Source organism: Pseudorca crassidens, chromosome 7, assembly GCF_039906515.1.
Source record: "Pseudorca crassidens isolate mPseCra1 chromosome 7, mPseCra1.hap1, whole genome shotgun sequence".
NCBI lineage: Eukaryota > Metazoa > Chordata > Mammalia > Artiodactyla > Delphinidae > Pseudorca > Pseudorca crassidens.
In genome coordinates, this window is record NC_090302.1 from 99,717,098 (window position 1) to 99,860,588 (window position 143,491).

Consider the following 143,491-nt stretch of genomic DNA (forward strand, 5'->3'; position numbering starts at 1 on the left):
GCTGAGGATGTGGATTCCTGAGTCCACATGGAGATGCCCAGGACGGGGCCAGGCTGAGCTGTCCCCCTGATGCGTGGGGAAGAAAGTCCCACCCTGCTCTCTGAGTGGGGTCCCTTTCCCCCGGCAGACTCGGGGCGGGTGATGGGGTGGAGTGGAGGAAGTCCCGCCAGCCGACGCCCAAAGAGGAATGCGGCCCCCAGCGCTAGCTCAGCCCCACCTCCACTCGCGGCAGGGAGGGACCCAGCAATCGTAGCTGTTCCCCAGATGGCCCAGGCTTTTCCTAGGCCTGTCCTTCCACAGCTGCCCTGGGCTGGACAGAGAGATGCCTGGGTTTGTGTGAGTTTGAGGGGCTAGTGAGGGGTCATCGCCATCCCCTGGGATGACAGCATCTCTGGACCATTTCCAATCATCAATAAAGTCAAGTCTCCTCTATTTGGGAGAGAAGGTGATTTCAGCAGCCCGCCAGGTAGAAATGCTATAACTGTACTTCTGGGAGGCAGGCCTTTTCATCCTTCCTGTCACTGTGGCCTCACACTCACCCAGCTTTCTAACATAGTGAGAATTAAGAGTGATTTCAGGTTACTGGGGCCCCTGAAAGAAAAGGCATTTCATCTTCCACTGAGGATAAAAGTGAAGGATGGACTGGGCCAGTGGTGTTATCCCACAAGGATTTGTTTGGCCAACCAGGCCGGACTCTCGTTTTGAAATGGAGACGAGTGAGAGCCGCGGCCTGTATTTTAAATTGTTGAGTTCCCGCGTGTGGGTGGGCGGGGCAGGAGAGGAGAGAGGTCAGTCCACCAGGCTCAGGAAAAATTAAGGGGGAGGTTTTCCTGGAAGCCTCTCTTCTGGCTGCAAGAGCTTCAGCACCCTGAATCATGCTCACGGTGGTAACTATGCAAACTCCTCCTACAGGGACGTTAGATGAGAATTAGTCACTTCTGCCTGGCTGGTCCCAGTGGAGGAGGCTCTGTGACCTCTGACTGCCCAGCAGGATCCAGGTCAAAGTGGTGACTAGAGAGCACCCTACCCAGGGAGGGAGGCCAGGGCCGGCTCGGTGGGTGCTCCATGTGGCCGATGGGTATGAACTTTCCAGGAAACACTGTTGTCTGAAAAGAGGAAATGGGGCAAAGCATGAGGGGCACTACTGTCCGCCATAACCAGAATGAGACCCAAGGCAGCAGTCTGCAGTTCTGCATAAGACGATTGGTGAAAAATTGGAGCAGCCAAGCAGGGTGGTGGTGTTTATTGAAAGAGAGATGAATTCCGCCTCCTTCCAAGCTATTCTGTGCCAGGCTGGTGGGTTCAGAAACAGCCGGCAGCCATAGAATCACAGAATCCTACTGTGGACGGGAACCTTGGAGAGCAGCGTCTCTGACCCTTCCCTTTGTAGACGAGGAAAGTGGGGGCCGGCCAGGTTAAGTGACTTGCCGACAGCCACGCGGGGGCTCTCAGAGCCCCACTGCCCTGCTGGACCTTCTCTGCATTCACGTGTGAACTTCTCCCCTCACGCCCCTGGAGCAGCAGCTTCCCTTGCCCTGGACCACAGGTCCTTCTGATGCCTTCCTGCAGACCAGGGAATGGCACCCCCTCCTTAGGGCTCAGGTGGATACACGGATGCATGAGTTGAGAGCAGCTGAATTGCAACCTCACATGCCCTCCCGGCCCGATGCCCCTGTACAGAGGACAACTTCAAAATCACCCATGCAGCCCTCGTGCTCCAGACCACACCTATGTTTGTATGGCCCACAGGCTACCTGGATTCTCCCTCACAGCCCCTGCCCAATGTGGGGCTTCTCCTCCCAGCGTCCTCTTCCACCAGCTCATCTGCCTTTACCTCCCTGTCGCGATGGCAACCTGACTTCTCTCTTCCTCCGACCTGTGGATGATTTCAGCCCCACCACCCGTCATTACTTCCTGCCACCAAAGCCCTATGGTCAGAGAGCCTGGGATTGAGAGCTTGGTCTCAGAGATCATCTAGAAGAGGGGGGTCAACTCCAGCCTGGGTCTGTTTTTGTAAATCCGGTTTTATTGGAACACAGCCAGGTCCCATCACTTACGTATTGCCTCTGTTTTCGAGCTACAGTGGCCGAGTTGGTAGTGGCAACCGAGACGCCATGGCCCACGAAGCCTATCGTATTTATTACCTGGCCCTTGAAAACAAATGTTTGCCAATCCCCAATCTAGAGCAACATTTCTGAGGCTCAGGGAAGTTCAGTGACTTAGCTAGGGTCACTAGCTGATGGGTGGCCAAGCCAGAGTTTGAGCCCAGGTCCCCTGACAGCCTCTCCAGGTATACCCCAGACTTCAGGAGGAGAGAATATGGACTTGAATATGTCCTCAGACTCCCGCCTCATTGCCAGCCCTTTTTCCTATAGGGAAGTCACAGGGGAGGCGGTTCTGCTCACAAAGCGTCAAGATGACTCAGAATTCATTCCCAAAAGTTTGGGTTGCGGACCTGGGGCTCCCTCCCTGCAGGGAGTTCCTCAAAACCCCTGGGGGTGAAGCTGCTCTGGTCTTGCCTTGGGCCCCACCAGGGATGCCACGCCAGCCTGCCTGCCCCAGCTCCCACGGCCAGTCGATGCGTCCTGGTCTCAGTTTTGAGCTGGCGCACCCACGGCAAAGGCACACCTTCTGCCTCCCCGAGGGGAGAGGGTGTGGCCACTCAGACAGCGGACTCCAGGGAGCGTGACATTTGGATGTTCTGTAGCCACTGTCCTCAGTGACTTGCAGATCAAATCAACTCTGCTTTACATACGGGAGGAAGTTTCCTTTTTTCCCTCACCTCCCCCCCGCCGCCCTCTTAACTCCACTTGGCCATGCTTCCAAGAGCAGAGTCCAGGGGCCTGATCATGTCTTGTTTCTGCCGCAGGGAATCCGTGAAAACATCTCAGGACACAGAGAGGAGGAGAAAGGAGGGAGAAGCTCCAAGGGCAGACCCCAGCACCGCTCCTCCCGCTGCCAGGAGGAGGAACCCTGGCCGGCCAGGCAGGAGCTAAGAATCTACAGAGGCCCAGCGTCATGTGGCCACGGGGCGAAGGGAGGGGCGTAGCTGAGTGCCAGGCACTTGGCAGGATATCCCGTTTAATCCCAACACCGTTCTCATGAGGCAGGGCTGCCGGCCCCTTTTCACAGATGAGAAGCTGAGGCTCACATTGGACATGGTCACCCAGCTGGTGATCAGCAGATTTGGAATTCAACCCCAGGTCTGCCTCACCCCCAAATGTACCCTCTTTCCCGCCCTGGAGCTTCCACAGCCGGGCCCAGCTGGGGCCTGGGGATGAAATCCTTGGAAGGACTCATGAGAGCAGCGTTGGGCAGTCCTGGGAAACCTGTGTTGCCAAACAGGGCCTGGGGTGCAGGGAACTGAGATAACAACTCTGTGTCTGATCTCAGAACAAGGCAGGGAACCAGTCTTGCGGCCCACACACCAGGGCCACCAGGGCCAGGGAGTGGCCCGCTGGATGCCAAGTCCTCTGAGCCCCTGAACCAGCCTCTTTGGATCCCCCACTGCCGCTGTGGGTCTCTTCTAGGCCTTTAGCCCAGTCGAGTGGTCCCAGCTTCATTGAGAGGAGGGTGGCAGGGCAAGAGCCAGGCAGGAAGCTGATGTCTGGGTTCTGGGCAGAACCACAATTGCCCCAGGCTGGAAGCTTCCCCAGGGAGGGCAGAAGTATCCCCTTGGGTTTCAGTCTTGACAATATACTAGAGCTTAGAAAACAGGATAAGACAGCCTTGCAGACAGATGCATATCCCAGGTCAGCAGTCCCCATGGGGCTGGTGGCAAAAAGAAAAAGCTCATTTTACAGACTGCTGACTCTGCAGTAAAGGCACAGTGGGCCTATACTCCATGTGGACGACTCTCCCCGAAAGAACGCGAAAGTAATTTCAGATCTCCGGTGGCCCCTACCAATCTTGTCTCAATTCCTTTCCTGCTTCTCTTCACTTATCTGTCCCCCCAGCCTAACTTCAAAGTATAGGCTCAAATGCCTTAATGTTACTAAGATTCATTCAAGCCATTAAACTACTTAGCATTAAGATAGTGAAACTTTATTCTTCCCAGTTTTATTTACATATTTTGAGAGGATCATGGAGAACAGGAATCATCTCAACCAAAGGAATGAATATTTAATGGTAAAATTTCAGCTATGTGATACCTGGGTGGGGAGAAGTTTTAAGGCAGAGTAAAGCTGCCCAGCCTCTATTCCTCCTTCATAATGGCACCTCCATTTCATTTGGGGAAATTTTCTCTCCCCCATGATGCAAGCCAAGGGCTTACCTCCCATTAGGGATGCCAGACGTGACATACAGCCTCCTCTCCCACCCAAGTGGGGCAGGAGGTAGGCACAAGGCCCCAGCTGAGCCAGCTGAATGACAATGGTTGGTTGTCGCTCATCACAGAGACAGTGGCACGTTGACCCTGTAGATTGTTCCTTCTGTCCCTTCAAATGTCCTTTGGTTCCTGCCCGAGCCTCCCTTGGTCCTCCCATCTCCCACTGACTCTATGAGCCAACTTCTCCCAAAGCCTTCTAAGTGAATCAGTCGTTGCTGTTTGCAAAGAACATGGATTGCCAGCTGAATGCCACAGCTGCTCTACCTTGCTCTACCCACGTAAGGCCAGCGGTGGCTGGGGAAGAGGGCAGGCTGGCTCACTGTCCCTCCATCAGAGGCTGGAACATAGCACACCAACCTGATCACCACCAGGGACCAATGTTCCTAGTGCGTGTGCAGCCAGGAACAAGAGCCCCTGGGGGGACCCAGGATTGGGAGAGAGAAGCATCTCGTCTCCCAGGGGTGACAGGATGGGATCACGTGCAGCCCTGAAGGTCATGCTGACACAAGGAACATCCCTTCTCCTGGCAGTCTTCCCTCCTCCCTGCTGCTGTGCGCATACTCACACATGCCCTGAACACACACGAGCCCACACCCACCAGCACGCATGCGCGCGCGCACGCGCGCACACACACACACACACACACACTCGGCCAGCAGGCATTCCCCTAGTATTCTCTGAAGGAGAGTCTCTCCAAGAGAATATGGCAGGCCCAATGTCCGGGCAGAGCCTGGGTGGCAAACGGAGAAAAAGAGAAAAAGGATGGACTACAACTGTCTTCCTTCTCTGCTGGGACCCAAGAGGCCAGGTCTCTGCCTTCACAATCACATACCTTAAAAAAAAAACAGGAGTCCCAGCAGGAAGATACCACCCACCCTACATAAGACAAACTGTGCCGCCTCACAGGGCCACCCAGGCAGCCTTCTAACAAAAACATCTGCAAGATGTGATGTCAGGTTGTCTCCACCCCGCCATCCCCACGGCTACTTTCATTCTCTTCCAGTTTGGGACCAACGGGCATCGGTGCTGATTGGGAAGGGAGGGAGGCGATGACAGGTGAACAGCCCGCAGGCTCAGCACAGCTGGGACCTCAGCCCCACCGTCTCCTAACAGAGTTCTATCAGCCACACCGAGGACACACGACAGACACACGTGTGCACACGCGGACACACACCCTCTCCCAAGGCCCACCAGGAGCCCCCGGGGAAGCAGCCACGAGGTTGGCACTGGGCCAAGAACAAAATAGGGACAAAGGCACACCCAGAGTGAGGCAGAAGGGCAGACTGCTTCCTAGTACGTTTATTGGAGCCTCTGCTAAGCGTGATATAGATCAGAAACCCTCTTCCGCTGCCCAGTCAACCCGACTGGGGCGGGGACACAGGGAGCCAACCACCTTCGTTTCCCATCATAGACAACATTATTAAAAAAAATAAACTTTACAGTAATACATTTTCGATCATCTGTTAGGGTATTATTTCATTAGTTTTGTTCCTTAAAAAAAAGGAAAGGAGGGGGAACCACACGATATATGTATACGGATGTGTATATACATATATGTCGAGAAAGGAGCCGTGTAATGTACATACAGTGTGCATACGTCTCGGAAATGAGGAAAGAGAAGAGCGAGGCAGAGAGAAAAGAGTTGGAGAGAGCCGCAGAGACCAGAGTGTGGTGCAGGTAGATGGGCCCCGGTGGTCTTCTCTGCCCCTCTCAGCGCCAGCCCCTCCCTCCCAAGGGAGAACCACCAAATGGACCCAAGAGAAACCAAGGGAGTGGACAAAAAATCATTTCTCTTTGATTTCAAAACTCCTGCCACCAAGCAGGAAGAATCAGCCTTGAGGTGGTATCCAAGTTTTGCTCCCAACCCCCAACGGGATATCCCAGGCAGGCTGGGCTCCCAAGCCCCCTGGAACTGCCCCGCCTCCCACCCTGTGCTTCAGTGGAGGTCAAGGGGGCTCAGCACCGCAACCCTCCACAGGTCAGATCCAGCCCTCAGAGAAGGGAGGCGAGATAACCTCCATCCTTGAAGCCAGCTGGAGGTGCTGAAGGTACCCAGCTGGACCCCAAGGCGGGCAGCCTCGCTGCTCTGCTGCCTGACGTCCCCCGCCAGCCCCCGGCAGGTCCCCAGAATGGGGAGCTTGAGGAGAGCGGCAGCCATCCTGCCCCAGTCCATGTCCCTTAGGCGGTGGGGATGTCATCCTGGTCTCTCATGTCAGCAGGGTCCAGAGAGGAAAACACCAGAAGAAAGTGAAGGGCATCTCTAGACCCTTGTGCCCTCCTCAGCACTGGGCTTCCCCTGCCAGGGGACCTCTGGGCCAGCTCTTAGGCTGCCCGCCTGCTTGTCTGTTTGGTTTAGAAAAACTTCTCCAGAGAAGAAACCTGGGAGGAGACAGGTTCAGAGACAAGGTGGGAAAAGACTTTTTTTTTTTTTTTTTTTTGCAAGGTGTGTGTGTGTCTGTGTGTGTTTCCATTTTGTCAGGCGGGTGTGCTCGTCCGTGTAGCTTTCGGAAACCTCCCAGAGTCTACAAGGCCAGCTTCAGCATCAGGAAGGAGACAGCGGTCAAGGCAGCCGATGGTCTGGCTCTGCGGGGGCCTGAGTTAGGTTTGACCACCCTTTTACTCCCTGGGATGATACTGGTCGTGAGCTGTGGCCAGGCAGAAGCGGGAACAGAAGCAGAGAGAAGGACAAACGAGTCAGTAGGGCTGGGATCAGGCAAAAAAAAAAAAAAAGAATAAAAGACTCTGGAAGTGGAGCACTAAGGCCCCTGCCCTCCTGGTCACCCAGGGGACCCTCTTCGCAGAGCCAGGCTTCCATGGAGCTGGGCTATGCCTCAGCTGACTACTCGGGGAACAAGGCAGCAGCCCCCAGGGCAACGGGCTGCTCTCCCTGCCTGGCTAATGCAGACCAGCGAGGATGGGGATGGTATAAAGATCTAAAGGAAGAAAGTCCCGGGGTCCACAGGACCTGCTTCTGGAGAGGGGAAGGGAGGGGAGGGGAGGGGTGAAGAGAGAAGCTACGTTCTCCGGGTTCCTAAGTTTGCTGGAATCCCTCCTCCACAGAGCCTCCACTGCACACCCCTGTCTGAACTCTCCCTCCTTCTGCAGACTCTTTCACTAATTTTACTTCTCCTCTAAGTTATATATACGCTATACATATACATAGTCACAGATCTACTCCTGTGCTGGGGCTCCTTCACGGAAGGACCCACGTCCTGTGCCATCATTCCACCTCCTCAATGTCACAGAACCAGCACAGAGCAGGCTGCTGGGAACACCTGTCTTAAAGAGTCAGGAAGGCTTGCCAGGACCTCTGCTCAGAGCGGCCTCCTGCGTCTCACCCAAGAGACAAGTAAGGGCCCTGGCTGCAACATCTATACCCACCCACCCTCACCCCCAACAGAGTGAGCACCTACCAAGGTCCAGGTGGGCCAGAAGCTCAGCCAGCCCAGTCCATGCAATGGAATCTGGGAGCTTCAAGTCCAAGGCACTCCTGGAAAACAACCCACTCTGGCCCAGCCCCCGGCACCCACCCCCACTCAGGCCCTCACTCACCTCTGTGAAGCACATGCTTAACTCTTTGGAGTTATTGGCCTTCAGTCCCTGCTCCTGTGGGAGAGAAGGCGCTAGTAAGGATGGATCACTGGGGCTGGGTCTCTGGCCGGGCTTTGTCCCATGACTCAGATGAGACGACACATTCCATGGCCCTGCTGCCCACCCCTGACATCACAGTGTACACGTAAAGAGCACTGGCAGCACAGAGACCTTTGCCCTTCTCTGACACTCTCAGTGATCAGGGCTCTTGAAGAAGGGAGTTCTAACTCTGCTCTCCCACTTACAGCCTAATAAAATAATAAGCCACTCCCGGGTCTGTCTACCATACTCAGAGTTCCTCTGGATGAAGCAGGGACCATGTTTTCTTTCCTTGTATAACAGCAGCTCAATAAATGTTACACTCAGTTCCTGTTTATTAACCACCATTCATTAACATATCTGTGAATGAATGAATGAATGAATGAATGCCACAGATCAGAACTAGCATCCCAGTGCCAGCTCCAGAAAAATCATGAGTCCTCATTGGGCTCATGGGGAAGAGAGCTGTGATTGATTAGTGATGTCTGCCACTGGGGCAGGTTAGGCGGACATCTGGCCATGGTGCCAGGTGTTGGCTGTTCCACCCTAAACAGTTGTGTGGCACCTGGGAGCTCTGTGGTCCAGGTGAGGAATGAGGAAGGAAAGCTGGCTTGGTGATGACTCCAGGGTTTTCCACCCCTGGCACACCACCTGGATGAGGACCAGAGGGTAGGTGTGATAAGCAGCGCTTTGCTGTCTCCATCATAATAGTGACCCATGGGAACCAGCTGGGAGATGTGATGCTTCTAAACTGGCCTCAAATGGCTCTGGCCACCAGAAGCAACTGGGAAGCCCAAGAAATTATGCCTAAACCACTGCTCTTGGCCAGAGATATGAAGGATGCTTTGAACATCACAGGCAATCTACCACCCAGGGCATCTGGTCAGCTAAACAAGGCCCCAGCCGTCACACAAAGGCCCCAGCCAAGAGCAGAGTCACTACCGAAGGTAGAAATGTGATCATGGGGACAACGAGTGCAGTCGAGACAGAATCAGGGACTCAACCAAGGAGCATCCTGTATAATACCTCAGCACCAGTGACTCTGGGTGCCAAGATCTAGCCCGGCCAAGCCACCAACCTGCATCCCTGCAGAAGGGTGCGTGCTCGGAGGCCCTTGCGGACCCAAGGACTGGATTCCACTGCCCAGGACCAAGTGCAGCTCCAGATAGGGCTGTGGGAGGTCACTGCCTGATGGAGCCTGCCCACCCCACCTCAGAGGCTGTGCTGTCACCATTAGCTTACACCTGACTGCCCCCCACCATCCTCACTCGGTCACCTCCCTGAGCAACTCCCAGCCCCAGCTAGGTCCCCACCTATGACATCCTGTAGCCTGTCAGGGTCTGTGCCACGCAGCCCAGCACCTATATTTCCTGGCAGCCTTTCCAGCTCTAACTGTTGCAGGTACAGCAGCCGTGTCTCCGCCCCCTCCAGGGTCCCTGTCTTCTCCCTGGCGCCCCCTCCCACAGTGCTCACTAAACAGGAGGCTGTGTGGAATCACAGGCAGACAGCTGGGGATCCCGGTCCTCCCCGCTACCTCAACCAAGAAGCTCTATTTTGACTTGTTTTATATGTTGAAGTTATATACAGAATTATTTTTAAATATAGTCTGTGGTGGGCTTCCCTGGTGGCACAGCGGTTGAGAGTCCACCTGCCAATGCACGGGACACGGGTTCGTGCCCCAGTCCGGGAGGATCCCACGTGCCGCGGAGCGGCTGGGCCCGTGAGCCACAACTATTGAGCCTGTGCATCCGGAGCCTGTGCTCCGCAACGGGAGACGCCACAGCAGTGAGAGGCCCGTGTACCGCAAAAAAAAAAAAAAAAAAAATAGCCTGTGGCTTAAAAATAAATAAGGTTTGAGAAAATAGCTAAACTAGATGACCTCTTGGCCTGACCTTCTGTGACAGGATGCCAGCTCTCAGGGAACCCCGGGTCCTGGACACAGACCTGGACACAACTTAGCCTGGTCAACCACACAGAGAGGAGCCGTGGGGGGAGGAGGTGGGATCTGAACGCTCAGCTCTGGAGCCGCCTGGGACTTGATAGCCTCCTCTGAAGAGGGAAGACACAGGAGGGGGTGTTGGCAAATATTAGATAGGAAGCAAGAGGAAGAGGAGAAGGAGGAAAGGGATAGGAGTAAGAGGAAATGAGAGGAGGGATGAAGTAGAGAAAAAGGGAAAGACAGCACCCAAGGAGACAGGAGCACCAGGTAGGGAAGAGGGGGAGGGAGGGAGCATCGGGGGAGGAGAAGAAACAGGAGAGGACCCCTTCATCCCGTCCTCTGACCCATATTACCGCGAGAGAGGGATGCCACCTCCCAGGACCAGGGCCAAAGGAATCTGACCCACTGTGTGGTCTCTGACAGGCCACAGGGACCTGGTTTGGGTAAGAGGACTGGGCTCTATGAATATCAGGACAGGACCCCTCCCCATGCCCCTTCAGTGACCCATCTTGGATCCGTCATCCACAGCACTTGCCCAAGCCCTTCTGAACCAATGGCATTTCCATCTGGCAGGCTCCAGGGCTGACCTGCCACACACTGAACACGTGCTGAGTGGCCAGGTGACACACTGGGCTTCCTCTCACTGTCCTCAAGTACTTCCTTCAAGTGCTACAACACCCAGCTTACAGATTTTTGTCCTCAGAGACCCATCCCAGCCTTTCCTTTTTAGACTGCGGGGTCCTAAGTGTTGGTGCCCATCCCCGTGGAACAGCCCCTTGATCCAAGGAAGGACCCCAGAGGCCAGAGGCCAGGGCTCCAGTCTTGGTTCAGCCACGGACCCCAGGCAAATCCCTTCATCTACCGGCACCTCGGTTTCCTCATCTATAAAATAGCGATAGTCAAGCGAACCTCACTGATGCACCGTGAGATACATGAGACCGTGCGTATGGTGCAGTAAAGCTCTGGACAAGTATAAACGCCCCTTAATCCCCAAGCGTGATGCAGAGCGAAGCAGCGTTTGCATCCAGTAAACTCCCAGGACTGGGGCTGCAGGGTGAGACCCAGGTCAGCTGGTAGCCTGGGGCTATCCTAGCTCTACCCTGACAGCTCAGCAAGCAAAGCCAGGGAGAAGTCTGGGCCCCCGTGGACCCCTCCACCTGGCTTCCAGAAAACACAGAACAGACAGCGAAGGGGTGAAGGCTGCAGTAATCTCCCCCGACAGCAAGCCCAAGACCTCTCCCCCAGTCCTGGGCACACAGAACAGTGTGGGTGTTTGCCAGTCAGCCAACCTTTTCTGAAAGTGGCAGATGGGGGAAGTGCAGAGAGAAAGAGGTTCCACTACCTAATGCCCAAGCCTCAGGCTTAAATTCACCGTCTCCTTCACCATTAACTCCCCCCCACACCATTCCCCTGCAGGGGGTTCCAAAGATGAAAGAGTCACAGCCCTGCTCACACCCAGATGAGAGAAATAAACACCCACAAGGTCACCTCTGCCCCAGTACAGCAAATGGGAGGGGGAAGAGGCTCTATCTTCCCCAAGCCCCCCACGGTGCAGCTGTCCTCTGAGGTCACACCCCTCCCCAAGACCACCCTTGATGCCTATCTCACCTGATTATCTTGGTGGCAGGAAGGGAGGATGGCAGCAAAGACAAGGTTCATCCTTCTAGAAATTTCTCTCAGAGGGGCCCTTTGCTCAGGAAGTTAGGAGGAAATTATCGTCTTCCTCCTCTTCCTTGCCACCTCTGTCCACACTCCCGAAACTGGGTCTGGCATGTCCAGGTGCCAGGGACCAAGTCCAGTGTTGTCTCTATGGGAAAACCCCTGGCCGGGGCTGGCAGGCCCTCTCCTGTGTCCCCTGCTTCTGTCCCCGGCCCCATCCCCAAATCTCAGTGCCCTTGGGGACCTCCGTCCTGCACATGCCCACCCCCAGTAACACACCTCGCCCTCCTCCACTCCCCACCATCCACTAGTACAACCCCTCTTTTCTTTTTTTTTTTTTTTTTGCGGTACATGGGCCTCTCACTGTTGTGGCTTCTGCCGTTGCAGAGCACAGGCTTCGGACGCGCAGGCTCAGCAGCCATTGCTCACGGGTCCAGCCGCTCCACGGCATATGGGATCTTCCCGGCCCGGGGCACGAACCTGTGTCCCCTGTATCGGCAGGTGGACTCTCAACCACTGCGCCACCAGGGAAGCCCAACCCCTCTTTTCTTACCTCTGATGACCATTGACTATCACTGACTATTGCAAAAATCTCCTAACAGGTCCCCCAGTCACTCTCCCTCGACAACAAGTCTCCACCTGCTGTCAGATTAATTTCCCAAATCACACTTGTCATCAGACATCCCTGTTCAGAAGCCTTCAGCGGCCTCTCCACACTCACCAGTTCAACCTGAAAATTAGGTTTGACTCCCCACCCGCTCCTTCCCATATCAGAAACCTGCGTTCTCCCAAACGCATGGCCTGTGTTCCTCTAGGTCAGGGGGAGGCAAACATTTTCTGCAAAGGGCCAGAGAGTAACAATTTTAGCCTCTGCCGGCCATAGCGTCAGTCCCAACTTAACTCTGCCTGCAGCACGTGGACAATACATAACAATAGGGTATGGCCCGTGTTCCAATAAAACTTAATTTATTCAAACAGTCAGCAGGCCAGATTCAGCCGGCAGGACCCGCCCCCCTCCTCAGCTGCCCTATGCTGTCCTGACTCCCGTCTCTGCTCCCTCCTCGCCCACCCCTCCCAGTTCCACATCTCTGCATCTCCGTGTCCTCAATTCTCCCTGTTCCTCCAGGCCCAGCAGCAGGGTACACCTGGTCCATGAGTCCTGTGCGTCCACTGCCAACCCAAAGCCGCCTCCCCGCTCTGCGTCCATAACGCCTTATCCAGCCCCCTGGCGCACCCATCACCTCCTGCCCCGTAATTCTCTGAGCGTGCACCCTGGCCCTCCTGCTGGTATGAGGACCAAGGTACCAGCCTCATATGCTGGTCAGCCTCAGTGCCTGGAACAGGGTGACGCGCGGTAAGAATTTACGTTGAATAAATGAGGGAATGCATTGACGGATGAATAAATGAATGAGTACAAGGGAGAGCCAGAGGGAGGGAAGAAAAGAAGGAACGCATCAGCCTCTCAAAGCTTTGAAACGAGCCGAATCTGTAAGTCAGAAACGTATGCCTAATAGGCATACGGATACACTGAACAGCCTCTGGGTCCCGGGCTCTGACAGCCACCGGCCTGCGTGCTGAGTAAGAGACCCGTCCAGGGAACAGGCAGGGGGCTGAGGAGACGGACGTGGCTGCCGGCTGCTGAGCCTGTGGCCGGCATGTGGTGAGGAGGGCTCATGGCAAGCCCTCCAAACTCATTTTTAATTCCCCCAGATGTGATGGGCACTAGCAAGGGTGAGAGCAGAAATTGGCTGGTGGAGACAAGGAAAGCAAAGGAGATTGCGTTAATAGGGCCCCGCAGCCCTGCAGAAGGTGATATGACAGGGTCCCACAAACTGGCCCAGAGCCACCCGCCGGGAACACCAAGGACACTGGAAACAAACCAAGTCCAGGGAAAGTGGGAACCCACTGCCAGTCTGCCCTGCCCTCGCTGCACTGCCCCGGTCCAGGCCCCATCTTATGACAAAGAGCCTTCTATCCAATCCTCCTGCATCTTCACCTTCTTTACCTACTTCTTTACCTTCATACTTCACGACACACAGAGGGCATCAGTGAGAGGGAGGAAAGCTGAATAGAGTTGCCTGCGAGCAACACAACAGACCATTTTCTAGAACAGAGAGCAGGAAGTTCCCATCAATCCAATGATCGGGAACTCTGGGCTCTTCCTCTTGACCTGTGTGGAGCGCCCACTTGATGCCAGGCACTAAGCACTCAGTTATAAGGGCTACCAAGGGGGTGATGCGGCCCCTGCCTTCCAGGGATGCTTGTCTGGTGCGGGGAGCAGAACACGTCGTGATGGGGGCTAAAGGGAGGCAAAGCGGGAGCCCTAAGCAAAGAGAAGGCAGTTCTGCCAGAGTCGAGTCAGGAGACCACCCAAGAGGTGACATCCAAGTAGGACTCAGAGGCAGAGGGCTGGAAGAGAAGGGAAGGAGACGCCCTTCGCTCAGAGGAACCGACGAGCACAAGGGCCAGCATGTTGCTCAGCCTGGCCGTTGGGCCTACACCAGGGGTGCCTGATGGGCTTCAGAAACAAAGGACCCTGGATGAAGGTGCAAGATTGATGGCCTCCTGTAGATTCCTCGCTTTAGGGACCACTGGGCAGGAGGGAGGGAATTCACACAAGGGGTGTGTGTGTTTGTGTGTGTGTGTGTGTGTGTGTAGCAGGGACAGAGGGAGACACTGTTCTGCAGATTCTGCCACAGTTTCTCCAAGTTCCAGAGAGCCCCAGGCTGGCAGGGCCACCCGGAGAGGGAACCACAGCCAGGAACGGAAGCATATGAGAGCCAGACTCTAGAGAGCGTCAAGGACCACAGACACAGGGCCCACTCGGGGCCTGCCCAGCTGCCGGCTCCTCTCTGGTACCTAAGACACCCACAGTTCTGCTCAGCAGCCCCTCGGTGGAGACAACAGTCCCTCCAATTCCAGACCCCGCCCCACTGTGGGAAAGTCCTTTGGGGGAGGGGATTTGGAGGAAGAGTCAGCACAGCGCAGCCAAAAGAAGACTGTCCAGGAGCCGGGGGCCGGGGGTGCTGTGAACAAGCCACTGTCCACACTGGCCTCCCATCCTTTGGGATTTGAGAAGCAGCTCTCAGAGAGCCCACTGACGCTAACATCCAATCACTCATGTGAGGTCCCCACCTGGCTACCATCTCTGGGTCAGTGAAGGAGGTTCCTAAGGCTTCCCCCAGGGTCCACCTGTGGATAAGAAGGAGGACAGAGGTAAGTGATCTTGCCGCTCTCTCCAGGGGTGTCTGGGGTGTGCGGGCTTCCTCTCCCTCCCTCCCTCCCTCCCTCGCTCAGCTCCCTGTCTCTGCCCTCACTCGGAGACTCCCTTCTGTGGCCATGGGTTGCTGTCATTCCCAAGGGCCCCACAAGGGCCACCACAGAGCCCTTCCAAGCTAGCAGAGCTGAGGAAGGGGGCACGGGCTGGGGAGGGACAGACCACCCACACCAGCCTCCAGCCAAGCTGAGGGCAGGGTCGTGGGCTTATTCCCTCTGCACGCCCAGCACCTGGCACAGAGGAGTAGGTGCTCATTTAAAAGACCGCAATTAGGGCTTCCCTGGTGGCGCAGTGGTTGAGAGTCCGCCTGCCGATGCAGGGGACACGGGTTCGTGCCCCAGTCCGGGAAGATCCCACATGCCGCAGAGCGGCTGGGCCCGTGAGCCATGGCCGCTGAGCCTGCGCGTCCGGAGCCTGTGCTCCACAACAGGAGAGGCCACAACAGTGAGAGGCCTGCATATCACATAAAAAAAAAAAAAACCACAAAATAAAAGACCGCAATTAGGACTTCTCTGGTGGCGCAGTGGTTAAGAATCCGCCTACCAATACGGGGGACACAGGTTCGAGCCCTGGTCCGGGAAGATCCCACATGCCACAGAGCAACTAAGCCTGTGCGCCACAACTACGGAAGCCCACGCGTGCCCTGCAACAAGAGAAGCCACCGCAATGAGAAGCCCGCGCACCGCAAGGAAGAGTAGCCCCTGTTCGCCGCAACTAGAGAAAACCCGCGCACAGCAACAAAGACCCAACGCTGCCAAAAATAAAATTAAAATAAAGAAATTTTTAAAAATGAAAGAATAAAAAAAAAAAAGACCGCAATTAAAACAGAATCAGAGGCCCTTTCCTTTCAGTTTCTGTGAGAAAGAACGGGGGTATGAGGGTGATTGTGGGTGGGTCCCTCTGAGGGTCTGCTTCTCTTCCATTCCTCCTGGGAGGTCCGCCCCTGCTGTCCCACCCAGAGTGACTTAGTCAACACATCCAAGTGGACGGACCCTGGGGCCAGGCCTGGGGGAGCCCCCTGCCAGACAGCCCTCCAGGATTCAAAACACCTATCATGTGTGTAAGGTTCCTCACATACGTCATCTCTCATACAGATCGTGTGTTAACCCCACTGGAATCAAACCAAGTGTAAGACAAGCCCCCAGATGGTGAGTCTGCAGAAAACCAGGCTGGGGCTGAAAGAAACCAGGCGATGGTTTAGCAAACCACTGGAGGGAAACAGCGGGGGGGAAAAAGGGAGTCAGAGGCATCAGGCACTGAGGGGGCTGCGGTGGGCATGAGACCAGGGCTTTGAACTTCTCCACACCCACAGTGACTCTGTGGGAGTATTAGGAAGGGTCCACAGCCCTTGATGAGTGGGCATCTCCCCGGTGAGCCAGCCCCAAGGGGCTGGGGAGGAAGGTTGGCAGTGCCCAGAGAGACCACGCCAGAGCCTGGTCACCTGACAGGTGGCACAGCCCTGACCTGCCGAGCTGCCCGCCACTCTAGCATGAAATTGAACTGGCAACCGTCTGTGGAGTGGCCACCGAGCCCCGCCAGCAGCCGCTGAAGCGTGTTGAGTGTAATTAGAAGCCACCCAGGGGTGACACGGGCACCTCAGCCCAAATCAGGAGGGGCGGCCTAATGGAGGGGAGCGGGGCATGGAGGAGCCCACACTGGGCCTGACCTGAAGGCACTTGGAGGTCAGCTGTTACAGCCCACCAGGAAGGGAAGGGGGAGTGGGCTTCCCAACCAGGACGGGCACCAGTAAGGGGTGCCCGGGGCAACCTGGATACCTCTGCCAGGCCCCATCCCTGCTCGGGTCTCATGCCAGCACTCTGAAAGCCCACTGCTCTTCATCTCTGGCTGTATTGAGGTTATATTGACCATCAAAAATTGTATCTATTTGCGAATTCTCTGGTGGTCCCGTGGTTAGGACTCTGCGCTTCCACTGCAGTTGCCCGGTTCGATCCCTGGTTGGGGAATTAAGATCCCTCAAGCCGAGCGGCATGGCCAGAAAAAAGTATATTTTTAAGGTGCACAATCTAATATATATAAATATTGTAAAAAACTCACCACGAGTCAATCAACACATCCATCATTTCACACTTCTACCATCTTCTTTTTTTGCTTTTTTTTTTTTTTTTTTTGCACTGAGAACACTTAAGGTCTATACAAATTTCAAGTACACAGTACAACACTGTCAACTACAGTCACATCACTGTAACCAGTTCTCCAGGACTTACTCATCTTGCAAGACTGAAACTTCGTAGTGAGTGCTCACTGGTGATCCCACGAGCCCGCCCCACTCAGACTGGCATCTTCATTGCCACACGCAGCCGGGCCTGTTCCCCCAGTCCCCAAACCTATGCTCACGTTGTGCTCTCACTGGCTGGACTCCAGACCCCACCTCTCCTTAGCAATTCCAGCCCCAATTCCTGCCTGAAACATCCCCTTATCCCCACCACCACACCCTCACTGTTTCCCCCCTCCTCTGTTTTCCCTGATATTCTGCACAAGGTCTTCTTCTAAACTCTTTGTTCTATAGTATGAGTGTGTATATGAGTATATATGAGTGTGTGTGAGAGAGAGTGTGTATGAGTGTGTGGGGGGGGCACGTTCTGATTAGAACCAACATCCTAAGCAAAGAATCTACTGTAGCAAATGGTGTGACAGCATGAAGATAGCTCAGCAGAGAGAAAGGCTGAGTGGGGAGCCCTGTGGTGTGTCTCCACAATGCCACCCACGTGGTCTCCTCTTGTGGCACTGACCGCAGCCCACGTCTGGTGCTTGTTGAACTGTCTGACCCTCGACAAGACCACAAGGACCACAAAACACAGGACTGCATCAGCCTCATTCACCAGTGTCTCCCTAGCATCTCACATGAGACGTCGAACACAATGCATGCATGACACACATCGGATGGATGCATGGATAGATGCATGGATGGACGGATGGACAAACAAATGAAAATCACAGGTTTTGGAATCAGATGTAGGTTTGAAATCTTATTCCACCACTAACCAGCTGTGTGACCTTGGGTGTGTCGCCTAACACCCCTGGGCTAGTTTCCTGCGTGTACCACAAGAATTCCAACAGGTCATGGTGTGAGAATCAATGAAATAGGTAGAGTCTACTAGCACAGTACCCAGTAATTAGTAGATGGTTAATAAATGGTAACCATTCCATTTCTCCGGCACCCCCGTGGTATCTAGTACAATCCTGTGACAGAACAGGTGTCTGATACTTGCAAGGTGACAGTTAGTGAATTAATCATGGAAAACTAGCCCCCATCAGCTCTTCCTGCCTCTTGGGTCCTGATCCAAAGGGAGGAACTTGCGCGCCTCGTCCCTGGTCCCCAGGCTGTAATTTCCCACCTCGTCTCTGGCATCAGGTGCTTCTCTAAGCCCTCAGACTGTCCCGGCTCCATTTCCCCAGCGGCAGAGCTGCATCCCCTCACCTGGACAGATGTGCAGGTAGTGATGACGCTGGTCCCCAGGCTGGTGCTATCACTGAGGTCATCTGGCAAAGAAGGCGTTTTCTCTACCCGAGGGGCCTGCGTGGCCTGGAATGAGGGGTTTTTAGGGGACAGGTTCACATCTGTGCCATTGCCAAAGGCCTGGATGGCGTTCCCTGTGGGGAAAGAGAGCAGGAGACATAGAGAAATCAGGGGCCCCTCCATCACTCTGCCCCTTGCTATCCCAAACTTGACCTTCCCTGTGATAGCCCAGAGCTATGGGGGCATGGTGGAACTCGTCCAAACGAACTTGGCTGAAGCTCCCTTTCAGATAGCTACCAAGGTCTCATATTGAGAGAAGAAAAGAGCAGGAAGGAAGTTGAAAAAGAGAAACCGGAATAAAGGAAATGTACCAGATGCGGAATGAAGAGGAAAACAGGAGGAGAAGTGGGGTGTGGGGAGCCGGGAGGCGAGGGGCAGGCTGTGTCCAGGGCGCAAGCCCACCTTCTCTGCGGCATTCAGTATTGCGGACCACCACGCTCACGTGGCCCCCGACGTAGTCCCCCTCCCCAGGTGGCCTCATCCGCCCCCCACTCAGTCAGTTACACTAACCCACTCAGGATCAACTAATGGGACCTCTTGGACAAAACTGCGTCCCCAGGCCAAGAGCCTGCATGGAGCTCCACCTCCAAGTCCCAGGTGCACTTCAAGTTCATCACGTCACCCCCTGAACTAAGCACCACTCCCTCCACCGCAACATTGCCTCCCGCTGTGTTTCCAGTCCTGACGGTGACATCTTTCTCCACCCAAGTCTCCCAAGTCAGAAACCTGGGGTACTCAGGACACTTCCCTAACCACCCGCTTGCCATCAACCAAGGCCACCTCCCCACTCCACCCCCCGCCGCTGCTCTGGATCAGTGGGTGCTGTCCTCCCCCGAGAGCACCTACAACAACCTCTAGCGGACTCTGTGTTGGGTCACCTGTGCGAACCACATCCCTACCCCCACCCCCTCCACACCAGAACCAGAGAGTGAGCCTTCCAAAATCAGATCTGACCATGGTACCACCTGCCGACACCCCTTCAGCAAGCTTCACGCCACCTCTGCCACCTGCAGGACCCTAAGATCCAAACGCCTTCAGATCTGCAAGGGCCCTCATCAGGAGGACTCTTTCCACCTGTCCAGGTGACCCTGGGCATCCTTATGCAGTGCGGCAAGGCTAAGTGGTCTGCAGTTCCTGAAACCCACCTCTGCCCAGAGCGGACGAGCAGGCCCTCCCTGCCCCTTCAGCTGACCAGTGGCCAGTGACCCCCAAGTGGGTCTGAGATGCCTTCAGGGTACCCCTCCTCCAGGCTGACTTGGGCAGCCCCACCCTGGGCTTCTGCAGACCCCTCTGCAGACCTCCACCCTAGCACGGTTCCTCCCCCACCGTACTGTGATGGCTGTGACCCCCTGACAGTGCACCTCCTTCAGAGGGTGAGCTGCTCAATGACAAACACTGTGACTTCCATCTCTAAGCCCCCCGTGCTGTCAGAAAGGCAGGATGGACAGATGGACGGAAGGAAGAAAAGAGGCAGGAAAGGGGGAGGAGATCTCCAGGTGGGTGTGGATAGCGAGGGTGTCAGACTAGAAAGACCAGGCAGGCAGAGCTTGTGGCTGACCTTTCCTTCTCTCTAGCCTTCGGATTAGGAGTTTGATGACACTCCAATTCCAAGGGGAAATCGATCCTTAAAGGGAAAAGTGACAGATGCTAAGACCTCACGCCAGGGCTGTGCCTGAAGGAACCTGGCTGAGACTGTCAGGATCACAGACCAGAAACCTTCGGCCTTGACTCGACATAGGTGGAAGGCCTCCAGTGGCCTCCGGACAGCTCCGGGGCGAATCTCCGAGAGCACAAAACCCATGGTCTCCGCAGGCAACCCCCCAGCTGGAGAAGCCCTTCAGGCGTCACTGGCCACCGCAAGGGGAAGGAGGGAATGACCAGGCAGAGCTCCAGGGCCCCCTGGGATAGGAGGGGTGGGGGGTGGCTGCTGGCTGCGGAGGACATGGCAGGACTCACGGAGGCACGGGTTCTCGGTGAAGTCCCTCAGGAACTTCTCACACTCCTCCTCCATGTTTCCGCTCCCACGACAACTGCACCAGGGGGACACCACGATGCCAGTGGGGCTGGAGTCCACGTAGTTGGGTGTTATATCAAACCCTAGGCAGGGAGAAAGGGAGGCAAAGGAGAGAGGAACAGTAAGCCTTCCCCTAGGGCCCCCAGACCCCAGGCCCATCAGAGAAGAGGCTTCAGACGCCACCCTCCCTCCCATCCACCTGCCCCTCAACACACATATATCCCAGCTCACATTCCAAACCACGGGGGTCAGCAGGGGGGCATGGCATAAAGGACAGACCAGGGCGGCAGAGGGGATACCCAGGAGCCCCCCGACCCCGCACCCGAGAGCACGGGCCCTCGCTTTCTCTTTCACCAACAAGCAGAGCATGTGTCCTCCAGTCAGGGAGGCTAAGGCTCTCTCTTGGGTTTGGATCCCAGTGCCAATGTTGACCAGCAGGGTGAACCTGCACAAGTTACTTAGCTTCCCCAAGCCTCAGTTTTCCCATCTGTAAAATGGAGCCCCACCCCCTGCCTAGTAAGGGCTGCCGTGAGACTTAAATAAGACAGTCCATGTAAACTGCTTAGCACAGCGTCTGGAACGTTGCACAATGAATGTTACCCTTTCTTCTTATTTGGGAAGCTCCTAAGGCCCCAGGGGCCTCCTCCCCCATGATAAACCTCTGGCTCCCATCACAGCAGAGAGGGGCCAGCTCAGGCTGTCCACCCGCTGGCCCTGAGCTGGGCCTCGGTCTCTAACTGAGCCTGGGGCAGCCAGGAGCCACCAAGAGCCCGGGTGGGGGCAGCTTACCGATCATGCCCGCGTAGGAGCCCAGACACGCCTGGTAATTGTCAGTGGGGCAGCCGGTGAGCGTCCGGTAGGAGGCACGACAGTTGGCGTGGAAGTCCGCCAGCCGGGACCTGGGGTCAAGAGAAGACCCATCGGACAGCAAGTTAGTCTGGCGGCCCTCCCTCTTCCCTGGCAGCAGAGCGGCTCCTCCACAGCCTCCCAGGGTGGGAAGAAGCCAGGAAGACAGAGAGGAGGAAGACGGAGGGAAAGAGCTTGGAGGGCTTTAGGCTAGGAGCTCCTTGAGGACAGGACTTCCTGGAGACCCAGGCACCCAGGTTAGGCAAGGCCTGCTCTGAATGGGTCTCTCCGTCGGAGGAACACAGAGGGAACCCGGGTGGGTTTGCTGAGAATGCCTGGGACCCAGGCAGGAAGGCCAGGCCCTGCTTCCTGCTCAACCCACTCCTGGTGACCTTTCCCAAGTCCTCCAACACAGCACCACTGCCACTCACAGAATGGGTACAATCATCCCTGCCCAGCCACTTCATAGAATCCGTCTGGGGGTCAAAGGGCACAGCCCCCAGGGAGGTTAAAGAAAGAGTCCCCCTAGGACGAGACATCCCCTGGGCATTCCTGACCCATCTCTTCTGCATCAATCAGAGCAAAGCCTCCCCTGCCGTCCCTCCACCAGCTTCCCCATCCTGCAAGGCAGAATCAGCCTTTTCTTCCCCGGGTGATGTAACCTGTCATCACCCGTTCCTCTCTGTCAGTGCAGATAAAGCTGCTTTGGAACCACCTGCACACAGCTCTGTGCTCCCCACTCGACCATGAGCTGCCTGAAGGCCGCTGCTGTCTGACCCAGTCTGTCTCCAGCCCCCAGTACCTGGATGCAGAGGTCACAGGGAGCCCAGGGCACCCAAGTCCAACCTGCATAGCAATTCCCGTTCCTTCTTCTTCCTGCCCTAGCACCCTGGCCCCAGGCTGTTACCATCCATCAGCCCAGGCCACCGCCCACCTCCCCACCCACCGGGGCTTCCTATAGGCGAGTGCCCTTTGCCACAAGGTCCTCGCCATCATATCCCGAGTGTCTTACAGCAGCTGCATGCAGCAAGTACCAAGGTCTTGTTCACTGGTGTTTTCCCAGTGATGGGCACATAGTAGGACCTCGAAAATACGGGCTCGGTGAGAACTACTACAGTAGCCACAGGAAGGACCAGAACCCAGGCCATCTGCCTCCCTGCCCAAGCTCTGTCCATACCGTGAGGTACCTCACAAAGCCATCCCAAAGGTCACCCCGAATTCAGCTCCCCTGCTTCTCCACTGGAACTCTGTCCATATCAGGAAGGAGCAGATAGAGAAAAAGACAAGAAGTTGAGAGAGACCAGGACAGCCTAAGAGGAACGCTCTCAACACAGAGGCGGCTCCTTGGGTCCCACCTGGTTTCCCTGGAGGCCCCACAGTCCCAGGAGAGGGGGTTTAGGAGAATGAGGAAGCTCTCCAGAGTGATTTGACCCCAAAGAGACCTTGAGTGTCCCTGGATCCCTGCAGCCCGCAGAGGCAGCGAGGTGCTGGAGATGGAAGGTGAGCTCCCAGCTGAGAGCTGGGGGCGAGGTCTCACTTCAGCTCCGCCCCATCTTGCTGCGAGACCTCAGATGAGTCCTTGCTTCTTGGGGACTCAGTTGCCTTATTTATGCAATGAATAAAAGTATTTTCACAGTCGGGGAAGATGAAAAAGTTCTGGAGACGGATGGTGGTAATGGCTGTGCAACAATGGGAGTGCACTTAACGCCACTGAGCTGTACGTTTAAATATGGTGGAAACGGTCAATTTTATGTTGTGTGTAATTGACCACGATAAAAACGTGACTTAAGAAGAGGTCCTTTCACATCCACCTTTTATCACGTAATCCTCACAGAAACTTTGCCAAGATCTGCCAAGCAGTTATCACCATCCTTCTTCACAGAGGAGGAAGTTGAGCCTAAGAGAAGCTGAATAACTTGCCCAAGACCCCAGAGCTTCCGAGCAGCGGAGCCAAGACTCCAGCCCAGAACCCCAACAATAAGGGCCACCCCTTCTGGCAGGTCCTCCACCCACATCCTGCTCCTCTATAAAAGTATCTCGTTCTCCATAGGAAAAGAGAAGGAAAGCTGCAGTGTCTCCGCCCTCCTTCCTGCCCGTAAATCATACCCTCTATTGCCTCACCACCCAGTCCCCAAAACAGGGAAAAGCAGCATTTCCAACCAAGCCCCCAGCCCCTGCAGAATGACACTTGGGGGCTTCCCTGGTGGCGCAGTGGTTGAGAGTCCGCCTGCCAATGCAGGAGACGTGGGTTCGTGCCCCGGTCTGGGAAGATCCCACATGCCGCGGAGCGGCTGGGCCCGTGAGCCATGGCCGCTGAGCCTGCGCGTCCGGAGCCTGTGCTCCACAACGGGAGAGGCCACAACAGTGAGAGGCCCGCGTACCACAAAAAAAAAAAAAAAAGGCAAGAATGACATTTGGTCTTGAATGGCCAGACCGGAGTCTGTCCTGCTCCATGAACTAGCAGATGAATGAAGGTCAATGAGAGATGGTCTCTGCCCACACCCCGGACCTCCAGAGACCTGTCAGGGGGCCAGGAGGGGACACAGACTTAATAGGTAAAGGAGATTGGGAGGCCAACAGACCAAAATCTCTCAGCAGCTATCGTGGGTTGAATTGTGTCACCCAAAGAGCTAGGTCCTCATCCTTGGTACCCGTGAACGTGACCTGACTCAGATATAAGCTCTTTGCAGATGTAACCAAGATGAGGTCACGGTGGATGTGGGTGGGCCCCCAACCCAGTGTCTGGTGTCCTTATAAGAAGAAGAGAAGAGACACAGACCCAGAGTGAGAATGCATGTGAAGATCAAGGAAGCCTTTGGAGTGAGGCGCCTACAGGTCCAGAAATGCCAGAGATTGCCGGCAACACCAGAAGCTAAGAGGAAGGCATGGAACAGGTTCTCCCTTCAAGCCTTCACAGGGAGCACAGACCTGCCAACACCTTGATTTTGGACTTCTGGCCTCCAGAACTGTGAAAAAATCAGTGCCACCCAGTTGTGGCGCTCTGCTACAGCAGCTAGGGAAATGAATACAGCACCTTCAAAGATTTCACTGTTTTGGCCAAATGTCTGCCTCCAGAAGGAGCCAAGGGGCTGTGGTCAGGCCCTGCAGTGAGGAGGACCACAGGGGTCAGCGTGAAGCCACATCCAAGCTCCTGCAGGGTGTGGGGCTGCAAGATTACAAGCAGAGCTGCTAGGTACCATCTCCTCCCTACCAAAGAGATGTTCTAATAGGATCTCTCAGCCAAAATACAGGAGTCCATTCTAATGTCATTTGATCACACAGAGAGCCCAAGTCCCTCCTACCAGCTCCCCAATGCTCACTGTCAGTCCAGCCCGTGAAGCCCTTTCTGCCCCTCCAGCCACATGGACTTCGTCCACCTCTGTATTCCAGCTACACATATAGTCTGGACCAGTCAATTTCATACTTAATTGCATACAGACTTACTGATATTGCCCTGTTCGCTCTCTCCAACTGGAACACACATTCCCAAAGTGGCAGACTCTACTGATTTCTTCCCCCATATCCTCCAAACCCCTTTGGGCAAGTGGTAGATATCCATTCATCTTTTCTCCAAATACGTATTGAGGCCCTGCCATGTGGCTGACAGACTAAGGATAGGAATGGCACGCCTGTCAGTGCAATGTCAGGAAGGTAATTCCAGCTGATGGGGTCAGGGCTCCACAGAGGTCAATGCCGGCTCACCATCCCGGAGGAGCATGCCACCTGCTGCAGCAGACCTGAGAGCCCAGCTCCATCCTCCCGGAAGCTCACCTCCCTTCTGCAAGGCTGGTTCTCCAATCACTGACATTAAGAACCTCAAGGATCTTGCTGTCCTCACCATCCATGAGGCTTCTTAAAATATCACTGGGTCCCAGGCTGGAGATGGAGGGAACGTGTGAAAATGGGAGTATGATACCCTCAGAGAGAGACAAGGTCATCCAGAGAGAACGGGTGGGTAAAGGATGTAAGCCAGGACATGGAAAGTGAAAGAGTTCCAACACCAGGTGCAGTGGGCCAGTGAGACCCCTCAGTGAGGAGGGGAGGGCAGATCCAGCTGCTGGGAGAGAAGGGAGCAGCTGTCACACAACCACATTCAGTCTACCGCTCGCCTGCTGTGTGACCTTGGGCAGGCCTGGTGTGTCTCTGTGCTCAGTGTCCCCAGTTATCAAATGGGGTGGGCTGTGCCTGCCTATCTCCCTCACGGGATACGTGGGAGAGCTGGGGCACAGAGAGGAGACACTGTCCTTATCCTTCTTCTCTACCCAGCTGTCTCATCCGCAGCACCGTGCCTGCCACAGACGAACGGGGAGTAGCTTTTCCTGTGTCTGATGCAGAAGAAAAACACCTGCTCACCCCTCCGAGGCGGGTCTGGACCCCACACGAGACAATGTGAGCCTATTGGGGAGAGACAGCTCCCCCTCTCTCCCCGCCAGGCTCCAGAGTCACCCTGCTGGACCGAGGTGAACGCTGGCCTCCCTGCCCCACGTCACTCTCCATGCCACGCTGAGGACACAGGAGGAGCAGCACAGGCCCCTTTGCCAGAGCTTGGGTGACCCATGGGGAAAGGCCACCCCGCTCCTGGGAGGCTACAGCCTACTTCCTTTACAGCAGCCCTGTGGCTCTCTTCAGAGCACAGGGAGGGGAGGGAGAGGAGCTAAGGGGAAGGGTGGAGGGAAGGGAAGCGGCCAGGCCTTCTGTTGCTCCATTTCTCTGTCCTCAGCATCCAGGCAGCCTTGGCAAGCCAGAGTGACAAATGGGGCCGTTTAGGAGGACGCCGTGTCCAAGCCTCCAGGAGGCCTTTGATTTCTCAAGTTCCCTCTGTCTGTCCCTTAAGTCACACCAAAGCCCACAGCAGCCGGCTCCCTCCACCGGCATGCGAGACCAGCGGGGCCAACTTCCGTCAAGCCCATGACACTCTCAACTCCAACCATGAGTGAATCAGTCCAGTCCTGGTCGGTACAGTCTCCAAGGCAAATGTTATCCTTTTCATAATGTGCGGTGAGGCAGCTGGGGATCTCGGGCCAGATACCACTCGTCCCTGCTGACGCCATGAGGTCCCCAGTCTCTTGGACTCTGTTCTCACTTCCAGGAACAGCCTTTTCCTAGACCAGCCTCATCACTTCTCAGATTTCTGCCTTGAAGAGCCCCCATAGGAGTGATGGCATAAAAGAAAGCATGAGAGACAGACAGACAGACAAAGAGAAAAAACAGAGAGCCAGCAAGAGAGCCAACAATGAACACGAGTCAAGTCCATCTCAGCAAGATGGAGTAAAGACTGCCAAATGAGCTCAGGACAGCAGGTGGGTCTGTCCAAAACACACAAACCCTCTGTGGGCTTGTTTCCTCAGCAGCTGTAGCCTATGCAATCACAGGAAAGTGGCAAGAGAGGCAGAGAGAGACATCTGACCCCCAGTTTTATTAAACAGTCACCAGATTAAATACAGGATGTCCATTTAATTTGAATTTCAGATAAACAATGAATATTTTTTTTTAGTATAAGTACATCCCATGCAGTATCTGGGATATACTTACACCAAACAGTTTTTCAATGTTTGTCTGGAATTCAAGTTTAACTGGGTAGCCTGTATTTTTATTAGATCTGGCAACCCTATTTGATGGACAGGTGTGTTCCTGAAAGGAAAAAAGAGGCAAAGCTGGAAGTGCCAAGGTCAATCCACATAAGCAGAATCATCCAGAACTGGGGGGCGGGGGTGGTGGTGATGGGAGAGGGTGGACTTCCTACAGCTCAGTGGTTCTTAAAGTGTGGTCCGCAGACCCACAGCATCAGTGTAAAACTGGGAACTTCTTAGAAATGCAAATTTTCCAGATCCCACCCCAGATAGAACAGATCTTAAATCTAGGGGCAGAGCCCAGCAATCTTCATTTTAACCAGCCCTCCAGGTGATTCTGATGCAGGCAAAAGTTGGGGGATGAAGCAAATCTGCACAGGCTTCAGAGCTGGGATTGTGGGAACCCTCCAGACTCCACTCCCTGGTCTCAGCTTTAAATATACCTACGATATAGCCCAGCCCATGGAAGAAAGTAGTGCTTCAGGCTGTAGCCCAAGAAGGTTCACAGTTACAAGACTATGCATGTTTGTACACACACGCGCACACACACGCACACGCACACGCACACACACATTCCTATCCCCATACAAACACAGTTACACTTGGGTACACACCTCTCGCTTCTTTCCTTTGGCCTTAGCCAAGAAAGTACAGGTACCTGTTATCAACAAATCCCTCCCTTGGTGCAGATTGTAAACACCTTCCCAAGCACAAAGACTCTTCTCAAATCTGTCTGGCCTAGAATAATACTACAGTAAATTGCTCCCCCGAAGCCCAAAACATTCCAATGCTGGCCAATACGTGGCTTTAGGGTCTGAAGCTCTTGGCCAAGTTCCCATTTATCAGGTTATACCTGTTACGCTGCTGCCACAGAAACCCATGGGTTTCTACTGGTTTAGAATCGGAGGAGGAGTAAAGGAAGCTAATATTTACTGAGGATACACATGTGCCAGTCGTGGTTATCGCATTTAACTTTCTGAAAAATCCCACAAAGTAGACATATTTCACAGCGAGGACACGGCAGCTCCAAGAGGTAGGTCACACGGTCACACACCCTACAGCCAGCAAAGCAGGGCCAGGCACCTGCCAGTGAGGACAGGGTCTTTCTCTGGCTCTGCTGCCATGACCCGCCCCCACTAACAATGCTTCCAGACGGCTGCCACCAGCACTGCTGCATGCTGATGAACAAGGCACTTGAATATCTTATGGAGGAGAAAAAGGGTTCCCAAGAAATGCAAATTACTCATGGTGGTCTTCAGAGACAATTTAGGGGAACACAGAGGAAATGGCTTTCATAGACCCAAGAGCCTCTGGAATGGCTTTGCGAGGTCTCCTCCGGTGGTGCAGGGCACGGTTAAGTAGGCTCAATGTTACGTGACACTGAGAAAGGGGAAAACGGATTTCCCCCACGTGCCTGTTTTCTGACGCCTCCAGGGCTCACCGTGGACAGCCTGAGCCCCCGTCATTTCCTGCCTGTTCCCGAGGACTACCGCCACTTGTCTCATGAAATCAAGAATCCACTTGGCTTCCTTCCCTCCTGTTTATTCTTTAAGTGTACACGGATACTTATTCTTTCTGCCTAGAACAGCAGCTCCCCTTAGGGGGTGGGTTGCGGACTTCCTCCTCCGGCCAGGTAGTTCTTACAGGCTGTCAACCGTGGCACTCCACTGTCCGGGGCCACAGGTGGACACGTGACCCAGGCTTGGCCCACCACACAGCTCTCTTCCTGGCCACACTGACTAGTCTAGGTATAAGGAAGTAACACAAGCCAGGCCAAGCAGAGCCCTGCCCAGAGACTTTCCTAATGGAGCAAAGAAGAACATTCTTTTCTTTCTGGTTATAAGACACTATGGATGTGAGCCCAGATAAATTGGGACCATAGATCTAGCCTCTTGGTCACAGTAAGGATAAGCATGCAGCTAACCTGCAGAGAGAAACAGAAACTAGAGACAAGGAGAGACAGAGGGAGACCTATTTGTGTGAGTCCTGGAATACACTCCTGCCCTTTCTAGATTTTACTGGAAGCCAACAGATTCCTTCTTAATTTTTCTTAAGGTAGTTGGGTCTCTGTCACTTAAAACAGAAAAATTCTTGGGAATTCCCTGGCGGTCCAGTGGTTAGAACTCCGCACTTCCAATGCAGGGGGCCCAGGTTCTATCCCTGATCAGGGAACTGAAATCCTGCAAGCCACGCAGCACGGCCAAAAAGGAAAGAGAAAAAAAGAAAAATTCTTCACTACTGCTTAGCTTTGCTCTCTGATTTTATCTGATCTTCTTTGTCCAAGTTCAAAGCAAATAAAAAAGGCACACACTGAAAGGGACACACACCAAAAACCAAACCCACAAAGGGTCTATCTAATCCACGTGAAAGAAGCAGGATCACAGGAACACTTCAGTGGGAGTAACTTGGAAAACAGACGATGGTACAATTCATGAAGGAAGACAGACCTGACCTTGGATTCTTCCTAGAGAGGAATGGTTCAGATGGGTAAGCCACAGAAAGCCACATCGCTATTGAAAATGACAAGGACGTAGAGGATACCAACATGTGAAAATTTAAACATGAAATCATGTTAAGGGATAAAATGCAGGAGACAATACACTTTATGCACCCTGGTTACGAACAGGGGAACATGGTGAGTGTGTGAACTGACACGATCCAGAATTAAATTTCAGAAGATGCTAATAGAATACACTGTTTATTATGTGCTCTTTTAATAAAGCTGCTTTAAGATGGTAATTATTTCCTTACATTTAATGGAATGAGGCCCCAGGAATCCTGCGTTTTTATAAACAACGATTTCTCGAAGGCTTTGGCTAGAGAAAATGTTATTGGTTCCAGAAGCATCAGCAAATGGGACTGACCCTAGATCCCAAAAGAAAGAGGCTGAGAGAGTAAAGCTACCCATCTCAGAGCACTGGCCCCTCACTCCAGGGCAGCTCCGAGTCCTAGGAGCTTGCAGGTGAGAGAATTTGATGCCACACTGGCAAATGCAGGTCAGAACCCTTCTGGACCTGACCAAGAGCTCAGGGCAGGCTACTGTAAGGAGAAATGTTTGCTCCCTTTCCCCCAGGAGGTCCTGAACTCTGAGAGAACCCCACCCCTCTACAGAAGGAGGCCCACCCGTGAGGTCCAATTTCTGACATCTTGTCATCCTGGTTGGGTCTGAAATTTGGCTCAGTTCTGTGTCCTGGACAAGGTCATTAAACCTGTCCAGGTTTCCTCATCTGCAAAACAGAGGTGATAATAGTACTCACCTCCTCGTACAGTGGGGACGAGGATTGTATGAGCAAATGGGTGATGCTGCCCCCTCAACACCTGCTACACTGTTATCGAGATTAGGGGACTGCTGAGCATGGGACACCGTGTAGAAGGCATGAGCTCTCCCTTCAGGCCACAGGAGTATAATATCTGTGATCTATTAACAAGCGTCTCCTGCGTTTACCCTGAGTCACACAAAGTACTTCCACTAACACCACCACGCTTTACCCTGACAATTCTCTGAAGTTAGCATGATTACCCCTGTTTTACAGGTAAGGAAATAGAGGCATAGAGAGGTTAATTAACTCACTTAATATCACAGCAGCAAGGCACAAGACTTAGCTTCAAATCTTAGCTCCAAAGCCAGTGGGTCTTCCCCGCCACCACACTGCCCCCACCCTTACCCAGCCCTCTCTTTTCTCAACCCACTGCTCCCTCCCCTTCTCCCAGCATGTGACAGCCGCAAAAGGAGAAAGGCTTATTCCTCTTCTAGTGTCATCTGTGGGAATCAGTGAGGTGCTACTTTCCTCCTTGGCCCCCCCTTTTCCATCCAGTCTGGAGCTAACCCAGCATCCCCTCTCTCCTCCCGGTGAGCCATGAGGGCATCCAGAAGTAATGACCTGGAGATGACTGTGGTTGGAGCCATGGGACCCCAGGTGACCAGAAGCAATCAATTAGACCCAGGCCACCATCAAAAGACTGGCATGCCAACCAGAGTGGCCAACAGAAGCCTGCTTTAGGAGAGGATTGGGAGGGTCTGGATGGGACAGAAGCCAACCCGAGCCCACATGGACCTCCCACCCAGGTCCCAGAGATGGGAGCCAAGGCCACATCCTTCTTCTAGACATCACCATTGGATATAGCCCTTCGTGTTCTCTGAAAACACAGGCAGATGGGCAGATGCCCTTTTCCCCAATTTCCTCCCAATCCCTTCACCTAAGTTCCAAACCTATTATTACCTGGTAAGAGGAGAAAAGAATTAAACGTATGCATCATTTGATTTTAACTGAAGGACTGTTCTATTTCATTGAACTGCTAAGTAAGCTGAACAAGAGATTGTGTTTACATAAGCAAACCCAGAGTCACTATAGACTTGCTGTCACGTTATGTCAATACTTATGAAGGCTCTCTATTTAATTATTCAGTGAGGATTGACTTATTATTGTGTTAAGAGTGTAGTTAGCCTTGAGCTAGGTAGCCATCCAGCTGAAAGATTTCTTTCAACTTTCTCCAAATGCTGATATGGTTCCTGCTGGTGGTATGAGGTTAGTTTCTTCTCTCTCTCCCTCCCCACTGCCACCCTCCCTCCTGCTCCAGAGCAAAAGGCTCCAGGTCCACCTCCTTTAAGTCCTTTAAGTCAGGGGTAGCAGGTGATCCTGTGGTGGCCAGGGAGCAGGCAAGATCCCCATGGCCAGTGGTCGGCCTCTCACGTGATCTTCCTAACCCCAGGGATTAGTCCTAAGATTCTGACACTTGAAGTCTCATGAGCTAAGTTCAAGCACTTTCAACCTTTATTCTTCCCATTCCAGAAGCTGAAGACCTCCCACTCAAAGACCCAGATCACTCCCCACCTTTGCAATTCCCCTCTCTCCCACCTCCACAGAGTGTTTCTCAACCTTCACAATCCATCCAAACCCTATGATTCCACGGCATGTTGTTACAGAGATTCAGATAGGCTCTGACATCAAATCATATTTCGTAAAACATAACATACAGAGGAACATCCGGCCTAAACTACAGGCCAGCACGAGGGGCACAGTGACTAAAAGCAAAACCCCAGGCCTCAAACAACCTGGGTTCGAGCCCCAGTTCTGCAGATCACAAAGGGGACAAGCTTGGGCAAGTTACCCCACTGTGAGAATCCTCAACCAGAAAAAAGGTCTAGTCATTTCTGGGAAGTGTCACCGAGATTCCCGTACAGCACCTAGAACTGTGCCCAGCACGCTGGCCTCAGCTTTTTGAGGGACTTATTCTGACTCTGGTGACTATGGCCCCACTCATGCCCCCAAAGGAGGACTTCCTGGGTTTCAGGAGCCCGTCACTTGCCACCTTGACCCTCACCCATAATCGGGACCGTGATGACCTCTCCATCTCATTTCTCCCCGTCCTCCTCTCTCTTGCCCAAACCCTCGTAGCAACAGCAAATGGCACAAGTTCCCCAACCGTGATGCTCCACAGAGCCTTACCCCACAGGCTCCTCCCACCAGGATTGCCTTCCCCCAACCACACGCTCCTTATCTCCTCTTCCAGTTCACCCTTCCAAACCCAGTTCAGGAGGTGTCGGCGCTTCCAGAAAACTTTCTGAGAATGATGCCTTGCCCCAACTCTGAACGTGTTTCACAAACACCAGTTATTATGTTTTTCCCACCAATCATAGCATAATTTATATTTTTTGTATCTGTTTCTCCCAGTAAAGTATCAATTCTTTCAGAACAGAAATGACTTTATTCATGTTTGAATCCTCAGTGCCCAGAGTAGTGCCTGACACTGAATACAGAGCCTTTTGGATGGAAGGGGGAAGGGAGGGAGGGAAGAAAGAATGGATGGATGGATGGATGGATGGATGGATGGATGGATGGATGGATGGATGGATGAGTGGATGGATGGATGGATGAATGGATGGATGGATGGATGGATGAATGGATGGATGGATGAGTGGATGGATGGATGGATGTGTGGATGGATGGATGAGTGGATGGATGAGTGGATGGATGGGTGGGGACTATATCTGGAGGCACAGAAGATTTTCCGCTAAGCAGGAAAAGAGTCAAGAACTCTCCAAGCACCTCCCCTTGAAAAATAAAATTACAAGCAGATTTCCAGGTGGCAGCAGGGCAAAATGCATCAGGGTCACATTAACTTTGGCACTAAGATAGGTCAGCCCCCCAAAATGCCCTTGGGTGGGTCTGTCTCCCTCCCCTCCTCAGACACTGCCTGGTGGTTGTTAGGAACTTGGAAAAGTATCTTTGCTATCTCTGATACCAGCCATTTGCTAAAGGAGGCCCCAGTGGCCTGCAAGAATTAACACACATGCTTAAGCACCACTCTTAACATGAACAAGTGCCTTGGGGACCCATAGAGGAAAATCCAATGGGTCCCTGTGGAGAAAGGCTGGGTAAACTGTCCATTCTCAAACAAGCAGAAGGGCAAAAGGAATCAGTGTCAGGGTGGAGTATTTGGATCAAAACACCCGCTGCTTATAAGCCGTAAACCCTGGAAACATCACGGTAACTCTTAGTGCCTAAATGGCTCTGACACCTACACAGAAGAGTGTGGAAATGAAACCACATATGCAAAAGTAAACAGTGAAATCACATATGCAAAAGTACCTCCGAAAGATAGAATTCACTCTGTACATGTTTTTTCTTTTTCTCCCTAGGAATGATGAAAAGAGAATAAATGCAGGGGGCCAGAGCAAGGACAGGAGGCTGGTGTGGCAGGGAGGGAGAGAAGCCTGCATACCGCAGCCTGGCCCAGCAGGACGCAGGAAGGACCGGAAGTCCGGGTCTGCTCTCACAGAGGACTGGGAGAACACACACTCCCTCGGGGCCACAGAGGCTGCAGGGGACCTTGGGCCCTCAGCCTGGCCCCCCGGCGTCCTTCATCCAGGCCTTCTAGAGCCTGCTGCATAGATAAATATTTTTCCATTCAGGCAAATATCTGGGCAGCTATGCCACCACTAGGAGTATTTCTCATTATATAGACTAATGAGAACGCTGTGCTTCCTGGGAGCTATTTATCAAGGCAATATCCATTATAAATGACATTTTTCCTCAACTAACAAAGGATATGAGGCTGGGGAAGCTGGTTAAAAGGAAATGTTTAGCTGATTCCAGAAACCATTCAGAAATTAATGACCCACCCCCTTGCTGGCTGGTGCTCCCCTCTGTGCTCTGCCTTCCACTTGGACCCCTGCCCCTGGCCCCCACCGGAGCCAGCAGGTTGGGGAAGGGGGTGACGCTGGCTCCAAGGAATATCCTGCCTTAGGAGGAGAGCCGAGTCTTAAGCAGCAGCATCACTGAAGCATATAAGACCAGATTATTTGCGGTCCCAACTTGCTGATGCAAGATGAAAAATACAGCAAACTACAGCTGCTGAACTCAGCTTTTTTCCTTTTTCTTCTTTCTCCTTCGCTGAGGTTAGTGTTTTACGAAAAAGGCTTTAAAAATAAAATCTATAAACTGAGGGTCCCCAACCTGTTAGCTTAAGGTCAAGCACACAGAACACAGCATCCAGAGAGGAAAGAACTGAATCCGGGCCGTCCGTCTCACCTGCAAGCAGGATGCTCACTCACACGTGTCCCCACAGGCACGCCCAGGTGAAGGCCCTGCCACCCTGACGGATGCAGCACACGCAAGGCCACACACACCTCCAGGCAGGAAGTCCGCATCCCTCCCAATCACAGGCCCGTCCCCTAAGCCCTGATTCTAGGGCAGGTCCTTCCTGCTTCTACCCTCCAATTCCACAACAGGTGACAACTCCAGGATGACATCAGAGGGCTGGGAGCCATGCCCCTCCCGTGTGGGTGGTACTTGCACCAACGCTGATTACAGGGAGCTGCGGTCCTGCAATGGGTCCAGTGCCTCCCGTGAGGAGTGGGCTGGATGGAAATCAGAGGAGACACGGCAAACCACTCAGGGAGAGTAAGTGGTCTCAAGGTCCCAATGGATTTGTCACCAGCTCTCTGAAAACTTCTACTGTAAATCAATGAAACATCAGAAACTTGGAGCTTATGAGATTTGAACCGGAGTTTGGCTTCATCCAAGAAGACAAAGTGTGAAGGAAGACTGTTCCATGTGGCAGAAAAAACATGGTGACTTCTACGTGAAGACGTAACACCAGGCAAGGAGTGAGAAGAATCTTAAGTGCTCATCAAGTGTTTGAATGCATTTATCTCAGAATAAGCAGTTCCTCACTGCTTCTACTGAATCTCTCACGCATACCCTAAAGGGCTCTGCTAAGGCCGAGATTCAAGAGACAGGAGACAGGGCTTCCCTGGTGGTGCAGTTGTTGGGAGTCCGCCTGCCGATGCAGGGGACACGGGTTCGTGCCCCGGTCCGGGAAGATCCCACATGCCGCGGAGCGGCTGGGCCCGTGAGCCATGGCCGCTGAGCCTGCGCATCCGGAGCCTGGGCTCCGCAACGGGAGAGGCCACAACAGTGAGAGGCCCGCGTACCGAAAAAAGAAAAAACAAAAAGATAGGAGACAGAACACAGGAGTACAAGGTACAAAGGGAAGAAAAGCCTGTAAGTGGAAATCGAGACACAGGGAGGAGCAGACCCAGGAAGAGAGGAAAAGCCATCATGGCAACAGTGCAACAGAGAGGGAAGTGGACCCCGCAATGGGAAAGGATGAATGAGTAGGTTCTTGAGGCAGAAACAAGAGTAGCATTTGTTCTGGATGCAATGAACAGAAGCCTTTCCAGGACACCTGGGCAGCCCTGGGCAAAAAGATTCCCCTGAGGGGCCTGCTATAGACTGAATGTTTGGTCTCCACAAAATGTATATATTGAAACACAATCCCCAATATGATGGTTTTAGGAGGTGGGGCCTTTGGGAGTTGATTAGGTCATGATGGAAGAGCCCTCGTGAATAGGATTAGTGCCCTTATAAAAGAGATCCAGAGAGCTTGCCCCTTCCACTTTTGTTGTTATACCCCCTAGTATATGGTATTTCTGATAGCAGCTCAAATGGGCTAAGAGGGTTCACCACCAAGCCCTCATTCTCTCCAATGAGTACAAGGGGCAGGGCTCCCCAGGAGAATTCTGAAGTGAAGGTAGGTTCCCCCCAACTGCTCACTCTGTCCTCTTCCCAGTCAGCTGGAAAGTGGGTTGGCCATAACACCATTGGACATCCAGCACTTCCTGTAAAACACACTCCAGTTCCTGCATCCTGCTCCTGTGGTAGGCATCTGGGGTCAAGGTAGGAGGCAACATCTCCGTGTGTCAGCCAAGGTGGATCCCCACGGCAGCTGGCAGACGGCAGGGGTGACTCGACAGGTATGGCCCCAGTGCAGGGAGTCAAACAGGGCAGGAGAAATGAATGCTGATGGGCACAGTGGGTAGAAAGCTGCAAACCACAGACCTACCAGGACACAACAGGGGCCATGTGCCATCAGGGTCTGCTCAAAGAAAGCCACCAGAGGACACCCCAAGAGGCACAGAGCCTGAAGACAGCAGTCAACCAGGCTGATGATGTCTGAGCCCAGGCCCCAGGGAGCGGTCCTCCAGCTTCCGGCACAGGAAGGTAATGTGTCCCAGCAAGACAGCCTGACAGTGTCCCCCCATAGACGGTCTTCCATGGGGGCCTGGCATTTTGCGGTGGTCCTTCTCGTTGCCCCTTGGCCTACTAGACGTGTACTGGATGTCCTTACAGGCAACGTGAATTTCATCTGGGTATTGCTGGTGGTGATGGTGTTCAAAGGAAAGAGTAGAACCTACCATTGCACTGAAATGGGGTACAGTGGGTTTTAACATATGGAAATGAATGTGGCAAGAGGAAAGTAGACCAGTTGTATAGCTGATAGGAAGGCCATCCCTTGAATACCCAGCTGCACTCCTCTGCAGTAGTAGGTCTGCAAATAGTAGGTAGATAGACAGGCTGTTGGAAGGCCTTAAGCAGAACCTTCCAAGCCAGGAGGCAAACTGGGAATGGCAATTAGAGATCAGGTGGCTGGTGATCTGCAGGGAAAGGACCTGTAACGGGTGATGACTGACATTTTAAATGAGGTATCCAGGACCCCAAGACAACGGTAAGTCCATGTGCATAGAACTGAACAGAAATGAAAAAAAAATAACTATGTTCCAGTGGACATTCAGAAGTTGTCAGAGGACGTCCCTGACCCACCCTCTAGGCTCAGATCCAAGTAGCACACATAATGGCATCACACGGAGTGTCATTCCTGGCGGAAGTCTCTGCGGGACACACTCAGTGTGTTGACCAGGCTACAATGGCCCACTGCAAAGGAGCCACAGCCCAGGTACAATCTTTGGACACCAGCCTTCCAGGCTAGGACTTTCTCCCACTCACCCTCATACAGCTGACCTTCTCAAAACCCATCACTTTTGACCCCTCCTGCTCTAAAAGGAAGCAGAGGGAGGCAGCAACAGCCATGAGAGCACACAGGATGCCACCCAAGCTTCCACATTCAGAGCAGAGCCAGCCAGCTTGGAGAAGTTGGGGAGTCAACGATTAATATCAGTTAGTTCATCCCAAAGGAGGTTTCTGAGTTTCTCCCAAAACTGAGACCTCAGAGCTGAGTCACTCCAATCCAGCTCCTGACAAAGAACAAGACCTGCAGCCTCGCTCCCACCACCAGGAAACAGGCTGCTGCCACCAGCAACGACACACTCAAGAGGCCGAGAGGCTCCAAGGCAGGCGGCCAGGTAGAAACCTTCACGGAATTCCGATGCCCAGCCCGGGGACAGCCACAAGGATGCTGAGCCAGCCCAGACACTCGAGATCTGAAATCTGCACCATGGAAACCTGGTTTTCTTTATGCAGTTTATGTTTCCTGTATTTTTATGCAGTTTATGTTTGCTATAATTATTTCTATTTCAGTCCTGTCTTTGCAATTACTGAAACCTACCAAACTAATAATAATAATAGCTAACAATTTTGAGCATTTGCTGTGTGTCCGCTAAGCACCTCTAAAAGCATTAACGTGTTTAATCCTCACAAAATCCCCCACCAGACAGAGAAGGAAACCGAGGCTTGGAGAAATGACTGTGGCATGCCTGGGAAGTGCTGCGGCTGGGACTTGAACACTGGCCTGTCTGGGGTGCAAGCCCAAGGCTGCCAGTCCTCTCAGAGCAGCAGAGGGGCCTGGGCCACTGCTCCCATGTGGGAGGGACATCGCCCTCTGGGGTTGGGTACAATGGTGGCAGCAGAATGTAAGAAAGAGGCCCCAAGGAGCGGCCACAGCCACCAGGGCAGAGCCAGTGCTGCCTGACCTTAAACACGCTCTGCCATTTTTTCCTTCCCCCTCAAGAGTCACTGGGCTTTGTTGCCACGAGGAAGGCTCGCCCCTTACAGGCCTACAGCACACCTGCTTTTCTTTTTTTTTTTTTTTTAATTTTTATTTCTGGGTGCATTGGATCCTTGTTGCTGCGTGCGGGCTTTCTCTAGTTGCGGCGAGTGGGGGCTACTCTTTGTTGCGGTGCGTGGGCTTCTCATTGCGGTGGCTTCTCTTGTTGTGGAGCACGGGTTCTAGGCACGTGGGCTCAGTAGTTGTGGTGCCTGGGCTCAGTAGTTGTGGCTTGCAGGCTCTAGAGCACAGGCTCAGTAGCCGTGGCGCACGGGCTTAGTTGCTCCGCAGCATGTGGGATCTTCCCGGACCAGGGCTCGAACCCGTGTCCCCTGCATTGGCAGGCGGATTCTTAACCACTGCACCACCAGGGAAGTCCCACGCCTGCTTTTCTTGATCTCTGCCCTCAAAATTGTGTCTTTCCCCAGCTCCTCTCTCTGCCTAGGAAACCATAGAACCCCTCACTCACGCCAGAACAGACCCCAGCCCATCCTCTCCCAACCAAGTGCCCTGGATCCCACCATCTTACGCCCTCTCCCCTTCCTCAGAAAGCCCCCTCCCCTTAGCATTCTCCCACCTTTCCAAGCAGCATCTGCCCATTTGAGGTCCCTCCTACCCGCCTCTCATGGGAAATCAACTGTCATGAACTTTGCCAGGGCCCACCAGCCTTGGGGGTCACAGTCTTTCTCTAGCTAGGGACGCCCCTGGAGAAGTGTGGGAGACCCTGCCTCGGTGTGTTCCTGTCCCATGGCCCCCACGGCAAGTCACCACAAATCGAGGGGCTTAAAATAAGAGAAATTAATCCTCTCTCAGTTCTGGAAGCATCAAGGTGTCAGCAGGGGCGTGCTCGCTCTGAAGGCAGCAGGAACGAAGCCTTCCTCGCCTCTTCCCACTGCTGGTGGCTCCAGGCAACCCTCAGCGTTTTTTGGCCCGAAGCTGCGTCGCTCCAGTCTCTCTGCCTCCGTCTTCCTCCCTAGATGTCTAGGCCTGCTCTCTCCTTCTTATGAGGACACCAGTCATCGCATTTAGGGCCCACTCTAGTCCAGCATGGCCTCATCTTAACTAATTACATCTGCCAAGACCCTATTCAAATAAGGCCACATGCTGGGGCTCCAGGTGGACCTTCTGGAATTTGGGAAGGGAGGCTATTTAACCCACTTGCACTCGTCAATTCCCTTCCCCTTATAGCGGGCACTTGACCTTGCCGCCCCCGACCCCAGCTTGGTTCAGATGCAGGCTGAGACCCTCTGTGTCTGGCCTGAGCAGCCACTCCTCCAGGACCAGGCTTTTGTTCTCCAGGGTCTCAATCTCTGCACGGGAGAGAGACAGGGCCTCCCCTGCCCCTGCTGGGGGCCTTCTCTGGGTAGGTCCTGGGAGAGAGGATTGGGGCCGCTCCAGCACAGTCCCTAGGACCTGCACCGGCAGCCATGACGCCCTGGGGGAGCGATTCCCACTGTGCTCTCCCCCTGGCAAGGACAGTTGTGGGGCCTGGGCCTCACTTCCTCTGGTTCCCAGACTCCAAGCCTGCGTCCCCCAGGGCCAGGCATGCCCCAGCGTGGGAGAGGGAGAGGCCGTGTGGGGTGCTGCATTCAGCAGCCAGACCCGTGCAGAGGCGCTCCCCACCCTTGTGTGGCCACAAGCACCGGCCTCCACGCTGGGCCGAACCCCGTCTTCAAGGCTCAGGCCCACCCCTGCATTCCATTCCCACCACAGTGGTCTCTCTGCACTGGCCTCCCACTTCCAGCGACTCTGTGGGTTCACGGCAAATACTTTGATTGTTTTCCAAAGGATAAACAGACAGGGGTCATTTTAATAGTAAAAACACGCCAGCTGGATATTAAAGCAAAAGTGTTTAGATGCTCCACGCAAGCCAATGGCAGATGAATCTGGGCCACTCTCCGGCCCAGGCACACTCCTTCCACCATCAGGAGAATTCTAGAGAACACGGAGAAGCAGAAGACACCAGCAAATAAGCTCCTCCTCACAGGTGAACCTAAAACGTGGATTTGTTTGTCAGGCCGCACATCCAGGACCTTCTCTGCAGGCCCCCGTACCAAGCCGGCTCCAGGCATGGGCCCCAGCAGCGGACCTGGCGCCCGGGTGCCTGCAGGTGTCAGTTCTCAACTTTCACAGTGAAGAAAATCACCCAGGGAGCTTTGGAAATTGGATTCCTAGGGCCCCAAACCCAGGAAGCTGCCTCAATAGGTTTTAGGGAGGACCTGGGAATCAGCATTTTAATAAGGGCCGCCATTGATGGAGATGGGGGCCCACGGGCCACATCTGGAGACACTGCAGAATAACTGTGAAAACACAGCCTCTGGAGCCAGCCCTGCTTCAGGTTCCATCCTACAAGCTGTACAGTCTTGGGCAAGTCACTTAAAATCTGTGGCCCTCAGTGCTCTTATCTGAGCACAGAGAAATAATAGGAGGCTTGTATAAAGCACTTGAGGCTGCGTGTGACAATTCCTCATAGTGACAGGTACCTAACACACAGGCACGCCATCAATGCCACCTGCCTTGGAAGGCCACAGCCTTCTGGGCAAGCCTGGTCTCCCTAGGGAATGGCATTCCCAGCATCAGCTACAAGGGGAAGGGAAAGGTCCCCTCCAGCAGCCTTGCCCTCGGGGATCTGGACAACAAGGAGTCAGGCCTGTGCCCAGGGAAGCAGATGCCAAATGGTGCCTACCACGCGGGCAGCCCAAGACCAGAGTACGATGGGGATGGGGGTGGGTAGCCACAGTGGGAAAAACAGATAACCTGGGCTCCGGGTACCCTCCGTGCCTACCTCCCTTTGGCTCCCTTTATTTAAGTGTCATTAACAGCTGATCCCGGCTGTGTGTGAGGTTTTAGAAAGTGGAGAGGCATCTCCACTGGAGCCTGAGTGTTAAAGGGGAGCAGGGCTGTCCCCACCCCTTCACACTCGGGAAGTGGCAGTGGTCATCCCTGAGAGAGCCCCAAGGGAACGGGCCCCAGGAGAGGACAGTGGAGCCCAGGAGATTTCCCCCTTTTCCTGTGGAGAGCCTGGGTTTCGTTATTATTAAAGCAGATGGCAATTTCTTTACAGCAGTAGCGCCTACAGTGCAGAGATACTTTGAGGGAACGTGCTGATAAAGTCCATGGACCACCTCTAGAACATCCCTCTCCCTTAGGGACACACACTTTCATTCACTCAAGCACCCTCCTCTGAGTACACACTCATCCCCCAAAGAACACACACGCTTGCATCAGCCTTCCTCCCACTGCCGTCACCAAAGGGCATCCTCTGGGTGGAATCACCAGAGAATGACTCTCTCCTCTTTGCTCTTCCAGCCACCAGAATTAGGAGGACCCTGATCTACCTGGCCCCCGTGTTTCTGAGCCTGGGAAGCCCAAATGCCACACGGCACAGCCCGCGGGCCTATGGACCGGCTCTCAGACCTGGAAAGCCTAGAATTAGAGATGCAGCACCCAGGATGCCCTGGAGAACTGATCCGACATCTGCACCCCAACCAGAGAATCCAAGGAGGGGGTGGGCCATTGGGCAGAACTCCCCACATCCTCCCTTGCCAGGAAGAGGGGAGACTGTAAAGCGTTTCTCTGGTTCTCGGTGTTTGGGGTGAAGAGGGACCTTCGAGACCAGTGAGCCCAACCACCTCACTCCAGAAGTGAGGAAGCTGCTGTCCAGAGGCCCCTGTTTCAGCTCCTACCTGCACGGCAGAGAGGCAAGAGTCTGGCCTTGCACAGGCATCGAAGTGGAACGCCCTTCCTCCAACAGCTCCACTGGTCAAGCTGCGCTTCCCTCGGTATTTCTGTCCCCGCACCTCCTAAGGCCACACACACACTGCCTGCATCTTCTCATGCAAACTTATGAATCATAAGACAAAGACACTTTTGACCTCACTGGGTGGCAGGAAGTTTATTGATGCCCTGAGCCCACGGTTCTCCTCTGTCACATACTCCCTCCTCTCCTGCCCAAATCCCAGAAATAAGGCAAGCCACCGTTGATGAAGCATAGAAGTTGGGATATCATTTCCTTCACTCCCTTTGCTTTCAGATAAAGGAGCCAAGGCTGAGAGGGTACAGAGCACCTCTGAGGTTTCCCAGACAGATGGGGCCGGTTTGGGGGCAGGACCCAGGAATTCTGGCACAGGTGCATCCCTTCCATCAAGCTGCTGACACCACCCCAGCTCCCACGTCCCTCGTATCTGAAAAGAGGCCCTCACGAATATAAATGGGTTCAGCGACTATGGAAAACAGTATGGAGGTTTCCTAAAAAGCTAAAAATAGAGTTGCCGTATGATCCAGCAATCCCACTCCTGGGCATAAACCTGGAGAAAACTCTAATTTGAAAAGATACATGCACCCCAGGGTTCATTGCTGCACTGTTTACAACAGCCAGGACATAGAGGCAAACTAAGTGTCCATCGACAGATGAATGGATAAAGAAGATATGGTGTATACACACAATGGAATATTACTCAGCCATAAAAAAGAATGAAATAATGCCATTTGCAGCAACATGGATGGACCTAGAGACTATCATACTAAGTGAAGTAAGTCAGAAAGAGAAAGACAAATATCATACGATATCGCCTATATGTAGAATCTAAAATATGACACAGATGAACCCATTTACAAAATAGAAACAGACTCACAGACATAGAAAACAAACTTACGATTACCAAAGGGGAAAAGAGGGGAGGGATAAATGAGGAGTTTGGGAGTAACATATACACACTACTATATCTAAAATAGATAACCAAGAAGGACCTACTGTACGCAGAGGGAACTATAGTCAATATCCTGTGATAAACCATAATGGAAAAGAATATGAAATAGAATATGTGTATACATATTCTGTGTACACCAGAAACTAACACAGCCTTGTAAATCAACTATATTTCAATTAAATTTTTTTTTAATTTCTGGAAAGAGGCCCTCACCGTGCACTCTCTCGACCTGGTCCACACAGCACCCTAACTGGAGACTTACTGTCTCCACCGCTGACTCAGGTGCTTGCAGTGAGACACAGAGCAGAGGCAACAGCTCCAGGATGAGAGGATATCCCCTGCTGGTGTGACAACCCTCGCCCCTCCAAGATCCAAACCTCCCTCAACCGAATCCCCAGGCCCGCCGTCAGTGATAAAAAAGGTAGAATTGTGCCGTTACCCAAGGTCATCAGGGAAAACTACAGATGATGAAGATTCCGTGATATTCTTTGCAGAAAAAACAGAGTTCGCCTCTCCTTATCCATCTACGTAGCCAACTCTGATTCCAAAAGGCCTTAATATGCTCTCATGTCCCTTTTCCAAAGTCATCTTAAAATATATATTTTTAATCTGAAAAGTCCACCATAATAGCACTTTTGTAGGTCACTCCTCAGGCAGCCCGCCAAGAACAAGGAAGCCGCCTGCATGGGGAGTATGGAGTTTGTACACTAAAATAGATATTTTACTCCTAAGAAAATCCTTCATCTCTTTGCTTAAAGTCTAATGGTGCCTAGTGCATACATAATCTGAACACTCAGGTAATCTGCTTTTCTGTTCCAGAGAAAACCAGTGAAAGAAAACGGATGACAGAGGGAAACTCCCAGGGGCAGACAGAACCTTCAGCGAGAAGTGACAGCAGACACAGTGAAGGAAACAGAAATACTAGAAAAGCAAAACACAATTACTCAAGATTCACGGTGTCTGAGGCTAATTAGTGTAGGGTCCAACAGTTCTCTGTAAGTCAGTAACACCTGAAGGCATCGCGGACGCCATCTGTGCGAATTAACCGGTAGTTAAGGAGAGCACTGCGTCAATAAGAAAAGGTTAAGTTACCTCCTACAATCTCTGTTTAAGGCAAGAAAGAGCATTCAAGTACCCAACAAGTGGGAAGATCCCACATGCCGTGGAGCGGCTGGGCCCGTGAGCCATGGCCGCTGAGCCTGCACGTCCAGAGCCTGTGGTCCACAAAGGGAGAGGCCGCAACAGTGAGAGGCCCGCGTACCGCAAAAAATAAAAAAAAAAAAAAGAATTCAACAAGTATTTCTTGCACCCTCCACTGTGCCAGCCCTAGGCTAGGTGCAGGGGCACGTGGACAGGCCACGTGGCAGCTGCATGCAGGATAACTTGGTGGAGAAGACACCGAAGAAGGAGAATTGAAATGATAAAAGGTGCTTTCCCTTCCTCCCCCGACACCCATGTGTCCCTTCTAGAAGGAGAACAGGATTTTGAGGCCGGGAGGCCTGAGCGTGCCTGCCGCTAAGAAGAGGCCTTATCTTCAGAAGCCCAGTGAAAGCAAGCCAGGAGCGGGAGGTGCCAGGGCTTGGTGATGGAGAGGGCAGAGAAGCCCAGTGGGGCAGGAGAGAAAACCATTCCCCAAGCTAGAGGAAACCTGGGCCCCCTGCTCTAGGTCCCACATGAGGGACCCCGGGAGCTGCTGAACAGGGAGTCCCCATGGCCTTGAGGGAAGTGCCCGGTCAGCAGGCTCCCTCTGGGCACATCTGGGGTCAGTGGAGATTACAACTGTGGGGTCTCGGGGCTGCCCAGCAGATGCTGAAGGCCCCAGCCCCACTGTAAAGCTGGCAGGGGGAGCAATGCCACAGGCGGGCAAGCAGCCTCCTCACCGCTGCAGGTTCCCATGCCCTGAGCCTGGATCCCGCATGCCACAGACAAGGGAAGCTCCATTAATGGTATTGCATTTCCTGCCGGCCAGGCTGGGGCAGGGAGAACCTGGAGCCAATTTAGAAAAATCAGGAAATGTGACCTGACCCCAGAGTGTGTTGTAGAGTGAAATCCACACATGTTACAACTGCAATGCATCCTAAGAAGACCTCTGACGGGGGTCGGGACAAGCGGTGTAGGAGCACAGGGAACAGAAAACATAACCTCCAGGAAGACAGAGAAGCTTCAAAGAGATGGTGACCTCAAAGGGTCTCCTAAGACGAACGGGAACTTTCCATTTCATTAGGAGGACGGCCCAGGCAGGGGAGCTGGTCCCTGCAGGACCCCAGAGGCAGGAAGAGCAGAGGGAAGTTACCCGTCCAGGGAGGCTGGGGCACAGGCGCCTGGAAGGAGGGCCAGGAGAGGAGGCTGCAGGCGGGGGTCCGAGGCAGGCGGTCTCAGATCCCAGATTCTTCTGGAACCAGAGGCGGGAGGGCCCTGGGGTTTGAGTGCTTTGAAAAGTTCATTCTGAGGACTTATCTGATGGCTGCTCACTGCCGAGCTATTTGCTTGCAAAATCCATTTCCAAATGGCCTGCTCATCTGTGAGAAGCTACAGGGACTATATATCAGGAGCAGCCATCCTCCCGATGGTCCGCCGCTGTCTCGCAGCTTCCTTAGGCTGCAGCCCCTCCTATTCCACCAGACCCAGCCTGCGGGCCCGCACACCCACACCTCGAATCACCAGACACCTACCCTGAGCCTAGCCCCAGGCCTGCCCGCAGCCCGAGATCAGGCAGGGGAGGGTCACTTCTCGTTAGAATGAGCAGACCACAACCCCTGCATTTATGCACGGCCCCTGGTCAGAACCAAGGGAAGACGCCCACAGGCCCACCACCGCAGCGCCCCCGCCCCAGCATCCCACACCTGAGGATGTGCCCTTTCAATCCTAGGAGAGAGGAGACAAAGGGAGAGAAAGCCCTGGCCCCTCCCTCATTTCAACCACCACCTGGCAGGTTCTCCCGGGCCCAGCAGGACTCACAGCTGCTGAGTTGGGGACCCACTGAAAACCCTGCTCTGGTTAAAATATATCTATCTGCAGCATTCAGAAAATAGCTATCTACAGTATTGCTTTCAGCTATAATGGAAAACTGATGGCTTTTATCTCCCCAACTTTATGACTATTGATGGGATAGAGGCTGAGGTTTGATGACCATTTAATAGCCGACCCTGTGCAGTTAGGAGAGCATCAGACAGCAGTGAAAGCACTGAGATGATTGTCTGGCAGAGAATTCTCTGCTGAGGTCCAGGAAGCAAAACAACCACCCTCCCCAGGCTCCGACAGGAGAAGAAAATCAGTCATCATCATTTCTGTTTCTCCCCCCTCCTTTTTGCCATTGACCTCTGAGAGGTTGATCCAGGGGGGGAAGGGAGGGCAGTGGGGGACAGGAGCAATGCAGGTGTGAGCCCTTATGGAGAAAGGGAGGGTGGGAGAGGGGCTCTGGACTGCGGATTCCCAAGATGGGCACCCCACGCCCCGCCCCTTCCAGCCCAGCCTTCACTGCGCCATGGACAAACCAAATGGGATTCTCGCGCAACAACAGGGGCTCAGGACTGTCTAACGAGCTTCCTGCAAAGAGCTGGAAGGAAAAGGAAGGAAGCGGAGGTCCGGTCTAGCCCGTGATCCAAGTGGTCTTAGACCTCCTGTCCACGGCCAGAAGCCAAAAGCCACCTCCAGGTCTCTGCATGGACTCAAGCATCAAGCCTTCCCTGACAGTCCGTCCCTTCCCCCTGTGTGGGGACCTACCCGTCGCTGCCCGCCTCCCTTTCCACAGTACAGGCCAGGACCCTGTGCTGCGGAACATCACAGTTTTAAACATGGTGGGGAGGGGTGTAGGGGAGGGGGATTCTTTGCAGCATTCCAAGTACCGTCACGGCGCTTCTCTCATTTTCTGTTCTACGACAGCCCCATGAGGTGGACAGGACAGATTTGATTCTGTTTTTTTTTTTTTTTTTTTTTGCAGTACGCGGGCCTCTCACTGTTGTGGCCTCTCCCGTTGCGGAGCACAGGCTCCGGACGCGCAGGCTCAGCGGCCATGGCTCACGGGCCCAGCTGCTCCGCGGCATGTTCCCACATGCCGGACCGGGGCACGAACCCGTGTCCCCTGCATCGGCAGGCGGACTCTCAACCACTGCGCCACCAGGGAAGCCCCTGTCTGTTCTTTAAATAAGGAAACTCAGAGATGTTTCAAGTCCTGAGTCTGGGACCCCAGTGTCTGACCCCCTGTCCAGTTAGCCCTCCACTATGCCAAGCCTCCTCTCAGGACAGGACACTGCCCAGGGAGGCCAGACCTGACCTCTTGCCTGAGTCCTGCCACTCCCTAGCTGTGTGACTGTGGGCAAATAACTCCACCTCTCTGGGCCTCAGCTTCTTCATCTCTAAAATGAAGTTTTGTGGGGATGAGCTTCAAGCCTGCCTCTAGCTGTTTTGAGGTAGAATCATGGATCCCCCAGGCTCCACCCAGAAACATTTTCAGACACAACGCTGTCCTGTTCTGCCCACAGCTGCCACCTCCTCAGACAGCACACTTTCCTCCCATCATGAATCAGCCTGAGGCACACTACAGACAGAGCAACCAAGGCCCCCCCTCACCGCTGCCAGCGCCCCCTGTTACACATCCTCGAACTAGGGGCCCTCCAAGCCACGCCTCCTTCAAGCAGTGCAGGAGGCAGGGTGCTCAGGCCAGTGGGCAGGGATCTCCAGGGCCCTCTCCTCCCCATCTAGGACCAGTGCAGGTGTTCTGGTTGGTTCTGTCTGAGGCCCCCTTACCAACTCAACCTCCTTAAAGACACAGGCCCTAATGAAAGCAACTAGAATACAATTGAGCCTGCAAAAGGAGAAACAGGCAGAAGAGGTAGCCAAGAGGTGGCCAAAGTGCCTCCTCCCGCCTGGGCGTCTGTGGATGAGTTCCCAGCAGGGGAAAGGAGGAGGCGGGGGTTCCCCAGACCTGTGCACCTGCCCAGCTTTCTTCCCGCCCTGTGCATCTTCCGGGAGGTAAGAGCCCACCTCTGCTCCAAGCACAGCTCTCCACCTCCTTCCGAGAGCAGCAGGGAGAGCTGGCAGCCTAATGACCTCTGCTGCTGCAGCCTCCATCTTCGGAGCTCACTGGTTACCACCTGGTAGCTACTAATTTTTGATTTCTTAGGGATTTCCAATCATCTTTGCTGTAACTAGGGGAGGATTAACAAGTTGCAGGCAATGATCCTTGCTTGGTTTACTTAAAACTCCCCCAGAGACACAAACACTTAGGAAAACCGAAGGGAGAAAATACGTCACCACCCCAGGCCCACCTTCCTTCCAGGCTTGGCCCACCAACCCTCTCCAACGTGGCCCGCAGCCCTGCTCTTGACATTACCAACCAGCTTATTCTTTTATGATGCCGACACACGTACAGATTCCTAAAACGTTCCACTTTGGGCATCATCCTTCCTTGTCTTTGGATGGCTGCTAAAGAGGCCTCTGCTTTTTCTGTTCTCAAATTCACTGCTTGGTACAGTCCTCACCCCGCACACCGCCCTGAGAAGTTAGAGGAAACAGACTATCCTCTCCTGAGTGGTCCCTCAGTGGAGAACAACCCAAACCCACAAATGGCAACTACCCAGAAACACGCCCACCCACTGTGGAGATCCCACTTCAATCCAGTCCCCTGTCCTCCCCTTCACCTCGAGGAAGGCCCAAGTCAGGGATCCCAGAGCTCTCTTGTTGCCTAAGTACTCCCTTCCCTCTGAGGGCCCAGAATATCTGTCCCCTACCACGTGGCAGGCTCAGATCCAAACATGAGTTTCTTACATGACAGAGTGGATGTACACGTGTAACCATAGCAAGCTCTGCGTGTCACCCACAGGGGAAACGAGACCACCACCAAGACCAGTAAACCTGCGTGTGCGGAGACGTTAAGATTGAAACATTCATATATTTAGAGGAAAAAGAGCTAACAAAACAGCATGTACCGCATGACATCAGTGTTGTTAAAAATACGTGTATGCATATGTTAAAAGCCTGGAAGTCTACATTCTCCTAAACGTTCCCTTAGTTCAGGGTTATTTCAGGGTGTTAGGGCCGCGGATGATCTCCGCTTTCTCGAGGTGACCTTCCTGTCTCGGCAGAATTACGTTTTATAGCGAGCACATACAGCTTTTGTCATCAGCAAACGCAGGAAAGTGAACTTCATTTTGAAAATCAGGAGAAAAAGAAAGAAAGGGGAAGGAGAGGAGGGGAGGGGGGCAGAGGGAGCCTCCTGGTACCCATAATCCACTCCCTTCACGTGACCCCAAGAGACAGGAGGGTCACGTTACAGCAGCTCAGAAGGGACCTGCAAAGTCCCAAACCTGACACTCATCTGAGGTCTGGCAAGAGGCCTCCAGCCTCTGCTCCATACCTCTTAGGATGGGGAACTCCCTACCTAACAAGGTGACTCGTTCCAGTTGGCAACAAGATCACAGAGTTAGTTACAGGCCGAGGTAGTACTAGGACTGCGGCAGTATTAGGATGTAGTATGACTCCTAATCCGGGACTCTTTTCACATGGCTCTATTTCTTCCACGTATTGAGCAACAAGTTTGGAGGACCCAGAGTCTGCTGGAATTGGGGACCAACAGGTGGGAGGCTGGGACAGGTCGTCCCTATCTGCCCAGTGTCTTCCCAGGGCATCTCAAAGCTCCAATCTCTCTCCCTCTCTCTCTCACACACACACACATATACACACACAAACACACACATATACACACACATACACACACATAAACACACACATACACATAAATACACACAAACACACATACACACACATAAACACACACACACACACTCCTCCCACCACTGGCACCTGTGCTGCGAGCAGAACATCCCTCTCTCCTGGGAGTAGCCGTGCCCAGCCCTGCTTCCCCCTCCTGCCCCCTTCTGGAAGCCTCCTTCCCTCCCCAGCTGCGGGACCCCAACTCCACACCGCCTTCCGTGGCTCTTCTGGCCACACCGCTCCCCTTTTCTGAATGGCTGCAGCACACAGTATAATCCTTACAACACTTAATTAAGCAGGGCCTCCTCTTCATGTTAAATGTTTCCACAGGTGTGAGCCTCGTCTCCCCAACACGCTTACAAGCTCTCTGAAGGAACTCATGTTTACCGTGCACCTGTGTGCCCAGCCCTAGGCTCACTGCTTTTCCTGCTTTATTTCACTTAACCCCATAATCTCAATCTCAAGCTCCGGCCTCTCTCCCAAACTCCCACATACACAATTCCACTTGCCTGTTCCAAAGGCTTCCCAACAAACAAGTTCGAAACCCAAACATCTCCCCTCTATGCCCAGACCCCCTCCTCCCTTCCCTCAGGTAACGGCTTCGCCAGGCGGCCGGCCACCAAGCCAGAGACTGCAGTGTCCGCCTGGACTCCTCCCCCCTCCCTCACTGTCCGTGTTCAGCAAGTCCCTGGGAACCGACCTCTGAAGGTCTCAGACCCAGCCCCTCCCCACCCACCCTCTGCCTCAGCCTCCTGATCTCAGGCCCCATCACAGTGTGTCCCCAGCAGGCCCCCCGGTCTCCAGCCGCTCCCTCCTCTGATCCATTGTACACACAGTGGCCAAAGGGACCTTTCTAAAGCACTAACTGTACTGTGTCACTCTCTTGCCTAAGACACTTCATGGCTCCCATTGTCTTCTGGAGAAAATCAGACTCCTTGGCAAAATGCACAAAGGTTTTAGGAGCTGATTCACCCTTGCCTGGCCCCCCTTTCAAGACACACATTCCCCCTGCGAGGACCAGAAGGGCTGCCTGCTAGAACAGGCCTGCCTACTCCTCCTTCAAGCTCGGCTCAGATACCTCCTCCAAGCCGCCTTGCCCGACAGCCCCTGCCAGCCTCGGGGGCCAGCCCTCCCCCTCCCAGCTGGCACAGCCTGGGGGCTGCTTGGGCAGGCCGGCAGTTTATCTCAGCATCTGGGCTGATGAGCACCTGGAAATGGAGCTCCATGGAAGTCCTGGGGAATGGGTGACCAAGCTTCCATGTGGGCGTAACCATCCTGATTTTGACAAGGAGCACAGAGGCTGCGTGACGTTAAAGAACCAGCCTGAGGTCTCACAACTGCCTACGCAAGGATCTGAAGCCGGGGCTGCGACTCAAGCCCCTCTGAAGAACATTTCTGGGGAAGCTTTTCTTGAGCACGTCGCAGTGCTCAGAGACCACCCCCAGCCCACCAAAGGCTGAGTGATGGAGAACTCGCGCACTCAGGAGGACTCCTGTTGGACCAGCGCAATGCACCTTGGGCCAGGCAGGGTATGAGCAGCTCTCCCCAAATTTCCCTCTCGCTCCGTTTGAGGATCTTACTGTTCCTTGGTGCTTAATTCAACGTCCTGGTTCTACTCTAGGTGGGAGGGTGCCCATGGTGCTCCGCTATGCTTACCCACCTCAGAGACCCTGGGATAACAGAGGCATGTGCAGGTCTCCGAGCATTCCAAGAGAGCCCCCAAAAGGGCCCTGAGGAGGACAGCTGGCCCCAGAATACCAGGCTAATGCTACTTAAGAAGAAGCAGGGCAGGATTCCTCACCTCTGTGGGTACCGCCCCAGGAGGTCAAAGACCACGTCCTGGCTGGCTACAGGAGAGGTCACATCCCACATCCAGCACGGAGAGGAGGTCCAGTGCAGGGAGCCTGGGGGCACCTCTCAGGCACTGCTCAGCCTGTTCTAGGAATCTCCTCAATGAAGAAGGCTGAAAAAGCAAGGCTCCTCCTGGCAGCCCCAGAGCCTTCTTCTCTGAGAGGGCGGGCCAGCTAGGTTGCTCAGAAGAGCCCAGAGCTTAGAGAAAGGTCTCTTCCCACATTGTAAAGAGTCTCTCGGCCATGGCTGGAGAAACTGAGTCTGCAGTATCCATATCGTGGTCCCTGAGAGCCCAGGGAGGACATGGGAGGAGGGGATGCTGAGGTCCTCATCCCACTGCAGTGTATGCACTAGCATCCAAGACCATCAGGCACGTGTGGCCCATGCTACGGGCTGTCCCAAGGCTGCACGGCCTCAGGATCCAGACTGACCCTGGCCGAGGGTGTGCTCCCAGGACCTGCAGAGTGCCATGACGGAGCCCCTGGGTTGCCCATGCTGGCAGGACCCCCAGCCCACACTTCCCAAGGCCAAGCCAGTGTTGAGTTTTCCTCAGCTCTCTCTCCACTGAAGGGACAGATGAGCAACTTCCCCACACTGGATGGGTTCCTTTTCCATGAGGATATTTCCCAGGAAGCTCTGACCAACCAACTTACAAACATTTCTTTAGCTCTGATCAGGTTTCTTTCTTTTTCTTTTTTTTTTCGGCCATGCCACTTGTGGGATCTTAGTTCCCCGACCAGGGGTTGAACCCAGGCCCTCGGCAGTGAAAGCACAGAGTCCTAACCACTGGCCCGCCAGGGAATTCCCTCTGGTCAGGTTTCTGTAATCACCACTTCATCCAAACTGCTTTTGAAGAGGTCACCAACGCCTTCCACTTTCCCAAATCCAACAGTTACCTGGTGTCTTTACCTTTCCAGACCTCTCAACAGCGTCGGGCACAGCTGTCCACATCTTCTTTTTCAAAACTCTTCTTTGACTCCTGGGGCGCCACAACAACACCCCCAAACCCTTACCGGGCATTTACAGGGGAGCCAGGCACATTCTCAGGGCCTCCTCTCATGCTGGCCTCTCCCTAGGAGAACCTACATATTCCCTTGGCCTCAACCACCATAAGTATGTTAATGACCCTCAGAATGTATAACTCCAGTCAAGCTCCAGATGGGAATGTCTCAAAGGCATCTCAGAATTAACGTGCCTAGAATGGAACTCCTGATTTATCTCCCCCTCCAAGCCTTCATCATCTCAGAAAGTGGCACCATTGCCCACCAAGTGGCTCAAGCCAGAAGTCTGTGAGCTCTCCTCGAGTTCCTCTGTCTCCCTCGCTGCCACATCAAGGTACATCATGTCCATCTCCAAACTATCTCAAATTTACCCACTTATCTCACTCCACACGGCCAACCCCCTGGCCTGGGCTGCCGTCATCTCTGATCTAGTATACTGAAATAACCTCCTCCCTGGTCTCTCCGAGGTCATTCTTGCCTTCTCCCTTAATTCTCCACCCAGTAGCCAGAGTCATCTTTTTATGTCACAACTTCGATAATGTCACTAGCTGGCTTCTAAGTGTACTCAGAAGAAATCCAAACTCCTTGCCCCGGGCTACACGGTCCCGTGTGACCTGGCTCTGCCTGCATGTCTCTCCCGAGTCCCCTCTGCTCCAGACACGCCAGCCCCGTCACTGCCAACGCCAATGCCAAGCTCCTCTCCTCCCCCCAACTCTTGCGCATGATACTGCCTCTGAGTGAGATGGTCTTTCTTCTACCTGGCTTACTTCTGGCTCCTCGTCCTTCAGGTCTCAGTTGAAATGTCATCTCCTCAGATACACTTTTCCTGACTGCTCTGCTCAAAGAGGTCCTCCCTCCTTCCCCCGTTATATTCTCTTTCTACATCCTGCTCATGTCAAAGATGTTAACCATAGGGCTTCCCTGGTGACACAGTGGTTGAGAGTCCGCCTGCCGATGCAGGGGACATGGGTTCGTGCCCCGGTCTGGGAAGATCCCACATGCCGCGGAGCGGCTGGGCACGTGAGCCATGGCCGCTGAGCCTGCGCGTCCGGAGCCTGTGCTCCGCAACGGGAGAGGCCACAACAGTGAGAGGCCCGCGTACCGCAAAAAAACAAAAAAAAAGATGTTAACCATATACTTGTCTGTTTGCTTGACTATTGTCTATCTCCCCCATCAGACATAAGATCCAAGGGGACAAGGACCGTTTCTACTGTTTCTCCAGTAAGTATCTATATCCAGTGTTTAGCACAGTGTCTGGTACACTATAAGTATCCGTTAAATAAATTAATCAACATTATACATATATGTGGCAGTGCATATACATATTATATACATATAAGAATATTAAAAACAGAGACCTAGTTGGGAAGATAAAGTATCAAAGGAAAGCCACTTGATTAGTGCCACAGGAAGGATGCAGATGAGTTCTAGAAAGCATCATTGGAAGGAGAGGCTAAGAAAGGGCTCAGGGAGATGAGAACCAAACAGGCTTTGAATGAAGTGCAAGTCTAGGTGCTACAAACTGCATGTGTCCCCCCACTCCAAATTGATAGGTTGAAACCCCATCCCCCAATGCAATGGTATTTGGAGGTGGAGTCTTTGAGAAGTAATTAGGTCATGAGGGTAGAGCCCCCGTGATGGGATTCGTGCCCTCATGAAAAGAGGAAGGAACACCCAATCCCTCTTGGCACGCATACAACAAGGAAGCCACGTGAGGAAATTACCCCAAAGAGGGCCCTCGCTGAGAACCCAACCATGCTGGCACCCTGATCTTGGACTACCAGCCTCCAGAATTGTGAGAATAACATGTTTGTTGGTTAAGCCCTCTGGTCTATGGTATTTTGTCAAAGCAGCTCCAGGGGACACCGACAGTAGCAAAGAGAAAGCCCAGGTCACTGAATGGAAGCAGAAATAATCAAGGAGCCTGGTGAACGAAGTAACATCTGGGTAGCTGAGAGCACGCCCCACCCTGTGCGAGCAAAAACACACCCAACCCTGACCAACTTGTACTCTGATTCTCTCTGCATAAGCAGCATCCCCACGATCGGTCATTCCTCCTTCCAATCAGCCAGGGATGGAGTGGGTTCTCACACAGAACTCCACCAATGGGAGCCTTGGCTAGGCAAGGGTGCACCTCATCTCTCTGGGGTGTGAGCTTTATGGAGCCCAGGTGCCCAGAGAGCAGCCTGGCTGGGAAAAGGTAAAGGCACTCTACCCAGCCGTGCTGACCTCCCTGTAGCAGCCAGAGCAGAAAGCCGTATAAACCCTATCTTGCAAACTAACTATCTAGGTTGCAGCTTCTCTCTGTGTTTATTCTCCCAGAGCTTTTAGTAATGTTCAACATTCCAGCCTTGTGTCAATTTGCCACAGGAAATTCCAAGAGGAAAAATCTAGGCACCCTTGGCACAGAGTTCAAGGGTAAACAGGGCCTCTACTGAGGCTAGTAGCAGAAGCCAACATGGGATCATCAAGGGGAAGATGGGTCTCAGGGTCTCTGGCAGGACCGAGGATCCCATGTCCCTCCCCACAGAGTCTCCCCCCACTGCAACCTGGTTAAGTCTTCTTCAGGAGGATGTGACTTCTTTACCCCATGGCACTCCTGGGCACAGCTCTGCTCTGAAGACAGATAGGGCTGCTGGGTTCTGAGCTCTGTTTGAGGCCAGACGGGCCCCTGAACAAAGTTCATCTGTCTGTGCCTCATCTCCCCCAAGAAACAGCTGCTCTCTGAGCCACCAGAGTGACCCAGGGAAGGCCTGGTAGGGAGCAGAGCAGAATTGGGATTTCAAGAGAACTTGAATGGAAATGCTATCATCTGGTTCATTGTGTGGTTCCATTCCCCTTGCAGAGGCAATCACCACAGTGTCCAGTCACTGGACTGGGAGTCCCCTGAGGGCAAGGGCCTCTGCCTACTTCATTAACTCTCTAATCTCAACATGAGGCCTGGTCCAGAGTGGACAATCAACAAACAGTGGTCAAATGAATAAAGGAATGGCCCCAAGACCCCCATTCCTCCTGCTACTGGTGAACCACAGGTCCCAGGAATGACTAGCTGGGTTCTAGCAGGGCACCCATTCTGCCCATTCCATGCCAGTGGCAGACATCACTAATCAATCACAGCTCTCTTTGCTATTGAGCCAGGAGGCAGATTCACAATCCTTCAGACAGCCAGTCCAAGTTGGCCATCTAGAGATGGCAGAGATTCTTAAGTTTGGGGAGGTCAAAGAATCCTTCAAGAATCTAATGAAAGCAACAAGTTCCTCTTTAGAATATACACGCAAAACTTTACATCTGATTTCGAGATATTCAAGATCCTCTCCTTTAAAAGAAGTAAAGGCATGGAAGCCCCAAGCCTGTACTCAAATAATCATTTGCTGCCCTTTAGAGAAAATCTGCTGAAAACATCAGCCAGCAGATTCTAGAGCCCAAAAGAAGCTGAGGGACAGCCCCCAGGAGCCAAGAATCAAACCCAGACCTGTCCACCCACACTGCCTACAGACACCAGACACGCCCCAAGCTAGGCAAGGGTGGGGAGGGGGCTTGCTGAAGGGATGCCTCCCCGCTCCCTGCAGACAGTTGAGAGGGGAGACACCAACCCCTCTGCCTTCCCAGCAATCCTCTCCGACAAGGACAGTGTCCATGGCACAAAGGAGCCCAGGCAGCCAGGGTAGTCCCAGGCTGGAATCTATTTATGCACATCCTCGGCACCCAAAGGTTAACATACAGCCCGAGATATGGCATAGGGCCAGCACCGAGTTATTTATATCCTCTTGGCCGACCAAGAGGAACAGGGCATTTTAGCGGGCCTCTCCAAATGAGGCCTGGAGGGACACAGTTTACAATACAACACAATCATCACACACACACACACACACACACACACACACACACAATCTGGACCATCCTTGCAATGAGTGTAAGCTTAGAAAGTATAAACCAAAAGATTACATTTAAAAAAGAAGTAGGTCATGGCTCACTGGGGGGCTGGGGTGCGAGAAATTAGCCAAATTCCATGGAACCATTCCAAGAGATTCTCCAGGCTTTCCAGACTCCATATCAGACGGCTTTTAAAGGAAAAGCTTCTCCTGGTCCTAAATCCACCGCCCTAAAGGCCCGTGGGATGTGAACCAGACAAAGGCAGAAGGCAGGGCATGGGCTCCCGGAGTGCAACTTCAAGAAGAATCGGACCCACGGCTTGAGCAGGAAGCTTCCACTCTCAGAGGTTCCCTGCCTTGGTCACTGACCCCAAACTGATCCTGGTCCAAAGAGCAGGAAGAGGGTTCGGAAATGCTCCCAATACCCACAAGGCCCCCCCAAAAATACCCTTCAAATCCCTCTGCAAACCCCTCTGCTTTGTGCTTAGTAACATTCGTAAGACAGCACAGCAGAGTCTGTTAAGTATCACACGGGGCTGTACAAGGCCTGCCGCTAGGTGCGCTGCACAGCACGTCAATGGGCTTGCTTTAATGGAGTGCCGTGGGGCGGGGGTCTGGCCGAGCTGTCCCCCAAGGAGTCCTGGGCCAAGATTCATTCGGGGAGAAGCCTGGGCATAGCCGGGCCAACTCCCCAAGCTGAAGGGCAAGGGGGGCCAGGCAGGCCCAGTGAGGTGCAAACTGGGCACTATAGCCCTGGAGGGTGGAGCGTGTTCTAGGAGATGCCTGCAGACAAGGGCCTCGTTCCCAAAGAGTCAGCCCAGAGAGGCTCTCCCGTGACCCCCATCAAGGCCAGCTCCATCCACTAAAGTATCCAGGACAGGAAGACTTGGGGAGGTCCCCCGTTCCTGCTCCAAACACCATGGCACTGGGTCGTCCCATTTTCACAGACAAGATTTCCACCTATGGTGGCCACCCTGGTAGGCAGAAACCTGGAGGAAACCAAGGCCAGGAGGGAAGGGAGAGTGCCCCTTCCTGGGCGTAGTGGAGAACTGCCTGTTCTCCAGAGGCCCCCTCCCCAGCCACCCATCACCTCCCGGGCTCCTCCATGGACCAGAGAGACAGGGTCCAGGCGTCAGTAAGTCAAGCCCGCAAGAGCATGGAAGGAAGTCGGCTCCTCTCCATCAAAGCTGCCCTTCCACATCATCTACCCTGACGAGGGATCTCTGGTCATTTCCTCTTGTAGCAAGGGCTCACCTCTCTAGGAATATGACCTCAAGTGGAGGCGCAGGGGAAGAAGGCAGATGGGAAAGCTGCTTGTGATAGACTCAGATCCAAAGACCGGGAAGGGGTCCTTGGAAAATGGGGAGCATCCTTGTTTGATCAGTGAAGAAGCAGCCCGGGCACACAGAATGAAATGGTCCATCCAGGATCACGCGGAAGACCAGGGGCAGGGTGAACACAGAAGGCAGCTCTTGCAGCTGCGGGGTTACCATGGCAAACACCTCCACCCACCTCCCACTCTGCATCACAGACAGAGCTTCCCAAGGACACTTGGCCACACTGTAACAAGCCCCCAGGTCCTGCCAGACTCACCCTACACTCGGGTTCTGCCCTCACCCCTCGTCTTCCCACTTGCAGGACCATACTTTAAATCTGCATGGGGATGGGAGCTGGGTGGGATGGGAGTTGGGGGAGATGCATTAGAGGAACGCCCTGGTTCTAGACCAGGAGCTCAGCCGGCCACATCCAGGATCACCTGGAACTTCCTACGCAAGACCCAACTCAATAATCCAGACACAGCACTGTCCTTGAGTCCCATGGTTGCTGTTATTTTTTTTTTTTAAGATTTTTTTTTTGGTGTGGACCAATTTTAAAGACTTTATTGAATTTGTTACAATATTGCTTCTGTTTTATATTTTGGTTTTTTTGGCCGCGAGGCATGTGGGATCTTAGCTCCCCAACCAGGGATCGAACCCGCACCCCCTGCATTAGAAGGTGAAGTCTTAACCACTGGACTGCCAGGGAAGTCCCACTGTTGTTTAAATTTATATCAGGGTGCATGGCACTCACAGGCTTGGCTCGGTGCCTCTCAGAAAACTGTCAGCCCTTAGGTCCTGGGACGCCTCATTCTTGACGCTCCCAATACTTAGTTTTGTTTAAACACCTCTGGTTCTACCATGTGAAGCTTCTGCCCCAGCTCTCCTGTTCCTAACTCCCCCCATCTCCGAACAAACGAAAACCCCTCTGGCTCTTTGAACAGACACAGATGTTCTACAGGCCACCAAAACCACCCTGCTCCACGCTCTCCAATCTCCTTAGGAGCTGCACATGTTGTCCTCCCTTAAAACACCACTAATAAAGGGTGTTCACAAGGCTGCTCTGCTCAGGACCCCTGCAGAGACGTCCACCTGAGGTTTTGATGCTGGGCAGTGGTGCACCTGGCCTTGGTCCTGACACCCTGGCTTGTGGTCACTGAGCCTGGACTCAGGCTGGCCCTCCAGCCCCTACAGTCCCTCATCCATCCTGTCACCCCACATACACCGTTTGTTGTGCAGCCTGACCAGGTCAGTTTAGCATTTAGGACAAGGAGAAATGCATTTCCATCCAAGAATTAATAGGCTCCTTCCGTCACGTTTGGGGAGTGACATGGCCCATCCCGTCTTGGCTTTCTCTCAGCTCTCGGGAAGCTGAGCCCCAGCCCGACAGACTCCAGACTTCCTTTTGTGGGCCCTCAGTTTCTAATATTTTTTTGCCTTTTTCTTTTGGCTGCGTTGGGACTTCGCTGCTGCATTCGGGCTTTCTCTAGTTGCGGTGAGTGGGGGCCACTCTTCGTTGCGGTGCACGGGCTTCTCATTGCAGTGGCTTATCTTTGTCACGGAGCACGGGCTCTAGGCAAGCAGGCTTCAATAGTTACAGCTTGCGGGCTCAGTAGTTGCGGCACGTGGGCTCAGTAGTTGTGGCACACGGGCTCTAGAGCTCAGGCTCAGTAGTTGTGGCACACGGGATTAGCTGCTCCACGGCATGTGGGATCTTCCCGGACTAGGGCTCGAACCCGTGTCCCTGGCAGATGGATTCTTAACCACGGCGCCACCAGGGAAGTCCCTCGGTTTCTACTTTTAACCATCCTCTTGTAGTGTGCATATTGTATTTGAAATCACTCCCATTGTTTTTGTAAGCAATAAGGTATGTTTCTTCAAGTAAGCAAAAGAGAAGAGCCCACTTTCTTCAGGCTTTCCCAGTCCTGCAGGGATCAGCCCTTCTCCGAACTCCAGCTCATTTTCCAAACCAAGGTAGTGCCTCCTCTTCAGCCACAGAGGCCCTGAGCTCCCCTCCCTCTGCAGCCCCATCCTCCAATCCCCGCCACAACCCCCAACCCCATTTCTCCACTCCAACCTCTTTACTGAGCTCCAGGCCCACAGGTCCAAATGCCCCAGACATTGCAACGGGGGTGGCAATGGTCCCCCCCGCACCACCATCTCAGATGCTGCACACCCCCAGTGCTGAATGATCCATCGCCCCAGAATTATTCACCCGGTAAACATGGTGGCCACCATTCATGTATCCATTCAAGTAATGTTCATGGAGCGCTCGCCATGCGTCAGGCTCTATGTGCAGGACCAGGTGCGGAGTAAACAAAAGAGAAATGCCTCTCCCTCCAGGGAACTTTCAACCAGTCCCCAGTCCTGTCAAGTCTACTTACCAATCATCTCTGAACTGATACACTTCTCCCCATGCCCACAGCCACTATCTTAGTCCAGGCCAGTGTGCTACACTGGGAGGAAAGCACTGGAGATCGGATCCAGCTCTCAAATGCATGAGCTGTGTGACCTTGGGCAAGTTACTTTCTACGACCCTGATCATTTGACAGATAAAGACAATAACAGTACCTACCTCATAGCCTTGTTGCAAGGATTAATGAGATAAACCATACAATAGACCAGTGTCTGGGGTCCAGTAAGCAATCCCTGTCTCCCTAGCAGCCTCACCTCTGGCCTTCCCACCCCGTGGCCCACACTCCACGTGCACCCACCACCTGCAGGTGCCCAAAATCACAGGCTCTCTCCTACCCTCCAGCCTTTGCATATTCTTTCCCCACATACAAATAACACAACAAATAATTCTGTGCAAAAGATGTTTCCCGCATCCATACATCCATCTAACAGCTGCCCACCAACAACATGTGGCCCCATTACATGTTCCTTTTATTTGCATGCCAGACTCATTCCCTGGCTTTCTCCTTCTCATGTTCCGAGGTTCAGCTCAAGGCCCCGTCCTCTGGAGCCCCAGGTTGAGGCAGATGCCCTTCTCCTGTGCACCCTCCTCTGGGAGCCCACAGCCCTCAGCCCACTGCATTGGGATCCCTGCTCCCCCTGTCTGTCTCCCTTCTGGGTGCTCCTTGGAGAGCATCGTGTTCACCTCTGCATGCCTGAGCCTTAGAACCATGCACTGGATGCAAGAGAGGTTCAATAAATGGTTAATAACAAACGAGAAAAACGGAAGAATCACAGAGGCAAATTTCAACTCACTGTAACAAAACAAACCTTCCAAATAATTAGACACTTATTAAGCAATTACTTTATGCCAAACTCTGCACTAAGCTTTAACACATATGTCTTCTAATCCTCACAATAATGCTGTGCCTTGGGTATTTTTATTTCCATTTCATGGGTGAAGCGATGGACACTCAGGACATTTAAAAAGCCTGCTCAAAATCACACAGCTAGTAAGTGGAAAAGTCAGGATTCAAACCCAGGACCATCAGAGTCCCCATGCTCCACCAGCACTAGACGAGCTCAGCTGTCAGTGTGGAAGGAGCTGCCTCTGGGATGTGCAAGAGCCCTTCCATGACAGCCACAGGACCTCACTGGGATAATGGGTGGGCTTCCTTTAGAAGTGGACCTAAAGTCACTGAAGGTCCCTTCTTACTCCAGGCTCTAGGGTCTATGATGTTAAATTAGGAGCTCCTAGGGTGGTTCATCTTGGTTTCCCCCATGGTGCTTAGCCTGAAGCAGGGCACACAGCAGGCGAATGATAAACCTGTGCTGAATAAATGAATGGACAGATGAATGAACGGATGAATAGATGGATGGGTGAATGGATGGATGAATGGATGGATGGATGGATGGATGGATGGATGGATGAATGGATGGATGGATGGATGGATGGATGGATGGATGGATGGATGGATGGATGAAGGAAGGAAGGGAAGGACGAATGAATGAATGAATGACAATTTGTTTTGCACATGTCCGAGTCACCCTCTCTTCTGGGCTCAAGATCCTAACCCAGCGAACTCGGGAATGTCGAGCAGGCAGAGCACCCCAGCCGACTCCCCTCAGAGCTGCAGCGGCCCCTACCTGCAGAGGTGGTCCGTCCGGCACAGGCTGCGGAGGTCCAGGCAGTTGGGCTTCTCCTTGTCCTCGTAGGAGCAGCTGGGCAGGATGGTCTGGCGGCGGCGCTCAGCGCACGCCTGGTCCTGGCAGGAGCAGAAGAGCATGCGGTAGGTATACTCGCTGGGCACGCGGTCAAAGAACTGGCGCAGGGCCTTGTGGCACTTGCGGCGGTTGCAGCGCTCAGTGGGCGAGATCTCGCGGTTGCAGATGGAGATGTAGGAGGAGCGCAGCTTCTTGCAGTTGTCATTCAGGTTGCAGGCTTTGGCGGCATCCAGGCAGTGGTTGCTCTTGGCGCTGACTGCCGGGTCTGCCCCTGTCCCTGGAGGGAAGGAAGGAGGCAGTCAGCCAATGCTGGGGACACCCCCCAGGGTCACTGTGCTCTTGGACTCGGCTTGCTCATCTGTGAGATGGGGATCACTTAGCAGCCCTCCCGCCTAAGGCTGTGATGAAGATCAAGTGAGTTAATATGCGGGTCCACTGAGCAAGCTGTACGTACGGTGCGCTTTTAGGATGACAACTATTAAACCAAAGTCTTATTTAAAACTTATTTCAAAAACAGTATGAAGATTCCTTTAAAAAGCTAAAAATAGAGCTACCAAATGATCCAGCTATCCCACTCCTGGGCATATAACCAGAGAAGACGAAAACTCCAATTTGAAAAGATACATGCACCCTAATGTTCATAGCAGTGCTATTTACAATAGCCAAGACATGGAAACAACCTAAGTGTCCATAAACAGATGAATGGATAAAGAAGATGTGGTGTATATAAACAATGGAATACTACTCAGCCATAAAAAAGAATGAAATAATGCCATTTGCAGCAACATGGATGGACCTACAGATTATCATACTAAGTGATGAAAGTCAGAGGAAGACAAATATTATATGATATCATTTATATGTGGAATCTAAAAAATAATACAAATGAATCTGTACACAAAACAGAAACAGACACAGAAGACAAACAAGACCAGAGAGAAAAGGGGAGGGGGAGGGATAAATTAGGGGTATGGGATTAACAGACACAAACTACTATACATAAAATAGATAAGCAACAAGGATTTACTATATAGCACAGGGAACTATATTCAGTATCTTGTAATAACCTATAATGGAAAATAATCTGAAAATATATACATATGTATATAACTGAATCACTTTGCTGTACACCTGAAACTAACACAATATTGTGAATCAACTATACTTTGATTTAAGAAAAAAATTATCACAAGACCAAAAAGCAAGCAACTAGGCGTTCGTGGCCCTGTTCACAAAAGTGGGAAATGGGGAAACAAAGGGACTGGCTCAAGAGCACACAACTGGATGGCCATTGATGCAAGATGGGTCCCCGGGTCCCTGGGCACCCAAGGTCGCACATGTGAGCAGGGCTTCCGGTCAGGGAGCACTGCTGGCCCTTAGGAAGTTCCCACTATGGGATCTTCAGCAGCCAGGGTACCAACAGCACCACAGCCACCATCCTCACCCCCACCACTGTGACCACTGAAACTGTCCCCACACATTTCAAAAGGCCCCATGGGGTGGGACTGCTACTGCAGACACTTAGTGCAGCCGGGACCACTGAAAGCAAGCGCTGGGCTGGGAGCCCTGCAGTGTGAGGAGGAGGCTGAAGGCCAGCCTCAGGCTCCAGCAGGGCTGAGCCCTTAATCAAGCAAAGCGCAGATGAGCTGGAGGCTGGGACCTTGGCATCAGAGCCGTGGCTTTGAGCTTCATGCCACTGCCTGTGGAGCAAAACACCTCGGTGATCCCGGGAACTGTCAGGTTCCTTCTGTGGTGTCTGCCCCAACCCCCAAGTCTCAGCTGTTCTGAGGGGAACACATGGCACAGGGACCCCCCCAGCCACCAGCCTACTCCCACCTGCAGAGCACCTCTTGTCCATCCTGATGACAGAGTAGGGAGGCAGGAATTCAGTCTGCACAGACCCCTCACCTGCCACCCCATGACATTCTGGTGAGAGCTGGGTGGGAGATCTTCTAGCACACTGGCAGCAAACCAGAGCAGGAGCCCAGATCTGGCCAGCACCGTGGTGTACCAGGGAGAGCCACCGGCTTAGGTCCTAGGATGGATGCGCCATGGTCTCTCATTCATTCCTCATCCACCCAACAAATGCTTTTCAGTATTTCTTGAGCACTACCCTATCCACGTGAGGCCCTGCCCCACAGAGGGTGGGAAAGACTAGGGTGTGGCCACGTCTACCCTCCCATGGCACTTCCAGCACAGGTCCCAGTGTTCCGATCACCTGGTCATTAATGATCTATCAAGTCCCGCCTCTGCACAGCCCTCTCCCTGCCAGGTGCTGGGCTGGACCCGTACATGTAAGAGGAGCCCCTTCTCAAAGACCTCACAAATCTAGCTAGGAAACGAAGAGGCAGAGCAGCGGAATGATTAAGACTGGGCATCCTAAAGCTGAGGCATCTGCATCGATTACTCATCCTGCTGCTTATCAGCTGTGTGGCCTTGGGCAAGTGGCTGGACTTTCCTTCGCCTCAGTCTCCCCGTCTGGAAAATAGTACCTACTTCATAGCGCTGCTGTGAGCATGAATGAGCTCATTTTTCTCTCTCTCTCCCTCGTCTACTAGATCATCCCCATCTGCTATTACATTGCCCATCTTTAAGTGAAAAAAAGAACTTCTCGTGACCACACGCCCACTGCTAAGCTACCACCCTATCTTTCTGCTCCTCTTTAAAGCAAAACCCCTCAAACGAGTCATCTATATCAGTAGTCACTTTCTCCCCTCCCGTTCTCTCCTGGACCCACGGCAGCCTGGCATTTGCCTCCTTCCTTGGCAGTGATCAGAGGCCCTGGGGGTTCCTCCTCCCCTGCCCATCGGCACACTGGACACAACTGGTGGCTCCCTCAGCCCCCCTTTTCTCACAGCCTTCCTGCTGCCTCCCTTTGCTCTCCCTCCAGGCCTGCTTCGCTGGTTCCATCTTCTCCACCAGGGCTCAGCCCCCTTTCCTCTATATGCACCCACTCCCCAGGGCCTCCACTCATGCATGGCCTTACACACCATCAATACGCTGTCGACTCCCAAATTTATATCCCCAGCCAGGTGAGGGACCTGCACTCTGAACCCCAGACTCATATGTCCAGCTGCCTGCCCATCAACTCCACCCGAAAGGCTATCACCCACATCTCAAACCACACCCCACGTTCCCCCAAGGCTGCCCCCCACCCCGGGTCTTCCTCATCCCTCTGAAAACAACTCCAGCCTTCCAGTAGCTCAGGCCAAAATTCTTGGTCCTCCCTTGACTGCTCTCTTATCCACAGCAGAAAGACCTGGGAGAACATACCCAGAATCCAGCCACTCTCACCACCACCACCGTCCCCACCTCGGTCCAAACCATTGTCACTGTGTACTGGTAAAGGTCTCCTTCCCAGTCTCCCTGCTCTGTCCTTTTGCCTCCCACCCCACAGCAATCTTCTCTCATCACAGCTGGAGTGAACCTTCTAGAACCTAAGGCAGAGATAATGCTCCTGGGCCCCAAAGCTTCCAGTGGCTTCCCCATCTCATTCAGAGGCCTTGGCAGGGTCCACAAGGCTCTATATGTGTGCTGTCCAATATGGCAGCCATTACCTCATGTGGCCATCGAACTTGAAATGGAGCTAGCCCGAAAAGAGATGTGCACACCAGATTTTGAAATCTTAATGAGAAAAAATAATAATGTAAAGCATTTCATTTCAAACAATGTTTTACCTGATTACATGTTGAAGTGATAATATTTTGGATATATTGTGTTAAACAAAAGTATTTATTAATTTAACTTGCTTCTTTTTAACTTTTTTAATGCACCTATCAGAAATTTTAGAATTGGTGGGAGGGATAAATTGAGAGACTGGTATTTACCTATACACACTACTATATATAAAATAGATAACTAATAAGGACCTACTGTGTAGCACAGGGAACTCTGCTCAGTAGTCTCTAATGACCGATATGGGACAAGAATCTAAAAAAGAGTATGAGATTAGTTCAAGATGGAGGAGTAGAAGGACGTGCACTCACTCCCTCTTGCGAGAGCACCGGAATCACAACTAACTGCTGAACAATCATCGACAGGAAGACACTGGAACTCACCAGAAAAGATACCCCACATCCAAAGACAAAGGAGAAGTCACAATGAGATGGTAGGAGGGGCGCAATCACAATAAAATCAAATCCCATAACTGCTGGGTGGGTGACTCACAAACTGGAGAACACTTATACCACAGAAGTCCACCCACTGGAGTGAAGGTTCTGAGCCCCATGTTAGGCTTCCCAACCTGGGGGTCCGGCAATGGGAGGAGGAATTCCTAGAAAATCAGACTTTGAAGGCTAGCAGGATTTGATTGTAGGACTCTGACAGGACTGGGGTAAACAGAGACTCCACTCTTGGAGGGCACAAACAAAGTAGTGTGTGCACTGGGACCCAGGGGAAGGAGCAGTGACCCCATAGGAGACTGAACCAGACCTACCTGCTAGTGTTGGAGGGTCTCCTGCAGAGGCAGGCGGTGGCTGTGTTTCACCGTGAGGACAAGGACACTGGCAGCAGAAAGTCTCGGAAGTACTCCTTGGCAGGAGCTCTCCCAGAGTCCGCCATTAGCCCCACCAAAGAGCCTGGGTAGGCTCCCGTGTTGGGTTGCCTCAGGCCAAACAACCAACAGGGAGGGAACCCAGCCCCAACCATCAGCAGACAAGCAGATTAAAGTTTTACTGAGCTCTGCCCACCAGAGCAACACCTAGCTCTACCCACCACCAGTCCCTCGCATCAGGAAACTTGCACAAGCCTCTTAGATAGCCTTATCCACCAGAGGGAAGACAGCAGAAGCAAGAAGAACTACAATCCTGCAGCCTGTGGAACAAAAATCACATTTACAGAAAGATAGACAAGATGAAAAGGCAGAGGACTATGTACCTCTGGCCAAGGAACAAGATGAAGGAACAAGATAAAGGAACAAGATAAAAGGAGGAACAAGATAAAACCCCAGAAAAACAACTAAATGAAGCAGAGATAGGCAACCTTCCAGAAAAAGAATTCAGAATAATGGTAGTGAAGATGATCCAGGACCTCAGAAAAAGAATGGAGGCAAAGATCGAGAAGATGCAAGAAATGTTTAACAAAGATCTAGAAGAATTAAAGAACAAACAAACAGAGATGAACAATACAATAACTGAAATGAAAAATACACTAGAAGGAATCAACAACAGAATAACTGAGGCAGAAGAATGGATAAGTGACCTGGAAGACAGAATGGTGGAATTCATTGCCACAGAACAGAATAAAGAAAAAAGAATGAAAAGAAATGAAGACAGCCTAAGAGACCTCTGGGACAACATTAAATGCAAGAACATTTGCATTATATGGGTCCCAGAAGGAGAAGAGAGAGAGAAAGGACCTGAGAAAATATTATAAGAGATTATAGTCGAAAACTTCCCTAACATGGGAAAGGAAATGGCCACCCAAGTCCAGGAAGCACAGAGAGTCCCATACAGGATAAACCCAAGGAGAAACACGCTGAGACACATGGTAATCAAATTGACAAAACTTAAAGACAAAGAAAAATTATTGAAAGCAACAAGGGAAAAATGACAAATAACACACAAGGGAACTCCCATAAGGTTAACAGCTGATTTCTCAGTAGACACTCTACAAGCCAGAAGGGAGTGGCATGATATATTTAAAGTGATGAAAGGGTAGAACCTACAATCAAGATTACTCTATCCGGCAAGGATCTCATTCAGATTCGATGGAGAAATCAGAAGCTTTACAGATGAGCAAAAGCTAAGAGAATTCGGCACCACCAAACCAGCTCTTCAACAAATGCTAAAGGAACTTCTCTAAGTGGGAAACACAAGAGAAGAAAAGGACTTACAAAAACAAACCCAAAGCAATTCAGAAAATGGTAATAGGAACATACGTATTGATAATTACCTTAAACATTAATGGATTAAATGCTCCAACCAAAAGACACAGGCTCGCTGAATGGATACAAAAACAAGACCCATATATATGCTGTCTACAAGAGACCCACTTCAGACCTAGGGACACATACAGACTGAAAGTGAAGCGATGGAAAAAGATATTCCATGCAAATGGAAATCAAAAGAAAGCTGGAGTAGCAATACTCATATCAGATAAAATAGAGAATAAAGAATGTTAAATGTTTAAAATAAAGAATGTTACAAGAGACAAGGAAGGACACTACATAATGGTCAAGGGATCAATCCAAGAAGAAGATATAACAATTATAAGTATATATGAACCCACATAGGAGTACCTCGATACATAAGGCAACAGCTAACAGCTACAAAAGAGGAAATCAACAGTAACACAATAATAGTGGGGGACTTTAACACCTCACTTACACCAATGGACAGATCACCCAAACAGAAAATTAATAAGGAAACACAAGCTTTAAATGACACTATAGACCAGATAGATTTAATTGATATTCATAAGACATTCCATCCAAAAACAGCAGATTACACTTTCTTCTCAAGTGCACACGGAACATTCTCCAGGGTAGATCACATCTTGGGTCATAAATCAAGCCTCAGTAAATTTAAGAAAGTTGAGATCAAATCAAGCATCTTTTCTGACCACAATGCTATGAGATTAGAAATCAATTACAGGGGGAAAAAACGTAAAAAACACAAACACATGGAGGCTAAACAATACGTTACTAAATAACCAAAAGATCACTGAAGAAATCAAAGAGGAAATCAAAAAATATCTTGAGACTAATCACAACAAAAACACAATGATCCAAAACCTATGGGATGCAGCAAAAGCAGTTCTAAGAGGGACGTTTATAGCAATACAAGTCTACCTCAAGAAACAAGAAAAATCTCAAATAAACAATCAAATCTTATACCTAAAGGAACTAGAGAAAGAAGAAAAAACAAAACCCAAAGTTGGTACACGGAAAGAAATTATAAAGATCAGAGCAGAAGTAAATGAAATAGAAACAAAGAAAACAATAGCAAAGATCAATAAAACTAAAAACTGGTTCTTTGAGAAGATAAACAAAATTGATAAACCACTAGCCAAACTCATCAAGAAAAAGAGGGAGAGGACTCAAATCAATAAAATTAGAAAAGAAAAAGAAGTTACAGCAGACGCCGCAGAAATACAAAGCATCCTAAGGGACTACTACAAGCAACTCTATGCCAATGAAATGGACAACCTGGAAGAAATGGAAGAATTCTTAGAAAGGTATAACCTTACAAGACTGAACCAGGAAGAAGTAGAAAATATGAACAGACCAATCACAAGTATTGAAATTGAAACTGTGATTAAAGATCCTCCAACAAACAAAAGTCCAGGACCAGATGGTTTCACAGGTGAATTCTATCAAACATTTAGAGAAGAGCTAACACCCATCCTTCGCAAACTCTTCCAAAAAATTGCAGAGGAAGGAACACTCCCAAACTCATTCTATGAGGCCACCATCACCCTGATACCAAAACCAGACAAAGACACTACAAAAAAAGAAAATTACAGACCAATATCACTGATGAATATAGATGCAAAAATCCTCAACAAAATACTACAAACAGAATCTAACAACACATTAAAAGGATCATACACCGTGATCAAGTGGGATTTATCCCAGGGATGCAAGGATTCTTCAATATAGGCAAATCAATCAACGTGATATACCATATTAACAAACTGAAGAATAAAAACCATATGAGCATCTCAATAGATGCAGAAAAAGCTTTTGACAAAATTCAACACCCATTTATGATAAAAACTCTCCAGAAAGTGGGCATAGAGGGAACCTACCTCAACATAATAAAGGCCATATATGACAAACCCACAGTAAACATCATTCTCAACAGTGAAAAACTGAAAGCATTTCCTCTAAGATCAGGAACAAGACAAGGATGTCCACTCTCACCACTATTATTCAACATAGTTTTGGAAGTCCTAGCCACGGCAATCAGAGAAGAAAAAGAAATTAAAGGAATCCAAATCCGATAAGAAGTAAAGCTGTCACTGTTTGCAGATGACATGATACTATACACAGAGAATCCTAAAGATGCCACCAGAAAACTACTAGGGCTAATCAGTGAATTTGGTAAAGTTGCAGGATACAAAATTAATGCACAAAAATCTCTTGCATTCCTATACACTAATGATGAAAAATCTGAAAGAGAAATTAAGGAAACACTCCCATTTACCATTGCAACAAAAATACCTAGGAATAAACCTACCTAGGGAGACAAAAGATGTGTATGCAGAAAACTATAAGACACTGTTGAAAGAAATTAAAGATGATACAAACAGATGGAGAGAGATACCATGTTCTTGGATTGGAAGAATCAATATTGTGAAAATGACTATACTACCCAAAGCCATCTACAGATTCAATGCAATCCCTATCAAATTACCAATGGCATTCTTTACAGAACTAGAACAAAAAATCTTAAAATTTGTATGGAGACAGAAAGACCCTGAATAGCCAAAGCAGTCTTGAGGGAAAAAGACGGAGCTGGAGGAATCAGACTTCCTGACTTCACACACTATACTACAAAGCTACAGTAAACACGACAATATGGTACTGGCACAAAAACAGAAACATAGATCAATGGAACAGGATAGAAAGCCCAGAGATAAACCCACGCACCTATGGTCAACTAATCTATGACAAAGGAGGCAAGGATATACAATGGAGAAAAGACAGTCTCTTCAATAAGTGGTGCTGGGAAAACTGGACAGCTACATGTAAAAGAATGAAATTAGAACACTCCCTAACACCATACACAAAAATAAACTCAAAATGGATTAGAGACCTAACTGTAAGACCGGACACTATAAAACTCTTAGAGGAAAACATATGAAGAACACTCTTTGACATAAATTACAGCAAGATATTTTTTGATCCACCTCCTAGAGTAATGGAAATAAAAACAAAAATAAACAAATGGGACCTAATGAAACTTAAAAGTTTTTGCAAAACAAAGGAAACTACAAAGAAGACAAATAGACAACCCTCAGAATGGGAGAAAATATTTGTAAATGAATCAATGGATAAAGGATTAATCTCCAAAATATATAAACAGTTCATGTAGCTCAATATTAAAAAAATAAACAACCCAATCCAAAAATGGGCAGAAGACCTAAACAGACATTTCTCCAAAGAAGACATACAAGTGGCCAAGAAGCACATGAAAAGCTGCTCAACATCACTAATTATTAGAGAAATGCAAATCAAAACTACAATGAGGTATCACCTCACACTAGTGAGAATGGGCATCATTAGAAAATCTACAAACAACAAATGCTGGAGAGGGAGTGGAGAAAAGGGAACCCTCTTGCACTGTTGGTGGGAATGTAAATTGACACAGCCACTATGGAGAACAGTATGGAGGTTCCTTAAAAAACTAAAAATAGAACTACCGTATGACCCAGCAATCCCACTACTGGGTATATACCCAGAGAAAAACCATAATTCAAAAAGACACATGCACCCCAATGTTCATTGCAGCACCATTTACCAGGTCATGGAAGCAACCTAAATGCCCATCGACAGATGAATGGATAAAGAAGATGCGATATATATATACAATGGAATATTACTCAGCCATAAAAAGGAACAAAATTGGGTCATTTGTAGAGATGTGGATGAATCTAGAGACTGTCATACAGAGTGAAGTAATTCAGAAAGAGGAAAAACAAATATCATATATTAACGCATATATGTGGAACCTAGAAAAATGGTACAGATGAACCGGTTTGCAGGGCAGAAATAGAGACACAGATGTAGAGAAAAAAACGTATGGACACCAAGGGGGAAAATTGACAGGGGAGCGGGGGTGGTGTGATGAGTTGGGAGATTGGGATTGACATACAGACACTAATATGTATAAAATGGAAAACTAATAAGAACCTGCTGTATAAAACAATAAGATTCTAAAATTCAAAAAAAATAAAATAAAAAAGAGTAGATTCATGTATATGTATAACTGATTCACTTTGCAGTACACCTGAAACTAACACAACACTGTAAATCAACTCTAATAAAAATTTTAAAAAAGGAAAGAAATTTTAGAATTGCATATATGTGACTCATAACATACCTCCATTAGCCAGCACTGTCATATACGACCTCACTTCCTACTCATTCCCCCTATTCACTTACTCCCTTCCAGCCACACTGGCCTCCTTACTCTTCCTGGAGCATGCCAATCATGACCCGACCTCTGGGCCTTCGCACTTGCTGATTTCTGCCTGGAAAGCTCTCCCCCACCCCCATGACCACACAGCTCCTTTCCTCAACTTCTTTCAGGTCTCTGTTCAATGTTACCTTATCTGTGAGTCCTTCATGACCACCCTACACATAATAACAAGTCACTCCCTTCACCCCCTACTCTGATCTCTTTTTCCCAGATTACACATCACCATCTGCCATCGTATACACTTATTTAGTCATTTGTATTTTTCTACCAAATGTAAGCTCCATGAAAGCAGGGGGTTTTTCAGTTGTACTCACTGCTGATTCCATAGGTGCCAGTGTCTGGTACATAGTGAATGCTGTATCCGTATTTGATGAGTGAAAAAATAAATGTATTTAGTACAGTATCTAGTTCATAATAAGTGTTCAAAAAATGTTGGCTAATATTAAGGAAGCCAAAAATGACACAGGACCAGCAACATCAGTCAGTACAAGACCACGTGCAGTCAAGCATCAATGCGGGGTCCAGCCCGGAAGTGTTCAGAAGTGAAACTAGGAGGGCGATCATCGAAGACTGAACCATCACCCCAATCTCCTACCCAGACAACAACAGCCCTATGAAGGCAGAAAGAGAAAAGTTCCCTACCTTCTTGTAAAAATAAAAGGGGAATTAGGGCAGAAAGGGAATCAAGGTTCGTTTTCCTACCCATTCAATTAACAAATCTTTGAGGGTCCACCGTGTGCCAGGCACTTCCCCAGACACGTGGCTGGGGTCAAGGCTGAGGGGATGCTGATGTGCTGGTGAGGTCAGGGCACTGCGTGTAGGAGCCAAGGGGAAAGCATCCCGCCCAGACCAGGGGGTCCCAGAAGCAGCAACAGCTCTCCTGCAACCTAGATGATGAGGGAGAGGAAGCAAAGAGAGTGGAAAGGGGGTCCCAGGCAGAGAGAAAAACAGCAAGGTCAGAGGCTGGAAGGAGCCCACAGCAATCCAGGGTGCCTGGAGATGCAGCCTGGAAGAGGGACCACCAGAGACAATGCTGGGGAGCCATGCAAGAGCTTTCAGCCATGGGGCAGGGTGGGGGCGAGTCTCTGAGCAGCTGTCAAGCCACTCTGCCCGGGCCAGGCGAGGACGCAAGGACACCTGTCTACACGAAGGCTATTCTGGGCACCACTTCCATGGGAGGGCTCTCCTGGACCAGCCAGGGTGTTCTTTCCCATTCAGTGCACCTGTCAGGACGCTGGCTGGTGGAAGCGAACAGTCAAGCAGCCTGGGGCTGAGGTGGAGGAGAGCAAGGACATGAGGGGCCCCAGAGAGGAGCAGGGTGACAACCGCCAATGAACAGCAGCTAATTCAGGCCCACGGCGGCTCTCAGGTTCCCAGGTGCGCCTTCCCGCTCCCCTCAGTATGTTCCCGAGCTAACGTGGTGTAATTACAGCCTCAGCGGCTTCCATTTGGAACTTGAATAGTGAAAGCTTTTGCTAAGGGGGTGGGAAATGTAAACCCCTGGGCCAAAACTTGGTAAATTTCCTACGAAATATACACACACACACACACACGCACACGCGCACGCACACACAAAGGGTGGCGAAAGTAACAGCAGTTGCCTAGTTACCAGGAAGATGCCCCTTCTGATCCTCCCGGAGTGGGTAGAGAGGCCAGTGGGCCGATGATGGGGCCCCGCTCCACCTGGAGAAAGGCCCAGGGCTGGCCTGCTCTGGCTCCCCCAGTAAGTGAGGAAGCCCGTGCTGGGGCAGGCAGACCTGGGACAGCCTCTTCCCAGCCCATCCACTGCCTCTGCATCTGCACTAAGGTGCCTCTCCCTCGGGTCCAGAAGCCTTTGTTATCCTTTTCAAGAGACCCCACTGGGGAGGAAGAAGGATGTGCTGGACTGCAAACACGAGCCCAGTGTGGGTCACAGCCCCTGAACTAAAATATCCAAACAGCAGGGAGGGAGGTCCCTGCTAGCCCACCACCACCCTGCCCCATCCCTACACAGACCACACAGGACCTTTGAGGGATTCAGGAGCAAGGAATTCCTCCCAGGCCTGGGCCAGCCCGCTCTCCAGGCCTGCTGAGAAGAGCGCAGATGGGCCAAGGAGTAAATGGGAACAGCTGCTCAAAGGAGAGGGAGGTGGGATTTAACCGTGCTTGGCACTTCCCAAAACCTCCGTGGACTCGTCCTCCCAGCTCCAGCCCCTGGGGACAGCTGTAGAGGGACTGCCTCACCCCAGCCAAGCTTCACCCACCTCCCTCCTTCCCTCCTGGGGTGCCGCCCAAGCCAATGACCATCTGTCTTTAAATCTTCAAAATGATATCCTTGAATATTTTCTTTTATAGAGCTAGGTTTACCAAACCGCAGTCACCCGGGTACCAGCTATATCGTTTTGGCCATGTTACCAGTACCACCTGTGCCGATATTTAATTAATTTTTTCTTTAAATCCCTTAATTCTTATATTAAATGAAATGTTTAAATTTCTTCAACAGACTCACTTTTTAAATTTTTCAATACCTACCTAGATTTGTCCTGGATGATAACATCCATGTTAGCTCTGAATTTTTCCAAGACGTGTTAAAATGCACTACTATTCAAATATCTATTCCTATGCCCATTTCCCATTCTGACAATGGTGTACATGCCCTTGAAGGGAAGTAACTGATTTAGACATGAAGTTCTTAAACTTTGGTGCATTTGTGACTCGAACTGCCTGTTACCCACAGATGCTCAGTCCCACCCAGACCCTCCCAGTCGAGAGCTCTGTGGCTGGCACCCAGGAATCTGGATTTCACAAGCTCCCCATGATTCTGAGGGTGCCTTCCAAAGATGGAGAACCAGAGCCTCAGAGGAGAAGCAGAGGTGCCCCTGGCCTGGTCTCCCAACACGCACACACCCCATCCAGCCCACAGTCAATCGACCAACCCATCCTCAGCAGAAGGGAGTTGATGGGCCTCTGCTGTCACCAGAGCAGGTCCCCTGGGGGCTTCACTACCCCACCGCCCGCCCCGAACTGAAAGGCCCATCAAGGTAGACCTTCCAACCACAGAGCAGGCCTTTCCCTGGAGGAGCAAAAATAAGATGCTTACCTTTCCACAAAACTTCCAAAGCAATAGGACTTGAATTTTTCATCTCTTCCTTCTGGCCTTCCAGGAAACTGCCACGCTTGTCGCTTGTCCCTAATCCTGCTTCTGGCCATGTCCACCCTCAAGCTGACCCTGGGCCCCTAGGCCATGCTCTGCAGCTTGGTCACTAAAGTGGAAGTCAGAAACCTGGGCCCTAATTCTGTCTCTATCTCTCCCAAGTGTGTGAAACCCCCAACAAAGACTGACCCTCTCTGGGTCTCATTTCCTCACCTGAAAAATGACAATTTTTTTTTAATAAATTTATTTATTTTATTTATTTATTTTTGGCTACGTTGGGTCTTCGTTGCTGTGCACGGGCTTTCTCTAGTTGTGGCGAGCGGAGGCTACTCTTCATTGTGGTGCGCGGGCTTCTCATTGCAGTGGCTTGTCTTGTTGCAGAGCACGGGCTCTAGGCACGCGGGCTTCAGTAGTTGTGGCACGTGGGCTCAGTAGTTGTGGCACACGGGCTTAGTTGCTCCACGGCACGTGGGATCTTCCTGGACCAGGGCTCGAACCCGTGTCCCCTGCATTGGCAGGCGGATTCTTAACCACTGCGCCACCAGGGAAGCCCAAAATGACAGGTTTTGAACTATATGGCTTTCTAGGAAGTTCTGTGACTCTCCTGTCTACTCCCATCCCCCCACACGCCACTGCAGGACTCTGCGAGCTGGAGGGAATAAGGGAGCTCCCCTGTCCCACCCTGCAAACTCAACAGCGCGTGTGCACACCTCAACATGCACACACACACCAGGGCTCACAAGGCACAGCTCCACATCCTGGTAGGTCAAACAGCTGTCAGCCAACGGCTGTTTTCACGTGCTGACCACATGCCCCAGAAATCCAGCCGTGAGCTGAAAAGACGGAGTCCCTGCTCTCCAGAGGCCTTTATTCTATTGAGAGGAAGACTGGTAATAAACACACAAACAAATAAATAAGGCAATGTAAAGCGCTATGAAGAAAATCAAATAAGCAGAATTCAGAAGAGAACGCGGAATGAGGGAGGGCCTGTCCTAGGAGGTGACATCCAAGCTGAGAAAGAATGAAGGGCAGAAGTGAAACATGCAAATAAAAAAATCCAAGGTAAGGGAATCCCAAGCAAAAGGAAGAGCAGGTACAGAGGTCCTGAGACAGGCATGAGCTCGGTGTGTTTATAGGCAAAAGGAAGGGAAAGTGGCTGGAGTTTCCGAAACGAAATGAGAGGAAGAGGAAGCCAGAGGGACAGTCAGCAGAGATCATGTGGGACCTTGCAGAGCAGGGTAAGAACTTCAGATTTTATTCTAAGATGCAAAGCATTTAGAGGGTTTTAAGGATGGGAGTCACCCGACCTCATGTACTTTGGCTGACAGATGGAAGACCAAGTTCCCATGAAGGGGAGGGGGCTAAAAAGGAGACTAGTTACAGGCTGTTGCCGTAGCAGGCTTGGGGAGAATGGTGACTGCAGAGATGTCAAAAAACGAGCGTATTCTGCATATAATTTAGAGATAAAGCCAACAGGATGGGTTGGATACTGAATGGGAAGAAGGAGAGAAATCACGGAAAACGCCTAGGTTTTTGGCCTGAGCACCCAGCGGATGGTGGAATCATTTGGTGAAACAGGAAAAACTTAGAGAGAAGAAGGAGGGGCAGAACAGAATGTTTTCAACTGAAGTTTGAGATGCCTGTGAGATGTCCACATGGACATGTTGAAAGGCAAGAGGATAAATGAGTCTGGAGTTAAGAAAAGAGGTCTGAGCTAGTGATAAAACTGAGCATGACTGACATTGGAGGCTATTTAAAGCCACATAACTACATGAGGTAGCTGAGGTTGAGGATGACAATGAAGAAGAGGAAGCGGGTCAGGACAGAGCTCCAGGTGCCATCGTTTAGTGGAGATTGGGGAGGAGCGGACCATGACCTGATGGACAATCTGGAGATGCTGGTGTCATGGAAACCAAGACAAGAGTTTCAAAAAGGAGGACAGTCAACTGAGTCCAGATAATTAGGGGCACAAGGGTGAGCAGAGAGGCACTCAACAATGAGATGTAGACTAAACAAACTCTAAACAGGGCTGGATGAAAGGCGGGAAGGGTGAGGAGGAAGAGGGAGGGGCAAGGAGAAGAGATTCCACGTGGGGGCCCCCGTCTTCCCTGCTGGGTTGCAGCCACCCTGACCATTACCTCCATGCTTCTTGCCCTATGGGGCCACCCATGACCAGCTCTCCCTCAAGATTCATTAACTTTTACAACAGTCAATTACTGAGCACCCAGTACATGTGGAACACTGCTGGAGAAATGAACAAAACTGACAAAACTCCTCTCTTCCTAGAGCTTACATTCAGGTGTGAACATGAGATTATAATCAAGTTAACAAACAGAAACTTTCCCTTTGGCCTGAGGCTTACCCTGCAGGCTTCACAAGCATCCCTGCCCATCCTGCTTGGGGCTGCGCTGGTGATTAAGAGCAGGGACTCCCAGCCATGTCTGGGGAGTTAGAGGACCCGGCTGGGGCACTGACTAGCAGAGCAAGCGTGCACAGGTAACACAACCTCTTTCAGCCTCATTTTACTCATCTGCAAAATGATGATACAACACCCACCCTGCCTACACACAGGACTGCACTAAAGATTACATGGGATAATGTGGACACAAATGCCACAAGCGGTTTCCAGCCTATAGCACATGTGCAATAAATGTTTCTTTAAGAATGTGGTCCCTGCTGTTGGTGGGAATGTAAATTGGTGCAGCCACTGTGGAAAATAGTATGGAGGTTTCTCAAAAAATTAAAAATAGAACTACCATATGATCCAGCAATTCCACTCCTGGGTATACATCCAAAAAAAAAGTAAAAACGCTAATTCGAAAAGATATATGTACCAATGTTCATAGCAGCATTGTTTATAATTGCCAAGATATGGAAGCAACCTAAGTGTCCATCGACATATGAGTGGCTAAAGAAGACGTGGTGTGTGTGTGTGTGTGTGTGTGTGTGTGTGTGTGTGTATACACACATATATACATACAATGGAATACTACTCAGCCATAAAAAAGAATGAAATTTTGCCATTTGCAGTAACATGGATGGACTTGGAGGACATTAAGCCAAGCGAAATAAGTCAGACAGAGAAAGACAAACACTGTATAATATCACTTATATGTGGAATCTTAAAAATACAGCAAACTATGAATATAACAAATAAGAAGCAGACTCACAGATATAGAGAACAAACTAGTGGTTATGGGGGGGAGGGGCAATAGAAGGATAGGGGAGTGAAAACTGTTGTGTATAAGATAGGCTCAAGGGCTTCCCTGGTGGCGCAGTGGTTGAGAGTCCGCCTGCCGATGCAGGGGACACGGGTTCATGCCCTGGTCCGGGAAGATCCCACATGCCGCAGATCGGCTGGGCCCGTGAGCCATGGCCGTTGAGCCTGCGCATCCGGAGCCTGTGCTCCGCAACGGGAGAGGCCACAACAGTGAGAGGCCCACGTACCGCAAAAAAAAAAAAAAGATAGGCTCAAGAATGTATTGTACAACATGGGGAATATAGCCAATATTATATAATAACTGTAAATGGAAAGTAACCTTTAAAATTTGTACAAAAATATTTTTTTAAAAGAATGTGTTCCCTGGCTAGAAAAACCCTCCCCTCCATCTCTCCGTTTTCACGCGCCCTGCTAGAACTGGCCTGTCCCATGTGCCTGTCACTCCAGCCACACGCATCACATACCGAGATCCAAAAGGGTTCCCAGTCTCCCTGTCGGTGAGCAAGAGAAGGGCTTCAGAGATCCCTCTGCTTACCCAAGAAGCCTAAGAGAGCAGGACCTCAAAGATCTTTCTCACTTCTGGGCCCCCACACCATCAGGAGCTGTGGCTGGTGTCCGGGAGCCCCACGCCATCCAGCATGAAGTGAAAGCTCAACTTCCCCGAGAGATGACCGACCAAGCCCAAAATGCCCTCCTGCCAGGGCTCTGCTGTCACTCAAGGCCCATGGGCCCAGTGGGAGCCCAGCCCTTACCCCACTGCTCTGGTGCCCGCCCTCCTCAAACCGGCCCCAGCAGTCTTAGTCCAGGCTCCCTAACGTCCTCAACTTTCTGTCAGAACTTTCCCCTCACCTCCACCCCACATAGCACGCGGCCACCCCAGCGCTCTCCGGAGCCCCTGCATTTTTGGAAGCAGGCCAACCCACCAAAAGTCAATTTGATGAATGGCAAATTCACTGCAAATCAATTCAAAAAAAATCAGTTGCTGGGCTTCCCTGGTGGCGCAGTGGTTGAGAGTCCGCCTGCCGATGCAGGGGACACGGGTTCGTGCCCCGGTCTGGGAAGATCCCACATGCCGCGGAGCAGCTGGGCCCATGAGCCATGGCCGCTGAGCCTGCACGTCCGGAGCCTGTGCTCCGCAACGGGAGAGGCCACAGCAGTGAGAGGCCCGCGTACCGCAAAAAAAAAAAAAAAAAAAAAAAAAATCAATTGCTTTTGAATATCATTTTATATTTTGACAAATTTTAAGCACTGTCAGAATTTTCTCCAATTCCGCAAAAGGCATATGCGTCTTGATTTTGTGTTTCTAGCAATTAAAAATTAAAACTTCATTCAGTATTTCACGTTTGAAGCGACTTTGTTAGCCACTTTTGAAGGCTCTCTGTCCTTTTAAATATAGTCTTGGCGTGATTTTTTTTTTTTTTTATATTTAAGATTCTTACCATTCTCATACCAATTCCCACAATGGCTTATCAGCTTTAATTCTGAATTTATAACAATTAAAAACCAAAATTGAGGCATTTCATATTGATGTGGTTCACCTTAATCCTTCGTCAGCCTTTTTTTTGTGTGTGATGAATAAAGGTAAGACTGGAAGCACCAATCGTAAGCTAATTTTTTTTACTGATTATGAAATATACTTTATTGCTCTAAGAAGTCTACATCAACTCCTGATGCTTAAATTCCAGAAAACTGCATATATCTTAAAACACAGCAGTGGAGACCATTTGCAAGAATCTTCAGAAGCCATGAAAACCATATTCAAATGTGAATTTCTAAAAGTTTTACAAATGATGAAAGGAATCAAGTTTTTGCAGATTCATAAATCCGGTAAAATCAGAGATTTGGTCATTTAGCACACTGATTTGGGAAGAAGTGACCATTGGGCAGCTCCGGGCCCAGAGGTGGTGGGAGTCCTGCTTCCTCCGCAGGGTCATTTCCGGGCCATTTCTCCTCCTGTGGGACTCCTGACACCAGTCCACCCCCTACTCCTCCTTGGCACTGTCATCTACGGACCCCATCGTTCCCCGCTGCCCTCTCTCAAGAATGATCTCCCATCGAGCTCACTGTCCTCCCTTCCTCCTCTTCCCAAGCATCCGGCCCAGGGGCTCCCCTTCCACACTCGTCTCCCTGCCTGCGGAGCTCCCCTCCCCCCTCCCCGCCACTTGGTTCCCCTTTCCTCACTGGCCCTGGTCTCAGCCCCCTTTGCTAGCGCTTCCTCTCTGTGTGAAGAGCCCCAGTCTCCCTCTCTGTCTATACTCTCCCTAGGTGACCTCATGGTTCCACGGCTGTACATACCATCTATATGCTAACGATTCTCATCCTATATATCAACCCTGACCTCTCCCAGGGCTCCAGACTTACATCCAACTGCCTACCTGGCATTTCCAGGTGGAGGTCTAACTAGCATCTCAACACCCACGTGGTTGAAAGAGAACACTGGAGCTCAGCTCCCACCCCCAACCTGCTCCTTCCCTCATTTCTGCATCCTAGTAAACAGTGGCACCATTGTGTTCAAGCCTAAATTAGCAGAGTCATCCTTAACTCCAGCCCCACAACAGATCCCAGCTCCTCGCGTCCTCTCCTCTCCTGCCGTCGTAGGACATGGACCACTGTCACAGTTCTTAGCCACTCTCCCGGCCCCGGATCTGCTCCCCCACAGCACAAGAGCAATCTTTTCCAAAGCATAAATCACACAGTGCTACTCTAGTATCTAAAATCCTCAAAGGTTTCTCATTACTCTTAAAAAGAAACCCAAACTCCTTAAGTCGCCTGCAGCACCTCAGGGATCTGGCCCCTGCCTTCCTCTGTGGCCACCTCCCAAATCACCTCCACCTCATCACTGTCCCAGCCTGTGGCCTTCCCTAAGCCCCGCCCTCCACCACCCGCATCCCCACCTAAGGGCCTTTCCCCAGCTGTTCCCTCTGCCATTCCCAGGCCTTCCCAGGGCTGGATACTTCCCGGGAGTCATCCTTTGGCATTTCCAATCCAGAGTAGCCACCAGGCACCTCTGCCCATCATGCTATTTTAATCCTTGCTTAGCATTCATCACTATCTTACTTTTTATTTTTGACTAGTTGTTGGCTTGTGTGGTTTTTCTGTCTTAGGCTAATCGAACATAAGCTCCACTAGAGCAACAAGACTCCTCTGTCTTGTCCACTGAGGTATCCTCAGCACCTAGATCAGGGGATGGCATGCAAGGGATGCCTCGTGAATCTGAGGGATGGACTCACACACACGCCGTTTCTGCAGAGAGAGGACCTAAGCGTCCAGAGTCCAATGACATCACCTCCAGGCTGCAGGAGGCCGAGAAACACACACATTAGGTTCAGTCTGCTAATTTTTGTTGCTCAGGAGAAGGATGGCCTTCCATCCCTCAGGATTCACCCCGACCACTGTTCCCAGGGCTTCCCGAAGAGGTCAGAAAGAGGCCGAGGGCAGCGCTTGTTCCCGAAGGGAAGGGCCACACACACCCCACTTTCCCATTCAGGCCTCTCCATCCCTGCCTCCTTCCCCTCCTTCCCTCTCCACATGCAGAAGGAGGCCACTGCCAAAACCCATAAACACACATCACCTGACACACACACACCACACACATACACACACACACACACACACACCACACACACACACATATAACACTCCACACACACACACCACACACATACACACACACACATCACCCCACACACACATATAACACTCCACACACACACACCACACACATACACACACCACACACACACACACACACACCACACATCACCCCACACACACATATAACATTCCACACACACACATACATACCACCCATGTGCGTACCACACACACTTATACTCCCCACCTACACACACATACACACTTGACCCCATTCAGATCTGTTCCTTTCTCTACACACTCACGGGCTTAAAAGAACACATTAACAGAAAGAGAAAAATAAATACCATATGCTAACACATATATATGGAATCTAAAAAAACAAAAAGAGGTTTTGAAGAACCTAGGGGCAGGACAGGAATAAAGATGCAGACGTAGAGAATGGACTTCAGGACACGGGGAGGGGGAAGGGTAAGCTGGGATGAAGTGAGAGAGTGGCATGGACATATATACACTGCCAAACGTATAATAGACAGCTAGTGGGAAGCAGCCGCATAGCACAGGGAGATAAGCTCGGTGCTTTGTGACTACCTAGAGGGGTGGGATAGGGAGGGTGGGAGGGAGACGCAAGAGGGAGGGGATATGGGGATATATGTATATGTATAGCTGATTCACTTTGTTATACAGCAGAAACTAACACACCATTGTAAAGCAATTATACTCCAATAAAGATGTTAAAAAAAAAAAACACGTTGACAGATCGGTTGGGAGGAGCATTCCCAGAACAGTTACTCAAATCCTACCTTCCACCCAGATAACTAAGGTGAGCATGGCTCAGGGTAAGCCCGAGGAGCATGCCTGGGGCAGGGCCGGGGTTGGGTGGGGCCGGGGTGGGGCGGGCAGACCAGAGCCCTGCAGAGCCACCTCAGGAGCCATGAAAGAGCTGGCAGACCCAGCCCAGAACCGCCCGCACACACACACACAGACCCCCCGCTGCTGGCAGAGCCTGTCTATCCGCCCAAGGGGAAGCAAGTAGGTGCCCCTAGAAGATGCTATTTTTTTCTCTTTGTTTTTCTTTTTTTTTTTTTTACATCTTTATTGGGGTATAATTGCTTACAATGGTGTGTTAGTTTCTGCTTTATAACAAAGTGAATCAGCTATACGTATACATATGTTCCCATATCTCTTCCCACGCAAGAGGGAAGATGCTATTTGAAGGGAACCAGAAATACCTTTCCCCCGCCAAGACCTCACCCCAACCGTGGCACCTGAACTTCTACCATTAAAAAGCCTCTCTTTGGGGTTAAATTTTGTTCTCTCCTGGTTGTTGTTGTTGTTTTTAATCGCAATTTCTTCCTTGGACATGAAGACAACCAAACATGAAGCCACCGACACCCTGCTCACGCCTTCTGCGAGCAAATCCTTCTCCTGGCTGGGGGAGCCTGGGGAGGGGGGCACGGAGAAGAGGAAATGAAAGGGAAGAGGGGAAGCGCTTGGCGCCCCTGATGGAGTAACTGGCATCCTCCTGTGGGTTCCAACTGCTGACCAGCGCGGCCAGGGTCACGGGTCACCTGGCCTGCCCTCCCCACCTCTCCCTGTTCCCATAGTCCCTCCTCCCGCCCCACACCCTCTCCTGGGCCATCAGACAGTTCCTCCCTGAAAGGGGGGGATGTAAGAGGTGACAGAGCTGCAGCTAAGGCCCAATTTTCATTGACACTCAGAGTCTCTGACAGCTGTTAGAAGAAGAATGTGATTTTGAAATTTAAATAACATGCTTCTGCATTCAGCTCAAGGAGACAACCTGAGGATAAGCAGTTTATCGCCCGAGCCACCATGCAGGTGGCAGGGAGACAGGCTGCCTGCTTCCTCCTCTCCTCCCCTGCCCTCTGTCCCCAAAGCCCCACCACCTCCTCACAGGGGCCGCCTCAGAGTGGGGTCTCTGAGAGGCACCAGCCGACCTGCTGGACCTTGCTCACCTTCTGCTCAGCAACCCCAGGGAAGGAGGGGCTGCGGGCACAAAGGCTCGGCAGCCCCTCAGCGGAGCCAGGGAAGGGAGGGGGGCTCCCTGGGCATCCAGCGGAGTTAAGCCAAGCCCGACCCTCTCCCGGCCCCTACATGGCCACTCAGGCAACCTTCACAGGGGACTGACTCTTGAGCCCGGGGCTAAGTTCCTCCCCACAGACCCAGCCCCAGAGCCAGGCTGTCACACTGAGCTCTGTCCCGGAGACTTCCTGGGCAGGAGTCCCAAGGGAGGAGAGCCCAGAGACGCCAATCTCCCATCTGCCACAAGGTCTCTAGTCACTGTCATCTGAGCCCACCAGGCCCAGAAGGTATGCGGTTCCTGCTGAGCCTGGCCGGGCCTCCGAGCCATGATGCTATGATGCTGCCGGGAATGTCATTCCCAGATCCCACTCTCTCCTCTTCCGAGACTTTGCTGACTTTCCCCGGGCACCGCCTATTGCTGCCTCCCTTGAGCTCTCAGGGTTACTCTACCACCATTGACAAACCACCCAGTGGGCGTCTAAGTGGTGTCCGCCTGCCCCACAAGCCAGTAAGGACACGGTCTGGTGCCTTTCAAAGCAGCATCTTACGTAGCGTCTGCACCACACGGAGATCTGGCCCCAGCTCCACCTCTTCCACGAAGCCCTCGTGAGCTTTCCTTTCCTTCTCTAAACCTCAGGGCCACCTGACAGGCGGCGCACACGGGACGCCTCAGACTTGCCTGGACCTCTTAGCCACCCTCCCTTGTGCAGCGCTAACAGCTCACACTAAACCACTAGCTCCCCCAGCCCCTGACAGCGTCACCTGTGGCCACCACCTAGGGTGCTCCTGGGCTCCGGCGCCCTGTGGGGAGCCGTGCACACGTCATCACGCATCCTTACAGGGCTCCATTTTACAGATGAGAAAAATGAGGTTCAGAGTCAAATGACCCACCCTGTGGTCAACCAGCTGGTAGGGCAGGACCAGGATTCAAACTAGGACCAGCAGGCCTCCAAGTCCACAACTGCCCTCTAGTCCAGGATCCTCCATGGATGGGGTCAGGAGCACAGCACAGCACTAGACACCCAGGGGAACACAGAGAGAGGCGTGGGTGCAGTGACACAGAGACCAACGCCCACAATCAGAGGGTGAGTGCTGTAATAAGAGCCAAGTGCAAGGGCACAGAGTGGGAGGGTGGTATCCCTCAGGGGCCATCTGCAAGGCTTCTTGGCAGGGGTAGGGTTCCCTCCTCTCCTGAGCCCCCAAAAAGGGGACCACTGGAGCCTCCAACTAGAACATCCCCGGGCCTCTCCTGGCTCCATCCAAGCAAGATGACCCACCCCAGAGGCTTGCGGCCAGCTGAGGCTGTCGCCACCCATCGCTTCTTCCTCCAACCCACAAAAGGTCCGAGCCCAGGCCTCTCGCCAGCCTCCCTGTGTCCCCACCCAGTCACAATGCAGCTAAGGCCACAGAGGCTCAGCAGTAGCCCCAGGGACCTACTGTCCCCTGCAAATCGCCCCGTCACCTCCCACTGCAGCCCCCACCCAGCACTAGCATGGGTGGAAGGCAGCCTCACGTCACCAAAAGCCATGCAACCATCTCCCGGATGCAGGCTCCAGGCCGGCCCTAGCCCAGCCGGCCAATGGCCTTTGGAGAAATCACTCCACTGTCAGTTCTAAGAAGCTACGTGTTTTAGTGCAACGTGCCAGGCACCGGACCAGGCACCTACCTGCACGTTCTCATTTAGTCCTCACAAAACCCGGGCAGGTAGGTTTTGCTATCAGTCCCGTGTTGTGTAAGAAGAAACCCGGGCTCAGAGGTGAGGCCCCTGCCTGAGGTACGCACTGAGCAGGGATAGAAGCAGGACTGAATCCCGGTCTAGTCCATCCCTTCCCTTGGGGCCTCAGTTTCCCTTTTTGTCAGGTAACGGGTGAGCTTAGATGATCTCCAAGTCCCCCTCCAGCTATAGAAAAGACAAGACATGTTTGCATAAAATACGCTCCACACCCATGTATCTCCAATGCCTGCGTCGGATGCCCAGGGCCCCGGGGGCCCCCAGCCTCACCAGAAATGCAGAGGCCGCGCTCGCTGACAGCCCGGCCCACACCACCTGCCTGTCGCTTCTCCCAGTCCCTGAGGCACAGCCCAGCGGCGACGGAAACCACTCTCTGGCCCTCCCAGGCCTTTCATCCTCACTCTGATGGTCTCACCCCACGTGGATGGAGCAGTTCCCTTCCCTCACTGCCCGCATCACCCCTCACAACCTCTCTCTGCCTGAACCATCTCTTCTTTCCCTAAGAAGCCTTTCTCTCCTCTCTCCACTTTGTTCCATCCTCTCCTGCCTCCCAGATGGGACCAGCTGGGATTCAGTATTCACGGGGTCCCAGGCGCTCGGGGAGGGAGGGACTCCACCCAAGGGACCCCTCTAGAGAAGCGTCCTCGGCAGAGGGGATGGCTGTCACTTTGCCTACATCCATCCTCATGGTCTCCTCTGTATCAACCAGACCAGTAGCCATCCCCTTCTCACTTTACAAATGTAGGCACTATAGCTCAAAAAGGCCCGACAAGGCCTCCAGAAACACTCCGTTTCCTGTTTCCAAGGGCAGTTTAAATTGCTAGAAACAGGACAAACCTCATTAACAAACTTCATTTCTTCTCCGTGAAATCTCCCTTCCCATCTATAACGCTAGGGCAGGACATCTGGATCCCTCCAACAGCCCTGTCCCCACTGTTCAGGCCAGAGTCAGACTGCTCCCCTCCCGGCCTTGGACTTGGGCTTAACTGGACACCAGGAATCCCAGACCCAGTCACTGATCCCAGCGCCTGTCTCTGAACTGAGCAGACAAGAGGGGAGGACTTGCCCTTCCCCCAGGGCCTCAGCATCAGAGAGTGTTGGGGGAGTCCCAGCAGCTTTCTTTGCCAACAGAATCCCAGCTGGGCTTTCGAAGAAGCCCAACAGAGAGAGCAGGCCAGCAGGAAAGAAGAAAACACATTCCAGGAGGCCCCGAATTCTCAGACGGTAGCAACTCGGCCCCAAAGATACAAGAGCACCCTTCTCCAAGTCCCTGGGCCCCGACTGGGGGAAGTGCGACCTAGAGGAGCCCCCATGGCCCACACCGCAGCCTCTCCACACAGAGATGGCGGCGGGGCGGGAGTGGGGGGGCATCCTGGAGCATCAGTGCGGGATCTGGGGTCCCCCAGACCAGGCTTTCCCAGGCAGCGAGCCGCAGGTGGGTGGGTGATACATGCGCCCAGATATTGACCCCTCAGCCCGCAGGGCAGCCAGGCAAGGGCCTGTGACCACCGGAGCTCCAAGCTGCTCTGCTCTTCCTAGATACCAAACAACACTGCCGTTGTCTGTGCGCCTCAATGGGGAAAAGGCTGCTCTGAGCCCACCTCCTCCTTCTTCAGAAAAGAAATGTAAGGTCCGGAGCAGGGAAGTGACCTGCCCAAGACCACCAGCTCATCTGTGGCAGAGAATGAGCTGGAATCGGGGTCCCGGCTCCCCATCCAGCCTTCTTTCAGCTGCGTGCTCCCCACCATGGCCCACTTGGTTTCTTGTGGCTGGGCCAGGGTCTCCCCACCCAGCTATGGACCAGAGTTTCCCCAGATAGAGCCGCCCGTGCAGCAACTCGAGGGCTGCTCTGGGTGGAGCAGGGTCAGCAGGGGCAATGAGGGGGAGCCTTGCCCTCACTGTGGGGAGTGGTCCCCAGAGCCCAGGGATCTACAGTCATGTGGGGCCCAGTTCCATCTGAGCAGCAGGTAAAGAATGCTGATTCAGTGAACTGCAGACCAGTAATCTCCTCATTTGTCTTGTCAACATCTTTGTCCCACAGAGTGTCAAGTCCATTATGGAAAGATTTTCTGCCGGGAAGATACTTAGTGTCAGTCCAGGAAGCAGCAGGGGCCTGAGCTCAGGTGCTGACCTCTGACCTTCAACCTTCAGGGGGCAAAAGCCAAAGCCATTTCTTCACTGGAGGTAAACCCAGTGGCTCCCGCCCAGGCAGTAGCACCTGAGCCCACGGTAGGGTGGGAAACGGGTATGTCGGGCCGCTGGGATTTCCCCATCACAGCGTCCTCGCACAAACCATCTCCTCAATCTGCTGGAGCCCCCTAGCACTGTCTCAAGAGGAGTGGCCCAAAACTAACCAGGAAATGTGAGAATCAGAATGTCTGTGCTAGGAGGGGCCTCAGTCAGTGCATCACCCAGTTCAGCCCTGTGGGATGGGCAAGGCTTGTCACTGCACCATCACAGCGCCACAGGCAGAGGCAGGATGGGAACCTCGGCCATCACCCCACTGCGGGGTATGATGATGAGAGCCCAGGGCAGGCCACTTAATGCACAGACCATCTTCGAAGTCACCATACCATCCACCAGTAACCCTGCCCACCACCAGGGCCCAAGGTATGTCCAGATGGTCACCCTTTGGCCAGTGCCTCCCTTCTCATGGGGCCCAGGATTTCTCCCACCAGTACATGTGTATCATCCTATCTCAATCCCTTAGAGCATGCTTTCTCAATGGCAGAGGAGGGTATCACCCCCAAGGGAGCAAAAACAGGCTCCTGGGTAGGCAAAAAAAAGGTAGATATAACAATGGTTTGTGGTCCTCCAAAACTCAACCCTACCTGACAAAACTTTAATACTTGGCATTTACTATGGACTAAATTGTGTCCCCTACCCAAACTTATATGCTGAAGCCCTAAACCCCCGATGTGACTGTATTTTAAGATAGGGCTTTTAGGAGGTAATTAAGGTTAAATGAGGTCATAAGGGTGGGGCCATAATCCAATAGGACTAGTGTCCTTATAAGAAGAGGAAGAGACCTTTCTCTCTCTCTCTCTCTCTCTCTCTCTCTCTCTCTCCCTCCACCCCCCTCTCTCTTCTCTCTCTTCTCTCTATCTCCCCACTCCAATCCCCCACTTCCTTCCCACCCATTCCCACCCCTACCCTGTGAGGACACAGTGAGAAGGCTGATGTCTGCAAACCAGGAAGAGAGCCCTCACCAGAAACCAAACCTGCCAGACCTTGATCTTGGACTTCCAGCCTCCAGAACCGTGAGATAATAGACTTCTGTCATTTAAGCCATCCAGTCTATGGTCTTTTGTTATGGCAGCCCAAGCAGACTAAGACAGTATTTCTCTAGTTAGAGAGAATTAACTTTTCTCCTTAGAGGGGCAACAATGAAAACAAGAAAAAGTTTGAGAAACATTGTCCTAGAGAGTTCTTCATTTGAAAGGGCTTAGGGTCTCACTGGAGAATCTTTCATTTCACAGTCTAGAGTAGTTCTTCCCAACTGGCAGCAGCTGTGCCCCCAGGGGATATTTGGCAGTGTCTGGAGACACACTGGGTTGTCACATCTTGGGGGACTGCTACTAGTGTCCAGTAGGTAGAGGCCAGGGATACTGCTAAACAGCTTACAGTGCACAGGACGGCTCCTGCCACGGAGAGAATTACCCAGGTCAATGTCGATAATGTTGCTGTTGAGAAACCCTGGCTTAGAGCAAAAGAAACTTCAGAAGGTTTTACATATTGCCACAAAGTGCCTGGAAGCCTGAGGCCTGGGGCCCGCGAACAAGCCCACCCTGGCCCCCTTTAAGCAGCACTGGTGACTCCAGGAAGCTCATCCCAGCCCCAAGAGTTCCCCAAACTGGAAGGTCCTCCCTAGTGCCCGAGCAGGGGCAGGCTGCCCTGGGTCACCTGGGTCACCCAAAGGCCAGAGGGAACAAGGCCAAGAAGAAAGAACCAAAAAGCTCACTGGGCTCCTATACACAGACCACAGCAAGCAAAGCTAGAGCTCAAATGGGTCTTCTCACTCCCCAGGCAGGCCAAGGCAGGAGTGGCCAGAGAGCAGAGGCTCTCCTCAGCGGGATTCAAGAAGCAGAGCCCCCAGGGGAGAGGGGAATTTCAGAGCAGAATGGACGATGATGATAGGAACGCCGACAACCACGGCTAATGGCTCCCACGCACTCGGCAGCATGCTGAGCCCTGGACAGCCATTGGTTCACTCTGACCTCATGACCATCCAACGAGGTAGGTACTCTCCCCTCTGTACCAGAGAGGAAACTGAGGCATAGAGAGGTCGAGTAACTTGCCCAGAGTAGAACAGCTGGAAAGGACCCAGCCAGGCAGGACAGGTGACGAAATGGGAGAGCAATACCACGTTTCAGATTCAAGATCTCCTGCACGGCAAGCTCATTCTAGGCAATTCCCTAAATGCTTTATGCCACACACAACCTTGTGGGTGGGTGTTACGGTTCCCTCTTTACAAATGAAGACCCCAGGCTCAGAGGCGCTCAGGGACCTGCTGGCAAGCCGACACCTGAGCCAAGCCCCGAGGCCTGATCCACCACCCACGGGGACCAGAGCAGGTCTGGCGAGGCCCCAGCATGAGCCCACTCACCTGAGAAGATTGAAGCAAGCCTGAAGATGTCCGAGAGGCGGGCGGTCACTGGCTCGTAGGGTGAGGCTTCATAAAACTCCTCACCTAGAAGAGAGAGGAGTGTCAGGCCCAGGCTCACATCCTGCCCAAAGTGCTGCACAGGGCAGGTTAGGAATGAAATGCTGCACGTTTCACGTGAGCAAGGTACTTCTCTCCAACCAGAGCAGGTCAGAACTGCCTAACACATCTCCCTCGTGACCTCTCTGCATGTCCCGGCCTCTTCTAAGGACTTCCGAATGCTCCTGGAAAGAAGGCACAGGGGAGCTGGAACCCTGTGGAAGGCCAGGTACAAATCCCAGGATCTGAAGCCAAAGGACCCTCCACAGTCGTTGAGTACAACTTCCTCATTTCACAGGGGAGGGCTCTGAGGTGGCCCAGAGAGGCGAAGCAACCTGCCTGAGATCACACAGCTACTCATGGCAGAGCTTGAGCTGGACTCCAGCCTCACACCAGCATTCTCTCCCATCACACCAGGCTGGCTCTGCCCAGACTTAAGGGGACAGGATTTCCCCTTTGCTTCCCACCATGCCACCAGGAGAATCTGACTGGCTGAAGGTCTGCTGGGTGGAGGCCTGACTGCGGCTCCTGTCTTGACTGACTCCCGACCCGTCTTCCCCTCCACCTGCTGCTTCTCAGCCCTCTCCTCCAGGCTCCGGGGTGCACCAGAGGCTCGGGGAACAGACAAGCAAGCGAGTGACAGGAGATAAATGACACAAGGCTGCCCTGGAGACCCACCACCACCTCAGCGGGACTCCAGCCTCCTCTGCCGATGCCTCGGCAGCAAAGGAAATATCCTCTTGAGACATGACGGCGAGGAGAAATCAATGGATAATCACTCAGACTGTGTGTGTGTGTGTGTGTGTGTGTGTGTGTGTGTGTGTGTGTGTGTGTGTGTGTGTGTGTTGAGCAGGCGGGGGAGACAGATGATGACCACAGCCTCACACACTGATTTCCCATCCACCCGGGGCCCAGTGTCATGGGTAAGTACCCCCGCCTAAAGAGCAGCACGTGGGGCAGCACTCCTGGGGGCCACCTGCAGGAAGGAGCCGGCCCCCAGAAGAGGAGCCTTGGAATCTGCTTGCAAGGGGCTCGTTCAGCCAGGCCCCCAAAGTCACCCACAGGCTAGCCCTCAAGGCTTAACCAGCCCTCCGCTGGTCCACGGACCAGGCACCTGTCTGCTATACCAGGCAGACCCCCCAGAGAAGGGTACAGACCCCCCAGAGGACGTGGAGGAAGAGCACACCCCCTGGAGAAGCAGCCCCGCCCTTCACTGTACCTCACAGGAGCACCTTGGGCCCTGCCACACCCAGCACACAGGGCACCTTACGCACAGGGGGTGCCCACTGGTACCGGCCAACGGACCTAATCCAAAGGTTACCCTTTCCTTCAGGCCTGTCTCCAATCCCACCTACCCCTGGGGCATGCAGGGTCCTGGCAGGCCTGCATGATCTCAGCATCCTCCACTCTACCCACCGGCACTGGAGAAACTCCCTGTGGTGGGGTTACCAGCCATGCTCTCTGCTGCAGCCAAACAGCACAAGCGTTTAGGAAGCACTTTTGCAATAAAGATGATGTTGTATTGTGCTGCCTTCGTGCCAGCACTATTAGAAGCGCTTCAGATGTACTAACTCATTTAATCCTCTTAATTTCTCTAGGGGATAGGCACTATTATTCTCCCTATTTTACTGATAAGGAACTGGGGCACAGAGACACTGAGGTACTTGCTCGAGGTCACACAGCTAGTAAGTGGCAGAGCCTGGTTTCAAACCCAGGAAGTTGGCTCCAGAGTCCAAGTTCTTAACCATTATGAATACTGTCTCCAAAAATAAAAAGTGTTATTGAAACCAAATTGTTCTTAAACAAGTACTACTGTTGCTTAACTTTTCACAGAGCAACCTTCTGTGGGCTGGACTGCTCCCCCAGAGCAGGGTCTGTCTGTCCCTATCGCATCTGGCATAGCACCGTGCCTGGGTATGGTTAGTACGATTGACTAGGAGGCGACAGGGGATGGATCTCTGGGGGAAAAGAGCCTCTTCCATGACCGCGTGGGAGGGGCCCGTCCTATTTAACTCAACTTCCATCTCCTGCTCCTGCAGCGGAATTCACCAGCAGGAAACCCGAGACCTGCCTGGCAGCCAGACTGAAGCCAAATGCAGGATGCCAGATTCCGGGGCCACGACCTGGGAGAGGACACGTAGGAGAGGCCTCGGCGCTTCACGTTGGCAGGACCAGGATGACCCTGAACTTCAGCATCGCCTTTGGAGAAGGCAAGAAGCCTGGTCCCCTGGGCAGCCAACAGTGACAGCCCTACCGTGTAAATACTGGTGGTTACGGGGGTGGTGATGGCAGAGGGGAAGATGGGCCCAAGGCCACAGCTCTCCCCCAGGGCAGTGGAAAGGGGTCCAGATAAGGAGTCGGGGGCCTGGTCCCACCAGCTGCTTGCTGTGTGCCCTGGGAAGCCCCTGACTCGCCTCCCTGCATCTCAGCTTCCCCGCCAGAATGATCCCGAGGCCCTTTGCGGTTGGGACTGTCTAGGAGCCTGGCGGAGGCCACAATCCTGCCACCGCCGGCTCTGCCCACACGCTGAGAGCCTCAGTCTGCACCGCGAGCTCAGCCTCAGGTAGAGGCAGAAGGTGGAGCCGAGTCTCCGGGGAATCGCAGCAGGAGAAGGCAGAATCTAAGTGCAAACCCACATGGGTCTCTCCTCTCCATGATCCCCCACCCCGGCCCAAGCCAAGTTATTAAGAGTCTTAAGGAATAGGGAGGGTGTGCCTGCAGCCTCCCCAGGAGCCCACTCACCCCACACCAGGAATAGCCCCCTCTCAGGAAGATTCTGTCCCTCAGAGGAACACCACCTGCTGTTAAAAAGCCTCTGGGTTCCTCCAGTCAGCCCTGGATGGAAACCACCTCTAGCCCCAAGACCCAGGGGGAGGGGACTGTGCAATCTGCAAGGGGTGGGGGCCAGGGGTCTGAGGAAGGAGAAAAGCAGGGGTCTGCCTTTCTAGAGTGGGACCAGGGGAAGGGTCCCCCAGCCAGTACACACCAGCACAGGGACCACGGCTTCCCCAGTGCTTTCACCCTCTGAAGCACACAGTAGATGCTTAACAGATATTTGTTGAGTAAATGAACCAACAAGCCATCTCAAGCCTTGGAACGGGGAGAGTTTACAGTCAGGCCCTCCTGGGTTGAAAGGGCCTTGAAGACACAGCAGGAGGCAGCATAAAATGCACATTATGCTTCTTGTTATCATCAAACTGCCTCATCGTCCCGGCTCCGAGCAAGGTCCCGGGAGCCCTGATGCGGTGCCCACGGAGCCAGTCCGATGGGAAGGTTCTCAGGCGGCCCGCCCAACTCTCTAGCCGGCAGCTCTTCCATCCCTTTCCTGTCCATCCTGCACCCACAGCAAGCCCACCCACCTTCCGCCCAATCCCCCTCGGGCTGAAACCGAAGGCTGTCAGAAAGAAAGCAAAAACCTAAACAACCCAGCTGGCTGAATCGGGGCCTTTAATGTTCTGGGCACGGAGTCTGCTAGTGTGGCGGGCAGGGACACGGCTCCTTGTCTCACGGAGAACAGAGTGCCCGTCTCTGTGGCCGGCTCCCTCTCTTTGCTAACTTCTAGTTCTAGGACTCCAGCATTGCTAGCAACGGAAGAAGTGACCACCCGATTCATGAGGAATTACTTTGTTACTAATGGTGGTAACACTATTAATAATTCCATGCCCGCTTATTCCTATTTTCAGGGCACATTTGAACCCTCGAGGCCACTGCTCAGGAACCTCTCGATATCCAGGCCCCACCCCGGGCCCAGTTTCCTCCTCCCCCTCCAACAGCTGGAGGCGGTGCTGCCCCTCAGATCCTAGGCTGACGCCTCCCCGCCCCCAAGGGCACAGATCCACAGAGCACCCCTCTCTCTTCTTCCCCTCAGCCTCTCCATCACTTCTATCCTACCTTAGAATTTAAACTGCTCGACTCTCTCGCATCTTTAAAAAAAAAGTCATCCTTTGTTCTTCTCCCATCTTCACACCAAAATTCAAGAAGTTGGCCACAGTCATCACTCCCCTCTCCCCGGCTCCCAGGCACCCCCTAAGCAGGCTTCTGCTCCCAGCAGCCACCTAAGGCGCTCACCCCAAGGGCATCAGGGACCCTTTCCGAAAACCCCTCTCCTGCTGGGCCTAAAGTCTTAGAGGCTGGTGACCCTCCTTCCTCTGAGAGTGAGTCCCTCCCGAGGTATCCTACTGTCCCTCTTACCTCACCCCCAGAGCCTCCTTAGTCCTCCTTGCAGCCCATCTTTAAATGGCAGTGGTCCTGGGGGCTCTGTCCCTGACCTCCTCCCAATGTGACTGCACCCACTCTCTCGGCCCCAGTTACCACCTGCAGTCTGCTGGCGACTTCTAAATCCCTATGTCCCGTCGCTCTTCCTCATGTGACCCCCAGCCCTGCGTGCCCAGCTGTCTGTAGGGCGGGGCCGATGAGAGGCACACACCCCAGAACAAATTCACATCTCCCAGCCCTCCCCCCACTCAATACCTTCACTGTGACCAGCCCCATCATGCACCCAGCTGCCCAAGACCGAAAACTGGGAGCCCCCCGACTCCTCTGACCCTTCCCCAAGACCTGTTGCTTCTACCTCCTGGACAGCTCTTAGATCCTTCTTTCCTGCCACTGTCCTCATTCAGCCGCCAGCATTCCTGGCCTGTATCACAGCAGTGGCCTCCGAACAGTCTCTCCCATCTACTCTCTTCATTGGAACCACATGAACTTTGTCCTGAAGCACATATCCATCGTGTAAAACCTTCCAGGGGTGCTGCCCACCAGATCCGTACCCCTCCCATCTCTCCTCCCCCATCCCCACTTGCACCCGCCTCTACCACACTGAGTTACCTGAAGGTCTGTAAGTGAGTTCCACTAACCTGAGTTACCCGCAGGCCTTTGCCCAAGCTCTCCCTCCACCTCCCATACTCTCCCCATACACCTTCCCCAGGTAACTGCAGCTCGTTCTTGAATCTCAGCCTGGAGGCTGCCTCTTCCAGGAAGGCACTTTAGATTTTGTAAGAAGGGGTTTGATGCCCCTGCTCAGTGATGCCGCAGCACCCAGTGCTTTCCACTCACATCACCAAATAACAGATAACTGTCACCAGATAACTTCTCTGCATCCCCCCCGACCATGAGCTCCACGAAGGCAGAGGCTGCCTCAGCTGTTCTCAACTGTTGCCACAATGCCTAGCAGCTGGTAAACTCTCAATAAACAGTTGGTGCATTAATAAGTGAATGCCTGACCCCGGTGGCCAGCAAATCCTCCACACCCCAGTCTGGAGGGGGAGGAAATGGGGAAGGTGGCTGTCCGGGGAAAGGCTTACAGGTTCTGCCTTGGGCCTTGGAGGCGGGCCTGCCTAGGGCTGTGGGACCTGCTGCCTTCACGCCGCTCAGAGCTCTGTTGAAGGTGCCTAGGCCAAGCCCGGGGTCAGGAAGCCACCTGAAGGGCAGGCCTCCTGGGAGCAGGAAGGCAGGAGGGGGGCAGCAGGGAGCGGCAAGGGCTGGGTTGCTCTCGTGCAGACCTCACAGCTCCACCTTCACGCCGCCTACCCCTTCTCACTCCTCTGTCCCCACTTGTCCATCCACCTGGGTACCCTTGCCTCACCTTCTCTCGTCACAACTGCACACACACGGCCGTCCAACCAGCCCCGGTTTACTTCCCCTCCCACCACCTCACCGTCTCTCCTCCCCACCTCCTCCTTCGTCTGCCTCTCCAACAACAGCTGCCCTCCTAGGCTGGGCAGCTACCTGCTCTGGGGTCTAGGTTCCCAGGAAGGTGGAGAGAGAGAGAGAGCTGTGGCCACTCTGCCCCGTTACCAGGCCCTCCCGCTGAACCTGGGCCCCAGGAGGCCCTCCCATCACCCCACCCCCAGCGTGCCTCCCATCGCGGCGGGCGGACTTACCCTCGGTCAGCCCCAGGTGGATGCTCCAGTAGATCTGCAAGCACTGCAGCTCCTTCTTCATGCCCCGCTTGCAGCGGCAGTCGTACAGCGGGCTCTCCTGCAGCACCTCCAGGGCCGCCTGGCACTCCTTGTTGGCCAGCATGGTGTTGCGGTCCCTGCCGGCCAGGCACTGGCGCAGCGTGCGGTAGCGGGAGCTGCAGTTGGATTCGGCCGCGCACAGCTCATTGGCCCGGACACAGTCCACTGGGGGGCGCCAGCCGTGAAGCTCGGGGCCCTGCGGGGAGGAAGGGCTGGCCAAAGAGCGGAGGGTCTCGTCTGGGTGGTGGGGAGGGAAGACAAGCACGAATGAGGGCCGCAGTCTCCGACCCCAGAGGCAGGCCTGGGGGCTTGGGCCCTTCTGGGAAAGTCACACCCATTCTACTCGGCACAGCAAGGCCGACTCAAGGCTGCCTTCCCCAACAGACAGCAGGTCGGAGGAAGGGCTGCTAAAGGGTCCCAAGAGTCCACCAGCTCTCCTCAGACCCAAAGGAGAAAAGCTGCCCTCTGCCCTGGTCCTACCAGACTCTCTTCTGGTTCCACTCCGTAGCCCTGGGCCCAGGAGCACAGGAAAGCCAGAGGCCCCAGCAAGACCACAGACAGTCTAAGATGCCAGGAAGCCAGAGAAGGATGCCACAGCCTCAGCAGAGAGCTGGCGGCTGCAGGGCCTCCTGGGGTGGGCCGAGGGGGCATCTCACTTTCAGAGCACCCAGACCTCCTCCCAGCAACCTCAGGTCCAGCCAGAGGTCCATCCACCACAGCCTCTTAGAGGCCGGAGTCAGCCCCTGCACTCTACCCTGGGGAAACTGAGGCCCAAAGAAGGGAGATGACAACTCAAGGTCACACGCAGGCCGAAAATGCCCCTCTAACCCCCCAGTCTACCCATTCTGAGTCCCCAGACTTCCCGAGGAGACAGGGAGAGACAAGCATGACCCCATGGTCTGAGCCCAGAAGGAGGCGCTCCTCCAGGGGGGCTCAGCCCTCCACACCCTCCTGTCCCACAGTGCAGCCAGAGACAGAAAACGTACCCTACGGACAAGTTCCACCCCAGGCCCCGCCAAAGAAAATGCTGCAGACCCAGCAACTCCATCCCACCACACCTCCCACCCCCACACACCTCCCTCTCTCCCTCTCTCCCTCTCTCCATCGGGCTGTCTCTCTCCCTTTCTCTCCCCTATTTCTTTTTCTCTTTCTTTCCTCTCCTCCCCACCCTCCCCGAAACCCTCTCCCCTCTGTCTCCCCTTTTTTTTCTTCTTTCCAGAATGGCCTCGCACACAGCCCCTTGCCTCCCCAACGATGAACAAGAAGGAATCAGCCCACCCTCCTCACCCACGGCCTCAAGTGTCCAAACCCACGGTCCTCGGAAGGGAAGAGGTCAAGTCAGGAGATTCGGAGGGGAAGGGCAGGGAAAGAAAGGGCCGCTTGGTCCTTTCAAAAGCAAGCTCCCAGAACGGCTTCCTCTGGACACAGACCTCCTCCCGGTCTCCGGGTCCTCTCCAAGCCCCTCACTCAGATCCTGCCCCACAGAAAACCATACCATGGCCCAAAGCCAACACTGGCTTTTCCGAGACCCAAGGAGTGATCTGGGGGGGTTTTCTCCACTCCATCCTGCCCCAAAACATAAAAAGATCCTAGGGAGAAGTCCCCCACCCCCACCCCCTGTCCCCAATCGCACAGAATCCCCTCCATCTCTACCCAGAACCTCCACTTCTCACTCCTTTCCCCAAGGAGGCCCAGCTCGAGGGGCAGCTACCACAGGGAGACAGCGACACCTAGAGGCAGAGTGCTGCACCGCGAGCCTGTCACTCCCGACTGAGTGCCGAGGGGAAAGGAATCAAGGAATGGGCTCCTGGAGGGCCAGGCCTACCCCACTAGGAGAGCAAGGGGTGGGCCTGGGTTGGAGAAGCCCTCAGGGTCCAGAGCAAAAGACTTCCCTTCTCCTCCTGACCACACCTCTGCCTCAGGACAGGAGGAGCTGAAGGCTGTGGCCAGGCTGGGACAAGACCATTGAAGAAACCAGCATGGAATGTGGTCATGGACAGTGGGGCATCTGCCCAGGTGTGGGTGGAGACGTGTCCTCCGCCCGAGCCCAGGAAGCAGCTTTACTGCCCGGCTTCAGCAAAGTCCTGGGTCTCTGAGCAGGACTCGGCTGTATCTGGGCCACCCAGGAGCAGCTGTGTTGACCCAGCCTCACTGGTACCTGCTGCCCCACCTAGCCAGCCAGGTAGCCAGCCTGCTGGAGCCTCAAGACCGGCCCAGCCCTGGGCCTTCCACTGACTCCGCTCACCCCAGCATCCCAGCAGGCATCTCCCCTCCCCCGTTGGCGTCACCTGAGGCTGCACTGTCAGAGGTAAAATGAGAAAGGGGCATCCTACCCAGGCTTAAAGGTCAGGACCTTAGCCTAGGGAACTGGGGCAATAAGGAGCCTTCCTCCCTGCCCTACAGGTGAGGTCTAGAGCCCCAAGGGACGATCCTTATAGAATCCTGGGCTTCCCTCATCCTGCCAGCTCCCAGGCAGGGAAACGCTCTGTAGGAGGGCCGGTGCATCTTCCAACCAAACTCCCTGACTCTTCTAGTCGGAGTCATGACCCCCAGAACCAACCCAGCCAGAGAAAGAAGTCATGGCAACTCGGTGCCTTTGGCCAAGAATTCTAGGAGAGTAAAGGTTGGAAGGTATCCTGGTGATGTTTCCAAATTCTAGATCAGGAGAAAACTCAGATCCCTCAAGGAAAGCAAAGACATGTAGAAGAGCTTTTAAAGACACAGAAGGACTGAGAGGCCACACAGAACTACAGCCACCCTCGTGCATCAAATGCCCCACAAGAGCTAGAATGCCAGGGAGAGGTGGGCCCTCGGACCAGCCCTGATCCCCACCCCCAGCTCATTTTCTCCCTGAGCTTGTCAACACTGGAGGTCAGACAGGCTGGGCCAGAAAGGCCTCTCCAGCCGCAGACCTCACTAGAACCTTGGGAGGGGCTCACCGAAGGCCCCTGCTCCTAGGAACATGCTTCACTCTACCCCCCCCCCACTGAAAATGCCCCCCACCTCTCAAGCTCCAGAAAAGTCTCTCCCCCAAGTGGAATTTCCAACGAACTCCCAACTATGGGTTCCTTGCCAGGAAAGGGCCCTGGTGCTGAAATGTCCTTAGCACCAACCTATCCCTTGTTCTCGACTGGCCTAACCCAGAGCCTTTCAATGCCCTGTGGTCACTCAGTTAACCTCACACCCCAGCTTCGGAAAGGGGCTTCTCATGGGAAGGGAACTGAAAGGCTGTGACCAAAGAGGATGCCGACAGCACCCTGCTCTTTTCCTGCTCTCAACTCCCCACACGCTAGGGTCACAGACACCTGGGAGGACATCTCTGAACGGGCCCCCTACACATACACAGGAGAACAGTCTCTCCTCAGGCTCCTCAGCTGGGACAAGCCTGCCTGCAGCCTGGGGGGCTGGGCCTGGAGGTGACTGCCGGGCCGGCACTGCTCTCCTCCACCGGGGGACGGAGACCTGGAAGACCTGCCGGCCCAGGGTGTGCGCAGCTCAGGAGCAAGCAATCTGGCTGCTTTTCCTGAAATACAATTTTCTTTTCTTCTTGGCCCTGCTCATTCTTGGCCCCAAAAAGCTGCGTTTTTTAACCAGCAGTAGGAGAAAAGGTCAGGTTTCGTAACAGCCCCTTCAGAGAGAGAGGATTGCCGGGAAAGGCCGCAGGAGCACAGTAGGCCAGGAGCACCGACCCAGCCTCCTCCCTCAGCCCCTCCCACCCCGAGAAAGCTGCCCGGAGAAAAGCCACCTCTGGCTCGGGAGGCTGGACCGTGAAGGCCACACCCTAGAGCTCAGCCTGGCCCCCTGGGGAACTCATGCCTGTGGGAGGGGGAAGAGGAGGGAACTGGCAAAGGGCCCAGGCCCCAACCAACATCGATGGGACTGGAAGCCCCCGTCCTAGTCAGGATACTTCTTAGACACCCCCCAGCAAGTGTTTCCGGGATCGGCACCTACCTCCCCAGGCCTTCCCCTCTCCCCTCCTCCAGGAGGGAAAGGGTGCCCTCGTGACCCATCTGGGCAACCTGGCTCACCGCTGGCTACACAGCAGCCCAGGGTGGCAGGAGCAGTACCCACAATGAAGCAGATGTGTGCTCCTTCAGAGCGCGCGCGCGCGCGCGCGCGCGCGCGCGCGCGCGCACACACACACACACACACACACACACATACCGTTAGCCTGCTCCCTCTCTGGAGCACCTACTGGGGCAGCAGCCTTGCCTGGGACTCCTGGTTAGCACACAGCCTTGCAAACACCCACTTTTCTTCACCTCCACCCCCAAGAATGCTCCCTCTATACCCCTGTTTCCCAAGCAGCTGAGATTTTGTGTAGCATAAAAAGGGGATGCAGGGTTGGTAATTCGGGGTGCAAAAGACACTGCCGGGGTTCAGGGGCACCAGGCAGCCCCTGCTCGCTGCCCTTGGGGGAGTGGGCTTACAGAATGAGCAGTGGTCTTTGTTCAGTCCAGGATTCTCCCCTCACCCCTCTCCTTCTTCACCCAAGGAAGCAAACTTTGGCCTCCCTCCCATCTCTTCCCACCAGCTATGGGGTCCCCTGCCCCAGAGGTGGCCAAGGGAACACACTGAACAGCGGCTAGAAACACTCCACTCCCGCCCACCCACCTGGCTCGGGTCTGGGCGGGAGGGAGGGCAAACGGTGGGGAGAAACTTGAAAAGTGTTCCAGGGAGTGGAGCCGCTAGGAAGGGGTTCGGAGAGTGGGAAGCGGGGTGCATTTTCCAGAGGTTGATTGGCAGGTGGGGGATGGCTGCCAGGGCTGCCCCCACAGATGTCCAACCGGGAGCTCCTGGAGAAACCCATGTCCTCTACCACGATCGACTCAGGGAACCGCCGGGAAAGGTGGGACTGGCATGATTTTCCTTTCCACGACACTGAGCCTCTCCCCTCCCTTCTCTCTTCCAGATCAAGAGTTGGATTTTATTTTTTTTCCTTAAGTTGCCGCAATTTGAACCCATTATTTTGAGGGAAATGAGCGCTATCACTGCGTGTGAGTGAGCGAGTGTGTGTCTGCGTGCGTGTGCGCGGGGATCGTCTGGGTGTTATAAGTCTCCTTGCCAATCCCCCGCGTAACCAGCCAGCCGCGGCTCCCGTCCCTCCGCCCGCATCCTCGCCGCCAGCTCCCGTCCCTCCGCCCGCATCCTCGCCGCCGGCCCTGCTCGGTTCCCCTACGCCCGGGCCCGGCTCGCCCCGCCGCGCGCTCTCCCCGCGGTCCGTCCCCCGCCAGCGCCCCGCTCGCCCCCCGCGTTCCCGGCTGCTCTCCAGCGCTCTAACGCACTGCCCGCGTAGCCCCCGAGGCTCCGGCGGACACGCTGCCCTCGCCACCCGCAGATACTCACCTAAAAAGAAGAACAGGCAGAAGGCGTTTGCCAAGATCATGTTAAATAAATCCCACAGTTTTGTTTTGTTTTGTTTTTAGTCTTTCTCCCTTGGATTAAAAAATAACAACAATAATAATAATAATAATAGCCAAGCAGTGATAATCGGCCCCAAATCCAATGCGGAGATCCCAGCTAGTCCACCCGATGAAGATCCTGAGTCCTGCGATTCTCGCCTCTGGCTGGAGGAGGTAGTGGAACGGAGGGCGGTGGGCGGCCTCTCGACGCCCCCCTTGCCCACCAAAATCAAATATACACGTATTCGGATGTATGTCTGCTTTCCAAGCCGACAGCCGGTCCTCAAGTCTGCCCTCCCCTCAGCTCATCCGGGAAGGCGCGAGTCCCCACGGGTCCGATTCCCCTGCGCTTCCCGGGAGGGGACTGGGGAGGTGGGGGAGAAGCGATCTGAGAGCGTAGGGCTGGAAGGAAGCGGCGAGGGTGGGGGTCAGAATAAAGCGCAAATAAGAAAGAAATCCACCGACGGGTGTTAGCGCCTAGGAACAAACCAGCGGGAGCTTCGAGGACCAGAGACCGGAGTCGCTTCTTTCTCACAAGACGACGGAAAGATTTAAAAAAATCTTCTCCCGCTAACCCTTTGCTCGTGTCACTTTTTTCTAATATAATTCCAGTGACCGTGTGTCTCTGCGTGCGTGTGTCTTTCTCTCTCCTCTCCCTCCCTCTCCTCTCCCCAGCTCTCGCTCTTTGCTCCCGCTCTCTCCGGCTCTCCCTCGCTCTCCTCTCCCTCCCCCTTCTCCCGCTCCCTGCTCCTCCCTCCGCCCGCCCCCTTCCCCCTTCTTGGCTCCTTCAACGGGGCTGTCGCACCCAAGCCCCTCTCCTCCGCCCGGGGCTCGGCGCTGGGGCTCCCAGGCGCTGGCGGCGCGAGGCGCGGGCGCGCAGCGGAGCAGCGACACTCTGCAGCGGCGGCGGCGGCGACAAGGCGGTGGCGGTGGCGCCGGGGAACGTGGGCCGAGAGGAGAGCTCCGCCGCTGTCTCCCTCTGGTCTGCCGCCCGCCCTTCCCCGGATTGACCTGCAGCCTTGCCGGAAACTGACCGGCTCCCCCGGCAAAGGCTCGGGCTCCAGCCCAAACCCACCAAAGCCTCCGCACCCTCCTCCTCCCCCGCCGCGCGCCAATTCCCCCACTGCCCCCGCCCCCGCGCCCCGGCCACCGGCTCACTGAGGCCTGGGGAGGCTCAGCGGAGGCCCAAGGGCGTGGAGTGCCGGGCGCCCGAGCCATCCCGGGGCCGTGGGGGAAGGGCGCTAGAAAAAACACCCTGCTTGGTGGCTAGGGTCTGGGCAGGGGGCTGCACTATCCGCGGGCGGATGCGTCCTTCGGCCAGCGAGCCGAGGCAGAGCGTCTTCCCGAAGGTGCTAGGGAGAAGAAGGATCCCCTCCGGAGCCAGCCCCCAGCGTCCCCACGCAGCCCGCCTGCCCCGGTCGAGCCCCGCGTACGCATACACGTGTGCTCTCCGCGCGGAGCTCGAGAACTTTCCCCGCACGCCCGCGGCGCGCTCGCCGCCTATACGCCCCAGCGTCGCAGCCCTTCGAGACTGCCCTTCCCCACTTGTCTCCCTCCTCCGGTGCGGGAAGAAGTCTGCCGAGCCGTGACGGCCTGACCTCCTCATCAGAGGCCGGCGAACCTGCCCGAACTGCGCTGGAGGGATCGGGGAAGGGGACTCGCACCCCACCCCGGCGGGAGCGCCCCGGGACCGACCCGGGCCAGGTCTCCGCGCCAGGCTCGGCGGCCGGCGCTAGGCTGCGAGCTGGGCTCCGGGGGGCTCTCCCGAGGCAGCAGGCAGCTACCCGCTTCCTAGGCTCTGGGTGGGGTCCCCTCCCCCTTCCGGGAAGGGGGCGATTGATCCATCTGTCAACGGGCCGGGCTCACCAGCGTGCGTTAGTCACGGCATTTACAGTAAACGCTCAGAAGCACCAAAAAGGAAGCGTCTGGCTGGGATAGGGCTGAAGGAGAGGTGAGACTGCTGACACGTTCCGACAAGAGGGGGCGAGACGGTGGGCTGTGGACACGCGCGGGCACACCCACGCACCCCGGGTACCCCAGTTTCACTTTGCCATCTGACACGTCCTCAGCTGCGTTAGAGCTGCCCAGCATCCCTCGGCTCCCGCGCACACATTCAGCTCTGCGCGCGCACCCGAAGTGCCGGGGCGTGGTACACACAGTGCCTCGTAAAGTTTACGCGATACCCAAAACCGGATCTGGGCTGGATCGAAGGTGTAGGTGTTAGTGCATTTTAAGATGCGTTTTTAAATGAACAAAACTCTGGAAAAGAGTAAATGCTAGAAATGGACCTGGGCGCGAAGGGAGGGGTCACTTACAAAACCTGCAGCCTAGCCTTCGCTAGTGGAAAAGCTAGAGGGAGCAACTTCCATCTTGCGGATTCAGGCGGGAACGCGGCTTCTCCAGCCTTGGAAGCGCAGAGCTGAGGGTCTCCTCCGAACGCCTCACATCTGCCCCATCCTGGGGCATCAGCCCTCGCTCCATCCTGTCACCCTGCCATTGAGTGGTGCCCGCTTGGAGGCGTGGCCCTAGACAGTGAGTGGAGAACCTGGGGCAGGAAGGCTTGGGGATTGGAGCTGGGGAAAGTCCCCTCGGGGCTGCCCTCCCTGCCATTCCAACGGGCCTCTTCAGTTCTAGGAAAGGACTTCACATTTTCACTCCAAAAGCTGGGAGACTTAAGGAACCGGCTTCAGAAAAGTTTAGGTTAAGGGTTGAAAACCTGATAGGAATTATACTCTTGGATCAGAGGCTGGGGGCTGGGAGACTGGTATGAATAAATTTTCCCCCTCTCCTCTCCTACTTCCTGGGCCTTCTGGCTGCCCACATGCCCTCCACCACTTCCACATTTCCGTATCCCACCTCGGATTTTCCCTCTCCTAAGGCCCTACTCCAGGCTCCAAAATTGGTGCTAGGCACATCTCTCTACCTCCCCCACCTCAAAAACAATTTCTATAACTTTCTTTTAATCCTGGCTGGGCATAAGAAGGAAAATTCTCTGAAGCATGTATGGGAGCTTTGCTGAGAAAGCAGTGATGAACACCCAGGGGTGGTGCCCACTGATTTCCTACGGTGGCAGTGGGGGAATCTAGTAGCAGGAGGTGAGTGGCTGAGATCCTTCAGGGACTCCAGATCACAGAGTCGTCACAAGGACAATGGACAACACCAGCCAGGCCAACATTCACCTTGTTGTGTCCATAAGGCCCTCTGACCTTGGGCCCTTTCTTCCCTCCTGTCTATACAAGCATCTCCCACTACACCTCAGTCTCTGCTGACCCACCTTCCACCTGAACTGCCCTTAGACATGGCAGAGTCCAAGTGTCACCCCATGATTTCCCAAGAATCTCCCATATGCACGCACCCCTGCCCCATGCCAGGATCTGCAGAGGAAACACAGATGGACATGTGCTAGCCATAGGCAATTTAATCTCTCTGAACCTCAGTTCTCTCATCTATAAAATGGGGATTTTTTTTTAAAAAAACCCAACCTTGTCCAGATGAGATACTGTACACAGAGCAGCTAGTCAAATGCCTGACTCTTAGAAAGTTGCTCGTAAAATGTCACCCCTTTCCTCCAGGATCCAGAAGAATTCGGAACCTATGACAAGGCATCAACACCAAAGTGGCAAATGAAAACCAGAGATAAAAGGCTATGGGGCTTCAAGGGAAATAGAGACAGCTTTGTAGAGGGTCAAGAGAGAGACTCTCAGGAGGTGTAAACAGCTGCCCTTAGGTTCACGGATACACGTTCACACACCCTTTCTCAGACTTTAAGGGCCCATCCCAGCTGAGCTCATGGGTAGATGAGCCCACCCAAGATGGCCCGTCCGCCATCACAGATCCGGGAGCTATAATGTGCAGGGAGAGGGAGAAAGGGCACTCGGGCCGTTAGTTTCTTCCCCTTCCCTCTTCTCTCTAGGTCTAGTCGTCTGGTGGAGTGGATTCTCTGGAGGGGAAGAACAGTAGGGAAGCAGAAGGACTGGTGGAAGGGGGGAGGGTTGCAGGCCTACCCGAGGATGCACGCATGCGCACACACACTCTCATTAGCCACACGGCTCAACAGACCAGACTTGTGCTACTCCCAGCAGAATCTCATCCCCTCTTTTCCTTCTGTGGAGCAAAGAACACTGAGGATTCCCTTGCCCCAGAGAGAAAAATCCAACCAGGAATAAAAAGAAGGAGGTGCAACTAAGATGTGTCAGAAACCATGGAGCTGGCAAGCGGAGGTGCCCTCAGCCATGGGACAGCAGCTGACCCAGGGCCTCCCACAAGCCATCAACCAGCACAAACTTACTGGATCCCGCACCACAGTGCCAAGGGCTGTGGGGAATACGGTCCTGAGCAGGACTGCCCCTGCCACGGAAGCGTGCACAGGTAGAGTTAGATCGGGGACCCATGAAAAGAGTGAACAGCCCAAAGGCACACTGGGGCCAAGTGAGAGGAAGGAGAGGTTAGTACCCGTGGGCTTCAGGAGGACTCACAGGGGGACGTAGGATTCGAGATGGACCTGGAAGGATGGTAGAGTCTGGGAGAGCACAGAGGAGGGCACTCTGGGGAGGGGACAGCATAGGTCAAGCACAGCGGTAGGAAAGGTTTGAGGAACAGTCCAAGCGTTGGGAGGAACAAAGGGCACAGGTGGGGAGGGGCCTGACAGAGAAGATCTGGAGGGTCCGATCAGGAGGTACGGTGGAGGACAAGCATAGAAGGCTTAGCCCTTGTTCCCCTAGGAGCCACTGAAGGTGTTCGAGCAGGCCAGTGGCATGAGAACAGTGTTCTAGAAGATTGATCTGACAGCTCCATGAAGGATGGAGACAAGAGATGGGGTAGGAAGCGATTTTAACAGCCTCAGCCTGAAATAATGAGGGTCCAAAACAGGAAGTAGTGCTGGCCTGAACACGAGGAGAGGGTTGTCAGAGGCTCTATAAAGATGAATCGGCAAGATGTGATAGTTTCAACACAGGGGACAAGGAAGAGGGGAATTACCTTCTACTCACACAGTGACCAGCCAGGGGACAGTCCTGACTTCTCAGACTTTGTCATTGGAAAAAATAATTAAGGTAGCCAACTTTATGGCAAGATACATGTGGATATTCCTTTAATTTTTATAATAACTCTATGGGGTAGTTACTATTAATAGCCCCAATCTACAAATGAGAAAACTAAGGCAAAAAAAAAAAAAGGTGATATAACTTGCCTAAGGTCATATTTTAAGTGGCAGAACCAGGATTTGATCCAAGCCCCCACCCTGCTAACCTCTATGCCCTGAATAAATAAGCAAAGTAACAGCTCTCCAGGCTATAAATTTTCATGTCCCAATTCAGAACATCTTAGATACCCCCTTTCTCCCTGCCCTGTCCGGCAACAGAGTAAAGAAATCATGAGAATTGAAATTTCTTTTTTATCTTTCCTGTGGCCTCGTCTGGCCTAATCCTTGGAGTTCAAATCTAAAGCCTAGAAAGGATCCTGTCTTACCATGGCACGTGCCACAGTGTCCAACTCAGTGCCCTGGGCCTGAGTCATGATCATCCATGAGCTTTCCCAGGCCCGTTCCAGCCCTGTCCCCCCTCCTAATGGCAGGCTGACCCACTCACCAACCTTCCCTCCCCACAGGGGCCACTCCAGATCCCTGAGGCCCAGCCTGGCCAGAGTGAACTAGTCTGGGGATGGAGAGCAGCAGGGATTTAACTAAGGCTTCTGATTCCCAAAGAGTGAACAGGGCTGCTGGGGCGGGGTGGGTGGGACCAGGCTAGGAGGAAAGCAATGCATACCGCAGTCAGGGGCATCGATTTCTCTAATTGATTTCGGTCTGTGCTCCCGGGTTTCATCATTCTCTTTAGAGGTAGGCACCAGCAAGAGGTGGGAATCTGGCTTTACTTAGCCTCTCCCCAGGGCCTCAGAGACCTCTCTGCAGCTGCACCCATGCCAGAGAGGCCCCCCTAGCCCCAGGGTAGGGGATGAAGGGATGCAGACGGGGAGTCACTCGGTCAGGAAGCTGTCAGTACCACCTCAGGTAGATATAGCACCTCACAGTTTCACAACTTCTTTCTCCCAGATCTTGAAGCCCTTACACCATCCTCCCTCCCTCTGGGAAGAAGGCGTGGCCAAATCAGCATCCCTTCCAAGTGAACAAACTCAGGCTTGAAGATGGCCTATGACGAGGCCCAGGTTACAGTGCAGCCAGCAAGTGGCAGAGCCAGGACTGGAGAGTAGGTCCTCCCACACCCTGGTCTAGTAAGCTTTCACCTTCGGACAGAGAAACCGAGCATCCAGCCAGCCAGGGCTCCAGGGCTCTCTGCTGCTTTCTCCCATGCAGGAGATCACGGAGGAAAGGGAGAAGGCACCCAGCAGTTTTGGGCTCTTCTTTTCATCTGGGATGGGTCTGGGAAGGGCTTTTTCTCTAAACTCCTCTTCCCCCAAAAGTCACAGGCGTCCTGAGAAAACTGAAGCCCCACACCTCCCCTGCCACCTTCACAACTCCCCAGTGGCAGCAGGAGCTGAGCTGGTAAACATCCCTTCTGATGAGCTACTGTCAGCTTAAAATATCCCAGCTGTCGAAGCCTCCTCCCCACTGGCACTGGCTACGCTGCCCTCAGCTGATGCTGGCCCCATCCCGGCCGCGCCCCAGCGTTTGTCCTCATGCCAACCCTGCACTTGGCAGACCCCAACTGCCTTCTCTCCTGAGCATGCCACCCACCCCAGCTCTCAGGCGCTGGTGATCTGCCAGGTTACCCAAGGTCAGAGGCAGAAGCCAGGGAGAGGGGCAGTGATTGCTCCTGCTAAGCTGTGGGGAGCCGGCTCCTGCTGCCTGGAGCCCCCCGAGAGAGCTCTCAGCCCCAGCGGCTCCCCACAGGCCTGGCAGGGTGGGTGGAGCCTCAGAGCTGGGTCTGAGATGGACTGTCACTTGAAGGGCCCAGCTTGGTCTCCAGGGCCTGGAAGGCAGCTCACATGGGGCTCTGGACAGAAAATGGGGACCAGAATGTCCCTCTTGGAGCAGACATGCCTTCCTTAGGCCCACCCTAGAGTTTGGCCAGAGGAGCACATTTACCTGCGTGCCCACCTCCCTCACCCCAATCTCTTGTCCTGGGAACTTCTTTTCCCATCATCCAGAAGGTTGTTTCCCTATCCTCACTGTCCCCAGGTACTAGCGCTTTCCTGTTATCCTATCTCTCTTACTGCTCCCAGGGGGAGGGGTAATGTTTAACCAGAAAGAATGAATTCCAATCATCATCAGCCCTCAGGCTCTTAGAGTTGGAAGGAACCTTCCTTGACAACAATAATAAACAGTCAACAAGTGCAGAGCACTCAACAACTCACAAAGTTTTTTTCTATAAATTCATCTCTCTTAGGCCTCCCAAACAGCCTCTTGAGGTGGGCATTTTTCAGACGAGAAAACCTAAAGCCAAGGCACCCAGTGACTTGTCCGTGATCACAGTGAGTGGCTGACCTAGGACCTGAAACCAGTCCTGACGGATTTCAAACTCCCTTATTTGGGAAGTGGTCTTTGCTTAAACGGTTCAGTAAAATAAAATCAAAATAAAATCCTTGTAATTACAAAAACTAAGACAATGTCACAGAAACACTTCCCAGGACAGGGTACTCCCGGGGCCCCCATTCCCTGATTCCAGACAGCTTTGGATATGTGAATTGTCCCTTTGCCTCCCATAACTCCATGTCCACACAGATGGGAAGCCTGAGGGAGTCTCCCAGAAGTCCCTCAGACCGCACACGTCCCTGGACAGCCAGCTGCCCGTCGGCCTCCCTGGTGGCAGGCCTGCGTGGATGGTGTCTGCCTGCAGCAGAGCAGGCCGAGTCCGCTTCTGTCAAAGCCATCAGGTGCAGTCCCCACCTCCTACTCCACAGCCCAAGTCACCACACCCCCAAAGCAGGTTCGGTCTGGAATGGGCCACTCCCCGGGGTCCAGGCACCCGCTGCCTCCCTATTCCAAAATGGGTGAGTCCCTGCTCCTTGGAGGGTCCGGGGCTGGCTTCACTAGAGGGTCTGCCCTGCTGAGAGCAGTGTGCGCTCCACGATTCTGCAATCATCCTGGACCTAGGGTGGGTCCCATTTTATCATATTCTTGCTACCTGACTCCTGGGATGATACCCCAACTGGCAAGTGTGGCATTTTGGGGTTTTTTTTGGGGGGGTTGGGTATTTTTGGGGTTTCTTTTAACATTTTTATTAGAGTATAATTGCTTTACAATGGTGTATTAGTTTCTGCTTTATAACAAAGTGAATCAGTTATACATATACATATGTTCCCATATCTCCTCCCTCTTGCGTCTCCCTCCCTCCCACCCTCTCTATCCCACCCCTCTTGGTGGTCACAAAGCACAGAGTTGGTCTCCCTGTGCTATGCGGCTGCTTCCCACTAGCTATCTATTTTACGTTTGGAAGTGTATATATGTCCCTGACACTCTCTCGCTTTGTCCCAGCTTCCCCTTCCCCCTCCCTGTATCCTCAAGTCCATTCTCTAGTAGGTCTGCATCTTTATTCCCATCTTGCCCCTAAGTTCTTCTGACCTTTTTTTTTCTTTTTTAGATTCCATATATATGTGTTAGCATACAGTATTTGATTTTCTCTTTCTGACTTATTCACTCTGTATGACAGTCTCTAAGCCCATCCACCTCACTACAAATAACTCAGTTTCGTTTCTTTTTATGGCTGAGTAATATTCCATTGTATGTATGTGCCACATCTTCTTTATCCATTCATCCGATGATGGACACTTAGGTTGCTTCCATCTCCTGGCTATTGTAAATAGAGCTGCAATGAACATTTTGGTACATGACTCTTTTTGAATTATGGTTTTCCCAGGGTATATGCCCAGTAGTGGGATTGCTGGGTCATATGATAGTTCTATTTTCAGTTTTTTAAGGAACCTCCATACTGTTCTCCATAGTGGCTGTATCAATTTACATTCCCACCAACAGTGCAAGAGGGTTCCCTTTTCTAAGTGTGGCATTTTGGAATGAGGGTCCAACTAGGGTTCAAGTTCCACTTTTTTTTTTTTTTTTTTTTTTTTTTTTTTTTTTTTTTGCGGTACGCGGGCCTCTCACTGTTGTGGCCTCTCCCGTTGCGGAGCACAGGCTCCGGACGCGCAGGCTCAGCGGCCATGGCTCACAGGCGCAGCTGCTCCGCGGCATGTGGGATCTTCCCGGACCGGGGCACGAACCCGTGTCCCCTGCATCGGCAGGCGGACTCTCAACCACTGCGCCACCAGGGAAGCCCCAAGTTCCACTTTTGACCTGGGCTTGCTGGCAGCCCAGGAAGGAGTTCAGTACTGTAGCACCATGCATGTAGTCAATGCTCAGTAAGGCTTTCCACGTTGCAAGAAAGAACAAAAGGAAGAGGAAGGCTGAGCTATGTACTATTGGAATCTCTGTCCTCTCCTCGTCTCCGTCTCCATGTTAACTCCCCAACTCATCTTCCACCAGTGCACCCCATGGAATGAGGGAGCAAAGTGTCCTCGGGTTCTAGCCTCCAGCTCTGCCCCCAGCTACACATGTGACTTTAGGTCCCCTGGAATGATGATTCCAGCCTCACAAGGAAGAAGGAAGATCAAATGAGATGCTGAACAAGGCAGTGCTTGGAAATGTATGTGGTGCGGCGCTCTGCAGGTGCAGGCAGCAGCCATTCTGTTTGGGGGCAGCCCACACCCCAGGGGGATGTCTGGGGTCACCCTCTCCCACCTGCTTCAGGGACCAGCAGCCCACGCCCCAAGCACTGCTGGGACAGCTCTTGCTGCTCTAGTGACTTGGAGACAAGATAAAGAGGAACATTCCCATTTCACAGATGGGAAAACTGAGGCCTCCAGATCTCAGCACCTACCACACTCTGTCAAAAATGCCTACTTCTTGTCTATACTCCTCATTGACCCAAGCTCTATGTAGACAGGACCTATGTCTTCTTCATCCATATATCATCAGAGGCTGGCACAGGAAGTGCTTGTTGAATGAATGAATGGATGGATGAACCAATGATTCCTCTCACCTGACATAACCTTAGTACAGAGACTCGGGCCGGCATCGCTGACCCGGTTCAAAGCACTTATCCCCTGTCACTGGACTCACTGGGCTAAATGACCCATATATGAATATTTCTCTTTCCTCCTATTCTGTTCTTCTTAGAAAAAAATTGATAAATCTGACCAGAGGATTTTTTGACCATTTAAGTTCTTTTCATTCACACTAGATTGGCTTATACTCTTCAAAGTCTAATTCTGCAAAGACTTAGTACATTAATGGAAGTCGGACTCGTTAGAATTCCCGATCTACACAGTGAACTGCCTGGCTCTTATTCGAGAGCGTGTGAGTCCCCCACCCCCTGACACGCTGCCCAGTGACCCCAGTAATTGTTCAGTCTGAAAACTAAACCTTGGTCCTCCCCCAGCCTGACCCCTCTGAAGCGGGTGGCAGGGGTACAGCCCACAGAGAACAGACCACAGTGCTGGGAACACGGGGCTCCCCCAAGAAGGAGTTTCGGAACAGAAGAAAGAGTAAAGCTGAGCTCGTGTGCCCGCACCCCAGGTGGTCAGTGCCCCTCGTCACCTCTGGCTCCCTGGTGTCCCTGTTGCAGGGTGAACCCTGATGGGGGAGCCCCAGTGTCCAAGCTTGCCTTCCGCCACATCCAACTAGTTTCCCGTTTCCTCTCAGCCGGCTGCCACTTTGCAAGGCCGTCTGATAACCCATCCTAAGCCAAAACATAATCTATGTATTTGAAGAGTTGCCAGTGCATCCTTGCATCTTCCAGACCGAGCAAAACTGATAATGATCTGTTTTGGGTCATCAGTCCCAATCAATCAATCACTGAATTCTTTAATACCTTCTCGGTACTCCTCTCTGACGCATATGCATTTTAAAGAAATGTGAACAGAGACAGGCCTTAACGCGAAGTAAAGGCTCTCTAATAGCAGAAATGAGGCACCAGGAGAAGGAGGTTCAAATGAGAATCCGAGAAGATGAATCTGCATCTGTGGCATGTCAGCCGCTCCCCTCTCTCCACTGGGGCAGATGCCGTTGATTGATTACAGCTAAGACTTCTCAGCGCAACGCACCAGGCAACCATAACCAGTCACTTGAGCCGGCACATGAGTCCAGCGAATCCACCTGCAAGTGTGGCTCCATGAATTCTGAATGCCCTCCGGTTCTAAGATCTGGGGTTTGGGCAGGTACCTGGGAAGCTGTTTCCGCCGCCCTTCAAATCACACTCAGGGCTGAGCCCCATGTATGCCCAGCCATGCCAGGAGTGTCCCATGGGGGTGTCCAGAAGGCTTTTCAAAAGAGAGAAAACTTCCTACTCCCTGAAGGAAGACAGGGAAGGGGTGTGTTGGAGCAGACCTATTGTTCCGAGAAAAACCATCAGTCCCTGTTGGAATCTGATCCCTGCTACAAAAGTGCTTCCAACCTCCCATCAGTCCTGAGGGAGGGGGCATTTCTCCCTGAGGTGCTGCTCGGTCCCTACCGGACCACCACACCCAGAAGCTCCATCCATCTCTCTCCTGGCTCCTGGGTGTGACTCAGGCCACCTGAAGATGAGAAAGGGCCTCCCCTCCGGCCTCCCCGACAGGAGGAGCCAGGAGTCGGGGAGGCCACAGGGCGCGCCTGATGTTGTGTCTGTTAACGAGTGATGGAGAGCGCTTAAACGGGCTGCACAAGTGCCACACCAGAGCCGGCCGCCCCAGTCCCGGGGGCAGGAGACAGGGGATGCAGGCAGCCAGAGGGCACACATTCCCCACCTCACGCACTCCATCCCAGACCCCTGCTTTCAGAATTCAAGTTACAGTTTCCTTTCTTGCCTCCCCACACCTGCTTTTTCCTTCCCGTTGGTTCAAGAGGACGCTGTATGGAGCACCTGCTCTGCTCCCGGTACCATCCTGCTGCTGAGGGTAGAGCAGACAAGCCTCCTCACCCGGGAGCCCCACCCAGTCCTCTCCTGGACACACTACCTTGGGCCAGCCAGGCCCTTCTCCGGTTAGGACACCACCACGTGGGCCTCCTTACTGGCCTTTGGAAATAGGAAATGCAAAAGTAGTGGAATGCCTTACAAGGCACCCTGGCCCATACGATCTCATTTGATCCTCAAAACAGCCTGTGCACAAACAGGCAGGTCAGGCTCTCCAGTCAGAAGGAGGCTGGTTGGCTCTGCCACTTACCAGCTGTGTGACCTTGGGAAAGTCCTTTAACCGATATGCGCCTCCAGAGGGGGACAGTAGGGCCTCCCTGTCTCCCTCACACAACCATCAGCCATCATTAGAGCACCTGCTGCAATAGACACAGGCAAACCAAATCAACGAGGCGCTGCCTCTGTCTTAGATAAGACGGTATCAAAGAGCTTCCAGCCTGGCTGGGGGAGGCAGATGGACAAGCAATTAAGTGCAACAGAGTTTGGAAGCTACGGCGTAAAATTAGGATATAGTGGGGAGAGGGGTTGATTTAAAACTGGATATGTATAGAAATGGGGATTTTAGAGCAGTCAATGCATAAAGAAATAACACTAAGCTCTTAGCAGGGGCATTCCCATATATGTAATTGTTCCAAGGATCAAAAACGATGGTAGGTGTGAGCCTGCTCTGTAATAAGCTGCAGAAAGCTGTCCAGTGCAAGGTATTATACTACTAATGTAAAATGTCATACCTCACCCAACCAAGATGGGTTGTATTGGTTAAGCGAGGCTACGCTACAGCAAAAAAAAAAAACAGCTGCAGAGTCTCTGAGGGTTACACCATCAAGGTTTATTTCTTCTTCATGCAACATGCTCCGTGTAGGTTGACAAGGGGCTCTGCTCCACACAGCTGCTCAGGGATCCAGGCTGACTGACGGGCTGTCATCTTCCATCTCCCGGAACACAAGGCATTCTCAGTCACTGAGGCTGGAGGAGAGAGAGCTGGAGTGTGGAGAGCCAGGAAGAGTGATAGGTGTCCCTTTCACCCACAACCCATTGGCCAGAACCAATTACGTGGTACTGTCTAACAGCACTGGGACTGGTAGATGTGGGGGAACAGATGGGATGTCTAGTGGCCATCAATGTCCTTATCACAGGGGCCAAAGGAAACCTCTCTCCATCTTGGGTGTTGGGCTAATCAGAGAGTCCTTTAGGGAACTCTGTGTCTGGTCCCCTGGGGGCCAAGAAGTCTCAGGGGGATGGGACTGGACCTGAATTCTACCCATCTCCAGAGTGACTAGCCATGGCAGAGAACTCAGGGACAACCACAATATTTGAGTTATGTCGGTGACTCAGATAAGCCCAGAGTTAATAATAATCATAGTTAACATTTATTGAGCAACTACTATGCTCTAAGTCTATAGCACCTAAGTTTTTTCATTTAAGCCTCACAATAACCCAGGAAGGTAAACGGTATTGTTAGCCCCAGTTGATATATGAAGATAATAGAGAAGTCCAGAGTTCTTCATACTCTTCAGTGAGTAAAATAACAGAGCAGGAAGTTGAATGCAGAACTACTCTGTCTCCAAAAACCATTCACTTTACCACCAAGCTATACTGTCTCCCACTGTAGTCCCAAGATCCGGATTCTCACTGGGTGTATGACCTCTGGTAAGTCAGTTCACCTCTCTGAACCTCAACTTCCTCATCTGTAAAACGGGATTAATAGAAATACATTATCTCATGGAATTGTTGAGAAAATCAAAAGATTATCTCTTAATTATCTTACAGAAAAGAGTTTTTGTCAACTATACACTTCTCTGCTGTTACATGACCAAAAAATAGCTGTGGATTAGACATCTCTGAGGGACCAGGCAAGAGTCTGAAGAAAGATCACACCTGCTGGATGGGGGCAAAGCAGGACAGATCCCTTATTCCCCGAGGAATCTTGCTGACACACTCGAAAGTGCCCCAGCCAACCAGCCAACTACAACTAGGTATAGACCTTCCTTGCCTCTTCCTCTGGCCCCAGGCTCCCTTTGGCAACTCTGTTACAGCTTCATATTCGTTTATTTTTCCTGCAGAGGTTTCTGCAATATTTCTCCCGAGTGGGACAGCTACATCAATAAGTTCCATTGCATCACGAATGTAATGAAGAGCAGAGTGTCTGGCTTGCTGGCTGGGGCTTCTGGTCCAGTGCACAAGGCACTGTATCACACACCCCTCCCCCCTCGACAGTTTGGCCCCTTATGCCCTCGCCGGCCCTTTTCCCCTTCTCCAGCCTCTAATTCCATTCTGCCCCAGGACCCCGGCTCCAGCCTGCTTGGTCCACACATCCATCCCCCAAAGTGCTGACCACAGATCCTACCCTTCCCCAGCCCGGAGCTTTCTGTCAAGACACTTCCTCCACCTAGAATATCCTCCCATCATCTCTGCCTGTCAGATCCTCCCCGATACACACAAAAGAGTCAACAGCGGTTATCTCTGGCTGATGAGATTACAGATTATCTTTATATTTTTCTTTCCAATTTTCTCTCTTCGGAGATTTGGGGGAATGAGCACATGTTATTTTTACACTCAGAAAAGCACAATGAAGTCATGCTTCAAGTCCCTGCCCTCCTGCAAGGCACACCCCTCACCCTAGCACACAGTCATCTTTCTCCTCTGAAATACTATAGCTCTCAGCTCTATCACAAATTGTTTTGTACTCGAGTTAATTTACTGCCTGTGAATGTCTGATACCCTCAACCAAATCGTAAACGCTGTGAACACAGGGACACGTCATCCGCATCTGCCCTCCCCTGCATAGCCCTTTGCATACATCAGGGCCCCAGGCACACACGAAGTTGTGAATGAGACTTAGCGATTTCCAGTAACAGGGACAGCCCTGGTATACTTTACATTGGCTTGGGCTGGGGCGGGGGAGGCGGGTGAGATCATTGGAAGTTAGAATGAAGGGGCATTGGAGTGTGTATAACCCAATGGCCTGAATTTATACAGACTTTCTGACACTGAATTTGCCCACTAATAGGGCTTTATTACTCCCACCACATGAGCAGCAAAAGCTAAGACCTGGAGAGATAAAGCCATTTGGCCCAAGAGTCTAGAACCCACATATCCTGTCGCCCAGCCCATGCCTTAACCACTAAACCACAGCTGCCACTCCAAGATCTTATTAATAGCCATTTCTCCCCCCAGTCAGCAGCTGGACATGGCTTGCCAGGTTAATAATTCGTTCATTAGGTGCCTAATGAATTACTTGTTAATTGCTAACTTGATGCACAGCCAGCAGTCCCCATCTGCCTGGAGAAATGGCAGCAAATAACCATAGAAGGGCCGCCCAAGCTCTGGGTTCTGGAGAGCAGGAGTTTTCAGCCTGAGAGGCTGGTGGCAGTGGTTCCCAGGGAAAAAGCCTCTCTCGGCCAGTCGCCTGGAGCACTGAGAAGTCCGCAGGGAGTGGCACTTTCCGGGTGAGCCAGCACAGACAGGGCACCTCTTGCTGGACCGATAAGTTCCCTACAAATGTTCAGGGCTGCCCAGATCTTCATCCCCCATCTTTCAAGCCTCCTCTCCACAAGACTTCCCCTAATGATTTTCTTATATTTTCATTTTCTCTGAGCTTCCACCACTTGAAGTCAGCACCATTCAATTTAAACGTCACATCGTGTTTTCTCTTGAGTATCGGTCTTGTCTCCCCATCTTGAAGGCTGCTGCAATATCCCTAGTGGACTCCAAGCTTCCTGAGAGCAGAAACCACATATTTCTTGTTTGTCTTCATATCTCCTGTCCCAATAGTGCCCAACTTAATAAGTATTTATTAAAGGAGTGAATAATTTACACCTTCCTGGATAAATGTGTACTAGTCTGCTAAGGCTGCCATGACAAAATACCACACACTGGGTGGCTTCAACAACAGAAATTTATTGCCTCACAATTCTGGAGGCTGGAGGTCCACGATCAAGGTGTTGGCAGGTTTGGGTTCTCCTGGGTCCCCTCTCCTTGGCTTGTAAACGGCCGCCTTCTCACTGTGTCCTCACGTGGCCTTTCCTCTGTGTGTGAGCATCCCTGGTGTCTCTCTGTGTGTCCAAATTTCTTCTTATAAGGACACCCTTACAAGATTGGATTAAGGCCCACCCTAACAGCCTCATTTTAACTTAATTACTTCTTTGAAGGTAATTATCTCCAAATACAGTCACATTCTGAGACAGTGGGGGTCAGGACTCCAACACAGGAATTTGGAGATGGACACAATTCAGCCCAAAACAATTTCCCACCCCACAATGCCTACCTCAGTGCTAGGCATGTATTAAAGAGTCATTACATGCTCCAAAGTTGATAAGCCTTCCATTTTCTCTGCAGGAAGGGCTCACCTTTGTGACCTGGGTTCGCAGTCCTGCTCAGGTGCCAGAAAAACTCCATGGTGGAATATTTAAGGCAACCCTCTTGGTCATGTTGGCTCCCAAATCCTAATAGCTCTGTTATTTTTGAAATCATTTTAGAGGAGCCCTGAATAAAGATGATGATTTTTCACATTTGCATAGCAATTTTTCTTATCAGAGCAAGTACCCGTGTTATCCTTCCAGCATTGCTATGAGGGAGGAAGAAGAGGGTTACGACGTCCATCTTACTGACAAATAATTGAAATGGGAAGGAATTAATAAACTTTCCCAAGTCGTGACTTTCACTCCCAGGTCCCTTCCTAGGAACCCCTGTAGGACGGGCCTCGGTCATTTCCTTCTCTGTGTCTCAACGCCTGGCCTGGTGCCAGGCACGGAGAGGATGCTCAGGGGGTGTTTGGCATTAACAACAGTGGAGCTGCCAGTAGAGCCTTGATCCACAGCGGAAAGAGGCTGACGAATCAGTACTGACTACCACCACCCACCCCCACCCAAGCACCCTCAGGAGAAACCAGCTTGAGGGGCAGGTAGATGGCCAGCTTCAGTGTCTGAGGTTCCCATGCCAGCCTGCTTTTCAGATAAGACCCTGAAGGCCAAGGTTAAATCGAACATGATTCTGGGAAATAATATATCTATTATCACTTTCACACTGCTCCCAGCGACGATAAGGAAAACGTGTTTATGGTACAATCGCAAAATGATTTCACGTATTATTTATTTTTATCCCTTTATATCGCAGGTGTTTTTAGAAGTTCTCTCAAATTCGTTGCGGAGTGAAGCAGGGGATACATTTTAAAAATGCACTATCTCATTTCGTCCTCAGAACAAAGCTTCAAAGAGGATGAGAAGGATATTATTATACCCATTTGGCAGAGAAGTAAAGCAAGGCAGAGAGAGGTCAAGTATTTGCCCAAAGTTGAACAAGGAGCAGCGGGCCTGACTCAAACTATCTGTCCTTTCCTTGGTATCACTGGATTGATATGGGAAGAACTCTGAGGAAATGGACCAGGAGAGGCCCCTTCTGAGGGCAGGAGGCAAAGAGAAAACTTTGCACCAGCAGGTACCAGATTCTATCTGCAGATGTATCATCTTTGGCAGACATAGAGTTTTTAAGCATTTTGAATGATCTCAGCTGAGGTGCAGACTCCCCACCCCCACACAGGCCGCACCACATCAATCCCCACTGTCCACAGTCATGTTGCCATCCGGATGCTGATGGCTTTTGAGTTTGCAACCCGTTTAGCCTGTGAACAGCAGCCTTGCAGTGGGCTTCCTTGGGCAGCCCAGTGGATGTTTGGGATGGGAGAGATCTTTAGGTACGAGACTCAGGAAGGCGAGTGGGGGAACAGCCAATGCAAACTGCACCCCCCGTCACCCAGCAACAGAATTCTGCCACAGTCTGGCAGACCCTGAACCAGGTGATGAGCTCTGGAGGCTTAAAGCCCCCAGAGGCTGCTTACCCCTACAGTCCTGGGCATAACTGAACCACATTTTTTACCCTCCTTGATCATCCTCCAACACATGGTGTGACATAGGCAACAAAATAAACCAGCCGAGGTCTCCCATCAGCTCAGCCAACCAGGAGAAGTTGTGAGCCTCACAATTTCCATTAAAAAACCAATACAAGGGGCTTCCCTGGTGGCGCAGTGGTTGGGAGTCTGCCTGCCGATGCAGCGGACGCGGGTTCGTGTCCTGGTCCAGGAAGATCCCACATGCTGCGGAGCGGCTGGGCCCGTGAGCCGTGGCCACTGGGCCTGCGCGTCCAGAGCCTGTGCTCCGCGGCGGGGGATGCCACAGCAGTGAGAGGCCCGCGTATCACAAGGGAAAAAAAAAAAAAAAAACCAATACAAGAAGCACATAGCCGATGACACAACAGTCCCACTGCTGCCTCCCTGCTGGCTTTTTCTCTGATGAACACAGGTGCCCCAAACCCAGACAGGCTCCCTGCTGCTGTGTATAACTCTGGACTCCTGTGTAAATGACCTAAAACATACAGTCCTTCTCCACCCCTCTTCACAAGGGACGTCTGTCTCCAGCTTGGGTGTGGTCGGCCTCCCTCCCTCTCCCCTCCTCCCTTAATTGGTCTGGAGCTTTAGAGTTGCTCCTTTGTGTCATACTGATGTCCCCAATCTCTTCAAGCCCTTCCCTTCCCCAGGCAGAGGCCATCCTAAGCATTTGCTGCCAGCATAGGTCAAACTCTATGACCACTTGGTACCAACTCCTTGGCACACTGAGGATGCAAAAGGAGTGGCCTGGGGGTGGGGCGGGAGCATGACAGGTCCCAGCGGGATGGGGGAAAAGGGAGGCATCAAAGGGGCTGCCACTCAGAGACCCCCTCTCAGCAGCACTGCGGCACTGCCAAGGACCCAGGAGAATGGCATCGGGAGAGTGGGCTGCGGGCATCCAGTGGAGCCGATGGTGTTGGCGGGAATGTCAGCTACAGAGGCCGAATTCTCTGGGACTCTGTGGCACGAAGAGGAGGCGGTGCAGGACCAAGGCCCCGGCTCCTGGAAAGGGGCCCCAGGAATGAGGTGAGAGATGCACTCAGACACGCCTCGTACTTCTTGTGCCCTGGGTACCAGTCTCGGTGGGATTGGGGGGATCTCCCAGCAACCAGGCAACCCCCGTGGAGAAGGGGAACCTGGAAAGCACCTGGCTCTGCCAGGACCTCAGGGGAGGGGGCTGCCCCTTGATGGCCTTGCAGAAATATTGGACACTTCTGCCCTTTCCAGAAAATCCATTTTCAAATCCCACGGTCTTGGGAACAGGACAGTGGCTGCACTGGCCTCTCAAGCCCCCAGGAGAGAGGGTGGCAGCGTGCAGAGAGCAGGACAGACCCAAACCCCCAAGCTGGGCCAGGACGGAACATGCACTTGCAGCCACCTCCTTGGAGGCCACCAGGGCCCCTGTGGAGTGTCCCTCTGCTCTCTCTGCCTCATGTCTGCCCTGGAACAGAAGGCAGAGCTGGCCTCCCTCTGAGGCAGCATCACAGCTGGTCCACAGCCCAGCCAGTGCTGCAGGAGGTCCCAACCGAGGCAGGGTCTTCCCTGTAGCTATAACCCCTTCTAAATTCCCAAGCCAGGAGACCTTAACTGTCCGCTTTTCCCTCTGTTAGAGAGCTTGGGGCGGGTTTCCCCAGGCTGGATCAGCCAGATAATTGAGTGTTCTTCCCAGGACTAAACCCCAAAGAATGTCTCCACTAACCAAACTCTAAGCAAACTCATGGGCGGGGCCCGAGCGTGTGGAGTCTCCTCAGTCCCCTGTCCAGCTGGGGTGAGTGGTGGGCTCAGCAGCCCTTTATATTCCCAAAGTCCCGGGCCCCTTGTCACACGTTCTTCAGTTGCCAGAAATCCTGGGGTCCTCCTGCATACAAAGCCTCCCCCTCCACACGCCCCCAAAGGCTGTCCTAACAGCTCCGTTCCAGGAGTGAACGGAGATCTGCCCCTCCACTCCCACCCCTAGGACACTCATTGCAGAGTCTGCCTTAGCTTCTTTTGTTTTCTTTCACTTTTAAAAAAATTTAATTACAGATTCACAGGAAGTTGTAAAAACTAGTTCAGACCCTTCATGCAGTTTCCCCTCAGGATTACCGTTTACATAACTCTCTTACAGTATCAAAACCAGGAAACTGACTCAGTACAACTACAGTGCATGCCATTTTCTCACAGGTGCAGATTCACGCAACCACCACTGCAACCAAGATACAGAACCATTCTGTTGCCACAAAGGTCCCCCCTCTCCCTCCTCCCCCTCACCTCCCCAGCTCCAGGCTGTCACCAATGGTTTTCTGTCTCTGTTAAGTGTATCACTTCCGGTCTTTGCCCCACTGAGCTAGTGCCCATTGGGAAACACCTCAGACACCAGGCAGACCCCAGCTGAGAAGAGGACTGACCAGAGCAGGCAGGCCCAGGACAGAAGTGGCCCAAGGCATTGGGAGCCCAGCCTCACTTGGATTCAGACACCCCACAGACCTGGAGCCTGTGTGCCACAAACCCATCCTCACCTGCCCGTGTCGGGCCTGCCCAGTCACTCCTGTCCCATTCAGCCTCCAGGCCTCTTGCTGCCCTAGACAGGGTCCCTCACCTGCCTGGTCCACTCCCCCACAGGTGAGTTCTCCAAAGCAGCTGCTCTCTGTTGCCCCCATCAGGCAGTCTGCCACTCAAGTGTCCCAGCCCCAGGATTTTAATTTGAAATTCTCCCAAGTCACGCTTCCCCATACTGTACCGACATAATTCATTTTTATTACCTAAATATAGAGCTTAATATTTGTCCCTGTTAAATTTCATCTTGTTTGTTTCAGGCATCATTTAAGCCTATCAGGATGTTTTCAAACCCTCAGCTATCTCTCTGGACCTCAATTATCCCTTCTAACTGTCATCTAAAAATTTAATAATCCTGCTCTCTGTGTCTTCACCCACGTCATAGATGAAATGGTTGAACTGAACAGGGTTTAGAACTGAGTTCTGTGGCACAATACTAGGAACCCCCTTCTAAACTGAGATTTGAGATTTAATCAATCCCCTTTAGGGAACAATTTTTCAGCATCTGTAGGTCCCCCCAAGTGCATATCAACTGCACTTCATTTTTTCATTTATTCACAAGGCTGCCACGGATGATTTTACACTGTCTGCTCAAGGGCTGACCAACCCAAGTAGCTAAGCCTCATCAGCCCCTCAGTATAAAACGTGTGCTCACGTTTCCTTTCATACCCAAGTTAGGACGCCTTTTGAGTCCTTACTCACTTAACTAAGGTTCTGATTCCCAAATATTCCCAAGAATACCCAGGATTGTGTGCATTTATCGAAAACACAGCCCTCCTCAAGGCTACCTGGCTGCTTTACCTGCAAAGAAACTGGAAACCCAGAGACCAGCTCCCTGGCCTTGTTGTAGACCTCTGCCTGATTTGTGGAGGCAAAGATGGCTTTCTAAGGTGGGAGGGAGGACATCCAATCTGCTCAGGACCCAAGTTTTGCCCCTGTAATTGGAAGTATGCAGCTTTTCCCCAGAATCACCAGGGTCCTGGGCCACTAGGGCTCCAGAGCTGTCCCCCACATCCCTGACTGAGGGTCCTGGAGGCCTGGCCCCAGGCCTGATTCCCCCTGCCTTACTGGTGAGTTTCCACCCGTGGAGCCATGCTATTCTTTCCTGCCTGCTGGCCTCAGCGGCAGCCATCCAATACATCGGTGTGGACATGGGGTCCCATTCCCCCTGTCTGTGAGCACCCCTCTGCTCCTGTGTATGTTCAGGATAAAAATAGAGACTTAAGAGAGGTACCATCGACAAGGCCAACCCAAACCTAAGTCCCAGGTGCACATGGACAATGTCAGGAGAAGGGTGACCCCCACCCATCACCCTCGGCTGAGCAGAAGCGCCCTGGGCCACACTGCCGATCAAGCTAACAGCTGTCAAAAAGAGGAAAGAAGGTGGGTTGATCTACTTTGTTCCAAGTGAACTCACGCTGGCTTCTAGCAATCACCTTTCTTTTCTAAGAACTCACAAATCAAAAATGTCAGGTATCGGGCTTCCCTGGTGGCGCAGCGGTTGAGAGTCCGCCTGCCGATGCAGGGGACACGGGTTCGTGCCCTGGTCCAGGAAGATCCCACATGCCGCGGAGCGGCTGGGCCCGTGAGCCATGGCTGCTGCGCCTGCGCATTCGGAGCCTGTGCTCCGCAACGGGAGAGGCCACAGCAGTGAGAGGCCCGCGTACCGCAAAAAAAAAAGAATTTCAGGTATCTGTTTTAGAATTTTGCCAGGAATCCACACTGAAATTACTGAATAATCATTTCCAGAATCAGGAAAGGTTTCAGGCTATCTGGGGCCTGATGAATAAGATCCTTAAGTGGAAGCCAGGCTTCCCCAAGCCCTGACAGTTGTTCCTTCCCCTCCCACTCGCCATCATGATCACATGATCACACACACGCACACGTGCACACACGCATGCGCACACACGCACATGCACCTGTGAGGCACCCCCCCACACCAGACTACACTCCCCCACACCAGACTACACTCAGAGGACAGACAGTCAACTTTCCTGATTCTTCCCCATCTTTTCATCTCACTCAGAATTGCTCTGTCCTCTGTCCATCACCCCCGCCCCCCCACACACAGGTGGTAATAAACATCTTCATATCTCTGTAATTGTGACTGTGGCTAAGGAGCCGTATGATGGCAGGGAAAGGGGAACCAGGTGCACGGGAAAGTGCTCAGGCGGGCTCTGACCCGTGCCGCGCACACACCTCCATCTGTCAGTGGCCGCCCTCCCTGCGTGGGGAGTTGGTGGAGCGTTGGGGAGTTGATGGAGCGTTGACTGCCAGTTCACTAATGTCCTTGTCTGCGGACGCTGCAAAGACAGTTTTCCGTGGAGGAATTCTAAGTCTTAGACTCAAGTCTTCTCAGAATTATAGTAATTAAAGCTGAGAAGAGCAGCATGCCAGGGCCCCTCCTTAACCTGTCATTTCTGGGCTGATGACGGGGATCCGACTTCAAGGTCACTCTGTCCTTCTCCCAGATGTCCTCTCTCTTTCCTTCTTGCCCCTCTCTCCTCTCCAAGCCAGGCCTCAGACAGCCAAGGGCCCAGCCTTCCCCGGTCACCGATGAGAGGCCAACCAGGTCCCCTAGAATGGCAGGAGCCTTCAAAAAGCAGCTCTTGGGAGGCCGCTGAGTCTTCCTGGGCTGGTCTCTTGGGGTCTGGGGCTGTGTCAGAGACAATGTCAGAACTGAAAGAGACCTCAGTACCATCAGAACCTGCTAATTCCACAAAGGAGGAAACTGAGGCTCCAAAGAGAGAAGTAACTTGCTCAAGTTCATCTGAATAGGCACAGGGTCAGAAGGAGGGCTCAATTCTCCTGACTCTTGGTTTATTCCACTACCTCAGGGCCATTGATTGAAGCCAGGCACTGTGCTAGGGGCTTTAGATAAATTATTTCTAATTTTGAGAAAATGGAGTGATTTGCCCAAGGTCACATAGATGGAAAATGGTAGATGAGAAATTCAAGCTCATTACCCCATTCTTTTCTTTTTTTTTTTGCGGTACGCGGACCTCTCACTGTGGTGGCCTCTCCCGTTGCGGAGCACGGGCTCCGGACGTGCAGGCTCAGTGGCCATGGCTCACGGGCCCAGCCGCTCCGCGGCATGTGGGATCTTCCCGGACAGGGGCACGAACCCGTGTCCCCTGCATCGGCAGGCGGACTCTCAACCACTGCACCACCAGGGAAGCCCTACCCCATTCTTTCTCATAAATAGCTATCAAGAGAAGACAGAAGCAAGTCTAAGTAGGTTTGTGAACATAAGAGTGTTTCTCTCTCTCCAATGGGAGAAGTCCCGAAGGCTATGCCCCGACTATGAGGCTCCACTGATAACATTCAACTCAACATGTCCCTCACAGTAAGGACCACATGTGGCCAAATGTCATCAAAGGTGGGGTCAGGAAGGAGAGATGCACCTGAATACAAGAGACGAGAAAGGACGCATGGGAGAAGGTGTGCCCGGAGGTTGACCTTCCACGAGGAGGATCTGGAATGTCAGATGGAAGCAGGGAGAACCCTGGAATTGATGGAATCTCAAGGCAGACCTAGTAAGACCATAAGCCTCCCTTGGGTATGGTGGCTCTTCGTAAAGGAAACAGAAGGAACACAGATTCCCAGTCTAGCTCCCAGATGTCTGCCCACCCCCTCCCCGTTTTCCATCCCCTGCCTCCTGGATTGACAGGAGGACTGATCAGACCTCAGAGAAAGTGCTGGGATCGTTTTGCTTCTGGGGCACTGGATCCGTACACCACACGCCTACCCAAGCTCTTGGGAAGTTAAGAGGTTTTGCAGAAAGAAGTCAGAGGAGAGGGAGTAGAGGGGAGGGAGCAGAAAGTGGCTGTTTGTGAGCCCGACACAACTTGGGGATGGCCCGAGGGGATGACCACCCCCTTCAGGGACTTAGGCACGCCCCCCGAAACTTTCGCGGGTGCTGGGGCACTGCTTTCTTAGCTCTCTCCATGAGATGAAACAGTTGCCATGTCATCAGCAGTTGAGTTATACCAACCTTCTCATCGTTTTTCTTTGCAAAATGAGGATGATAATAGCATGCACCACACAGGTTGGATTAAATAAGACGCAGAGCACCAGCTATAGTGGCTGGCACATAATCGGCACACAATAAATGTTAGATCTTTATTATTGTCTTTATTTCTAGCTTGATGAAAAATGTATTATTTTTACACTGTTATAAAACTAAGAAAACCACAAGTCAGGTCCCACAAATTTCATTGCCAAAATCATGTATTTGGACAGTTCCATTACATTTGTGTTATTTAAACAAAAATTTACCTTCTCGAGCAAGTGGAGAGGAAAGTGTTCCCTCTACCACCCCAGGGCAGTGCCTATGCCCATAAAATACACTTCTTCATTTCAAGGTGATTTCTGACTGCTCGTCATCATATGCTCACAGTATAATGCTGAGGTCAGTGGGGCAGACATTGTTACACTTCCTTTATTAGATGCTGAAACTCATGGTAAAGAAAGTTTGTTGCTGGACCTAAAGCCAGGTCCCTGATGTCCCGCTCAGCCCACAGTCCAAAAACACTGAACACAGGTAGCTCAGCAGACTGCTTGCCTGTCCACCGCAGCAGGCACAGGGGGCTCTATTTATGACCTGCCCCTGCCCTTTGCTGAGTCCTGCAGCTGTCTCAGGCTTCAGCCCAATCCAACGGGACCCTCACCTGGAAATGAGATGTTCAGAATCTTGAGGAGTCTAGAATCGTACGCAAAGATGCTAAGACTGCTCTTTTAAAAGGAGCATAATACAGATCCCACAGGGGCTTCTGGTTCCAACCCTGCCATTGCCAGCTCCACCACCAGCCCCTGCCCCTGTTCACAACTAATCCTTTTCCTTGCCTAGCCTGTTTCCAGAAAGATGGCCAGGCTTACACTGGTATTATTGCTTTGAGGGGGGTCACAGCTGGTACATGTTCTGATTGGTGAAAGCCCATGTTCCTCCAGGTATCAGAGCTATTCTAGGTATTAGCTATTTTGAATATCACCCCTGCCTGTTTCCATATTTCCCATTATTCCCTTTTGCCCACTCTCAAACAGGTAGGCTGACCACCATTCACCAAACATCCAGGCTCATCCTCCAAGGCTTTGCTCAACCTTCTTTCCTAGAAAGACCTTCCCTTACTAATCCAGCTCCTGTCCACCCTCATGGATTCCAGTCAAGGGCCTTTTCCTACGGGAAGCCCTCCTAGACCATCCCAGCCCACAGTGTTTACCACCACTTTCTAGCTCCCTAAAGGCTCTATTGCATAGGCTGTTTTGTTTTTTTTTCCAAACTGCAGGTTTTATATCCTTAAGGGTCATGGAAATCAATTCTGTGGGTCACAATGAGCATTCTTTAACAAAATATCAGAATATATTGCCAGTGATAGGTATTGAAGCTGGCATACCCATGCAAGTTTACATATATATATGTGTTGCATACGGATGTAATGTAAGATCTGTTTCTCAGGGGAAGGTGCAGGTAAGGACACGGCGCCCGGGGACACTGCCCAGCTGCTCCTGCCCAAGAGCGTGCTCCCCAGCCTGGGCTCACAGGCTCTGGGACCCCGGTGGAGGCAGCAGCAGAAAAAAAAATGTTTCACTCTGAGTTGCAGTCAAAACTTTTTTTTAAATATTGGATATTAATGCTTTTCATCCTCAATAGAACCACAAACCTATAATCTGCCTAACTTCTCCACCAAAGATGCCAGGAGTGAGGCCGTCAAGAAGGGAAGGGGTGGGGAGCTTCCCTGGTGGTGCAGTGGTTGAGAGTCCACCTGCCGATGCAGGGGACACGGGTTCATGCCCCGGTCCGGGAAGATCCCACATGCCGCGGAGCGGATAGGCCCGTGAGCCATGGTCGCTGAGCCTGTGCATCCGGAGGCTGTGCTCCGCAACGGGAGAGGCCACAACAGTGAGAGGCCCGCGTACCGCCAAAAAAAAAAAAAAAAAAAAAAAAAGAAGGGAAGAGGGGGAGCTAAGCTGGAGCCTCTCCCACCTGGGAGAGAAAACATGAACTGGAAAAACACAGTCAGAACTGTCCACGACCTGGCGTGAGTGACCTGACGACATGCTAAAGAGGGTAGGGCCTCGGCACCCCCAACTTACCTCTCTCCCTAGCACCTAGAACCAAAGAGCAGGAGTTCAAAAGTAAGCGTTAGTGAATAGATGGTGCAGGTGAGGCTAGATCACTCTGGTAACAAAAGAAGAAACTCCATGGCTTGATGTGGTTTGTTTCCCACTCATGAAAAGTCTGTTCTGGGTAGCTGTCCTCCAAACAGGAGCTCAGATATCTGGGCTGCTTGCATCATATCACACTGCCTGCTGCATCAACGCATGGATTCCAGGTAACTGTGGCAGGAAAGAGAGAGCTGGAGGGCTGCACACAGTGACACGTCACTTCCCCTCCCAGCCATTGGCCGGGCCTTGTCATATAGCTCCCACCGAACTGCCAGGAGGATGGAAAATACAGAGAAGCACGCAGACATCTGGTGAGCAGTCAACGTCTCTACCACGACACCGTGTGACCCCCCTTTGCCTTGTTGCTTAACTACGCTTCACTCTGTGTATAGACCTATCCTCCCCATCTGTCCCATTATTCATTCCACTGGGCTCTAGATGTCTGCTCTCAAGTAAGCACTGTGCCGACCTCTGGAAATACAGAGATGACTAAGATGATGCTCTAGTTTGGATCACCCCAGAAGCAGACCCGGAGCCAGGGACCAGAGCACACCTGGCCAACTTGAGGGGATGCAGGAAACACCAGCTGTGAAGAGGGAAGTGACCCAGGAGATGCATTTTATTAAGCCAGCTACCTGGGTGGGTGTCTGAGGTCAATTCCATGGAGAAGCTCTGGAAAACAGAGTGACGCCCATCTCAAAATGGTCCCCACTTGAGGGTTAGGGAGCTCAGCTACTTCTCAACCCATTCCCATAAGCCAGTTATGAAATCCTCATCCCCTTGCCGGATTCTTGGTCTTCTAGGCTCTCCTGCACCTAGCAGTGGTCATGTAACCCCGTTCTGGCCAGTGGGAAGTAAAAGGAGATCTGCTGGCAAGCGTTCTGGGGCAGCATCTGCTCTCTCGCACCAAAGAACAGATGGATTTGCTTCTGGCCCTTCCTCTCCTCTTGCCCTGAAGGCAAATGTGATGCCTTAAGCCACCATAGGCAGCTTGCTACCATCAGGAGTTGAGAAGAAGGACAAAACGCTGACAAGCAAAGCATGGCGGTGCGGAAAGGGAGAAGGGACTTGGAACTCGGACAGCATCACTGAACAGCCAAAATGTCTGGCAACTGCCTGTCTTCTTGCATTGTGAAGGATAACGTCCTCCAGACTTAAGCCCCATCTACCCCAACACCCTCTACTTGCAGCCCAACGCAATCCTAACCAACCCAAGTGGGAGACTTCAGACAGAGGGAACTTTGTGCACATCTCAGTCACGCGTGGGGCTGGTGAGAGGTCTGGTTTGGCTGGAGGATGGCGTGTGTGTTACAGACTGGAGGGAAAGAGGCTGCAGAGGAAGGTTAAGAATAGCATATCAAAGGTCCACTTTGCCACACAAAGGGATTCAGTGGAGAGGTTTACAGGGCCCCGCACAATGACGTGAGATGACCATTTGTGTTTTAGAAAATAACTGTATCAATCATACAAAGGGGAAAGGACTAAATTAGGAGTTGGGGATTAACGTATACACACTACTATATATAAAATAGATAATCTACAAGGACCTACATAGAGCACAGGGAACTCTACTCAATACTCTGCAATAACCTAAATGGGAAAAGAATCTGAAAAAGAATGGATATATGTATATGTATATGTATAACTGAATCACTTTGCTGTACACCTGAAACGAACACAACATTGTGAATCAACTATACTCCAACATAAAATAGAAATTAAATTTAAAAAAATTTTAAATCATACAGAGGAAGAACTCTCAGCCCCTTAAAGACATAGATGATCTCCTGTGGGTGGCGTCCAGTACTGTCTTGCATTCTCTGCAATTTCTGATACAGTTGCCACTTAATACTTACTGAATTGAATTGAAATGAAGTTACCCTAATTACTTTCCTGCGACACACTGCTTCCATCAATTGCTAAAGCCATTCAGGCAGGTTTCAGGTGTGTTTCTGGCCCTGCCACTAACCCAGTTTAGAGACAGTTTAAGACCTTGGCCGTGTCCCTTCCTGCTCCGGGCCTCAGCATCCTCACCTGCACAAGGAAAGTGTAGAACTTAGTCTCACTTTCTTGAATAATCCTGGGGACCTCGACAGACTGCATGCAGCAACCAGGACAGGTGTCTGAGCTCCCCACTCTTTATTTCCACAGAACGTGAAGGAGAGGTTGGTGGGGCAGCTTTGTCAAGGCCCTTAGCCACCGAGTGCTGAGCAGAGAAAATAGGTCAATAGCTATGCCATTCCAAACCTGATTTGGGAAACAAAAACTACAGATCGAATATACATATTTCTACAGGTCTCTGATCCCAGTTTGGTTTTTTATATATAACATATACCCAAGTTTGGGGGGTTTTGTTTTTTTACTCTTCCAACTATTATTTCAAAACCAAAGATGAGGGGAGGGAGGGAAATCAAATATTTTCTCATGTGGCATTCAAACAGTGATCAGTTAACCCCCCAAATCAGGTTCGTACCAGGGAGACCCACAAAGATAAGGCGTTAGACTTCATGCTCACACACCTATCAGCACTCCAGTCCTAAATTATATTTGACATTTAATTAAAACCCCAAGGCAATGAAGTCAAGAGCTGAACTACTACATTTCTAGGAAAGGAGCTGCTCTTTAGGATGGATTCATTTATCTCCTGTCACCAAAGGCATCAACATCCCACCATCACCACCACCACCCCACCCCCCGACCACTAAGGGAGAAATACAGTGACAGGAGGAAGGGACCGCCCCCCTCCCTTCCCCTCCCCCACACACTCCCTCAGACTCTGCACCTGTAAGGATAGAGCTGGTCCTTCCCAGATCCCCGGCCATCTAGAGCCGACGTCCCTCCTGGACACTCACCCACGCTCCAGCCCCAATTCCCCACTCATTTCCTTTCCTAGAGACAGCATTTTTGCCTGTCCCAGGACATGAAGGTTTTCAGCATTGAGCATTTTTCCTTTTCCCCTTCCCTCTCTCCCTCCTTCCTTTCCTCCCTTCCTCCCTCCTCCCTCCCTCCTTCCTCCTTCCTTCTTTCCCAGCTCCACATTCTAGGGCTGTGCTAAATGTGATGGGGACAAAGACCCATACGACTCAACTCCTGATCTTTTGCCCCTGGAAATTTTTTTTTATTTGGTTGCGCTGGGTCTTAGTTGCGGCAGGCGGGCTCCTCAGTTGTGGTGTGTGAACTCTTAGTTGCGGCACGCATGTGGGATCTAGTTCCCTGAGCAGGGATCAAACCCAGGCCTCCTGCATCGGGAGCGTGGAATCTTAACCACTGCGCCGCCAGGGAAGTTCCTCAACTCCCGATCTTTTGGTGGAAGCAAGGGAACTCAGGGCACGCTGAGGGTCTGCACTGGACAGAATGAGACAATGTGTAGTTCATGTCCATGGTCAACAAGGGCTCCAGACAACAGGGGCTTTTGAGTCAGAGGGGAGGAAGGGGAAACTCAGGCGGGCAGGAAGGTCTTCTTCATGGAGGAACCCGGGCTTGTGCTGGGCCTTAAATACGATGACATCTAGGAAGACAGCAGGAAGAGCAGAGGCATTCCAAGCAGAGAGAACAGCACGTGCAGGGGTATGGACACAAGAAGTAGTGAGAATGCCTTTCTGCCTAAAGAGAAAAGAGGGTCCGTAAAAGGGGTAGAGAAGATGGAGTGGGAGAAGCCTGCTGATAATAGGAAGTGCGGGCGTGGGGTCTGGACTTCCTCTGGAATCCGATAGGCCCTGCAGGGACTGCATGTTGGAACGCTACAGCAGGCAGAGACTGTGCTGCTTTCCAACTTTGCTGGGGATTGTCTGTGTAGCCCTGGGCAGGATGCTTTCTCTCTGAGAAGAATTTTCTTCTCTCTGTGAAGTGAGGAACATCACCCTCATCCCTGCTTCCTCCCAACCTACCTTTCTGGGACCAGGTCGGGGACGAATGGTACCACGTGCCAGGTTGGGGACATAGGGAGGGCCCCTGGACTCTTCTTCCACAGGTTTAGGTATCAGACCAAATGGTGCTTGCCTAAATCAGATCACAAACCCAGCACGGGAACAGGACACATTAGCAATGATTCAAATGCACAGAAATCCCACTCTGCTAAGAACAAAGCCTTCCATAACCTCTTGACTCGCCTGGCTCACAACTTCATCTGCAGAAGGTTTAGGAGGTAACAAAGGCAGCAGCCCTCTCAGACTTAATTCTGATCCACCGAGAAGAAATTACTGAGTAGTGGAAACGACAGAAGCCATGAACAGAGGCACAGAAGCTTAGAGGTAAGTAAACGTGTCATCTTAGCAATTCAGAGCGGCCCAGAAAGAGAACACTGGTGCAGAGACTTCTGGAAAGTCTTCGGCGCAAAGAGAACACTGGTGCAGAGACTTTTGGAAAGTCTTCGGTGCAAAGAGAACACTGGTGCAGAGACTTTTGGAAGTCTAATTTCAAGTCATTCAGAGAAAAGGTGGCTATAATTCTGTGACCAGAGACTCTAAACGGGGAGACAGCTCAAGAAAGATGGGAAACAATTCCTGGAATCAAGATGCTCACTACGTGACTGCAAAATATTCCAGTGGGCAAGAGAGGAGAGAGAAATCTAAAGAAGACAATAAGAATTTGGGGTGCACTAGAAGCTCTCTGGCTTCAGCAAGAAAGCGGAATTACTAAGCTCCTACCTCCTTCTACATCAAGGAGGATGATCTTTGCCCTGAACATCCAGTTTTAGTCACATCACTCCTGGCTCTACAATGTTCCGTGGCTCCCTCTTTCACTGTGAATGGCCTACCTGAAGCGGACCTGGCTTCCCCTCCCAGCCTCAGCTCCACCCCACCACCGCACTGCCACATCCGATGCCCTGGCCAGGGGTCAGCAGGCTACAGCCCACGGGCCTAACAAAGCTCACCGCCTGTTTTTGTACATCCCACCAAGCTAAGAATGGTTTTCACATTTTTTTAATGGTGTGGAAAAATTGAAAAAAAAAATACTTCATGTTGGTAGGAATGTAAATTGGTGCAGCCACTATGGAGAACAGTATGGAGGTTCCTTAGAAAACTAAAACTAGAGCTACCATACGACCCAGCAATCCCACTCCTGAGCATATATCCAAAATAGACAAAAACTCTAATTTGAAAAGATCCATGCACCCCAACGTTCATAGCAGCACTATTTACAATAGTCAAGATATGGAAGCAACCTAGTATCCATCAACAGGTGAATGGATAAAGAAGATGTATATATTCTCTATATATACAATGGAATATTACTTAGCCATAAAAAAGAATGAAATAATGCCATTTGCAGCAACATGGATGGGCCTAGAGATGATCATACTAAGTGAAGAAAAGTCGGACAGAGAAAGACAGATATCATATGATATCACTTATATGTGGAATCTAAAAAAATGATATAAGTGAACTTATTTACAAAGCAGAAACAGACTCACAGACATAGTAAATAAACTTATGGTTACCAAAGGGGAAAGAGGAGGGAGGGGTAAATTAGGAGTTTGGGATTAACAGATACACACTACTATAGGTAAAATAGGTAAACAACAAAGGCCTACTGTAAGCACAGGGAACTATATTCAGTATCTTGTAATAACCTATAATGGAGCAGAATCTAAAATAGAACATATATATATATATATATATAAAATTGAATCACTTTGCTGTACACCTAAAACTAGCACAACATTATAAATCAACTATACTTCAATAAAAAAGAATAATACTTCATGACATGTGAAAATAATACAAAATTCAAATTTCAATGTTCATAAAAAAAATTGTATTGGCACACAGTCACACTCATTCGTGTACAGACTGCTTGTATCGGTTTGCTAGGGCTGCCATAACCACAAACTGTACCACAGACTGGGGAGCTTAAACAGCAGACATTTATTATCTCACAGTTCTGGAGGCTGGAGGTCTGGGATCAAGGTGTCAACAGGATTGGTTTCTCCTGAGGCCTCTCTCCTTGGCTTGTGGACAGCCGTCTTCTCCCTGTGTCCTCACATTGCCTTCCCTCTGAACACATCCGTGTCCTAATCTCCTCTTCTTATAAAAACACCAGTCATATTGGATCAAGGCCCACCCAGGGACCTCATTTTAACTTAATCACGGTTTAAAGACCCCATCTCCAAATACATTCACATTCTGAGATACTGGGCGTTAGGACTTCAACAAATAGATCTGGGGGACACAACTCAGCCTATAACTCTGCCTGTGGCTGTTTTTTCGCTACCACAGAATTAGTTGTGACAGAGACCGTGTGGTCCCCAAAGACTATTACAGGTAGACTTTTACTAACTGTGGATTATTTACTATACAATCCTCTACAGAAAAGGATTACCAACACCCCCCAAGACAATCTGTGCTTGCTAAAGATCCCCCCAATACCACACCTCCCTTTCTTATTGCTGATCTGAGCTCCTGCTGAAACTTACATGCCCTCTCTTTTTTTTCACTTTTTGCATGTTAGTATATTTTATTTTTTTTTACATCTTTATTAGAATATGATTACTTTACAATGGTGTGTTAGTTTCTGCTTTATAACAAAGTAAATCAGTTATACATATACATATGTTCCCCTATCTCTTCCCACTTGCGTCTCCCTCCCTCCCACCCTCCCTATCCCATCCCTCCTGGCGGTCACAAAGCACTGAGCTGATCTCCCTGTGCTATGCGGCTGCTCCCCACTAGCTACCTACCTTACATTTGGTAGTGTATATATGTCCATGCCTCTCTCTCGCTCTACCATATGACCCAGCAATCCCACTACTGGGCATATACCCTGAGAAAACCATAATTCAAAAAGAGTCATGTACCAAAATGTTCATTGCAGCTCTATTTACAATAGCCTGGAGATGGAAACAACCTAAGTGTCCATCATCGGATGAATGGATAAAGAAGATGTGGCACATATATACAATGGAATATTACTCAGCCATAAAAAGAAAACGAAATTGAGCTTTTTGTAATGAGGTGGATAGACCTAGAATCTGTCATACAGAGTGAAGTAAGTCAGAAAGAGAAAGACAAATACCGTATGCTACCACATATATATGGAATTTAAGAAAAAAAAATGTCATGAAGAACCTAGGGGTAAGACAGGAATAAAGACACGGACCTACTAGCGAATGGCCTTGAGGATATGGGGAGCGGGAAGGGTGAGCTGCGCCCTCTCATTTTCACTGATAAAGCCCTTCCTATTCTTCAAGACACCAGCACCGGCAATGAGTTTGTGTGTGACCACTCCCAGGGGCATTTGCATTCAAGCCAAAGAAATGAATCCCTCATGAGATAACTTTCAGGTAGTCAGATACACTGAACAGAAGGACAGCAGCACCACCCATGTTCCACACGTTCCACACGAGGGTGGGTGTGAGGGCTGGAGGTCTGGCACCAGAGAGTCTGAATGAGGAACAGGAGACATGGCTGGGACTTAGATGTGGATGGAGCTGTCATCTCTCTGGGAATGGGTGGGTCTGAGGAATGAGCTTTAGAGACACAAGTGGAAAGAAAAGGTAGCAGAAGATTCTAGGCCAGAGAGCTCTAAAAGGTTAGGCCTCATCTTTCTCTCTCTCTCTCTCTCTCTCTTTTTCTTACTCCTCTTCCTCTTCGTCTTTCTCTTTCTCTGCTATGTGAGGACACAACAAGAAAGCAACCATCTGCAAGCCAAGAAGAGAGCTCTCACCAGAGCCCAACCACACTGGCACCTTGACCCCAGACTTCCAGCCTCTAGAACTTACGCGGGCCTCTCACTGTTGTGGCCTCTCCCGCTGCAGAGCACGGGCTCCGGATGCGCAGGCTCAGCGGCCATGGCTCACGGGCCCAGCCTCTCCGCGGCATGTGGGATCTTCCCGGACCGGGGCACGAACCTGGGTCCCCTGTATCGGCAGGCAGACTCTCAACCACTGCACCACCAGGGAAGCCCTGAATGTGGATCTTGATGTTTGAATATGTTTTAACCTTGCACGATGTCTATACTAACAATGTATGGGTTGTTTGATAAATAAATATTTTAAAATAGTTTTTAAAAAAATAAAATAAAAATAAAAGGTTAGGTATCAGAGGAGAGAAGAGGGGCAGCTGAAAGAGGAGGAAAGCCAGGTGACAGGGAATGGAAAGGGGGCTTGGAGAGAGCACAGGGGCACCTTGGCAACCCCTGGAGACAGGTCCCTGAAGCACAGAGTTTCCTGGCGCCCTGAGGGAGATGCTGGCATTGAAGGGAAGTGGCACGGAGAAATGAGTCAGGGACCTGGGGTTCTCATGCCACCAGGTTGCGTTACAGGGCTGGTTGACTGGGCACGAGTCTGTAAAGGACACAAAAACGTCAATGGGATAAAGAAGTAATTAGTACCAAATAACTCGGGTCTCTCCACATAGCTTCTTCAGTAAGCTGGTCCCCACTCCCACTGAAACAGTCTTGGGTTGGAACCCCCAACACTCCTCTCCGGCACCAACTCCAACCCCACTAAAAAAGGGTAGGATGGATATTTCCCAAAGCCTGTTTGTAGCACACCAAACACATAACCTGCCTGGATATGTACATAAGTGGTCCAGGCCCAGGCTCCAGCTCTACCAAGCATTAGTGTGTGACCTCAGACAGCTGCATCCCTCCCTCAGCTTCAGCACCCTCATTGGAAACACAAAGGGCTGGGTCAGGCCCTTCCAGCAGTAATATTCTGGGAGGGGAAGGCTGAGAGAGATTGGGCATAATGCGGGCCCTGTGGCGGCCTGACAGGTGTGCGGAGGGCTGAGGGGAGCAAGAAAGAGTGCCAGTTGGATGCAGCCCAGAAACCCTCACTGTGGCTTGTTTGCTTTGAAAGCTTAGTACGGGAGTGATGCTGAGGGGAAGGACAGTGACCTTGCAAATGGGGCTACTGGCAGACAGACGGTGCGCTTAGCAGGCTGAGCTCACGTGTATGTGTGCGCGTGCGCGCGCGCACACACACACACACACACACACACACTCAGCTGGCGCACACTTGTCTTGAATGTGCCACCCCAGCTGAGGGGGAAGCAAGGGGCTTGGCAAGGAGCTGTGGAGAAGGAAACGACAGAGGGAGATCAGGAGACCCTGTTCTGCTTCAGTCCTGCACAAAGCCATGTAACTTTCCCCATTTTATAGAGAGAGAAACTGAGGCAGCCCTCAGGAGACTATCCTCTTACGGAAGAAGGCGGACGCAGGACGGAAGCCTCAGGCACTGACAGTCGTCTGGGTGGGTCTCACTTAGACTGAAAGGCAGTCCTCCCTCGGCCTCAGCAATCTCATTGGAAACACAAAGGGCTAGGTCGAAAGACTGGTAAATGAAGATGGCTCAGATGGAGGGTGTGATGGAAAACATCTCACCCTTTCTAGAGGAAAAAGCCACAACGAAACAGAGCTGCCATCAGCAGGGAAGAAAGAGCAACCTTCCGGGCACTGAGGCCTGCGGTCAAGTAAATGGTCCCACAGCTTCACCTCCTGGCCCCTCCTTGGTGTCTGCTTCCATGTGCCCAACCTCTAGAAGGAGGAGCCTTCCAGGGTGACTCAAGCCCTCACCTCTGTATTCCTACTCCTCAATTTAGGGCGCTATTCTCTTGACTCCCAGACGTACTCCAGGCCTCACTCGCCGAAGTCCCCCTCCACAGGGATGTCTCAATCCCTCACAAACGTCTCTCAAAATGAGACTCATGCTCATCTTGTTAATTCTGCTCTTTCCGTGCCATGGAATGGAGTCCAGGAGCTGCTGGGGGTTTGGAGGGGACCAGGCTTCTTGCTTGTAGACGTTGAGTCCTGTCCTAAGTTAGGACCACAGGGAGGGAGTGGGGTGGAAATTACATAACTAATTCTTACAGAACAACTGGCCTGGGCTTTACTACTCTATTGGGGTGAGAATTTCCCATCCGAGGTGAAACTGCTTCATCGGGCTCAGGCTCTACTCAGGAAGTGGCCTTGAGGGATGACTTCCGGGAGTGAACACACTGGGGGTGGTTGTTCTCCCACACTCTCATCCCAAAACATCCTTAATTTCCTCTAATAACATGTCATGGAGCCATCAGCACCCACAAAGTAGATGAAACTCTGAGTGGACCCATTCATAATTCCAGAAGGGCTCCTCTCAAGGGTGACACGCTCCATCCACTAGCTTTCTGTCTGGCATAAAACTGCCTCCATCAGCTCCCTGGGGCCCCTTATTCACCCCTTGTCCTCCCGGATGCAGCATGTCCTCCCGGGCAAAGGCAAGGAGTGAGAGGCTGAATTCTCTGGCCAGCCCTGCTGCCATGAGTTCAGTGTGGAGGACCCCGGTAGGCCTCAGGGGTCTCCAGTGGGGAGTGCAGTGGGCCCCAAACTGCCCTTGGGGAAGCAGATCCCACCAGCCTTCACTGCCTGTCATGTCCCTCGTTCTAAACAGAAGAATTCCTGGCTGCATGAGTTTCCTGCAGCTGCTGTAACAAATTACCCCAAACTAGGTAGCAGAAAACAAAAGACATTTTCTCAGCAATCCAAAAATCAAGGTGTCAGCAGGGCTGTGCTCCCTCCAAAGGCTCTAGGAGGGAATCCTTCCTTGCCTCTTCCAGTTTCTGGTGGCTCCTGGCATTCCTTGGCTTGTGGTAGCATCACTCTAATCTCTGCCTCTGTCTTCACATGGCCTTCTCTGTGTCCCTGTCTCAAATCTCCCTGTCCTATCTCTTATAAGGACACCAATCATTGGATTTAGGGCCCATCCTAAATCCAGGATGACCCTATCTCGGGATCCCTAACTGCAGCTGCAAAAACCCTATTTCCAAATAAGATCACATTCCTGGATATCAAGGGTTAGGACTTGGATATGTCTTTTGGGAGGACACAGTTCCTCCCACTATACTGGTTCACTGGGCATTTTCTTGAAGGTGACGCCCTCTACCCAGCTTTGAGGTCTAGACTCTCCTATGAGTTATTCAAGGTTCCCCATCCTACTTACCCTGCCCCATTCCACGTGCTCCCCACAGCATTCGCCCACAGCAGTCTACTCCGTTCCCCCCTCTCAGTGTCCTCATTCTTGTTAATAAACCCTACTCAAGCTGTCCCCCTACCCGAGCTGTCCTCCCTTCTTCCCCCTGGGTCCCGCCTCAGAGGCTTCCCCGGCCACTCCAGCCCCTGACGGATGGTGGGGAAGGAAGAACCTGGCCCCAAGGCCCTAAGCACTGGCTCTGTCACGTACCAGCTGCTTGAGCTTAGACACGCCTCTCCATGTCTCTGGGCCTCAGTTTCCCCACCTGAAGATGGAAACAATCCCTTCCTCACAGATTGGTAAGGAGTAAATGGCACAATACACATGAGAGATTCTGTCACCCAGTAAATGCCCAGTAAACGTTTGTCCTCTAGTTATTTGATCTTCCCTTCTCTGAATCCAATTCCATTTACAGCCAGCACTGCCCTGCATCCTTTGCTTCTCATCTCCCCAGGTTAACCTTCTTGAGGAAAGGGACAGGATGTGAGCCCTCTCTGGAGTGTCTCACAGTACCTGGCATAGACTTTAGTCAGTAGAGGTCTGATGCCTGGGATAAACTCCACGGCAACACCCAGACATCTGTATTTCAGACCAGAGAGGCGGCCTCGGCCTGGATCCCAGGCCCTGCGTCCCTCTGGTCACCTCCCTGGTCTCCTTACCCCCAGACCTCACATCTCATAGGAGAGGCAGGGCCATCCTGGCTCCTGCAGGCAGCAGACAAATGGGATGCAGTAATGGAATGAGAGGCACTGAGATCAAATTCCACAGTGATTAAGGTGAGGCGACAAACTCCAGAGGCCAGTTGTTGGTATAATTAGGGTGAGAAGCGAATCACGGCAGGCTGAGAACCCCAAGGCCAGAGAGGCGGGGCCCATCCCCGTTCCAGGAGGACCGCTGTGGTCAGCCAGGTCGAAGGAGATGGCTCTCCATTAGGTCCTGGCAGGGAAGGACGAGCGGGCTGCTGCTCTGCGTCATCTGGGTAGAGCTGTTGAGTGGATGTGACATAATTGAATGAGGCCTACACATCCTGCACCCAGAGCGGGGGAATTAGCAGTCCGACCCTCGCCTGTGGAGACGGCGTTCCGCCCTCATCTGCCTGCATGGCTCCATTCGATGGCCGCCTAGCTGGTGGGTGGGGGGGGCGCCGGGAAGGGGCTCTGGCCAGGGCTGTGGAAGGCAAGGAGGGGCAGCGGGAGATGGGCAGGGAGAGGGGGCTCAGCCAGGGATGTCCCAGAAGAGGGGGCCGTGGGGAGGGGGCAGGGGGATAGGCAGGGGCAGGAGGGAGCCATGGGGTGTTTGCCAGACTGCCAAACGGATGGCAAGGTGAGATAACCAGAGTGAGGCGGGAGGATGGGTCTAGAGGGACCGGGGAGGGATGGAGACAGGCAGAGAGTGGGAGATGAGGGCAAGATAGGCAGGGAGATAACATGACAGCAGCCAAAGATAGAGAGATGAGCTGAGCCATGGAGGGGAAGAAAGGGGCAGATAAAAAGAGGCTTAGTGAGGGCTTCCCTGGTGGCACAGTGGTTGAGAGTCTGCCTGCTGAGGCAGGGGACACGGGTTCGTGCCCCGGGCCAGGAGGATCCCGCATGCCACGGAGTGGCTGGGCCCGTGAGCCATGGCCGCTGAGCCTGTGCATCCAGAGCTTGTGCTGCCCACATACCGCCAAAAAAAAAAAAAAGAAGCTTAGTGAGAAAGACCGACTGACGGGCAGCCGGAAGAACAAGCAGACAGGAAGATAGGAGCTTCTGGGCCCTCTCCTGCAGTAACAGCAAGATTTCTTTTTTCCTCTGTGCACTCACTGTGTGCCTAGCATGGTTCTAAATGCTCCACGTTACCTCATTTCTTCCTCACAATATACTATCTTATAGGTGAAGAACCCAGAGTTGGGGAGGACAGGTTACCTGCCCAAGGAGACCCACCTAGACACAAAGGAGCCAGATATGAACCCAGGTGAAGCCTGACTTCATGCCCACCCCCTCACCACCACACTAGCAGGGGCCCCTCCTGGGTTCAGCCCCAGTGAATCTGTCCCAGGCTAGGGCTCCCCAGGCTGGCCAGATACAGAAGATGTCCTGGTGGCTGTAGGTGTGGAGAGTGGTCAGGAGGCTGTGTCTTTTTCACCTTTCCTGGTCTCTGTCCCCTTCTCTGAGACCCCTGGCCCTCCCCCTTGCCATCGGTGGAGGCCTCTCCAACTCTCAGCTGGCCATCAGTAGATCTCCAAAGTGTGGACTGATGTCATTTTAAGGTATGGCCTCTGCCAGGGGGCATCAGGGAGTAATAAGAGAGACATTTGAAGGACAGGAAGGGTTCCCTGTAACCTTTAGTAACCCAACATGGGTAGATTCCTCCTATGCTGACTCAGCAAGCTAGTTCTGGCTGTGTGACCTCTGACCGGGTGGGGAGAAAAGATATCTGGAGACCTGCTACCTGTTGCCTTTGCGCTCCTCCCCCACCCACCACCGCCCATGGAAAATTCCCAGCCACAGGCACAAGCTTCGAAAGCTCGGCCAGCCAGACCCACCCAACCTCTCCCCAGAAGCAGGGGCAGCCTTGCCTCTGGTAGGAGCCACTGATCACTCCTGGAAAGAGCTCAGCTGTCCTCCCTGGCTGCCCTCGGTCATGAGGGTCTGGCGAGGGCCCCCTGTCCCGCCCAGCACCTTCCCAGACCCCTGTGGGGAAGACAGAGGGGTTGCCCATTTCCGCTCACAGACAGCTGTGCCAAGGGGCCCTGAAGGGAGGTGAGAGCCGTTCACCTCCACAGGCAGGTGCTTCCTAACAGCAAAGCTGGGATGCTCGGTGCCCGGGAAGGAGGTGCTGAGCCCTCCTCCTACCTTGGCCCTGGCGCAGCAATGGAGAGAGCAAATCAGCTTCTCCACTCTGCCTGCGGGAAGTGGACTGGCAAGGAAGGCAGGGGGAGAGGCATGGAGGAAAGGAGGGGAAGCAAGGAGAGGTAGGCAGGAAAGAGACTGGAGAAGGGACACCGGTGATAGAATTCACAGCTGAAGGAATGACTTCATCCAAGCCCCTACTTTTACCCATAAGGACCCAGTTAGGTGAAGGGACTCACCCAAGGTCACCCAGCTAGTCCGGATATTGGATGGGGTCCTCCCATAGCACTCCCCTCGTCACATCCGGATGTATGACTCCAAGAGGAAGCTCATGGCTTAATTACCAAGGGGCCAGGAGTCTAACTCTGCCCTGGGAACCAAAAAGCCATGTCTCCTCTCCTGCCCAAAAAGCCTCCATGGCCTCCCCAACCCAGGCTGCCTCCCGAGCCTGGTGGTCAGTGCCCTCCCAACCTGGGCCAACCTCTTCTCCATTCTGCCTCCCACTAATGCTCCCCACATATCCCTGATCCAGCTCACCCCTTGCAGTATGGTGACCACCTGTACTCTTCCATGTTGGCTCACACTGGAATCCCCTTCACTTCAGTGTTACCCTCAGATGTCAACTACTTTGGGAGGCCTTCCTCGAGGCTCCTGGGCCTCAGGAAGCTCTCCCTGTCCTGTACTACCATGCCACATTTTGGGACCTCTTTTACGGAGGAAGGAAAGTAACATTTATTGAGATTTAGCTCTACCTTCAATACGCCTGGTATCATTATCTCTACTTTACAAATGAAGAAACAGATTCAGAGAAGTTAAGTAACTTATCCCAAGATCACACAGCTAACTATTAAACGAATGATGGAGGCAGAAATCAAATCTAAAGCTAACCCTAAAACCCTGTTGTGCTTTGCATTATAGTTGCTGTATATTGCTCATTCACAACCTCTTGTGCAGTAAGTTCCTTCATGTAGGAGCTATGCCTTCTTATATCTTATGTCTAGCTAATCTAGTAGAGTGTTTGGTTTATAATTGGCACTCCAAATAACCATTTTTAGGATGGATAGATGAATGGGTGGATAGATGGATGGATGGATAAGTGGGTGGGTGAATGGATGGATAGATGGATGGATGGATAGATGGATGGATGGATGGATGGATGGATAGATGAGTGGGTGGGTGGATGATGGATGGATAGATGAGTGGATGGAAGGATGGATGGATGGATAGATGGATGGATAGATGAGTGGGTGAGTGGGTGGGTGGGTGGGTGGGTGGATGGATGACAGAAGAGTATAACATCTCCATATGACATCTGCAGAGTGGGGTTTGCGCACCACCCCAGGAATCATAATCAGCCACCAGCAACATCTCAACGGAGTCTTAGGAAAGAAGTGATGATGGGGGCGTCACCATGGAATCTAGTGGGTGGAAAGTTGCTATACTGCCAGGACAGGAGAAGGCCACTTCAGCAAGTGGCAAGGATTCTTAGACTTGAAACATCAGCACTGAACTGGAATATCCTTAGAGATAATGAGGTCCAACCTCTCATCACCCCTCCCCTCTCATTTTGCAGACGAATAAATTGACTCTCAGGGAGAGGAAATGACAAGCAATACCACACAGCTAAGGTGATTCTAGGCA

General features: G+C 52.3%; 1 protein-coding gene across 3 annotated transcripts; it reads right to left on the reverse strand.

Moving 5' to 3' along the window:
* Positions 1–5,593: 5,593 nt before the first annotated feature.
* GFRA2 (GDNF family receptor alpha 2) lies at positions 5,594–102,328 on the reverse strand. Of its 3 annotated transcripts, none has more exons than XM_067745070.1 (9): positions 101,538–102,328; positions 96,114–96,387; positions 90,139–90,222; positions 61,588–61,942; positions 21,174–21,283; positions 20,327–20,467; positions 18,272–18,444; positions 7,880–7,933; positions 5,594–6,972 (listed from the first exon to the last, which is right to left on the reverse strand). In XM_067745070.1, exons 2-9 carry the CDS (start codon positions 96,253–96,255, stop codon positions 6,850–6,852), a joined length of 1,182 nt encoding a protein of 393 aa, XP_067601171.1. In that variant the 5' UTR covers positions 96,256–96,387; positions 101,538–102,328; the 3' UTR covers positions 5,594–6,849. The 3 variants fall into 3 exon arrangements, with proteins under 3 accessions (XP_067601171.1, XP_067601168.1, XP_067601170.1); XM_067745067.1 differs by having other exon boundaries at positions 96,114–96,428; XM_067745069.1 differs by lacking the exon at positions 101,538–102,328 and adding an exon at positions 100,143–100,280 and having other exon boundaries at positions 96,114–96,428.
* Between the last annotated feature and the right edge of the window lie 41,163 nt (positions 102,329–143,491).

Bases quoted from the DNA above. Each gene is read 5' to 3' on its own strand.
- GFRA2 (XM_067745067.1), bottom strand. From the start codon at position 101,577: ATGATCTTGGCAAACGCCTTCTGCCTGTTCTTCTTTTTAG. The intron at 20,468-21,173 runs GTAAGCTGCCCC...CTCCCTGCCTAG, and splicing joins CTCCTACGCGGGCATGATCG to GGTTTGATATAACACCCAAC. The intron at 7,934-18,271 runs GTGAGGGGATGC...TCTCTCCCACAG, and splicing joins CTACCTGCACATCTGTCCAG to GAGCAGGGACTGAAGGCCAA.